This window comes from Dama dama, chromosome 11, assembly GCF_033118175.1.
Source record: "Dama dama isolate Ldn47 chromosome 11, ASM3311817v1, whole genome shotgun sequence".
NCBI lineage: Eukaryota > Metazoa > Chordata > Mammalia > Artiodactyla > Cervidae > Dama > Dama dama.
In genome coordinates, this window is record NC_083691.1 from 92,444,672 (window position 1) to 92,581,819 (window position 137,148).

At 44.3% G+C, this 137,148-nt stretch overlaps 1 protein-coding gene and 1 pseudogene across 1 annotated transcript; one reads left to right on the forward strand and one right to left on the reverse strand.

The window, feature by feature from the left end:
• Positions 1-1,157: 1,157 nt before the first annotated feature.
• Positions 1,158-85,350, reverse strand: SLC4A5 (solute carrier family 4 member 5). The gene is made up of 26 exons (XM_061155755.1): positions 85,272-85,350; positions 79,816-79,986; positions 65,963-66,092; positions 43,166-43,326; positions 42,107-42,259; positions 41,310-41,405; positions 39,138-39,193; positions 35,749-35,906; positions 35,228-35,315; positions 34,241-34,395; positions 33,689-33,877; positions 31,856-32,030; positions 29,724-29,857; positions 28,722-28,993; positions 24,407-24,465; positions 23,365-23,565; positions 20,810-20,923; positions 19,110-19,271; positions 18,122-18,300; positions 16,803-16,875; positions 9,132-9,200; positions 8,489-8,662; positions 6,201-6,353; positions 4,469-4,553; positions 3,290-3,357; positions 1,158-1,296 (listed from the first exon to the last, which is right to left on the reverse strand). Exons 1-25 carry the CDS (start codon positions 85,348-85,350, stop codon positions 3,323-3,325), a joined length of 3,321 nt encoding a protein of 1,106 aa, XP_061011738.1. The 3' UTR covers positions 1,158-1,296; positions 3,290-3,322.
• An 11,979-nt stretch (positions 85,351-97,329) lies between these two features.
• LOC133065343 (bcl-2-like protein 1) lies at positions 97,330-98,029 on the forward strand (annotated as a pseudogene).
• Positions 98,030-137,148: the final 39,119 nt, after the last annotated feature.

Here is a 137,148-nt window from a genome sequence, read left to right on the forward strand (position 1 = left end):
TTTTTATCTTGAGTAAGTCTGGTAACTGTAACTAAAGTAATTCACTCAAGATTCAAATCCATAGTTGTTTTGGAGAGGGTAAATGTCAGATGCACTGGAGCTATCAGGCACACAGAGGTGGTAAATAAACATGGTTGGTGTTTGCTAAATGTGAATTGAAGATAAAAAGACTGACCTTAAGCACGGTTTGTGATTAATGGGTTTTAATCTACCTAGTTTGTTTCCAATTATTCCTTTAAAGTACTAGTCTGACTAGTATCACAGAGTTATAATCTTCCAAAATTTCACATTAGCCTTGCCTAACACGTAGTGTTCATGTGAATGCTAGTTGGACTTTGGGAATCAGGCCATTGAAAACTTTCGGGAAAGAGCTACCCAGATGCATCAAGAAATGTGATTCTGTGCTTGAAAAACCAGTGATTCTAATTTAAAGGATCATTTGGTTGATTTGCCATGTGACTTGAGATTTCACTTAATTGTTTTTAAAACATCCACTCGAATGTGTTGGTTCTTTCACAGCCAGACTTTCAGAACTAGCTGTCACCCTGGGAAAGCCCCAGTCATACTTCTGTGCTGGAACAAGGCCCAGAATGCAGATGGTTCAAACTCTTCATAGAAAACTGAATGGGATGGAGAGATAAGAGGACCTTTTTAGCATTTCTTAGTATGCAAAACAAAATTTCCAACCTTGGTCTATTGAAGTACAAGTATTTTAACAGTTCTTTTAAGACCATCTAGATAATTTAAAATCTAAGCATTAAAAAAATCATAACTGATATTTGTTTTAAGTAAAAACTGACTAGTGCCCCTTTATCTTATCTACAGTTTTGAGAGGCAAGCTTTTTTTTTTTTTTTTTTTTTCATTTCAAAAGAAATGTTATCATTTCTATGCTGGATTGCATTTTAAAATAAGGTGTACCAGTAAGCTTTAGTTATTTTCATAACTACAAAGGGAAGAAAAGGGCTTTGCACGACAGCACTCCAGTTTTCATCGAACAAGCAGAATGACTCTCTCTGCTTGGTAAATACAGGAACAGGCTTCGAAAAGTGAAGGGTTTTGGCCCAGACTCTTACGGTGAGGACTAAACCGGGCCCTCACTCTGTGCCCTGTCTCGGGGAAGCTCTTCCTCCTAGAGGGTGGTCTCGCCATCAGCTTCTCTCCCATATCTGTCCATGTCTGTGAAGTCACACTCGGGCTCCATCTCTATCTTCACCTGTGGCACCATGAAGACGGGGCTCTGGGAGTAGTTGAAGGCAGGTGAGGCAGGACAGGAGATTTTGAAGTGCAGGGTGATGCTGAATGAGAAAGAGAGGAGGGAAGAATGATTTTTCTAGGATATGATGTTTTTAAATGCTGTCTCCCAGGACAGGGTTCTAGGGCAAACAGTTCTGTCTTTGCTGTTGATCTCTTAACACATCACAGGAACTAGCAGTATCCTACATGCTTGGCCTTCAGCTGTCACAGTTACTGCTCTAGCCCTACTTCAGCCTATTTTCCTCATTGTTGCCAAAGTGAACTTCTGGATCGTGAACCTGACTGGTCCCCCATTGTTCAAAGGAGAGAATCCATGCCCCTTAGCCTGGCGAGACAAGAACCCTCTCTGCTCGAACTCCTGCTTGCAGTTTGCCCCGTTCTTTGCCCCGTGTCTGTAGTATTCCAGGCCTCTTCTCAGTACCTCTATGTAGTGCCTTTTCTCTCTCTTTTCCTTTTCTGTGTATATCCAGTAGACTCCTATTTATTGTTCCCAGATTCTCTGGGTAAGGCTGATCCCTCCCTTAGATTCCTGTCCTTTTTCTTACGCGTGCTCTGCTGTTCTTGGCCCCGGGTAGTGTATATCTTTGTTCATATGTCTGTCTTTCTCTATTCCCAGGGATTAAGCACAATGCCTGGTAGATCATGGATGCTAATCTGCTAAACTAGATCATGTTGCTGAGTTTCTTTTCTTCACTGAAGTGGAATCCTGCTATTTAGTCATCTTTGCTTCCATCTACTTTCATAGATTCAGTAAAATACCAGTGTCGTTGAGGTGCCATTGCCATTTATGAAATTTTCTGCATTTTTGACCCTGTCCTATGCTTCGTGTCCTTTAACAGGGTTTTGGAGATGTTCTATCCTGATCCAAATTCTCTCTCCATTAACTGAAACTGGAGCAGTTGGAGACTCAATTTTGTATAGGCTACTTTAAAATGAAAATAAATCAAGATAGACAGAGTGCTTTTCTCCTAACACATTTATTTGTAAAGATCAGTGCATGGGGGTCACAGGAGCCCTGACTCAGAAGTGGGATGACATGGCGGGCAGGTGTGCGGTTTGGACTTGACACTCCTGGGTTACGGCGGCCTTGGGCCTAACGCTTGTCCTGGTGGTAAATCTCATCCGGGCAATGTGATAGCAGCTTTGACTCATAGCTCAGAAGATCCCTTGGGTGATCTACACCCTCTGTACATGTGTCCTACAGTCTTCTGGGTGAGTGCCCTCTATATCTGGAGTCAGCTGCCGCTTGTCTTGGGACAGCCCGTGCTTTTCCCGTTAGATCTAGCGCTGGACTCCTGTCCAGTTTAGGGTACACTGTAGGAGCAGGACTGCCCTCGCCGTCTTCCATAGTGATGACTGAGGCAGACTCTACTGACTCTGAATTCCTCTTTTCCATTTTTGGCCCCCTTCCTTGTTTTCGGTCATCAAGTAGCCCCACCTGTTTTGAGGGTGACTTCTCATTAAAAACAGCAAGGAGTCACACTGTTGGCATGGGAGTTGCTGGGAACTGGGCCTTGAATTCTTTCTTGACTATTTTTATCTCCACTTGATCATTGATATTTAGTTTTCCTTGATACCTTTTCTCACCTTTGCTAATTAACCATGCTGTTATTTTATCCCACAGAGTATTAAAGTGCTTGGTGTTTGATCCTTAAAGTTCACTTATCCTGGCTTTCAATAATATATACTTAAATCATGCCTAGTATCTATTGTCTTTTTTCAATATTTACTTTGAATTTTCATTCTACTTAATATTTTATAATAACTTCCTTTACTAAAGTTGAATACCCTTGTGTGTTGTCATCACATGATGTCAGTAAGAGGACAGATTTGTTATCTGATATTTAAGCAGGTCTGTGCCTTTGTGTCCTGTGGTGGAGCAGCAAAGGCCTTTTACTGAGACACTGGCTTGAGAAATCATAGTTGTTCAAGCCATTGCTTATTCTCTCTCTCTCTTTTTTTTTTTTTTTTTTTTGCTATTAACACTATTATTCTCTTATCTAACACCCAAAGAGTCTGTCTCATGGCTGTTACCTTCGGTCAAGTTCTGAGTCACTGAAGGAAGAATCAGAGTGAGTAACTCCAACTGGAAGATCCTTGTCCTGGCAGGAAAATTAAAGTGTCAGATGTGGAGCAGGTTTGAGAACTATTCTGGAGAATACTCTCTTTCTCCAGGGCTTCCCTCACCCATTTCTTCTCCTTTCTATTCTCCAACCCCATGGCCAGTGCTACACAAGATGAATACAGGGGCCTCAGAGATGGGTGGGTGGCTTCTGCTTCAGTTATTCCTTCACCTAGAGGCAGGTGGGAGGCATGACAAGGGCCAGGGGAAAATAAGGAAGGGTGATGGAAGTATACACAGAGGAAACAAGGAGAATGGGAAATTCAAAAGGAAGAAGTACTTCTGCGGGAGAGTATATTGGGAAGCCCCTTTGTTGGAAGGCCCTTGTGGGGGCTGGCAGGATCCCTAAAGTGGGTCTTTGGGGAAAGTGGCAAGCCCTTAGGAGCACCAGGGTCAGGACTCATTTTGGGATCTTTCAGACTACGCCCAGGATAGACTATGTTGTCTTGATGACAGGACTGTCCACCAATAGGAAGCTGAGGCTGGGAGTAGGTAAAGACAGCAATAAAATCCCCCAGGCTCTTCATAAGCCACATCTGATCCTTCCTGGGCTGGTTCCCTTTCAACATGTGGAAGGTGCTCGTGACTCATTCAGAATCTCAGGGACCGAGCCCTGGGACCGTGACTAATTTATAATGCTAGTGTCATGCTGTTTCCTCTCCCAAAGGGAACGGCTCAGCTGGGATTTGAGCTCTCCATCATGTCAACAATCACGGGCAAACATGCGAGGCTCAACAGGTCATGTTTGGATTAGTGCAGTCCGAACCAATGCAAGAGGGGGCAGGCTGGTGCCATGGACAGCTGGGGGCACTAGGGGCTCTGGGGTAAGGAAGGAAAGAGGGGCTTTGCCCACACTAAAGTGAAGATTAATCACTGAAATCCATAGTCTGATGCGGGGCTTCCATATGGCTGGAGTCCCAATTCTTTTTTTTTTTTTTAGTCCCAACTCTTATAGCCCACTTCTCTTTGAATTCTGCCTAGCACAGGAGTCATAAGACCAATAAACCTGAGTTAAAAATGAAAATTCCTTGAGGAAGAGGTGGAGGATTAGTAGTAAGTAGGAAGGGAGAGACACTATGTGTTTTACTTACTGTTAATGCAGTGGATACCGTTTTGGGGATCTGATTGTACACTTTCCATGGGAATCTTTATAACTGAGGGAGGAGGGAACTGGGGCTGGAGAGAAACAGTGGGAAGAGCTGATAAACACCACCAATACAACAGTGTTGGCTTTCTTGCCAGGATGGAAAATACGTGCATCCACAGTGTGCAAATCACCATCCTCTTCACATCCATACAGATGGCGGGTACTGCAAATACCCTGGGGCCCACTGAGGACACTGGAAAGGACACTATTCTTGCAGGAATGTTACTCATTAGAACTGTTTCACCTGTCATGATATCAGTCATCTGGGAGTGAACCTCACACCAACTGTGAAGATGTGTGTAAAATGAATTTATGTAAATTGGATCCCATTTTTCCTTTGAATATATAATCCAGAGATGCTTTTTCCCATCCCTGAAATAGTTCCTGGCATGTGGTAGGCACTCAAATATTTATTGAATGAATCAATGAAAGAATAGTTGTCTTTAAAAGGCACTTAGACTCTTGGTTTCTTTGTTTGCAGAACCTAACTTTCAAATCATCTAACTCATTCACACAGGGGAGTTCCCTGGTGGCCTAATGGTTAGGATTCTGGGCTTTCACTGCTGTGACCCGGGTTCAGTTCCCTGCTTGGGGAGCTGAGACCCTGTAAACCGTGCAGTGCAGCCCTTTGCGGGGGGGGGGGGGGGGGGGGAGGAATCAATGAAAAACATGTGGACAGGGATTATGGGCCTCTTACCTTCCTGGAAGAGGACAGTAATTAAGGACCAGGGGAGTTTGGGCCTATCACTATCCTCAGAAGATGGTTTAATCATCACCAGTCAGTCAGCAAGGGCTTTGCCTATGAGCAACTTTGATCTGCAAAAGGCAAGATTGCTAGAATAGTTCATGGTGGAGGCAGGGATATGGGTTTGGGTCAGACTGGGAGAATGGGAGCCAGACATGGTATTAGGAATGGCATGGGCAGCTTAGTACATTGGAAATGATCAAAGTGGGGAATGGTTTTCTTAATTCCCTCCTAGACATGCCCATCTTGGGTGAGTCACTTCCCTTTTGGAGACAGTTTCATCATTTGTAATGAACACTTGAAGTAGACAATCTTATCCCCAAATATTTTGAGATTTACTATAAATTCAGGACTGGCTTCTTGTCTCAGATGGGGAGGAACGTGGGAGAAGAGAGGGGCTGATGGGGCAACTGAGAGGTCCCAGACATCTGGGGAATAGGTCATTCTATCAGTGAGGACCTGTGCCTCTTCCCCCACCTCCCTCCCCAGGACCCTAGGGACAGCCCCAAGCAAGACTTGGCCCCAGTCTTCCCACTTGCCCAGGAATCCAGTCTACTAATGAGTCCCCATCAGAACCCTCCACCCAGGCCTGCCCTGTCCTTCGGAGGTCAGTCGTCATAACCTTGATGATGGAGCCGAGGCTTCTGCCCTGTCCCCTCTGGGGCCTGTACTGCTGTTACAATGAGCCCCGGGGCCCACAGGGATTGGAGACAGTAGGCCTGGCCAACTTTTTCCCTGGGTGAGGGGGCTCATACATTCTGGCCTACGCTAACGGTATTCACATAAACAGACGTGATCTCAGCACACAAGACCAAGGCTGGGCCCGGGCAGTCCCCCTGGCTATCTGAGAAGCCACCCCTCCCTGGCCGTGGCAGAGGTGGAGGGAGGGCCTCGATCCCTCCCATCAGCCGAGGCCTCCCGTCCTCCCCACCTCCTCGTCACTGTCCTCATGAGCCCCTTTCCTTCTCTTCTTCTTATCCGCCTCCTTTTTCTCCTTCTCTGGGAGGATGTTGTCAATCCAGGCCAGGTCATGCTGGGAAAAGACGAGGTCCAGAAGCCTTCGAACAATGATGAGACCCAGGATCTGTGGTGAGAGTTTGGAGGAAACCATGGGTTCAAGGGCCCAAACTCTGGCATTTTTTTTTTTTTTTCTCCCTCAGTCAGCTATGTTCAGGGACTCTTGCTGGTATCTTTGGAACCTTCTCAGAACTTTCCCCAAACAATGGTTCCCCTCCCACCCACCTTGGTTCCTCTCATCTGGCCTTTCTCAGTTGAGGGACAGAGCCTGTGACAGCTGAGGTGGGAAGCCAGGTGGGGACCATGGCTGGAGAACTAGTTTTTATATAAATTAGTGGTTTTCAAACTTGAACTTGCATCAAATCACTTGGCGGACAGTTAACACACAGATTTGCATCTCTAACAAGATGATGCATCTCCTGGCAGAGATATTGATGCTTCAGATTCAGGAATTAGATTTTGAGATCAACTGTGCCTATGTCTCCATTACTAAGAGCTGCCAATCTCTCTGTTAACAGAAGCTGGATGCTGCCATATTTAAAGGAAAGTCCAGAAAGTTTTTTTTTTTTTTTTTTTCAGGATAAACAAATTAAAGGCAAAACATGCGTTCTTTGGAGAAGATTAAACACTGACCTTTTAATAAATGCAGTGGGTCCAAGTAGCTACTTTTGAATATTGTCCTTTCACCCCTAAGAACTGGCCATTAAACGAGATCAGGGAGACAACCATCCAGCCAGATTTAACACTGGGTCCTGTGTCTTGGGAGCAAGCAGAGCTGGGGAGTTGGACAGACCTGGTTTTCAAAAATCCTGGCTCTGAAAACAGATCATGTTGCTAGGGGCAAAGGTGGGAAGAAGGGCTGTCTTCGCAGGGACAACACAGAATTTTAGAGGTGACAGGGCTGTTCTGTTCCATGACTCTGGTGGTGGAATCACTACTTTGTGATTTATCAAAACTCAAAGAATGGCAGAGTGAATTTTATTGCATGTAAATTAAAAAACATCAATGTGGAGGAAGGTATGAATGTTGGCTCTAGCCCTTCCTGGTTGCATGACCTGAGTCACTCACAGCCTCAGGGTTCCAGTCTGTAAAATGGGGTTACTAGTAGTTCTTTAGGGCCAGTCACAACTAAATGAAACAGCACTTAGTTCCTGCCCTTCATCACCCCTGAACTCCCCAATATTGGAGAGGATCCATTTCACATTCCCTGGAGTGGTGGTTTTCAACCTTGGATGCAGATTTATGCTTACCTGTAAACTTACTACAAACACCAATGCCTGGGTTTTTCTAAGATTCTGTCTTAATCGATCTATGGGTGAGGCCCACATGTACTTTTATAAAACTCCCAAGTGACTCTTATGAGCAGCCAGGGTCAAGAAGCACTGACTCAGAGCCCTCCCAGGATATTTCCCATCTACTCTGTCTTCAATTTGGCCCCTAATCCAGCCCTGCAGGCTTTGGGGCCCACCTAGGGCTTCCCCAAAGCATTAGCCCACAGTAACCCCCTCCATTTCCCAGGCCCCAGCAGGGGCAGAGCCCATTGCTCCCCATGGGGACAGATGCAACATGTTGTGGGCTTTTCTTCTTTTCATTTTTAATTTTGGGATAATTTAAAACTTACCCACAATTTCAAGAATAGCCAAAGAATGCTCACGTACTTTCCCCAGCCTCTCCAAACAATGACATGTTAATGACATTAAACTTGGAAGTTCTAAATATCTGATTTCTAGCTCTCCCTATCCCATTCCCCCATTCATTTTTTCAAATTCAGTTATATTGAAAGGTAGACTTATACTTAGCATAGATCTACTTCTGCACTTGGTTTGAATTTTGGCAGCGGGGCACTCAGTCTCGTTGTTGAATTTGCCCAGCTCCGTCACGCCACAGAGAAGGGGAGTTTGGTGGCTTTTGCATTCTCACTGAGCCGCCCTGCCCTGAGCTGGGTGGAGGCAGGCGTGTGGATTGGCACTGCAGTGTCCACCCGCCACACACAACTTCTGCCCCCTCTAAGCCTCTCCATTCCACCACCAACCCCCCAGCTCCATCTGGCCTGGAGTCACAACCTGAATCTTGATCTGTGCCTGCCTTTGTGACCCCAAGAGAGTCAGGCCATTGTGGAGGAGACTAGGGTGGGTCTCCCCATGGACACCTTCCCTGGCTGAACCTGCAGAGCAAGAAGGGAGAAGCCTGTGCCCATCTTACCATGACTGGGAAGATGATGGCGGCCATTGTGGACTTGAGGATCCAGAGCACAGCCAAGCAGAGTATCTGCACCAGGGTGAAGAGGTGGATCCGGCGCAGGGGCACGTGCCGCAGGAAGGCATGGTCTGGCTGGTGCTTGGCTGGCATCAGGAAGAGTTTGCAGCGATCCCAGAACTGGTGAGGACAGTGTGAGTCTCAGCCAGGCCATGGGGACCCTGCTCACCCTGCTGGGGGCTTGGGTCTGGTAGAATGGGTGCCGTAGCAGGGTCTCATTGAGGGGAGCCCCTGGTCAGGTCTTGAGGATGCAAAGGAGTGGGGATGGAGGTCTAGGAGGAGGTATAGTGAAAGTTTATCCGGGGGGGGGGGGGGGCTGTGGTTTGCTGAGCTCTTGGGGAGGGGTACAGCCCTGGTGCTGGCCCCAGTAAACACTGTCCACTGTCAAGGAAAATGCAACCTAAAAGCTACACAAGCTATCCAAGACATCTGGTATATCATGGTAAATAACAAAATGTTTTCTTCTGTGCAGCTTGCCTTAGAGAAGACAGAGGGGGTAGTGAAATGCTCATAGGAGTCGGCGTGTCTGGGTTTTGAGTTCTGAACCTCCGAATCTTCATCTGTAAACTGAGGGCCTAAGGGTCTTTACCTGGATGCCGTTCAGGGAGGCCACACCCATGTAGAGGAAGACTCCATAGAGCACCGGCAAAGGGATGTACTGAAACGAGAGTGGGAGGCAGAGCTCTGGACTGGGCCGCACCCACAGCAGGCTGCTGGCCCTTCTGCTCAGGATGGCAGTGTTTGCCAAGTTCCAGAGGCAGCCTGGTCAGCCTCGGCTTTCCCCAAGCGTTGAAGGAGCTGGAGTTTGGGAGGAAAGAAGTGTCTCTGAGCACATCTGGAGCCAGAGTGCGTGGGGGAGGAGATGGTCCCTGGGGCCCTGCTGCCCTTCTCTAGCCCAGGGAACAGCTGCTTGCCCAGCCTCCCCCTCCCCCCATCTTTATGCACCACAGAAGCTGTGTAGTCCGGCTGAAGATTAACCTTCTGGAACATGGCAAATCTCTATAGACTGTTCGTTCCTGCCAGCGCTTCCCACCTCCAGCCCCAGCTAAGGGCCCCCCCTAAACTGCACTGCTTGGCTTGCAGGGGGCTGGCAACCCTTGATGAGCTTGCCTACTAGTGGGGAGTACCTGCTGAGGAACAAGACTCATGCAACATATACAATCAGGTAAAAAAGAAGCAGAACAGAGTGTGTGAAGTCACCGCACTGGGCGACCGCCAGCTGCTGATGGTTTCGTGGGGAGCTGTCCTTCCCATCATGCTCTCGGGTAGTTCACTTTTTCAGACATGGGATCACATCACTCCTGCTGGTCTACAGCGGGCACTGTGACTCTTCAGAAGACTTCTGAGGTACGTCTCCACTGTCTCAGCTGTGTCTGTCTTTCTTTTCTCCCTCCCTTTCCTGCACAAGCCCGCTCCGTTCCCTCCCAGGGCTACTGTGCTGAACACTTGCAAGAACAGAAAGTACTGTATCCAACTTTTAGAAGTCCATTTAAGAATGCTGGCCAATCCAAACAAATCAACAACCTCTCATTTAAAATAAGTTAGGGTGTGCTCATTTTTTAAACACAAAGCATGATTTGGACCCACATGCTATAAATGTTACTCTACATTTGAACTTAAAGGAAACACGGGTCCATGACATCATTCCATTTGTATATGATTTATGAGGTTTTTGCCTTATTATTAAATAAGGTAAAAATTTCAACTCATCAACAGACAATTGGTTTAATAAATGTGGTATGTATATTTCTATATATCTACAGATATGTATACATCATACATACATACAATAGAACACTATCCTATTACACAGCCATAAAAAGTGAAATATTGCCATTTGCACAACATGGATGAACCTAGAGAATATTATACTAAGTCAGATAGAGACAAATGTTGTATGACATCATTTATACGTGGAATCTAAAAAATAATACAAAGGAATCTTTGTATAAAACAGAAACAGGCTCACAGACAAAAGAAACTTACAAGAGGGGAAAGGGAGAGGGAGGAATAAATTAAGAGTATAGGATTAACAGATACACACTACTGTATATACAACAGATAAACAACAAGGATCTACAGTACAACACAGGGAACAATATTCAATATTTTGTAATAACTGATAATGGAAAATAGTCTGAAAAAAATCTGGCCTAATCAGCCTCAAAGTCGGGGAGCAATTAAGACAGAGATGAAATCTTAGATAAAAGATTAAGCTGTAATCTGTAACAACACAAATCTTTTAAAATTTATTTATTTTTGGCTGCACTGGGTCTTAGCTGCTGCGTGTGGTTGAGGACAGTGGGGGCTGCTCTCTGGTTGCAGTCTGCGGGCTTCTCACTGCAGTGGCTTCTCTTATTGTAAAGCACATGGTCAATAGTTGTGGCACATGGGCTTGGTTGCCCTGCTGCTTGTGGAATCTTCCTGGGACCGGAGATCGAACCCATGTCCCCTGTATTGGCAGGGAGATTCTTAACCACTGGACCACCAGGGAAGTCTGACACAAATTTAATATGGCTTAAAACTTCTGTTTCGCTCTAATGAGTGTGAAAACCACATCAAACAGAAGAACTGGACTGACTTAGTTTGCAGTTACCAGTAACTGATTATCATCACCTCATTATCAAGCCTAGGGAATTGTCTCTAGTCTTGTCATTTGCATATTAAAAAGCAAAGACATCACTTTGCTGCTGCTGCTGCTGCTGCTGCCGCTGCTAACTCACTTCAGTCGTGTCTGACTCTGTGCGACCCTATGGATGGCAGTCCACCAGGCACCCCCATCCCTGGGATTCTCCAGGCAAGAACACTGGAGTGGGTTGCCATTTCCTTCTCCAATGCATGAAAGTGAAAAGTGAAAGCAAAATCGCTCAGTTGTGTCTGACTCTTAGCGACCCCATGCATAGCAGCCTACCAGGCTCCTCCATCCAGGGGATTTTCCAGGCAAGAGTACTGGAGTGGGGTGCCATTGCCTTCTCCATCACTTTGCTAAGAAAGGTCCATGTAGTCAAACATGGTTTCTTCCAGTAGTCATGTACAGATGTGAGAGTTGGACCATAAATAAGGCTGAGCACCAAAGAACTGATGCTTTCGAATTGTGGTGCTGGAGAAGACTCTTGAGAGTCTGTTGGACTGTAAGCAGATCCAACCAGTCAATCCTAAGGGAAATCAATCCTGAATATTCATTGGAAGGACTGATGCTGAAGCTGAAGCTCCAATACTTTGGCTACCTGGTGCAAAGAATTGACTCATTAGAAAAGATGCTTTCCTGAATGCTGGGAAAGATTGAAGGCAAAAAGAGAAGAGGGTGGCAGAGGATGAGACGGTAAGATAGCATCACTGACTCAATGAACATGAAATTGAGCAAACTCTAGGAGATAGTGAAGGGCAGGGAAGCCTGGTGTTCTGCAGTCCATGGGATTGCAAAGAGTCAAACACCACTTAGCAATTGAACAACATCTTGTCATTTACAGGCTGAAAGAGCTTTCTCAGAAAATCCGAAAGGCCTGTGACATTACACTCTGACCAGTGATGGGGCTGTGATCTAGAATTCTAGATTAGTTGGTGCAAATCTTTCTTGGATCTCCAGGGAGGAGCTCTTCTCAAATATTAATGACAGAGTATAGTGGCAAAAAGGTGCCTCTAATGTCAGCTTTATACCACTTGCTAAAGCAAAGAACAAGCATCACAGTCCTACAAACATAAGGCCTTCCTATATAATTTGAGGTTGAGGCTGTGAGGACAATATGGGGACCAAAGGAGAAGCTTCTGATATGATCAGGAGTTCCTCTGAGGTAGTATGCAGAAATTCACAATCCTGACAAGCTGTGGTGAGTTGCAAACAAAAAAGTAAAACAAGAAAAACCCTTTGGGGCTTGGAATGAACTGAGAACCTGCAGAACTGCGTATGTAAGACATTTATGCTGCCCATCAGATACACAGCCACTTTATGCCCCAATGCCCTTGATTGGCAAGATAACCAAATATTTGCAAATTGGTAATGGAAAGACTGAAGATTATCACTGATCCTCTAATAAACATCACTGTATCTAATGTCAGTCTAACTGTTCATTGATTCAGAGAGATGGGTAGGAGGTGGATTTGTTCCTTGCTGCTCAAAGTGTAATCTTTGGACCAGCATGATTTGGTACCATTGGTGAGTGTGTTAAAAATGCAGAATTTGGGGCCCCCCACATAGCCATTGAGTCAGTATCTTCATTTAACAAAATTTCCAGATGATTTTTAATACACATGAAAGTTTGAGAAGTCCTGGAACAGAACTCTACTGGAGGAATTGGTACAGAAATAGGTGAAGTTAATAAATGATATAGAAACAATAATAACAATAAAAACACTAATAACTAGGATCTAACTTGTACCCTCTAAATTTGCAGCATCTTCCCTTTTAGCTTATGTAGCCAAAATTAAAATTAAAAATTTCAACTAAAGCATGGTCTTGGGTAGATAGTTCTCTAGTGTAAGTTTTCAATGAGTATAGTACTTGCCTATGTTGATAGAACTAGGAAAACTTAGAGTTGCAAAAACTTAAGCTTCATGGAAAAATTTCTTGATTGGAAATAAATTCTGGGATTATATCTAGTAACTCAAATCTGGTTTAAAATTGTATTTTTCTTGAAGTGACTATACCAAATATCTCCCTAAAATCAATCTCATGTTTAATACTGGTGTCTACTAGTGGCTTCCCTGGCGACTCAGTGGTAAAGAGTCTGTCTGCATTGCAAGAGATGTGGGTTCGATCCCTGAGTCAGGAAGATGCCCTGGAGAAGGAAATGGCAAACCACTCCAATATTCTTGCCTGGGAAATCCCATGGATAGAGGAGCCTGGGAGGCTACAGTCCTTGGGATCACAAGAGTTGGACACAACTTAGCGACTAAACAACAACAAACTAGTGATGATGCTTTAATCATCTAATAATTTTGAAATCCTTGATATATACCTTGATATAATTAAATCAGGAATCTTAAATCTTATGGTCAATAAGACTTTAGATGTCTTTCCTGTTATAAAATGTGTCAAAAGATTAAATAAAATGGTTAAATAAAATGATTATATATATATTTCCACTCATTGTAAAAGAATGGCAGTGAGATTTTTCAAATCCTTTTGTGATAGAATGCAACGACAGTATCAGAGCATTTGGAGCTGTAATAAACCCCCCAAAAACATTTTCATGACAGCTAAAGCAATAATGGACATTTTCCCATAGATGGCATCTTACCCTGTTTATAGAGCCTGTTTTTCTCTTCTTTCTGCTGCACTGCATGGCTTGTGAGATCTTAGCTCTCCAACCAGGGATCGAACCCAGGCCACAGCAACGAAAGTGCGAGTCCTAACCATTGGACTGCCAGGGAATTTTCTCATCCCCCCCCCCAACCCAGGGCTGAAATTTTATTTATTAAAAATTTTTTTTATTGCAAGATGTTTGCTTTACAATATTGTGCTGGCTTCTGCCGTTTATCAACGTGAATCAGCTACAGGCACACATACGTCCCCTCCCGCGTGAACCTCCCTCCTGCCTCCCACCCCCCACCCCATCCCACTCCTCTAGGCTGGCACCGAGCACTGGGTTGAGCTTCCTGTGTCACACAGCAAATTCCGACTGGCTGTCTGTTCCACACATGGTAATGCACACGTTTTCCTGCTACCCTCTCAATTCGTCCCACCCTCTCCCTCCCACACTGTCCACGAGTCTGTTCTCTGTGTCTGCATCTCCACTGCTGCCCTGCAGACAGGTTCATCAGTGCCATCTTTCTAGATTCCATACACACGCGTTAATATACAATGTTTGTGTTTCTCTTTCTGACTTCACTCTGTACAATAGGCTCTAGGTTCATCCACCTTATTAGGACTGACAAATGCATTCTTTTTTTTAAAGCTGAGTAATATACATTGTATATATGTACCACAAACAATAAATGCTGGAGAGGATGTGGAGAAGAGAGAATCCTCTTGCACTGCTGGTGGGAATATAAACTGATAGAGCCACTATAGAGAACAGTATGGAGGGTCCTTAAAAAACTAGGAAAAGAACTACCATATGACCCAGCAATCCCGCCACTGGGCATATACCCTGAGGAAACCGTAACCGAAAGAGAAGCATGTACCCCAATGTTTGTTGCAGCACTTTTGGCAAGAGCTAGGACATGGACGCAGCCTGGATGTCCACTGACAGATGAATGGATACAGAAATTGTGGTGTATATATATATATATATATATATATATATACACACAATGGAATGTTCTTCATTTTAAAAAATGTTTATTTATTTGTGCTGGGTCTTAGTTGTGGCATGTGTGGGATCTAGTTCCCTGACCAAGGATTGAATCTGGGCCCCCTGCATTGGGAGCCCAGAGTCTTAGCCATTGGACCACCAGGGAAGTCCCCTCATTTGTTTTTATAAGATGCATAAATTAATAAAGAAATGCAGTCCACAAGCTTTTTGTGTGGAAAATTGCAGCAGAAAGGAGTTTCCATTACTGCTTACAATAGAAAACTATATTTTACCAAAGAACGAGCAACGAGGCTACACATCGTTTAAAGTATGACCATCAAAGGCTTTGGCAATAGCGTATCTTATGCACAGAACTATTTTCATCCCAGTTACTTTAAGTATGTTCCCTGGGCATGCTGTTGATATTTATGTTAAGAAGATAGACAATATTAGTGCAAAAACAAAAATGTACTAAAATTCAGACTTCTCTGGTGGCTCAGACTGTAAGGAATCCACCTGCATGCGGGAGACCTGGAATTGTTTGATCCCTGGGTCGGGAAGATCCCCTGGAGGAGGGCACGGTAACCCACTCCAGCATTCTTGCCTGGAGATTCCCGTGGACAGAGGAGCCTGGCGGCTGCAGTCCATGGGGTCACAGAGTCAGACACAACCGAGTGACTGAGCACAGCCCACAGCAAACATGAGGACAAAACCCTAGAGGATTTATACTCGCAATATAAGGTGTCCGTAAGATAGCGGATTAAAATGCAAATAGAACAAAAGGAGGGAAATGAGTGGGATTTTCTAATTGCTTTATGTTCCATTCAGATACAAACAAGAGCTTGTGAGAAATGAGTCAATAGCTGAACACTCAACAGCGGGGCAGCAGGCCTCTCACAGGGAGGCAGACACTGCATCTGCCGTGTTTGTAGGAACTTTTGGCTCCTAAAGTGCCTGTTGGAGCTTTTTTGACACACACACTCAGCTGTTAGACAGTGTTGGGATCGACAGGCACAATGGTTCTTTGGAAGCCTCTCTGTAAAAGCAAATACTCCCTGACCATTTAAAATACTCTTTTAAATTAACAAAACGTCCCTCTCTCCCCCGTTGTATGTAATCTGTTTCCTGCAAAGTGGAAACATCCCTTAAAAAAATTACTCAGCCTTAACACTGTTCGGTTGTGTTCAGCACCAGTTCTCAAGCCAGAAACTTTTTCCATCATAAATCAATGAACATCACGGTTCTTTAGTCTTTTTTTTTTCCACAAGCTCACCCCTGAATGAGCCATTCTGGGACATAAATGTTCCAAATATACTCCCCATCGCTATCACCTCTTCCAGCTGATCTAAAGGGACTATTTGAAGCTGTAGTATGAGGAAGAAGTCACTTATGTGTCCAAGACATGCTAGACAGAGGAGCAGAAAACAGGCCCCAAGAGCAGTGACAGAAGCCTCCCCCGTAAGTTTTAAACTTCAGAAAACATGTGAACAAGGAGGCCAAAAGCCGCAAATGGAAAAAACCAACTTGAGAAGCTACTGATTTAAGCACGGATGGAACTTGGCAGAACTTTCTGAGGGAAATGTCCTCCAGAAAGGTGAGGCTGGACCCTGGGAGGGGTAAGAAAGAGCAATGAGGATGGCCTGGTGCTAATAGTAAAAGCGAAGTCGCTCAGTCATCTCCGACTCTTTGCGACCCCATGGACCGTAGCCTACCGGGCTCCTCTGTCCATGGGATTTTCCAGGCAAGAGTACTGGAGTGGGTTGTCATTCCCTTCTCCAGGGGATCTTCCTGACCCAGGGATCAAACCCAGGTCTCCCACATTATAGGCAGACACTTTACCGTCTGAGCCACCAGGGAAGTCCTGGGAACAGAGATAGTAAAGGATGCAATATCACAGAAAACAGTAGTGATGATGGGATATCTTTGGCCTATGAGGGGCCATGTGGAGAGCCTGTTCCCTGCTCTGAAGCGTCAGGCCAGTAACTGCTCAGATGGACAGGGCCCTGGCAGAGGGTGCAGAGCCTCACCTGCAGGATGGGAGCCAGGAAGACAGAGGTCCCTGTCAGGATGAAGACGATGATGCCAGTCACTCTCTGCTCCCTGGAGAGAAGAGCACATGGTCAGGGTGGGCAGACGCTCCGTGACAGTCCAGCCTTCTGCGGGCACTTGAAGGCTGTGTCCAAGGCCCTGGGCTCTGCCTTATTCTCCCACTCCAGAGAGTAAACCAGTGACCTGAGGACAAGCTGCCCAGCACATGCGTAGAGAGTGAATCTGACTGAGGTGAGGGCATTTGTAGGGGCCTTCAGGAGGCTGTTCAGGGGGTGCTTGAGCCAGACCAACTTGGGTTGAATCCTGGCTCTGCCACTTACTAGCCATGTGGCATCAGGCAAGGCCCTAAACATCTTCAGCATCGGGAGAATGCACGTCATGGCGCCCACCTCAGGGGTTGTTGTGAGGATGAAGTGGTAGATGAAGTGCTCATTATCCCTGCCTTTCAACTGTAACAGGACCTCACGTCTGTGGGCCATGACTGATGAGGATGTAGGGGAAGGGGGCCAGGCTGCTGGCAGAACAGGTATGGGGGCAGGTGTGTTTTCTGGAGTGCTCAGACCCAGGCACAAGCCTGGAGGGAGCTTGGGGCTTTTGGGAAGACTGCTCAGGCCCAGCCATCTGGGGCTTGGGGATCCAGGAGAGGACACTGCCCTGACCCCAGGAACCTCACTCGGGACCTGCTGGGTGGCCCAGGTATTCTCAGGCCATGGGCAGAAGTTCTTAGGGCAGTCATGTATGAGAACTTCAGTGTCTGATGCGGGCTCACCCCAGGGCTCCTAAGGGGTGGACAATGCACTTCCCTGCCTGAAACAGCTCAGGGACCTGACTTGGGCATGAGCGGAGGGGCGAGGGAAGGAACGGAAGTGACAGGCCATGGGCCACAGCCCAAGGGTAGAAGTGGTCCTGGAAAGGCTTTCTGGAGGAATGAGATTGAGCAGGACATGAGCCCTGATTGGGGGGGTTGAGGGATGGCATGGCAGGGAGTCTTAAAGACGGGACAAAAATCAGGTCAGAAGGTGCTCTGTGGGAACCCTTGAGTGGCCTATATAGGCGAGAAGTGAGAGTGTGTGAAGGGGCTGCTGGGAATCTGTTAAGAAAAAAATGCCACTACACCTGAACTTTTGTCTTCCTCTTCCCTCCCTTCAGAGCTATCACGCCTATCTCTGTAGATCTTGGATTGTTAGAGAAGGGGCCCTATTCACCCAGACACCTCGATGGTAAGAAAAACCCACTCGCCCCCCCAGACTGACCCAAACTCCTGCTCAGGTGGTCCCCAGGCCCGACCTTCACCTACCTGACCCCCAGGAACTGGGGCTGCTCCCCAGGGGCGCTGGTCTCTGTCTCCATCTTGAGGCTGTCGATGTGGGCAATGGAGATGACCGTGGCAGCCACATACCAGGGGAGCCCCATGAAGGAGCAGAGAGCCATGAGGATGCCCACCCAGAAGAGGTCCAGATGGTAGCCAGCCGCCTTCTGCAGAGGCAGTGGGAGGGAGGAAGCTGTCTAGGGAGCCTGTTCCCAACCACCTGTTGGGGTGGGGTGGGAGAGACAGAACTCTCCCAAAGCAGCCATTTTGTGGATGACATTTTGAGGACTCTCCTCAGCCTTCTAGAGAATACTGTGCAAGGACTGCCACCCTAGGGTGATCAGGCCTTACCAACCCCAGAGTTTGGTGAACCAGGGAACTGATGCAGGTCAGGGAGGAGAGAGGTGTTCAGGCTCAGGGAGGCCCTGGGTTTGGGTCCTTGGGAAGCAGGGTCTTCTACCCAGCAGTGCAACATCTCTACAGTTCCCTAATGAGACGCCCCAAATGGGGCATGTCTAGCCCAGGCCTAGAGTGGTCCAGATTGGGATGGGGGAGAGGATAGCTGGAGTCTCCTCAGACCCAGAAGCAGGGAGAGGAGTTGGAGGGGCCAGGAAGGCGAAGAATGCTCCTCTGTCTATGGTCTGGATCAAAATCCCCTTGTTAGCATCTGTTCAGACTTCTGAGTTCAATGCTGGGAAACAGAGGAGAGTCACTTTTTGGGAGAAGCGAGGAGCCCATGCCCAGGGGCCCACCCTGGGTTTGGCCCTGGCCCTTGGAGCCTCCCTCTGGCCCTTCTGGCTTTATCCACATCTGGAGGTCACATGCCCCCTGCCCACCCAGGAACTCCAGTCTTCTGGAGTTCCTCATACTTGCTTCACAAATGGCCCAACATTTTGCAGGAAGCAGCACCTCCTCCTTCATCCCTTCTGACTCTGTGGGAAGAGGCTGTGCCCCTACCTCCTAGCACCAGGCTTACCCTCAGCTTGTTCTCCTTCCGGTTGACTATGACGGCGGTGATCTGCTGGTCCATGAAGATCAGGATCGTCACCAGCAGGGCAGGCAGGATGCTCGCTAGGTACACCCACCACGGGTTCTTCCCAAAGGGGGCCACGAACCAGCCTCGGTCAGGCCGTGTGGGCTGAACAGAGCAAAGGAGAGGGCCCTTTCCTCTCTCCCTTGTCCTGGAGCACTTGTCCCAGTGGCCCACTCTCCCAGACCTCTGCTCTTCCCACGCCTGGAGTACTTTTCAAGTGCATTCTTTCTCCTTAAAGCCATTAGGTACCTGCATCTTTAAAGAGATCCAGGAGGCACAGGGGTCTTGGGAAGGATGTGGTTGTCTACAGAACAAAGGAGATGATTTGATGCAGTTGCCCTGGGCTTGTTTGGGAAAGAGGGTGGTGGAGAGTCAGAGGACATTGGGAGAGAGTTTGTGGTCACTAATTGCAAAATATGCTGACAAGAAGTGGGAATGAGGCCTAAAAGCAAGAAAAATGAAAATGAGAGGGCCATTGCCTGACACTTTCTGCCTCTCCTCTGAGTCATCTGTCAGGGGAGTGTGATAGGGTTGTCTGTAAAATACCAAACATTAATTCAGACTTGCATATTGAGAATGAGGCATTATCTGTGCAGGAGCTGGGCTGAAGTTTATCTTCTGCTTATTTAAGAGAAAGAAATACTTTAAATTTCAAGGCCAGCATGAGTTTTTATGAGATGTTAAAGCTGAAATAATGTTGCAAAGATCAAGCCCTCAAAAGTAGGGAAGGTCAGTTCTAGAACCTCTACCTCCCAGTTCAGTTTAGGTGGATGGCGCTCCTTGTGAGGCAGCAGGGCTCAAGCAGAGCTACAAGCAAATAGCACCAACTCCGGACTAATGGCTCAGTCAGTAAAGAATTCGCCTAGACCATAGGAGACCCAGGTTCGATCCCTGGGTTGTGAAGATCCCCTGGAGAAGGAAATGGCAACCCACTCCAGTATTCTTGCCTGGGAAATCCCATGGACAGAGGAGCCTGGTGGGCTACAGTCCATGGGGTCACAAGAGTTGGACATGACTTAGCAACTAAACCACCACTACTAATGGGGAATTTATGAGACTTAAGCAGGCCCTGGAAGCTCCTGGAGGACTTGTTAAAATGCGGAGTGCTGAACCACACCCCCCAGGTTTTCAGATCACACGCGGAGGATCATTGGTTTGTGTTTGTTTTGTTCACCTCGCGACTTGCAAGATCTCATTTCCCTGACCAGGAACTGATCCTGGGCCATGGTAGTGATAGCCCGGCATCCTAACCACTAAGCTACTAGGGATCTCTCGAGGATCACTGTTTTAAAGGATCATTTTCAACAGATCCCAAGTGGCTTATCTTATAGACTACCATGAGTGAGGGAATTGTAGACCCATAAATGGAAATCAAGGGGCTTCAGCTTGACTGAAGGGTGGATTCCAGCACCTTCGCTTTATCCTGTGGCTGCACAGCAGAAATTCATCATGGACATATCTGCAAGCCACCACCTCCAAGGACTGCCCCCAGCAGGCTGTGTAGTGAAAGGGTGAAGCATATACAGGGAACCGATGTGGTCTCTTGGCTGAGTACATTAAAAACTTGATCAGCATAGAAGGGAAGAGATCTGCAGCTGGGGGGCAGGCAGAAAAAATGCCCAGGGCAGGGTTCCAGAGCAAACCTTAATTTCGCTGGGCACCAGCAGCTTGGGGGTTGCCAAGCCGAAACAGGCATCAATTCCACAGAAGAGCAGGATGGAGAAGATGATGGAAAAGTCAGCTATTAGGGCGCGAACCTGCAAAAGAGAGATGAGCAAATCAGAGAAGTTCCTGCCCACTCCAGGCAGGTATCATCCTCCAGCAGCAAAGAGGAGAACTGCTGAGAGCTTGAGCTCCGGAGTCAGAACACCCATCTTCATCTGTCTCAGAGAGGACCAGTTGTTCTCTAAGCTGGATGAACCTGGTGTCACTCCCACCCATTGCTTTTTGTCTCCAACACTTGGTTTTCTAAAACCTTTGTGTTTTTACCAATCTGACAGCTGTGAAATGGTATGTTCTTACTCTTCTCTGCAACACTGAATTTCAAGAGGCAATGTGGTGGTTTGTAAGTAATTTGACAGCAGAAAAGGTAGTGATTTTTTTAAAAGTCTTCATTGAGTTTGTTACAATACTGCTTCTATTTTACATTTTGGTTTTTTGGCCACAAGGCATGTGGGATCTTAGCTCCAACCAAGAATCGAACTTGCACCCCCTGCTTTGGAAGGCAAAGTCTTAACCACTGGTTCACCAGGGAAGTCCCAGGACTTTGTTTTAATCCATTTGTATTGCAAGTACACTGTTTTTCACTCAAGTTGTATTTTGTAAAGGCCAAATAAAAGACTCTTTAGAAAGAGTAAATAGGTATAAGAGAATGAATAACCTAAGAATAAATCTAATAAAAAATGTGCAAGACCTCAAGATCAAAACTTATAAAACACTATGAAGAGAAAAAAAAACACCTTAATAAATGACAAGTCATACCACATTCATGGGGGCTTCCCTGGTAGCTCAGCTGGCAAAGAATCCACCTGCAATGCAGGAGACCTGGGTTTGATCCCTGGGTTGGGAAGATCCCTTGGAGGAGGGCATGGCAACCCATTCCAGTATTCTTGCCTGGAGAATCCCATGGACAGAGGAGCCTGGCAGACTATAGTCCATGGGGGTGCAAAGAGTCAGACAGGACTGAGTGGCTAAGCACAGCACAGCATACCATATTCATGGATCAGGAGACTCAGAATTTCTCCTCAAGTTGACATTTAGAGTTAACAATTCTATCAAAATTCCAACAAGTTTTTATTTTGGTGAACTTTAAGACTCTAAAATTTATGTGGAAATGCGAAAGGCCAAGGCATTATTGGGAAAAAAGGACAAAGAGGGGAAGTTTGGTCTGTAAGATATACATATGTATTAATCAGTCTTAGAAATGAAGATTGATATTGACATAAAATAAATCAGTGAAACAGAATAAAAAAAACTTAGAAACAGATCCCATCACATATGAACATTTGGTATATGGCAAGGGACACACTGCTTCCCTTGTGGTTCAGCTGGTAAAGAATCCTCCTGCAATGCAGGAGACCTGGGTTCCATCCCTAGGTTGGGGAGGTCTCCTGGAGAAGGGAAAGGCTACCCACTCCAGTATTCTGGCCTGGAGATTTCCATGGACTACAGTCCATGGGGCCGCAAAGAGTTGGACACAACTGAGTGACTTTCACTTCCAAGGGAGACACTGCAGATCAGTGGGCCTCTTTAAAAAAAAAAAAGTGCCGGAGCAATTGGCTATCAAAATAAAAACCACTCTCTCACACTTAACATCAAAAGCAATCCTGGAAGATTATAGATTTAACATGAAAGGAAAAACAATGAAGCTTTGAGAAGATAGAATGTTTCCTATCCAATATTGTCTTTGAGGAAAAATTTGATATATTTGATTACAGTGAAGCTAAGAATCAAAATATTAATTAATTAATCAAAATATACCATTAAGGAACTTCCCTGGTGGTCCAGTGGTTGGGAGTCTGCCTATCAATGCAGGGGACACAGGAAGATCCTACATGCTGCCGAGCAACTAAACCCATGCTCCGTGATAAGAGCAACCACCACAGTGAGAAGCCTGTGCACCACAACTAGAGATTAGTCCCTGCTCACCGCAGCTACAGAAAGCCCCTGTGCAGCCGTGAAGACTCAGCACAGCCGAAAAAAACAAAAAAGGAGATACCATTAGCAAGGTAACAAGGCCAGTCATGGAGCAGGAGAAGATATATGATCACAGAAAAGTTTCTATCCAGAATGTATAAAGAGTTGCAAATTGGAAAGAAAAAGACAATTCAATTGAACATATGCGAGAAATTGAAATAGTCTCTTACAAGAAGAAAGTCAATGGTCTTATGGCCAATAAACACATGAAAAGATTTGCAACTTATTAGTCGCTGGGGAAATAAAATGAAGAAAACCACAATATACTACTAGGCTAAAGAAAAAAGTCTGATAATATCAAGTGTTGTCATGAGGACTTGACAACAAAGGAACCCAGTTCTCTCTGACTACAAAGTCTGTGCTCTTAACAAAAAAAAAACATCACTGAGCAAGAGCTGATGTGGACCCATCACATGGACCAGAACCCTCTCAGGGACTCAGCAGAGGCCGCCACGTGGACTGTCTGACGAGAGGCCCCCTTCTAACTGCAGGGTGAAGTTACCTTCGTAGGGAAGTAACGGCTGAATTTGAACTTCTTCAGGGTCAGGGTCATGGAGTATGTCCCGAAGAAAAGGATGAATGACATGAGTGCCAGGTCTGGGATGAACTGGCAGGAATTACCAAGGAGGCGCCCACCATAGTTCAAACACTCCTTTTTGCTCAGCAGGGACCAGTCCAGCGCTGTGAGGTTAAGGGGATTGTACTTGGAGACCAAGACAGGAGAGAAACAGTCAGGGCCTTCCTGGCAGGTCAGCTGTGTCCCCCCACTTGCAGCTTCCAGGCAGCCCAGACAGCCCTCCCATGCTCAAAGGGGGGTCCCAGCTCTCCTGCCCCATGATGGTGCCCAGAAACAGAGCTATGCTTCTGGGGACAGGCTGTTGCAAGGAATGACAAGCAGGAGGCTCCCTGGGAAGGTCAGAAGCTGACACGTGCTTCTTCATTGTGTTCTAGGAGGTACTGCTGTGTTTGGAGGAAAAGTGCAGGTCTGGCTCCCATCCCAGTCAACCATGGGTCCTGTCCACACCGCCTTCCTGGAGTGTCTCACATGTATCCCCCCTTTCCTTCCTCTTTGAACACCCTTTCACAAACTGGGGCTCACACCCCACCTTTGTCAGACTTAGTCACTTCAGTCACTTGACCTTTGGTGTCCCAGATGCTTAAAATCCAGGGCACACAAAACAATTATGTATGTGTATATAATATACATTCCTATACATATTCATATATATATGTTCCTAAGTATGTACATGTACATACATTCATATACATGTCTCTACATATAATAAAAGGAGAGTAATTTATTTAAAAATTTATATTTTGAAAAATCAATGTGCAGGTATTCAGGAATCCACATAATGAACTAAACAGATGCTTGCCACTAGCCATTATGTATGTTTGTATTAAGAGAAGTGTGGTAGTTTGATATAATGATGGTCCCCAATGAATGATGCCACCCTGTGTTCACACGCCTCGGCAATGTGATATTCACAGTTCTCCTACAGACAAAATCCCCTAAATGTCTGAAATAAGAGGAGAGGACTTACCAGAGAAGTGTTGGTATTTGGTGGCAGCGTGGCTGAAGCATTGAACACGGTTGTGTTCGCTGTGGATGAGCAAAGGGCATAGGGAAGGGTCATCGACTGCTGGGTGGGGAGCCTGCACCCCACCCCGGGCCCCACCCTTTCACATTTCCTTCCAGTTCCTTAGGGCCAAAGACTGGCTTTCATTGAGAGGGTAGCTGCCCCTCTTCACTCTTCTCACTTTGCCCGGGGAGGGACCCTAGGCCACAGTTCTGATAGATTAGCTGCATCAGGTTAGGACAGATCCTGTCTGATTTCAAAGGGCTGGCTTTAAAAACTGCTGCCAAAACAAAAGTCTAACACAAGTGGGTAAATAATGTGCCTTATGAAACCCTACCACTCACCTGACCAATGTCTCTGCTCTTAGACTTTAAAAAACATCTTCAAAGAACTTACTCTTTGCCATGCATTATGCCAAACACTTAAACACATCATCTTGCTAAGTTCCTAAATCCCCAAGAAGTCTCCCCATTGTAAAGATGAGGTAACTGAGGCCCAGAGAGGCTAAGTAACCTGCCCATTGCCCAAGGTCACACAACTCCTACCTGAAGGAGCCACTATCTATCCCAGACAGGCTGGCTGAAGCCGACACACCTCCCAACTCTAGACAGAGAGCTTCCTTTCCTGCTCTGCTCCCTTTCAAATTACACTTCCCTTCGCTCCTGCCCTCTCCATATGTGTTTTGTTTTGGTTTTTTAGGTCTGCTGGGCCTGCAAGAACTTGTTTGATATCTTTCCTAATCTGCCCCTTAAGTGCTTGCCGAGGAAAATTAAAGCTGGGTCCAGGACCAGAAGGAGAATCAGGACCCCAGAGGTGCTGCTCTCAGCCGCTCACTCTGGATCCCTTGTCCACGCTCCCTGCCCCAGCCTCAGTGCCCTGAGTGAGTGCAGCAGAGAAGGGTTCCTTTCCGGGGCCATGAGATGTGTTGAGAGGAACTATAACCCCCGTCCCTGGGGGATGCGGCCATTTATTAACAGGCAGCTTTGGAGGGCTGCTTGTTGCCATCTCTCTTGCTCCTGCACTGCACGGGTGAAGGGGAAGGGCCAGAGCCTCCTTGCCTGCCAAATGAAGGCTGACTCAGCTCTTCCTCTGTGGCTGACTTGAGCAGGAGGAAAGGAGGCCCAGCTGGCTGGCTGGCAATGACCTGAAATGCATCACAAGCCCCATGTGGCTCCTGCTGGCTCTGATTAGGAACCCAAAGGGAAGAAGAGGCTATTCTTGAAGCATCCTGCAACCTCCAATAAACTGTCATGGGGTGGATGTGATCAAGGACCCTTTAATGTAGCCCATACTTGGGCATTTGCAGCTGGGAGTAGCTAAGGAATTCAGTCTTGATCCATAGCAGAATATTTTGAGAAGTTCTACAAACCCAGAGGTTTGTTACATTATTCTGAAGAGAAATCAACGACAGCTGCTGCCTTTCCTCATACTACTGACCAAAAGAACACGATGCACAGTTAACAATGGAGCAGAGAAGGCGAGCAGGAAGGCTGACTCAGGGCTACACGCACAAATGCTACAGGACTCCCAGCTAACATCTGAGCTGGGGAGTGCAGTGCCGTTCTATTGCCCAAGTTGTCAGACCAGGTTTTCCTTTGATGTCTTCTGCTTAGGCTTTATCATTCTTTGAAATTGAGAACAATATAAGGTTTATTTGAAAGCCACTTGGAGATGAAGGAAGAACTATAACATGGAAAATCCCAGAAAAGTTCCAGCTATCAAATAGTTTTAAATTCTAGTGTTTACAAAGTGGTACTCACTTGGGATTGAAAGCAGCCAAGTCAGTGTATGCAGCATCCATAAACAGAATACAAATCAGTTACAATGGAAACAAGATTAAATCAAAAAGAGTGCCCCCAAATAAGCTCTTATGATAAAGAGTGAGAGTGCCATGGTCAAACTGGGTTTTGCAGGAACACTAGGATTATGGAACTATTAGAAAATGAGTGGCCCATGGACTGGGAAAGAAACCATCCTAGTTAGCTCCCTCACTCTAGTCTGCTAAACATCTAGAATCTTCCCTTTCATATCCTCCTAATCAAAACTAACTTGTCCTGTTTCCTATTCATTTACTTTTCATGAAGAAACTGACAACCTAATCTCACTAGCGCTAGTTGCTAATAATGATTTGGTTTCGTAGAGCTGTGGTTCTCCGACTTAAGCATGAGAATCACCCAGAAGGCTTGCTAATATACAGTTGGCTCTACCCCCCAGTTTCTGATTCAGCAGGTCTGGGGTGGTGCCTGAGAATCCACATTCCTAACAAGTTCCCAGATGGTGCTCATGATGTGTCTAGGGACCAACTTTGAGAACCAAGGCAATAGCATGACCTGAAAGAATGCAGTGACATTAGGGGCCTGGGCCAGGTCAGACCAGATACTATTTGGAGTTAGGTGGATTCGATAATGGTTCTCAAATCCTACCTTATATATCCTTTCATGCTTACATCCCCTGTTCCTAGGGAACCCCTATATTTGGTTTCTCCTGTGGATAGAAGATTCCCAGAATGTCCATATGACCTCAGAATTTGTACCATTTCTGAAAGAAATCAAGCTTGTGTAGTTCTAAAAGCCACGTTTGTGGGAACATGTGTATTTAATGCGATGGATCTATAGTTCAAAGTGTGTGAGCAGAAAATGAAAGTGACCCAGTGGGGCTTGGCCCACAGAGGCAGGATTTACTCTAGGGTATGATGACAAGAGCCAGCAGGTGGGATCTCCTCAGTCTCCTGAGCAAGCAACATGCCCTGGCTCAGGGTGAAGGACAGCTTCACCTACTGCTGGATTTTAATGAAATACCTCAAAATTAGTGATAGAGAAAAAAAAAGAAAAAATTAGGTCTAGACGTCTTTACAAATTCAGTGCAGTGACAGAGGGTGAGAGCATACAACCAAAACCACATTCTCTGAGGTCAGAAAACTTTATAAGGCCTAGTCTAAAGTAGAGTGCATGGTAATTGTGCAACAAATATTTTGGTTGACTTATGATCAATTATTTTTAATCAATCATATGTATTAAGGTGCTGAACAACACAGTGTCTACTTATGTGCAATTCCAACCCAGTCTGAGTATAGATATGAAAACCTCACAAGCATCCCATGAGACCAGCAGGGCCAGCACTGATACCCTCTCTTCTACAGCTAAGAAACTGGTGTGACCTTGGGTGTCTCTGGACCTCAGTTTGCTCTGTGAGTCCAGCCTGGTGGTGCTAGGAGATACGTGGATGTCCCTCTAGCCTCTGCTGTTACAGCATCCTGGGCACTCTGGGTGCATCCCAGTGAGGACTCCTAGGGGCATGATTATGACTATGAAGGAGGCCAGTGGTTCACGAACAGAAAGTCCTAACACTACAGATGATACTTCTTTGGTCAGAAAGGAACTTCACAGGAATGGCACCGAGTATTATCAGATTGACAAGTTGGTTGATTTAGCCTCCCACCCAGAGCAGGGATCCTTTCTAAGAGACCTTTGGCAGATGGATATCCAGGTAGTGTCCAAGTAGTCTGCTACCACCCGAGGGGACCTGTATACCTCTCAGGGTGGTGGCTCCCACCACTGGAACTTATACTTTGAATTCAGCCAGCATTTGGCTTCCTGGAGCTTTTGTTAAACCTCAGCCTTCCTTCTGAATCTTATAGTTACACAGGGTGAATCTGGCCCCTCTGTGACATGACAGTCCTTCTCTCATACCGCTCTAAGATCTGGTTAACCCCAGGTTCTCCAATCATTCTTCAGTGACATGGTTACCAGGCTCTCCTCACCCTGACTGGCCCTCTACCCTGCACATGTCACCATCTGCAGGGATGTTCATCCTTCGGCTGTAAACACTGGCAGTGATGCGTCAGGGAGAGCTCACGGTGTCATGCACTCATGTAACTGGCAGGGACTTGAGGTCCCATCAAGTCTGCCTCTGGCCTGACGCAGGAACCCCTGAGCAGCACTCCTGACAGATGTAGCCTGCACATCACCTCACGCTGAGGCCAAGCATGCCTCCTTCCTCTCCCGGGGTATCACTTTCACTGCTCCCTCCTGATTATAACCCTGGGTTCTGGGATTTTGACCCTCATTAGAGCTCTTGTCCCCTTGGATTCCTTCCAAAAACTGGTTTAAGCCTCTGTACTTGCTCCCTTGGGACAGAAAGCCCTTGGCTGAACTGCCCCTCCCAAGCTGCCTCACTCTCCTGCATTTGAGTAGAGAAACAGGGGGCAGAAGGGCCTGGATGTTGTGGGGGGAGTGGGTGGTGGGTGAGGGCCCAGGGCACCTCTGGGGTTACCGGTCACCTGTGTCAGGGGCGACGCATTCGCATTTGTAGGTGGTGATAGAGTCAGGCTTAAAGTTCACATTGATGGGGTAGTACTTGAAGGTACCAATCATCTTCTTGATGGCGTCGTAGATGAAGATGAAGCTGATGAGGGTGGAGAAACCCTCCTCAGTGAAGCGGGTGATATACTTGATGACGAAGCTGGCATCTGTGGCCACCAGGATAAGGCACTGGACGGCTGAGTGCAGGCCAATCCAGAGGCGGAACTCCATGTAGTCCAGGCCATTGCCTCTGGAAGGCAGAGGGAAACGAAGACCTCCAGCCGAGGGCTCTTGGCTGTGCTCAGCTCCCCAGACCCACCCTGGGGGGCTCATCTGCTCCTCCTGGGGCACAGATACCCTCCTGGGAACTACAAGAGTACTGGGAACGAGGGCAGGTCCTGGGTGGGGCTGTCTGGTCTTTGAGAATTCTGGGGCAACACATCTCATGGGGTGGCAGAAAGGTGTTCACACACTTCCGTTCTGAAACATTTGGTAACAAACAGCCAGAGTGAATGAAAACAGGGAATTTCAGAATGACCGATCTGGAGCAGGCCTTAGAAATGGGCTCAGGTTGTAGGTGCAGCAACTGAGCCCACAGCTGCCTGAGTCAGGGTATAGCCTTCTGACCTCCAGCCTGAAACTTTTTATACACTGCATTGGCTTTCAGGTCATAATTGCTCACTCTGCTAGTGGTGTGAATGCTCTCTTCTTGTCTTGCCTGGATTTCTCCCTATGCACTTTGCTAATATGCACTAAAATGGCTTTAAGGCAGGTAGCGGAGGGGAGTCAGGATGGACCACCTCGCAGTGCCTCCTACAGGTAAAGACAGTTTTGGTACCTTCCCACCCCATCTCCCCCTCTGGGCTCCTCCCCTACCCCAACCCCCGCATAACTGCTGCAAGTGAGGAGCAGACAGGGGGCGGTTGGGGGGGGGGGCAGTTGGGGGGGGGGAGGAAGGGGGAGGGCTGAAGGGCACCTACTTGCTGAAGTCGAAGAGGAGCTTCTCAAAGATGAGGATGGGTCCCGTGCTGCTGAGTATGATGAGAGGCTGTCCCGAGAAGAGGCAGAACAAGGAGCCAGCCATGGCAGTGCCCAGGAAACTCTCCATCACTCCCTGGGGGCATAAGGAGTGTGAGGCTCAATAGAGGCATGACAAGGGGCCTCTCCAACAAGCGAGAACCCAGTTATCTTGGCAAGGACTCAGGCCACAGTGCTTGTCCTTTGTCCTGGGGCCTCTCCTCCTCAAATTCTCTCCCCATCTCTGACTCCACAACCTCCCACAGTTGCCAGCATCACTCTCCCTAATTCTAGGTCCCATATGACTTCCTTTTGGCACGCTAGGGCCTCAAATGGAGAAGGAAATGGCAACCCACTCCAGTATTCTTGCTTGGAGAATCCCAGGGACGGAGGAGCCTGGTGGGCTGCCGTCTATGGGGTCGCACAGAGTCGGACACGACTGAAGTGACTTAGCAGCAGCAGCAGGGCCTCAAAAACAGGGCTGCCAATGGTTGTGCTTGTACCCCACGCCTGTTTTACTCCCAGAGGACAGCCCATTCGTCTACCCAATCATTTTATCATTCAAAGATCTAGTAGGTGCTTTTAGAGATCAGATCACTCATTCATTCAAAACCCATTAAGGGCCAACTATGCATCAGTCATTGTGCTAGGTATTGAGGACCCATGAGCAAACAAGAAAATACACCTTCATTCTAGTGGGAGATACAGGCAAGTTACTAGGCAATTTCCACATAGAAGAGTTTCTCAACTTCAGCACTACTTACATTTCAGGCTAGATCATTCTTTGTTGTGGGGGGCTGCCCTGTGCATTGTAGGATATTTATTAGCATCACAGTAGCACCTCACCTCCCAGTTATAATAACTCAGATTGTCTCTAGATGTTACCCAATGTCTCCTAGGGGTCAAAATCATCTCTTATTAAGAACCACTGCCAAGAAATGTGATAAGCTGGGATAAGATAAGGGTGTCACAGGAGCACACAGTAGGAGTGAAGGGTGGTCAGGAAAGCCTCCTAAGAGGTAGATACACTGAAGCTGAGACCCCAAAATTGAGCCAAGAATAGACCAGGAGCATAGGGTAAGTGGAGTGATGAGAAAGAGTGTGGTCTGGGAAAAGGGAACAGAGTGTACAGAGGCTGGAGCTGAAAGGGAGCCTGGCTTTGAAAACCTGAAAGATGATCGGGATTGATGGAAAACAATGCAGATGAGCCAGGCCAGAAATCTGAGAAGGGGAATAATTGGGAGATGTGGCTTGAGAGACAAGTAGGACCATGTCATGAGGACTACTGGGGAACCCTGGGATTTATGAGTCAAGGATGATGTGTGACTATCTGGGTCAACCATGGTCTTGCTCATTGGCTGGGGTAGCAACAGGTCTGGAGGGAAGACAATAGATGCAATGTTGGCCCTGTGAGTTGGGGAATCCCAAGGGGCAGCGATATGGAAATGTCCAGGAGGCAGTTGGATATTGAACCTGCTGCTCAGGAGAGTGGTGTGGGCTGGAGATAGGCACTCATTTCAATTTATCTAGGAAAATGGGTCTTCACCTTGGTGCTCTGAGCTTTCCAGGGGTGCTATCCTGAAGGCCCCCATTAGAGAAGGCCCTTGTCTGGGTCTCAGGCTAGTGTCGCTGTTAAACTGTTTTCCCCAGGGAGACCTGTCTTATTGTCATGATAGAAATTTCTAAAAATATCTTAACTTCAAGCTAAGAATTTAAGGTTATGTTTTTTAAAAAGTATGGGAAGAAGGTCACAATTAGCAACTCAATTGTGATGATTAAATTCATTCAAGCATCGGTGGGAAAGATATCAAATACCAAAGCAGATGATTTCCCCTTAAACATTTGATCTGTTTACATCATCTTTAAATTTGGTCTTTAGTAATATGATTTAGCTCTAGATTTTTCAGTTATATCAGCTTGTTATTACTTTTTTTTTTTTTTTAAGTGTAAAGGGTTGCTAAAGGTGATGACTGACCCTGAATGGTAGATGGAATCCTTGCCTTGGATCTGGGATTATGGCTTGTAGCTCCTTACCACCATCTTGTGGCAACAGATTTTTCCGAGATTTGCACTCACGTCTCCAACTTACACACACCTGATAATTGTCAGTGGCATCTCCCAGAAGCCCACCAAAGGTGATCGCGTTGGTAATGCAGCCGAGGTAGATGAATAGGATGGCAGAGATGGACTGAATGTGGAAGCCATCGTAGAAGTCACTTGGGAACCAGGGCAGCTTCCTCTTGACATCGAGACACAGGCCACCGAAGAACCTGCTCAAGACAGGCCCAGAGATTTTGCTTTCTCACCACAAACACCAGCGTAGGGGCAGGGCTATTCCCAGGAGCCTGCAGGGCCTGTGGCAAGGAAGGGAACTTGACTAGGGGTGGATGGGGGAAAGGATCTTTTCACCAGAACACTTCACACCAGGGAAGAATTCTCTCCTTAGACCCAGCATCTCCACTGGGAAGGGTGGTCACAGACAGCCCTAGTAGGAGAGGGAAGGCCTTATGGGATCATGTCTTGGGGGCAGACCTAACATTCCACAGGGAATGAAAATCCTGGGGTCCAAAGATGGCTATCTTCCTTGTGTCCCTGATTATCTGCAGGGTTCCTGTGCTTGGTAAACGTGCTTCCAGCGTTAGGAGATGGAGAGATCTTGGTTTATAGCTGATTCATCAAGGGCAGATTCTGAACCTTATAACTGTTTTATTTACTTTGTGGAACAAACACGTGGGAAATGTAAGGTTTAGGGAGAGTGTTTACTGGGGACGCTATTCTCCAAAGCTCCAAACACAGTGAGCAGGGTTTAGCATACAGCAGGGCTTTTCAACCTTGGTTCTACTGACATTTTAGACTAGATAATCCTTTGTTAGAGGGGAAGGCAGTCCTGTGTATCAGAGGACATTGAGCAGCATCCTTGGTCTCTATTTGCTAGATAATCTCTACCTGCTAGATAACAGTATCGTCTCCCCTCCAATTGGGACAAACAAAAAATGTCTCTGAAATTGCCAAATGTCCCCTGGGTGAGGATGGGGGTAGGGAGTGGGTAAAGTTGGGAAACACTGGCTGGCAGAGAGCCAAAGGCATATAAAACGTAACCCCCTTCTCAAAGTCATAGCTTTGCAGGACTGATTCTGTCCTTTTCTAAATTCAGATCAACCCAAGTTATTCTAAAAGCTGGCAAAGAAACCCAAACAAGCCAGGAAAATCTTCTATTGTTTTCTTTTAAAACAAGTTTTTTGACTAGGTAACATAAGGTTAAAAATTCAAAAGGTACTGTTATGGACTGAATTGTGTCCCCCCAAAATCTATCAAAATTCTAACCTGTAAATGTGACCTCATTTGGAAACAGAGTCTTTGCACATGAAATCAAGTTAAGATGAAGTCATTAGGGGGACCCTAATCCAATATGACTGGTAACTTCACAAGAAGAGGAAAATGCTATATGAAGACAGAAACACAGGCAGAACACCATGCGAGGACACAGGCAGGATGCATGGCAAGAAGCCGCAATGACTCCTGGCCCCCACCAGAAGCGAGGGAGAGGCAAGGAAGGAGTCTGCCCAGAATCTCAGAGGGAGCCTGGCCCTGCTGACACCTTGATTTGGAACTTCCAGACTCTAGAACTTCGAGAGAATAAATTTCTATTGTTTAAGTCACCTAGTCTGTGATATTTGTTTCTGCAGCCCTAGAAGACGAATACAGGTAACAGAAGGTGTTCTAAGAAAAGTCTGGGTTCCTTCACTTTCTGCGCACTTCCCCTTTCCTGTCGGATCCAGGAGGAGCTTTGCAGGCGAGGGAGGAAAAGCGTGCAGTGGTCAGACTCCAAGGCCTGGAGTGGGTGCTGCAGACAGAGGAGAAGATTCCTAAAAGGAGCGGAGAAATCTAATAAGACAGCTGGAGTGGCCGTCAGGCCTGGAGTGGGCACCTTCCTGTCCAGATCAGTTCTTCCCCGATTTCATGCACGGTTGGCATCTCTCCATCATCCGAGCTGCTCCCTCCACCGGCCCCGCCGCCGCCTCCGCTGCCTGCAGCGCCGCCTCCAGCGGCTCCCCCACCGCCTCCGGCCACAGAGCCGTTCATCTGGCCTAATTCAGTCATGGAGAACACGGACTTCCTGGAAGGAGAAGGGGGACAGCGGGCAGTAGGGCTCCCAATCCTGGGAAGAGCTCAGCACCTCCAGGACTGGCCTCATTACGCCCTTAACCTCTTCAGCTACAATCATCAAATATCTTAAAATACAGAGAAAAAGACATAAACGGATCCAGCAATACCCCATCACAGGTCACCCAGGTTTTACAGATGTTCACATTCAGCATATTTGCTTCTGATTTTTTTTTTTAAAGAAATAAAACTGGAGGAAAAAAAAGTATAAACCCATGTGTGCTGACGTCTTTTTTTCAAACCCAAATCAGAAAGGAACAGACTGGAAGCTCCCTCTGCACCACTTCCCCGCTTGCCACGGCTCATTCACACACACCTCTTGTCAGCAGAAGGCACCTTCTTGGGTGGCTCAATTCGGATATTTGGGTCCCATTCTCCTGGGGGAAGCACGATGACCTCGTCCAGAAACTCATCGATCCCCGCGATCAGATCCTCTCGATTCCGGGCCTTGTAGGCCACATCGCTGAAGAGCTGGCAGGGAGAGAGGTGTAGGAAGAAAGAGGGCCGCTGCCTTGCTGCCGTCCCCATCTCATCCACCTCCTTGGGGCACACTGCATGTACTTTCAAAGAAAGGGGCCTCCTGGACCCAAAAGCCAGGTCTCTGTATCCCAGTCATCTGACCTGGGTTGAGTTACCTTCCTGCTCTCAGCTTCCCACAGAGCAAGCTCCTCAGAAAACCCGTGGACAGCCCAATCAAAGGGGCTCAGGTATTTCAACTCTGTTTTACGTCCCAGCCCTTCATCTTTGGAGGGTCAGGCTGCATCATTCCGCACTGTCTCCAGCATGTTCTTTCTGACTTTACAGATCTGATTGGGTCATGCTCATTTCTAAACTCCCCTAGTCTCCCCATCACAGATGGTCAACTCTCAACTCTGCCTACAGGCTCTGGCTCCCTCTTTGGTGTCACCTTCTGCTCTTGAAACTCTTCCACTGAGTCTATATCAAACCACTTGCATCCAGCTCTCCATCTCTGAGCTGTGGCCCTGGTTCCCTTTGCCTGGAATGCCTGCCTCCTAAGCTTGTGCTCACCCTTAACTGTATAGCTCCATCGTGTGTGAAGGGCCCCCTGACTGCCTGGGCAGTTGGCATGTGGTTCACTCTCGGATTGTCGGGCTGTGTCCCCCACTTGACTGGTGCTCCTAAAGGGCAGTGACTATTCCCTTGTCATAATCCTCACACCCGTACAGGGCCTGGCATACAGGAGATGCTCAAATGTGATTGTTGAATAAGTGAATGAATGAAGGCACAATGTTTGATGCAGGAGCCCTGACATTCAGGAGTACCTGCTTCTCGTGGCACTTACGTCATCCACCATGAGGGTTGCAATGGCACGGCCAATTTCATTGTAGGATTTTGCTCTCCCAGAAGGTCCCAGCAGTATGAACAGAAATCTGCAAAGAAGATGGAGGAGGAGGAAGAAAGTGAGAAGGAAAAATAAAACCAGCTAGAGAGGATTTTCTGGTCCGAAATAGTATCCATTCTCAACTTTTTAACTGACCATAAACATCTCCCATATTTGCTCCCATGAATCCCATATTTGCTTTGGAGATACATTCCTCTTCACTTCTGCCTAGGCATCCTCACCATGCCCTGGTGTCCCAGAACTCACCCAGCAACCCCCCTCCCACATGTTGGCTACTTCTTGTTTATGATTATTTTAAATAAACTCTATAAAACTCTTCCCCAGTCAGATCTCCCTCCCCAGCCAGTTGCCTAATTTTCCTTCTTCATTTTAGGGGTGTCTCCAGCAGCACTGCTGGCTGATTGCATGGACAGCTGGCCACCCGAGGGTGGGTGTGGTGGGTGGACGTCATCAGCGCTCACCTGGTGGGTACAGGCACCTCGGTCACACCTCCCAGCATGGCTGACTGGATGAGACGTACGAAAGCGATGAACGGCTGGTCCAGGAAGTCCACCTCGCCCACGAGCACGTTGGAGGCTTCTGAGTCCTTGGGGATCTTCTTCATGAATTTGTTTTTCCGCTGGTCAGTGAGGGGGACATGAGATACCCATGGGTACTCATATGCAGTGGTTTTGGCTCTTACTCAGCTCATTCAGACTACTGTGGAGGCCTAACCTTACAAAATTCTCCCAGCGTTTCTCTAGAGACTGAAGGAAATAGCCCAACACTCTCCTGCAGTCTGCAGATGAGGAGACTCAAAGTTGGTTAACCCTAGGGATCAACTAAGCCTTTCATAGATGGGAAGGAGCAGGCAATGACTTGACCCCCTAGGGCATTCCTTGTTCTACTGACGTATGAGCTGAGGGGTCAGAAAGAGAGCCAGGCCTGCTGGACAGCAGGTTTCGTCCCCCAGCTGCAGCTCAATCAGATGGGGGTCTTGGCTCATATACTCCATCGCCCAGCCCTCCGTCTTTGCCTTCACCCTGGTGGCTGTGGGAGGAACAAAACCATCCTGATGGGCAGAGTGGACAGACTTTGTTTTCTTTGACACCAGCATCCTGGCTGATGAGAATACCTGTACCTGTGGGTCCAAGTCTATGGGAGATTTCTGTGCTCCCAAGTCACCCCCAGGGGACCTCCCAGGAAACTCGTAGCTTCTGAGCCTTTCCAACTGAGACTATTGAAGTGCCCTCCAACTAGTCCCTCTGGCTGGCATCTATTCAGGGCAGAAAGGTCAAATAGGCAGAGTGAGGGGGGTCTGATGTGACAGGTGCTGGATACAAGCCCCCTGCCCGCTCTCTGTGGTTATGACTTCCATGCTATGGATAGGACACTGACTCCTCCCGAGTCTGCTCAGATGAAGAAAGTGCCCAGGGGTGGTCACATACATGCTCTTCTTCATCTTGAACATCTTAGGGTGTGTTAGTTTTTCAGATCACTTTCCCTCTGGTAGCAAGGGGTGGGCAAGGGACAGAGACAGTTTCATAGAAAGAGGTGGGGAGGGAGCGTTTGGGTAGCACGGGGCTGGTGGGAGTCCACAGTAGCTGACAAAGGAAGAAAGGGCCCAGGAGGAGCAAGCAAGTGCTTCAGAGAGATCCTTGGGTGCCACAATTTTGCCACCCACTCCCCACCTGATGGGAGTCTCTCCTGTGAGCATAGAAGCTCAGTGAAGATAAGTTCCTCTGTCCCTGGAAAGGGGTCTGCTGTAGGCATGGGCATGGCCTCTTTGGGCCCATGGGTCTTGCCCCTTTGGGCCCACAGCCATTTCCTGATTTGACTCATGGAGGACGTGATACAGACTGGGCTGGGGCTCTACCAGCCCTCAGAAGGGCTCCTGAGTAAGAGCTACACCCTTATAATCTCTTAAAACCACTCAGAAACATAGTGGGTGTCACTAACCACCCAGGCAACAACACCAAGGTCCCTAATGCAGTGCGAGGAAGCAACAGCAGGTGTTAATGGGAAGGCCAGAATCCCCAGAACTCAAAAAGTCCCTTTGTCCCAAGCTCTGTCAGCTGATTCATAAGCAGGGTTCTTCAGGATGGAGGGCTGAGCACACCAGGGCAGCCACTGTCCGCCTGCCAACTCCACGTCCCCGGGCACCAGGCAGGGAGAAGGTCTAGGGGACTGGAGCAGAGGTCGGTGGTAGGAGTGTCCTGGAGAACAAGGTTTTGAAACCACAGTGTCCTGGGAGAGCCCATGTAGCACACATGTAACCAGGAGCAGAGAGGAGCGAAAACAGGGCCTGTGGTCCCAGTAAGGAGGCGGGGGTGGTAGTACCCCAGCAATGGACCATGAGAGCATTCTGGCTGGGTGATGGTCTGGATGAGGGCCTGTCTAACCAGGGTCCTGCTGACCCCACTGCCTAAACCTGGGGGACTCTAGTCCAGCTCTGCCAAGTCACTGCACATAGATAGCCACACTGTCTGAATCCACCTCTGTCCACTGGGGACTCACTGGAACTCAGGGCCAATGTGGAGTGGTAAAAAAAAGGATGAACCTAAAGAAACCCACTGTTGTACTAACTGTTGTCCCCACAGCAAGCCAACTGCTGCTACAAACACTGAGAAGCAGCATCCTACAGCTGGTGAGGAGAATTGGACGCTGTGCCTGGCGTTGGGCTCCAGCCCCTCAGTGAAAGGCAGCTCTGCTTGGGGGAAAGGAGTGGATAGTATTCTCGTTACCACTTAGGCAGTAAAAAAATAGGTTGTGAAAAACTTTCACTGGTCAGTGATTTCTTGTCATGGCTCAACTGTCTGCCCATGACTACAGTAAAGTGGGGTTCTTCTCTAAATAATATTCCAGGGTACTCCTTCCTAAGTCAGTCCCAAATTAAGGGCTCTAGAGTCAGACTGTCTGGATCGAAGCACGGTCATGCCACCTTTCAGCTGCATGAACTTGGGCATGTTATTTAACTGCGTTTATGCTCTCATCTGTGGAGGGAAGATGACATAGTACCTTCATGATGCAAAGAAAATGCCCTGCATAGTGTAGTGCATGCAATATGTGGACCTCAAATGTTGGTTGATGTTGTTGTTTTTGTTTTACCATTTTGGCCACCAAAAGGCCATCCAGACACTGACTTCACTGACTTGAGGGAATGGTTTTGTTTTGCCTGCTCCCAAACTTGGGGCTGCCTTGAACCCTTGGAAGTCACCCAAGCTCTCCAAATTTCTGATGTCCTTCCTCACCTTCCTTTCCACTCCTGGGGGCCCAGGCAAGGGGTCCTTGAGACCTTCTGCCCCTGAGGTGTGAGTGTTTGGAATTGAGAGCAGCCTCCTGTGGGCTTCCCTCAGGGGCATAGTCATGGGGCTCCAGGGCTGTTTGTGGGATTCTGATCACATCAAGGTTTAAGCCAAGCTGGTGAGAAACAAGAATTGACTTTATCCAGCACCAGCCAAGGAGAAGATAATACACTATCGCTCAGTCCAGCTGATTCACTACCATTAACGTCTCCACAGGGAGGCTCCATTGCTTCTCTACCCACGCAAGTCACCGCTTCATCATTCAAAGTGCTTGTGGATGGGTCATGCAGGAGGCAAACTCTGTGTGGCAGTCTCTTCAATAAATTCCCAGTTCAAGGACAGCTGACACCTCATCTGATCACATTTCTCTGTCCCCAGGGCCTAGCACACAGCCCAGGTGATGGAGGGTTGGTCACCATGGCTGCCCAGAGCCCCACCTGTGTCCTTTCTGGGGACCCCACTTTTTCATGGGACTAGAGTTTTGCCCATAGGGTTCCCCACCCCTAAAACCAAAGACTTCTTCCTGCCCTGGCCCTCCACTGCAGCCAAAGGCAGGGGTTTTCTACCTGGTCGGTGTTTAGGGTGAGAGAAATATCATTCATGCTTCTGCTCTGGGCATGACCTAGGAGAAAAGGAAAGGAGGTCCATCAGGGGAAAACGGGATCTCTCAGTTCCCTTTGCTTGGTCTCTACACAGGCTTTTCCCATCTTCACAACCAAAGCAAACTCCCCCATTATCCTGCAGGGCCTTTCAGCTAGCATCCTCTCTCTTTTCTTTCTTTCAATGGCAGTTTTCTTAAAAGAGTTGCTGGACCCCAGGTTCTACTGCTTCCTTCTCACTCCTTCAAAATGCTACTCCCTGGTCCGAGCCTGCCTTCTTAGAGACTAAGATGTCTGCTCTGCACAGGCCCTGCAGGTGGAGAGGAACACAGATGCCCTACTGGGTGAGGAGCCAGACTCCTCACCCAGAGCTTCGACTCTGTTGGAGAGAGAAGAGCAGTTTCACGTCTGTCTGCCTTGACCCATGCGAGTCTTTAAGAGGGCTGGTGATTTGGGCTGGCAGAGGGGAGGCAGGTGGGGCTCCCCATGGCCGACAGTTCCTTGCTGCATTAAGGCAGGAGAAGGTCAGCTCTCATTCCCCACCAGCAGCCAAATCCAGTGAGCCCCCTCAGGCTTCCTGTGGTCTGTGGAGCCCCTGTGCTGCCAGACTCTGCTTTCCTTTATTTCCATCCAGGATCCTCTCGGACTGGGCTTTTTCTGTATTTGCTTTGCACTCAAACCCTCCAGAGCCCTCACCCACTCCTCCTTGGTCAATCCCATCCACTTCCGTTTCTTCCCCATCCACATCTGTGCCGGGGGTGCCCAGGTTGTGTCTCCAGCCCAGATCTCTCCCCTAAGCTCCATATTTCTCTGAGTAGCCCCGCCTGGCACCTCAGACTCCACACACTAGGAAACAAAACTCGTTGTCTTCCATCAAATCCCTCCCTCTATAGACCCTACATCACCCAATGCCCTATCCCACGTGTCCACAGGCAATCAGCAGACCTTGGAGCCAGCTTCAACTCCCTTCTCGTCCTCTTTTCCCACTTCCCACCATTCGCTGAATTCCACCAGCATCCTTCTCTTTCCATTCTCCTGAACACGGCCCCCATCTCTTGCTCCCAATCATTCAGAACTTCTAGCTTATTTCTGATCATGGTATGTGCCCGCGTCAGACTTCTCAGGAGAACTCATTACCCTCAGAATAAAGGCTGGGCCTTTTGCAAGACACACAGGCCCCCTTCGATTTGGACCCTTTCCTTTTTATCCTACATCCCTGGTGAACTGAAGCGCGGTATTTCCCTGAATATGCGGTGCCCTTCACAGCGCCTTCCCATCACCCGCTGTTTGTTTCCTTTGTTCTAAAGACCAAGCTACTGGAAGACTTCTATTTATTCTCCAAGACTCAGGCAAGTATCTCCTCCTCTCTGAGCCTTCCCAGGTGCTGTCTTGCAGGAGGGGGTGTGTGCACACAAAGTTGTAACCACTTATTCATGCCTTTTATCCAGGTTCCCACCATGGCAACGTTGGCATAGGGCGACTTCATATGCAGTGACTAAATGAGCAGAAGGCTCACGCCAAAGCCATTCACCGCCTCTGACCGCCAGCACTGCTCTGCAGAATAACCAAGGCCAGGGAGACTAAGCACATCCTGGGGTCACTGAGAAGAGACAGCAAAGACCGCGGCACACCCCCGCTGTAGCTGTGGTCACATCGCCTTTGCTGTCCCGAAGCATTCCTCTGGCCTGGTCAGCGGCGCAGCCCTGGGCTGTGCTTGTCCATAACTTGTCATTTTAGTGCAAGTGTGCAAAGGAAAATACTCCTTCGCACTGCTTTTTATTTTCACTTCCCAAATTCCCTCTTTTTTTTTTTTTTCCCTCCCAGTTCACCCGTCTGTTCATCCCTGACAAACTGCCTGACAGAGCACGGTCTGTGGCCGTGCCCCTCACAGGCCCCTGTGGGGGCTGCAACTCCACCAGTTGCATTTTTTGGAATAATTATTTAGAAAATTTTGGTAGTAAGTTAGACTATGAGGGCAGCCCAGGGTTTAGGGTGAATATTGGATTTCTTCTGATGCCTGAGAATCCTAGACAGACCCTGGGCTTTACCTCCTCTGCTATGAAAGTATGAAAATTGACTTCAGAGTGACCCCAGCCAGAACAAAGAGGCTGCACCGTGGTGGAGAAAGAAGAAACTCACACAGACGGCCGTAATTCGCACTTTGCCGCACCCTCAGGTCCTCAGTGGAGTGGTGTAGGCTCGGGCCGGCCGCCGGGCTCCGGGCTGGGCTGCGACCTGGGAGGCACAGAAGGGATTTAACTCCAGCAGACTCGCGGCAGTGACGCAGCTTCTTCCATGAACACAGTCCTCGTTTACAATCACTTCACCTGAATAAAGCTAGGCTGCAAGACAGATCTCTTCCCCTTCGAGGAAGAATGGATGGTTTGGTTGTTTTGGATTTTGTTCTTGTTTTTCAGAATCTTTTGAAGCAAGTGAATAGTGTGAATGTGATTAGAGAAAATACCTGCACTGTTGAAAGAGGGATAGCTACACAACTGATTAAATAGGCATCGGGTGTTGTAGATGACCTAGGTTCACTCCTGGTTCCACAACATACTGGTCATTTGACCCGAGGCAAGTAACTTAACCTCTCCAAGCCTCAGCCTCCCGCTCTGGGATTGATGAGAGCAATAGCTGGCCACGGGCTTCTTGTGAGAATGACTCTATACACCTGGGGCGCACTCGGCCTGGAACAAGGTAAGTGCCACATATGTACCTGCTGCAGGCTAAATGTCTTCCATTTTTAAATAATTCCTCTAAAGAGATTCCTCAAGTCTCTTCTGGTAGCAGCATTATCTGTTTTGTACTGATTCCTGCAATTATCTGACAGGTCCAGCAAGGCTAGAGTCTGGGCATCTCGACTCTGGGATATCAAGAGTGGAGGGTTGTAGATTTGAGATGTGTGCAAAGAACAAGTGTATGGCCCAACTCACTGCTGGTGGAGGAGACCGCCTTTCCAATGTCAGCCAAGGAGCGGTGGATGGGCTTTGTGGTTTGGTGGCGGTGTCTCCTCAGGAGGACGTAGCTGACCCTCTCGCGGAGCTCTGGCCGAAGGAGGCCATCCTCAATTTGCTTCTCAATGACATCGTCTAAGTGGGAAACAAACACGCCTTGTCCACCGGGGGGCAGAATGACCAGGGGTGTGGGGGTCTTCAGTTTCACCTGTGATTTGTGGGATTAAAAGTGAACTAAAGGAGGCATGGAATGTAGAAATAGTCCCAACCTTTGCCACAAACTGAAAATTTGGCCCAGTCATGAACCTTCAACCTCCTTATATGTAAAAGTGTGTGTGCATGTCTGTGGGAGTTCGTGCATGTGTGTGCACGGGGGTGCATAGTATGTGCATGTGGGCGCATGTGTGCAGACGTGGTACATGTGAGTGCATTGTGGGTGCATGTGTGCATGCATGTATGGGTATAGGATTCACTGCTCTTTCTATCAATAATATTGTGGAAAATAAATGAAATTGTAACCATGAAACACCCTAAGAAGCACAAGGTACTATGCTAAGTGGTTTTAGTCCTAGTGTGAATTCTTTTTAGATAAGTATTAGGGGCAGCATACTTCTGGTAAAACTGAATGTGCTAAAATAAAATTCACAAGGAGTTTTAGGGACAGTAAGGCAAGCTACTCCCTTCCTTCGCCACTCCATCAAACGAGAGCTAATTTCCTGAAGCTGAGTGATGATCCATTTACCCTGATAAGAAACAGGTTGCCATGGCAATGGGTGTTTCCAACCATGCTCAGAAGCCCTCTCCCTTTCATTCCATTGCTGAACGGCATTTCAGAGGCTGATCTTGCCCTCTCTATAGGCATCTGAATCTAGGAGCGACTGTGACGCTGCTTTGGGAGCATAAGACCCAAAGCCTGGTCTCCACAGAATTAGGCAGGCATCAGAGGTGGGCATGCCACTCAGACCAAGGGTGGGCAGGAGACGGGGCAAGGGAAGGGGCACGCTGCCCTGGTTTGCGGGGCCGCAGCAGCCCTTGCCTCACCTATGATCTGTGGTAAGGAGCCGCCGTCCAAATCCAGCAACACGGTTCCCGTCTGCAGGCAGGTGCGGAGCTCAAAGAGGCTGTGCAAGGACAGTGTGGACACGTGGGGCTTGCTCCAGCGTTCGCCTCCTTCCTCTACCTTTTCTTCAAACTTTATCCACCTGGAGAGGGAAGGATGGGGCTTAGCATGGCCTTTGCCCTCAGGAGGAGCCCCCAGCTGGGCCTGTTCAGGAGAGGGATGCTGGCTTGCAGGTCATGCTCTGCGCATTGTGGGGGCATCGGCCCACTACTCACTGGTAGAGGGTCTCCTGGGGACTCGTCCCGCACTCCTCCTGATGTGGCCATGCTCAGGGCATGCTCAGGGCAAAGGGGCAGCCGAGAATGACCATAAATGGGTGTGAAGACTATTCTTTTTTTTTCCCTTTTATTTATTTTCTAATTGGAGGATAATTGCTTTATTGGATATGTTACAAAATTGGATTTGGTGATGGTGGCACAACTCTGCACATTTACTAAAAATCGTTTAATTAATACACTTAAAACAAGGGAACTTTATGGTATCCTACAAAAATAGAGCTCTTTAAAAAAACAAACCATCCTCTGGATCCTAGTTACCTGTCTACTGGTCACATGTGTGTTCAGTGCCTGCCTTATGAGGGTATGGTTTGCTGGGAGAGGGGATCATTTCCCCAGAGTTCTACTGTAGGGCCTGAGGTTTCCATGAATCACACTTGGATTTTTGTTCTGAAAGTTCAGGTTAAAATCCAAATGTAATTTATGGGAGGAAAGAAATTAAACCAAAGATGTGTAAGAATTTGTCCTTTCTAGAAGCCTCGGGATCATAGGCTGACAGGGAGGGCCACGTGGGAAGGCCTTGGGCCACTGGCAGAGGCAGCGCTGGCCTGTAACTCCTCTGCACGGGGCAGCGCTGGACAGCCAGAAGACCCACAAGGAGGCAAACACTCCTGGCTGGAGACCTGCTAGCTCAGTTTTATTAAATGTTGACCTCAAATTACTGAATAGCTTCAAACTACTCAAACTGATCAAAATCCTATGGGAATATTTTTGGGCTGTGGCTAACTCTAAAGTTCCTCTGAAAAAGTAAATATCAGAGAATAGTTGGAGAAAGTCTAAAAAAGAATGGGGATGGGACATGCCTTTAGCAGATATAAAAATTTACTGAAAATCTTGAGTGATTAAAGCATTATAATTCCAGTCCGGATATAGACAAAGGGATCTAGAAAACAACACCCTAGAAACAGACCTGAGCCCCCACGGGGGTCTGGGTTTTGATGGAGGAGTTGTTTAAAAGTCCACTAGGGACTTCCTTGGTGGTCCAGTGGTTAACAGTACTCCTTCCAATGCAGGGGACAAGGGTTCAATCCCTGGTCAGGGAATTCAGATCCCATGTGCCAATGGGCAGCTAAACCCATGCACCACAACCACGCATTGCATTTAGAGAAGCCTTTGTACGATGAAGAGGCCATGTGCTGCAATGAAGACCCAGCACAGCCAAGAAATAAATAAATACAATGATAAAAATTAAAAGATGACCAACCTAGGTATAAAAAAATAAAGTCCCTACTTCTTACCAAACACTACTAAATTCTATATGGATTAAAGGCTAAACAAAAAATTAATCTATAATGGAATATTGTTGAGCCAAAAAAAAAAAAAAGGAAATCTTGACACATGCTACAGCATGGATGAAACTTGAATACATTATGCTAAGCGAAATAAGCCAGTCACAAAAGGACAAATATTGTAAGATTCCACTTATATGAGGGGCATAGAGTAGTCAAATTCATATTCATAGAGACAGGTGGTTGCTACCGGTTGAGAAGAAGGGGGTGGAGGAATTGCTGTTTAAGGGCAATAGAGTTTCAGTTTTGCTGGATGAAGGCGTTCAGGAGATGGATGGTAGTGATGGTTCTGTAACAATGTGAATGTACTAAATGTCACTGAACTGTATACTTCAAGATGGCTCAAATGGTAAACTTTATGTTATATCTATTTTGCCACAATTAAATAAATAACAGTGTGAAAATCTATAAACACAAATATAAATATGCTAGAAGAGAATATAGGGGACTATTATATTCTTATTATAATATTATATAATATAATACATATTATATATTATTATAGAATATAATACATATTATATATTATTATATAATATATATTATAATTCTTATTATAATATTATATTCTTATATCCTTGGTTGGGGAGAAAGACTTCCTAAATAGTATGTAAAACCATAAAGGAAAAGAAATGGGCACTTTGTTATACAAAAATATACTAAAACCTGTGCATAACACAGTAAGACATAACTGAAGTTCAAAGAAATGCAATATGCTCAGAAAATATTTGCAGCAAACAGGACATCAAAGGACTTTTTTTTTTCTGGCTCCACCACATGGCATGTGGGATCTAGTTCCCTGACCAGGGATCGAACCCACACCCCCTGTATTGGAAGTACAAGTCTTAACCACTGAACTGGCAGGGAAATCCACGAAGCTTCTTCACAACAATAGGAAAAACTCATATTACCCAACTGAAAAGTGAGCAATTCTGAAAAGAAATGAAGATGGCCAATAAACTTCTGAAAAGATGTTCAACTTTCGTACTAATCAAGAACATTTAAAGAATGTTGCTGTGGGCTTCCCAGGTGGCCCAGTGGTAAGGAATCCACCTGCCAATGCAGGAGACACATGTTTGATCCCTGATCCCAGAAGATTCCACCCACCGAGGAGCAGCTAAGCTCGCGTGCCACAGCCATTGAGCCTGTGCTCCAGAGCCCAGGAGCTACAGCTACTGAGCTCACCTACTGCAACTGCTGAAGCAGGCAAGCCCTTAAGCCCGTGCTCAGCAACAAGGGAAGCCGCTGCAATGACAAGCCCATGCATCACAACTAGAGAGTAGCCCCCACTCACTGCAACCAGAGAAAAGTCTGCATGGTAACAGAGACCCAGCAGAACCAAAAATGAATAAATGTAAAATAAATGTTGTTGCAAATGAAACAACATCCTTTGCTTCTTGTACTGGCAGAAATTTAAAAGATTGACAACTTCCTGTGTTGGTGGAAACATGGGGAGATGGGTACTCATATACTGTATGTATGTACATAGTATGTGTGTGTGTGTATATATATATATAGTGTGCACGTATATTTATATAGTGTGTGGTGTGTGTGTGTGTATATATATATATATATATATATATATATATATAGTGTAACCACACAGCCTTCTTGAAATGAGGAATTGGGGAACCTTTTTTGTCTTTCAACCCAGTTGTTCCAATTCTAGGAAGTTATCACAGGAGTATCATTGCACATCTGCACACAGTAATGTGGATACTAGGAGATGCTCACTTCAACTTTGTCCATTAGGGTGAAGAATTGGAAACCACCAGTGTTCAGTAAAGACTTTGTCATATCAATTCCATACGTCCATGCCATGGAATACCCCTCAGAGATAAAAAGTATGAGGATGAACTATGCATACTGACAGGATGGACAATATCATCCCATTTTATAACAAGAAGAGAAACACGCATGTGTGCATAGAAGTCTTTACACATGAGTCTGAACAAATCCGGCAGTGGTTTTGGATGGATGCCTATCAGACGGTTAAATGGTTACTTCTGAAGGGAGGTATGAGGTTGTTGGGGGCAGGATTTAAGACATTTGCACTCTATTGTGTTAATTAGTATCATAAGAGTGCAGCCTATGGAGCAAGACAACCAGTTTGAATCCCAGCTTCACATTCACCAGCTATGGACTTTTCTTCCCTGGTGGCTGAGATGGTAAAGCAACCACCTGAAAGGCAGGAGACCTGGGTTCGATCCTTGGATGGCAAAGATCCCCTGGAAAAGGGAGTGGCTATTCACTCCAGTATTCTTGCCTGGAGAGTTGCATGGACAGAGGAGCCTGCTGGGCTATAGTCCATGAGGTTGCAAAGAGTCAGACACAACTGAGTAACTAGCACTTTCACTTTCTGTATAGTAAGAGTGCAGCCTGTGGAGCAAGACAACCAGGTTTTGAATCCCAGCTTCACATTTACTAGCTATGGACTTCGAACATGTTACTCAATCTCTTACCACCTTTGTTTTCTTCAGGAGTAATAATAGTTTATAGCAATTAGAGAAGGGCCTGGCACATAATGCACATTCTGTTAGTGTTAGCTATGTAAATGTAAAAGGAAAGAGCATTGCTTTTATAAACTTAGAGACAATAAGCAAATAAGAAAGTAAAGGCATTCAAGGTTCTCCCAACCAGAAGACTATGTTTGATATTATGATGACCTGCATATTAGATCTCTGTGTACACGAACATGCACATGCACACACACATTTTATATTAGTGACGATATAAGGATGTGGTATCTAATGGACATCCTTTCACATCTATGAGATGAAAGTCACTCAGTCGTGTCTGACTCTTTGCAACCCCATGGACTGTAACCTCACAGGCTCCTCTATCCATGGAATTCTCCAGGCAAGAATACTGGAGTGGGTTGCCATGCCTTTCTCCCACCCAGGGACCGAACCCCAGTCTCCCACATTTCAGGCAGATTCTTTACCATCTGAGCCACCAGGGAAGCCCATGTGCAGTGCTAAAGAACTGTATTACCTGTTAAACATTTTATGTCTATAAATATCTATAAATATTCATATCATTTTAAAGGCTCTTTACCATGCCATTGTATGAGCAGACCAAAATTTATGTGAATAATCCTAATTTGGTAGACATTTATATTATTTCTAATTACTCTGTACTGTAAATAAGGTTGGTTTGAATATCCTTGGCTCCTGTCTGCACATTTTTACATGTATAACATACATGGTCAAACTGTTCTCCAGAAAGCCTTGCCTGTTCTTATTTCTACTAGCATACAGGAGACCTCACATTTCTCTGAAGTCTCTCAAACTCTAATACTGTCATTCCTTTACACCTTTGTTCATTTAGCAATTGAAAAATTATATCATATTTGCATTCTTTTGACTGCATGTGGGGTTAAATATCTTTTCCTTCATCAGATTTCCTCTTCACACAATTGTGTAAGTACTTTGTCATATTAATGCTTAACATCCTGATTCAATACATTCATTTGAGAATAGTTAACTGGGAGCCTAGAAAGACCTTGGGGGCTTAAAGGGACACAGGATGAAGAGGATTTTTTTTCTAATATACATGTGCTTATTGACTGTTTAACCTGGCTTAAACTCAACATTCAAAAAATTAAGATCATAGCATCCAGTTCCATCACTTCATGGCAAATAGATGGGGAAACAATGGAAACAGTGACAGACTTTATTTTCTTGGGCTCCAAAATCACTGCATATGGTGATTGCAGCCACGAAATTAAAAGACTCTGGCTCCTTGGAAAAAAAGCTATGACAAACCTAGACAGCATATTAAAAAGCAGAGACATTATTTTGCCAACAAAGGTCCATACAGTCAAAGCTATAGTTTTTCCAGTAGTCATGTATGAATGTGAGAGTTGGACTATAAAGAAAGCTGAGCACTGAAGAATTGATGCTTTTGAGCTGTGATGTTGAAGACTCTTGAGAGTCCATTGGACAGCAAAGAGATCCAATATTCATTGGAAGGACTAATGCTGGAGCTGGAACTCCAATACTTTGATCACCTGAGGCGAAGAATTGACTCACTGGAAAAGACCCTGATGCTGGGAAAGATTGAAGGCAGGAGGAGAAGAGGATGACAGAGGATGAGATGGTTGGATGGCATCACTGACTCGATGGACATGAGTTTGAGCAGTCTCTGAGTTGGTGATGGACAGGGAAGCCTAGAGTGCTGCAGTCCATGGGGTTGCAAAGAGTCGGACACGACTGAGCAACTGAACTGAACTAATATGCTGTGTACTTTGCTCTGTTTAGTCACTCAGTCATGCCTGACTCTTTGCGACCCCATGGACTGTAACCCACCAGGATCCTCTGTCCATGCTGATTCTCCAGGCAAGAATACTGAAGTGGATTGTCATGCCCTCCTCCAGGGGATCTTCCCAACCCAGGGATCAAACCCAGATCTCTGCATTGCAGGTGGATTTTCTACTGTCTGAGCCACAAGGGAAGCTATATATATATACATATACATACATATATATATATATATATATATATATATACATATATATAAACTTTTCATGTTCTTTTCCATTATAGTTTATTATAGGACATTGAATAAAGTTGCTTGTGCTATTAACAGGACCTTGTTGTTTATCCACTGTATATATGATAGCTTGCAGCTGCTATTTCAAACTCTAAAGGATGGGAAGGTTTGATTAGAGGAGTCCTGGGAAGTGAAGACCAAAAACATGGATCTGGAGCAGAGACTCGGGGACTTGCCTTGGAGACTCACAAAGGTATAGTGGGCATCTTTAATTGGGAAATATGTTTGGGAGAACATTATTTAAATTATGCTAGATCCACGTCTCTATGATATCCCTCTAAAGTTTTTCTAAAAGTTGTATTAACATAAGGGTTTGCAAGGAAGAAATCAAAGGACAGGTCCAAATATTTTGGCCAGGAGATGCTTACTCTTCTCCCTGAGAGTCTTTCTCCTATTTAATCACTCAAATTGCCCATTTTTACCTCAAAAATTACCTTCATTAAAAAAAAATCTCTATACCAGACAAGGTCTCAACCAACCTGAGCACAGTCTGCAGAAAAGCAAAGTTATCTGTTTCTGGGTTCAAGGCAATGCCAGAGCTAGACTCCTGCTACCAGCATCCCTTGAGAACTTGATTTTTAAAAAAGTCCAGGATACTCAACAGCTTCAATGTGGATACGTCTTCAGTTGTCCTTGCAACTATTTTGGGAATCCAAATATTGAAATAGTAAGCCCAAGACCTGAACTTGATTTTGTGTTTTTAATGACTACAGCTAGAAATTAAGCTCCCCTTTACCTTGAGTAGAATATAGAAACGTGGAGAGAACCCACGTTCTGTAGCTTGGTTTTCAACTTTGGTTGTTTACTAGAACTGCATAAAGAGATTTTTAAAAATACTGCTGCCTGAATACACACCACCAGCAGGGTGGCCTGGCCATGGAAGCTCCTAGGTTATTTGTGCCCTGTGTTTTGATGAGCCTTCACCCTACAGTCATATAGAGCTGTGTGGCTCAGGGGTAGTTGGACTTGTCTGAGGTCCCAATACGGGTAAACAGCTCTGTGCATGTGGGTCCCATTCTTTTCGTATGAGGGGATATGGCCTCTTCCCTTAGAATGGCTCCGAGAACACCCGTTGAAGAGGTAGAGTGGATCTCTGAAGGCTCTTTTCCAACTTGGTCATCCTATACTTTCTTTTCTCTGATTTTAGTAGAGTACATACCTCTACACTAGGATATCTCAAACTCTAATGAGCATACAAGTACCTTGGGAATCCTGTTAGAATGCAGGTTCTAATTCAGCAGGTCTGGGAAGGGGCCCAAATTCTGCATTTCTTTAAAAAATTTTTTTACTGAAGTAGTCGATTTACGATGTTGTGTCAGTTTCAGTGTACAGCAAAGTGATTCAGTTATATATATTCTTGTTTAGATTCTTTTCCACTGTAGGTTATTATAAGATATTGACTATAGTTCCCTGTGTTATATGTTAGGTCTTTGTTGTTTTTCTATTTCACATACAGTAGTGTGTATCTGTTAATCCCAAAGTTCTAATTTATCCCCTACCCCTACCCCCTTTCCCCTTTGCTAACCATGCTTGTTTTCTATGTCTGTGAGTCTATTTCTGTTTTGAAAATAAGTTCATATGTATAATTCTTTTAGATTCTACATATAAGTGACATCATATGATATTTGTCGTTCTCTGTCTGACTTCACTTAGTATGATAATCTGTAGGTCCATCCATGTTGTGGCAAATGGCATGCTTTCATTCTTTTTTATGACTGAGTAATATTCCACACGTTAAGAATCGCTAGCCTAGGATGATGATTCTTAAACTTAGTAGCATATAAATATACCTCAGATGGGCATTCCTTGGTGGTCCAGTTGTTAAGAATCTGCCTTCCATTGCAGGGAAGGTGGGTTTGATCCCTGGTTAGGGAACTAAGACCCCACATGCCATGAGGCAACTAAGTCAGCGTGCTGCAACTAAGACCCGAGGTGATAAAAAAAAACAAGCAAAACCCCTCAGATACTCCTTGTGGGCTGCACTGGGTCTTTGTTGCTGCACCTGGGCTTTTTATTTAGTTGCTGCAAGCGGGGGCTACTCTGTTTCAATGCACAGACTTCTCATTGCGGAGCACAGGATCCAGATGGGGGGCTCCAGTAGTTGCAGCAGGCTGGCTCAGTAACTGCAGCTCATGGGCTCTAGAGCGCAGGCGCAGTAGTTATGACACACGGGCTTCGTTGCTCTGAGGCATATGGAATCTTCCCAAACCAGGAACCGAACCCATGTCTCCTGCATCGAGAGGCGGATTCCTATCCACTGTGCCAACTTAGAAGTCCCTTTGAATACTTTTAACACATTAGTGACTAGAGACATAATAACGCCACAGATTTAAGTTTCTGCAAAAACTCCTTCGGGCAATAATGTGTTAAAATCTTGACGTCTAGGTCTTATCCTAGACCAGTTTACCTCAGAATATATGGGTCAGATACACGCAACTCTGCTACAGATTGTTCCAAGTAAAGTTCCTGATTTCTGGGGCCCAGAGGCTAAAATGACATTTAATTTTTAGTTAATCGTCTTTGCTAATTGTTTCAGTGTATACTTGCCTCTCCAAATAACATCAAGCTTTTTGAGGATCGGGACCATCATTTCTTCTCTGGTGTCCCTTCTGGTCTCCTACCCAGAGTAGCCTCCATTAAATGCTTGCTCCTTCCTGTTTGAGGTAGTGAGGCCTCAATGATTACTTCGGGTGAAGTCTGGCTATGAGGAAATGACTGGGAAAAAGAGATCTCAACAATCATGGAGTTTAACTGTGGTTTTTTTTTTAAAAGAAACTTTTGGCCATGCCAAGCAGCATGTGAGTCAGTTTCTCTACCAGGGACTGAACCCACACCTCCTGCATTGGAAGCATGGAGTCCTAGCCACTGGCCCACCAGAGAAGTGCCCACCACCTTTTTAAAAAGATTTTTTTTTGTTAACTGTATTTTAAAATATTCAAAATGATCTAAACAATGATCATCAGAGTCTAGTAACATCACAAACATACACACAAAGGTCAGCTGGGCAAGAGCTGCCTTCTGATGGAAGCAAACACTACCACCCATGAAACAGTCTTGTGGAAAAGTCAGATAGGAATCAAATAAGTCTGAACTCAACTGCACTTTCAGGAAAGACAGGGGCAGAGGAACATGGAAAACTCAACTTCAGGGATGCAGTTAACAGAATCCAGTATTTAGAAAACCATATAGGACAAACAATGCAATTTCTTTAGAAATAATGACTACTGCAAGGGAAAAATAAAGGAGAAGGGACCTGTAGATTGAAAAAGATTTAGGAGATAAATCTCCCAAATGCAGTGTGTGGACTGTGAAATGGAATATTTCCTACCTTATCAGTAAACAAGGATGTCACAGCCATTAGTGATTTCAGGCCTCCGAATATGAATTTCTAAGAACAGAGAGTGCCCAAGTGTGAGAACAATGTCTTTGACCCAGCAGTTGTTGGCTGCCACCACTCCCTATGGTGAGGAACAAAGAATATAAAAAATCAAGAAGCAGGACGCTGGTCCCATGTAGCTGAGATGCACATGAAGGGAATGATTTCTGTGAGTCGAAATGCTTGCATCTTCCCATACATCAGTTCAGTTCACTTAAGTCGCTCAGTCGTGTCCGACTCTTTGCGACCCCATGGACTGCAGCATGCCAGGCCTCCATCACCAACTCCCGGAGCTTACTCAAACTCATGTCCATTGAGTCAGTGATGCCATCCAACCAGCTCATCCTCTGTCCTCCCCTTCTCCTTCCACCTTCAATCTTTCCCAGTGTCAGGGTCCTTTCCAATGAGTCAGTTCTTCACAACAGGTGGCCAAAGTATTGAAGTTTCAGCTTCAGCCTCAGTCCTTCCAATGAATATTCAGAACTGATTTCCTTTAGGATGGACTGTTTGGATCTCCTTGCTGTCCAAGGGACTCTCAAGAGTCTTCTCCAACACCACAGCTCAAAAGCATCAATTCTTCAGCACTCAGCTTTCTTTATAGTCCAACTCTCACATCCATACATGACTACTGGAAAAACCATAGCTTTGAATAGACAGACTTTTGTTGGAAAAGTAATGTCTCGGTTTTTTAATAAGCTGTCTAGGTTGGTCATAACTTTCTTCCAAGAATCAAGCGTCTTTTAATTTCATGGCTGCAGTCACCATCTGCAGTGATTTTGGAGCCCTAAAAAATAAAGTCTCTGTTTCCACTGTTTCCCCATCTATTTGCCATGAAGCGATGGGACAAGGTGCCATGATCTTAGTTTTCTGAATGTGGAGTTTTAAGCCAACTTTTTTGCTTTCTTCTTTCACTTTCATCAAGAGGTTCTTTAGTTCTTCTTCGCTTTCTGCCATAAGGGTGGTGTCATCTGCATATCTGAGGTTATTAATATTTCTCCTGGCAATCTTGATTCCAGTTTGTGCTTCATCTGGCTTACCATTTCACATGATGTATTCTGCATATAAGTTAAATAAGCAGGGTGACAATATACTGCCTTGATGTACTACTTTCCTGGTTTGGAACCAGTCTGGTGTTCCATGTCTGGTTCTAACTGTTGCTTCTTGACCTGCACACAGATTTCTCAGGAGGCAGGTCAGGTGGTCTGGTATTCCCATCTCTTGAAGAATTTTCCACAGTTTGTTGTGATCCACACAGTCAAAGGCTTTGGCATAGTGAGTAAAGCAGAAGTAGATGTTTTCCTGGAACTTTCTGGCTTTTTTGATGATCCAATGGATGTTGGCAATTTGATCTCTGATTTCACTGCCTTTTCTAAATCCAGCTTGAACATCTGGAAGTTTACGGTTCACATACTGTTGAAGCCTGGCTTGGAGAATTTTGAGCAATAGTTTGCTAGCATGTGAGATGAGTGCTATTTGTGTGGTAGTTCGAGCATTCTTTGGCATTGCCTTTCTTTGGGACTGGAATGAAAACTGACTTTTCCAGTCCCATGGCCACTGCTGAGTTTTCCAAATTTGCTGGCATATTGAGTGCAGCACTTTCACAGCATCATCTTTCAGGATCTGAAATAGCTCAACTGGAATTCCATCACCTCCACTAGCTTTGGTCATAGTGATGCTTCCTAAGGCCTACTTGACTTCACATTCCAGGATGTCTGGCTCTAGGTGAGTAATCACACCATCTTGATTGTCTGGGTCATGAAGATCTTTTTTGTATAGTTCTGTGTATTCTTGCCACCTCTTCTTAATATCTTCTGCTTCTGTTAGGTCCATACCATTTCTGTCCTTTATTGTCCCCATCTTTGCATGAAAAGTTCCCTTGGTATCTCCAATTTTCTTGAAGAGATCTCTAGTCTTTCCCATTCTATTGCTTCCCTCTATTTCTTTGCATTTCATCATGGAGGAAGGCTTTCTTTTCTCTCCTTGCTATTCTTTGGAACTCTGCCTTCAAATGGGTATATCTTTCCTTTTCTCCTTTGCCTTTCACGTCTCTTCTCTTAGAGTCACCTACTAAAATATTTACAAATGATTGATATGGTGTGTGGGATTTGATTCAGCATAACATGGTGTGTGTATCTGGAGTAGTGGGTTGAAATAGAGGCACAAGATTGGGCATGAATTTGCTGGTAACCATTAAAGCTGGGTGATAGGTACGTTGAGGGAAGTCTTTCTGCTACAAACCACTTTTGCATAAATTTGAATTTTCCATAATAAAACATTTAACTACTTTTCATACTGAATAAAGGTGAAACAGAAGGGAAGGGGGCAGGGCACAAACTTTCAAAGAATGATATAGCCTGAGGACATGGCATACACTGATTAGAACCAAATAGGTCCAAGATAAGCTGACTTCCTCTAGACCTTGAGCCTCACTGTACACCCACTATAACATAATCAGCAAGCTAAGTAACATACCCACCAGTGCCATGACAGTTCCAAGGCTGCATATTAAGGATCAAAAAGTGGGTGGTGGCCCAATTCCTGGAAATCCCTACCCTTTCCCCAAAGTAGTTGGAATAACCCTCCCATTCATTAGCCTATGAAATTACCCAGCCTGTAATAACTAACCAAGCCATATTTGGGGACTGCTGTCGCCTCCTGAGATGGCCCACACTCTGTGGAGTGTGTTTCACTCTAAATAAATCTACTTCTTAGCTATCACTTTGCCTCTCACTGAATTTTTTTCTGCAATAAGACATCTGGAACCTGAGCCTCATTAAGTCCTGAAACCAGGTATGTGATCTCAGTTAAAAGATTGTGGATTCAAGTCCCGAGCTGGGCTTTGACTGGGTTCGAGTCCTGGCCGTGTGGGTTCACATCCCAATCTGAGTCACAGGGTTTCAAAGGAATCGACTCTAAAAAGCCTCTGGCCAAAGCTAGGCTTAAAAACTCTTGGAAGCCTGATAAAATGGTTAATGTGTAATCCCAAGCAGCTCATTGCAAAGTGACCTTTATACCATGGTTGGCTTCAAAAGTAGGGAATTAGAGTTGGAGAAGCAGGTCAAGTGGAAAGAAAATCTCTGGGCTGGAAAAGAACTCTCAGAGATTTTTTCCAGGCCAGGGTAGGCACCAAGTGCCCCTCCCAGCTGGGATGGAGCTGAATGGAAGCTTGAAGAGTCACATGTCACAGAAAGCAGTTCTCAGTCACGCAAAGGTGACTGAACTGAGGTCCAGAACTGAGGCCTTTTCTGTGACTAGTAACTCGGTCACTATATGATTAGTGGAAGTTGCTTTTCATTTAATTCCAAGAGTGGTAGCTATTAATATTAAGCACTACCAAATCACCACATAGGAAAGTCTCCTTTTAATGAACAAAAAAAGGGCAGAAAACTGAGAAACCTAAACTCTGGTTCTATCCTCAGATGGAAACAAATTATAACCCGCACTGGCCCTGCCCTGACTAGCATGTGTATCGTGGCTCTCAACCTTAGTTGCAATAGGATCATCAGGGAATTTTAAAAAAATTCCAACATCCAGGTTGACTGCAGGCTAATGACATCAGAATCTAGGGGTCTGAGAATCAGACATCAATACTTTTTAAAAGGAACACACAGGCCTTTGAGAAGACAAAGCAATGAGGGAAACATTAAGTGTGGTTGATGATGTTGTTTTATTGCTAAGTCGTGTCCAATTCTTTGTGACCCCATGGACTGTAGTCCAACAGGCCCCTCTGTCCATGGGATTTCCCAGGCAAGAATACTGGAGGGGGTTGCCATTTCCTTCTCCAGGAGATCTTCCCGACCCCGGGACTGAACCCACATCTCCTGCATTGGCAGGCAGACCTTTACCACTGAGCCACCAGGAGAGCTCTTATGTGTGGTTAAATAAGAGTAAAATCTGCCGTATGTGTATATACATATATCAGTTAGAGTGATTGTCCCTTTCTTCTGCACTTATTTTGCATATCACTATCATTAAAGTTTGCCCTGGCTAATTTGTTGAAAATTTCCCCTTAGGACATCCTGATTTAAAGCTTTTTTTAAAAAGTGTAATTTCCTACAGAATGCAATCTTTAATGATAAGGTTATGTAGCCTCTAAACACTTGCTTTAAGATTTAAAACTATATAAATTTATTTCTCAGATGAAGTTTACTCACCTCAAAGGTGTAAAGTACATACACACACTGCGGTAATTCTCTATCTACATGGCTTCATTGACTTTTATCCTGTAACTCTTCCATCCCCACCCCATCATCCATCCTCCTAAAACTTGACTGCCATGTACTAGTTACAAAGTATCAAAACACAGTGTTGTCAGTTTCTGCCTGATGCTGATTTGTAATAAATTTTGTGATTCTAACAAATTCATTTCTTAAAAGTAATGTCAGTTTTTCCCCACTATCCAGCAAAGCTCTTTAACATTGAGTCTTACCAGCACCCTGAATTTTCCAGCAGAAACCAAAACCCAGTTTTAATCCTCTTATATGGGCCAATGAAGAGCTTTCCTAGAGATATCTGAGGAACTGTTAGATACTCCTCAGGTTCAGTCTTTGACAGAAAAGATGAGGAAAAGCTTTTTGAAAGAGGAACTCCTAAACCCATTCCTGCAGTTTATTTGGCAAATTCATACTACATGATGACAAGCACATGCATTAAAATGTGTATTTGAAATAATGTAAAAAGTTTTTACACAACTGATTAGAACTACATGTCTAATATGTTTTTTTTAAAGTGAAAAAATGGAACATTTCCTGCCATATCAGTAAACAAGGATGTCACAGTCTCAGTGACTGCAGCCCTCGAATGGGATCTGGTGAGCCCTAAGGGCACCGAGGAAGGAGAATACCTGTGATCTCAGAGCATTTCTCTCAGGGAGAAATGAGAGATGTTGAGATGCTGTCTCCTGGGCTTGAAGTCCTAAAATTTCCTGCTGAATAAAACATAACTCTCAACTTTTAGGTTATGAATATTTTTTAAGTCGACAAAAGAGAGCAGACCCTGTGGGGCCCTCCTGGGTACAAATTCTGTGCCCCCTTTTCTTGTCTGCACAGGGAATAAGCTTCACTCAATGTCCTTGACCTACTCTGAACTCCAAAGAGCAGATTAAAGTAGCTGTTTATAGGGGAGGGAAAGAATGCAGAAACTAAGGAGGAACGGACAAGAAACAATAGTAGAACCATAGGCAGGGTCCTGGCTCCTCCTCAAGAAATATGCATGCAACTCTGGGCTCGAGCTCAGTCGCACAGTCATGTTAGGGGAAACACGCCGACTGAAACTGTCCATCCAGGCCAGGCACCGTAGTAACCATTTTCATGAGTTATTTTACGACAGGAGGTCCTGGTAAGGAACACGGAACTAATAAGCCACCACCAACCGGAAGAGTTCGGAAAAGGTCAAAAGGAATCACTATATGTCCTACCACCTCCCAGAATCCTTCTTTCTGGCATCCATCTTGGCTGAGCAATGCGTGCACCACCAGGAAGGACTCTGAGTCATAATGATTGGCCAAAGACAACCTGGAAATTAATCCCATCACCATAAAACCCGAGACTGCAAGCCATGTGGCAGAGCAGTTCTGTCCTGGGTTCCTGGGTTCCTCCTGGGTTCCCTTACCCTCCTGCTCTCCACCTGGAAGCCCCTTCCCAATAAAGTCTCTTGCTTTGTCAGCATGTGTGTCTCCTTGGACAATTCATTTCCAAGTGTTAGATAAGTGGATCCAAGTGTTAGATCCACTCTCGGATCATGGAAGGGGTTCCCCTTCCTCCAACAGTTGTGTCTGACTCTTGGCAACCCTATGGACTATAGCCTGCCAGGCTCCTCTGTCTATGGGATTCTCCCGGCAAAAATATTGAAGTGGACTGCCATTTCCTTCTCCAGGGGATCTTCCCAACTCACGGATCCAGCTGGCATCTCCTGTGTCTCCTGCATTGGCAGGTGGGTTCTTACCCACTGAGCCATCTGGGAAGCCCCAAAGAACGTACATAACAATATTTTTGAGCTCTTCTGTAGGAACAAAAGCCTCCACTCAAGTGGAGGATGGTAACTTCAGGCTGAGCACAAGATTCCTTTTACCTTACCACCAACCAATCAGAAGAAAGTCTGCACACAGTGGAAGATGTTGATACCCTTCCCAAATGATTCTCCACTTAAAAAAAATTTCATGATCACAAACACAAACAAACAACTTTCATGATCAAGCAGAATCTTTGGAGTTGGCTTCTTGACAGGAGTCTGCCATCTCCCCAGGTTGCTGTCCTCATGAATAAAGCAACCTTTCTATTCCTACCAGCACTCGTCTTTCTGAGTACTGGCTTTCGAGTACTGAGCAGCCAAATCTGAGTTCAGTAAAATGTTCATAAACCAAACATGACAGTGAATTTGCAAGACTTTGAAGTATGTAAGACTGAGCAAGGAGGCATGAGTCAAGGGTCAACAAGCATATGTAGGCATTTAGAAGGTATTAATAGGGGCTGAAGGTACCAGAAAGTCCCCACAGGCTTCTTGGAGTATCCCCTCCAGACTAGATTCAGAAATTTGCCTTTACATTATCCCAGAGATGACTAGGTCCAGGGATACTGGCAAACACTAACCAAGTTCACAAGGGTTGCTATATAAACCCAAAGCCCAATTTATTTAATTTACAATAAGGTTTACAACAGTTATACCTTGGCCACCTGACGTGAAGAACCGACTCATTGGAAAAGACCCTGATGCTGGGAAAGATTGAAGGCAAAAGGAGAAGAGGGTGGCAGAGGATGAGATGGTTAGAGAGCATCATGGACTCAAGGAACATGAATCTGAGCAAACTCCAGAGATAGTGAAGGAAAGGGAAGCCTGGAATGCTGCAGTCCGTGGGGTCGCAAAGTGTCATATACTACTTAGCGACTCAACAACAACAATAACGAAGGGTTTGTTATTCTTATCTTCTAGCCCCTGCATTCTCTCCTTACAGGCAGCCACACATAGAAAGTCAAATTATCATTAGAAAATTATAGAATCATAATGAGGCACATTAGCTAAGTGATTCAAATGTTTGATAGACTCAGAATAAGGTGCCTGGAATCCTCTATCCCTGCAAATGAGACTTGCCTGGGACTGGGACCAGACAGGCAGAGACTCTGTCTTAGGCTGTTCTGCAATGAACCTATGAGCTTCCATGGCCGACTAACTCCTGGTGATTGAAAGGTTTTACTCTTGCAAACCTAGGAGTCTCTTCTAAGGACCTTCAGTTATGCAGTGCAATTCAGGCATTACTGGAGAACCGCTTCTTCCCCAAAAGTGTACGCAGTAGCACCAGTGGCAGGGATAGGGCAGAGGTGTGGCATTTCAGGAGTTGTGAAGAACTGAATGGGGCTCGGGGACTTGCATCCAGTTCCTGCTGTATGTTACGTCTTCTTTCAGGGCTAAGGAGGAGGCCATGGCTAAGTGAATGCCAACAGAAAAAGCTATAGCAAATTCTGAACTGGCTCCTTCAGGATAGATTTCTGGAGCCAAACTTCTCTGAGGGCTACTCGTCTGGATGTCCGGGGCCATTTGTAATTACCTCATGGTTCTGTCATTTATAGACTTGTCAGTCTTCCTCAGAGTCAGCCAGCACCTTCTCCTCACTGCCTCCAAGGAGAGGCCCCCCCCTCCTCCTGGGTGCTCTCTCTTCCTCTTCCCCTTGTTTAATCACTAAGTCATGTCCATGCAGGACACATGTCGAATCTGCATCTGCTGCATTGCAGGCAAATGCTTTACCACTGAGCCACTGGGGAAACCCATTCCACTTCCGCTCTTCAGGGCTGGATTCAAAGGCCACCTCCTTCATGACTAAGGCATCCCAGGGGCCCGGCTTGAAGAGACCGCTCCTTCTTCTGAATCCCATTCACTTTGTCACAGGCGCAATAATACCAACAATGGTTAAAGCTTACTGAGTACCTTCTATGTGCCAGACGCTACATTAAACACTACATATATTATTTCCTTTAATCAGCAAGTCAATCCCTGAGGTCTGTTACTACTTTAACTGTATAAGCAGGGAAACTCTTTGAGGATGAGGGGCTGGTCAGGCAGCTTCTAAGAGACAGGGTTTGACGGCAAGCCTCTTGCCCTCACAAGAGCCATTCTCTCACCATTTCACATGTACTGCCCTTTTGTTGTTTTTATCTTTATATAATATATATCTATATTTATGATTATGTGCTTAAAACTTAAGTTTCTTAAATAATACTTCCCAGTCCATGTGCCATGCACTCTATTCTATTTCACTTTGTTTTTTAAAGGCTAGTGGCATCACCGACTCAATGGGCATGAGTTTGAGCAAGTTCCAGAAGTTGGTGATAGACGGGGAGGTCTGGCGTGCTGCAGTCTGTGGAGTCACAAAGAGTTGGACACGGCTGAGTGACTGAATGTTTAAAGGCTAATTTAACCCCCTAAATTGACTTCATCATCTATAGTAATGGGTGGTAACCTAGGATGAAAAACACTTTAGGCACTGTTCTCTGAAACATGTAGTAGTAAGACATAAATCAAAGATATAGTTTGGAAAGATCAAATTAAACAGCAGCAAAAATGGTTAGAAAAAAGGAGACCTGTGGAGAATGCAGCAGTAATACAGGAGAGAAAATGGGAAAATATGTCTCAAGTCCACACCTTCTATTTCCATTGTCAACATTTTGGTTCAGATGGGAACCACCTCACCTCACCTCATCACCTTATCACTTCTCCCCAGACCAGCCTCCTAACCAGCCCAGGCTTACCTCACATTGACGCCTGAGTGACCTCTCAAACAGACAGTTTTGTCCCTCTTCTAGCCCAAACCCCACGGTGGTCCTCCAAAGTTCTCAGCATCAAGTTCAAACTCCACAACATGGTCTGCCCAGGGCCTGCATCATTGGCCACTCTCTCTAGGGCAGCTACAGGGAAATTCTGCCCCTTGTTCTGATTCTGCTCCCCCTATTCCAGGGGCCTCTTCCCCCTTCTGTACCCTCTCCGGGCTAACTTTGACTCACCCTTCAGGTGTCTCTGTGAACAGCTTTTCTTCCTGTCCATCTGCCTGGATCCCTTCTGTCTGGGTTAGGTGCCCCTATACTGTGCTCTCTTAGCACTCCGTCACCAAGCGTCTAGTTATTTACCTCTGTGGAGTCTGAGTGAACAGGCATGCCATCTGCCATGTTTTTTGTACCTCTAAGCACGTGGCTCACGTCCTAGAGACAGTAAATGCTTACTAACTAGTAGTTGAATGAATGAGTGACATTTGTTGACATCTGTGCTAAGAACTTTTGGCTCCCTCCTCTGCTTTCTACATAGAGAGGGCATCTCAGGCCCTTTAAGGGTGATTCCAGGTGAGTGGCAAGACCAGAGGACTGGGGTGCAGACGAAGAGGGCAGGTGATGTTAGGAGAACATTCTACAAGGTTGTAAGCAGGAGCAGTTTCAGGGTTGAAGCAAAGTTCAGGCTTCCTTTTCCATCAGGGACAGAGTGAGAAAGCATCTCTGCCTGTGTGTGGAGAACCATTCAGGGCTTTTGAAAAGGTACTGATCTGGTCTGACGCAACTAAGCTGACCTACTTCTCCTGCCCCTCTTTCTGCCTTTTCCCGATCATGGCAGGAATATTTCCAGAGCGTATGTGGCTCATAAGAACATTCTGGCAAGTTCAGCTCAGGTCTGCTGAGTTGAGATCAGAGGCAGCTTGGATCTGGAGTTCGCTTTCAGAGTTCAGGGAAGGCTCCGATGTCTAGTTTTTGAGTAACCCTAAAGCCCCTCCGCGGGCTGCCTGGCTCCCAGCCCACATCCTCCTCCTTCCCTCCTCCCCTCCACTCAGGCAGAGCCAAGCTCGAGAGACACTGGGATTCTGGGTAAAGTGTTTGCTCACAGTGAGGGAGTCCCCCCGACCCCACCCATCCAACCCTCCCTTCAGGCAAGGTCAGTATTAGCAAAGAGCCAGCTGCACTCCCCTCCCGGGAACCCTAAAGAGACAAACTGAATAAAAATCTATTTTATTAACAGCCTGACCTACCAGCATTGATCACGTTAGAAATGACGCCCACATGCACGCTCGCTACCACGCACAGAGGGACCAGGCTCAGCGGAGCTCAAAAAGCCGTTTAAATCTGTCCAGCGGTGATTCCTTCTCTAAGGGCCCAAAACATCCCCCCAAATTAATAACCCCCAGAAAGCAGTGCTGGGGAAAATTCCTTGCGGATTTGAGATTTTCGCTCTGTTAATCTCCTAACTCAATAAAGCAAGCACTCTCCCAAGAAATTAAATACTTTATTAAAGGGTGCCCTCCCCCAATCTCTTTGATGTGGGTACAGACCTGCAACCCTCTCAGGGTCTGAGTGTCCATGGGAGGGGCTGTTCCTGCCTCCTATCATTTTCTCCTGTTATTCCAAGGAGGCCCAGAACCCACTGGGATTTGCTGGTTCTTAGATTCTGGAAACTTCCGAGACCTTTGGCTTCCCTGAGTAGACTGCACAGCCTGTCAGCTGAGGGCAATTCTTACCATTCTCTGGTGGGGGTGACAGGCCCCCACACAGGCCCCCATGCACCTCTCCTGCTGCAGTCTGCCAGGAGGAGCCTCTGGTGCAGCTGTCCAGGCCAAGGTGGACTGGCTGGCCAGCAACCAAATCTTGTCTCTGACCTTTGCAGAAGCTGCTGCTCAGACCTCCAAGAGTCAGCTGCAAACCAGCCAGGATGAGCTGGAGAGATGGTTAAAGGGGGAGAAGTTTTCCCTGGTGGCTCAGACGGTAAAGAATCTGCCTGCAATGTGGGAGACACAGGTTTGATCTTTGGGTCGAGAAGATCCCCTGGAGAAGGGAACGGCAAGAAGGGTGGAGAAAGGAGCTCGAGATGAGGAGGGCCGAGTGGCTCTCCCCTGAATGCTTCCTTCTTCAAAAACGACCCTCAAGATGCTACGCTTTCCATCAGCCTGGCACTGGGTTCCGCTGTTAAACTTCCTCCAGCCTCCAGTTGCCTCTCACTGTGGGTTCGAGGAGCTGCTCGGGTTAGACTGGGGGCCCTTCCTGGGTCTCTTCAAATACTGTCCTTGGAAAGCTGCCTGTGGAGAAACACCCACACCCATTGCAGATGGCAATGCCAGGCCCCTTTATATTTTATCAGGGGTCTTCTTCCAGAAACATCATTATCTACAGTTTATCACTTTCATTTCAGGGTCTATAGTGTGCAAGGCTCTGTGGATCCACACTCACATTAGAAACTGGGTATCTCATCTATGGCAACAGCCATGTGTCTGAGGGCCTGAGGCCTTCTCAGCAAAGGTTCTGTGTGTGTGAGTGACAGGCACTCATGGGGGGCCTGGTCCTGGCAGTTGTTGCCAGGGGTTCTGAATGCACACCTTGCCCAGGATGGGGAGAAGTCACGCTCTTCCTACTGGGCGTTGGAGAAGGCCTTTCTCAACTCTTGTTCTCTCAATATGCCCCGCTTTGGACAAGAAAGGCATTTGCCCAGGGAGTTATAAGCCCTTCAGAGGCATTAAGCCACAGTAGACCACACTGGGCCCTGGGCATATGAAATGTCCTCCCCTCACTTATCAGCCCCGGATGGATGTCCTGGGCGCTGTGGCTGTCCCTGTTTATCTCTCACAGCTGTCAAATGCCCTCCAGACTTAAGTCTTCCCGTGGAAATCAGAACAGAATCCCTAAAAGTTGAAGTAAGGGGAGAGAGGTGGCTGGGAAAATGGGGAAAATGTGACGAAGTGCATAAACACTCGAGTTGGAGACTCAGACAGCCCTGGACTGGCATCCAGACTTGGCTACCTGCGTGCTGTGACTCTTGCATTGATTTGACTATTAATCTCACTATCCTCAACTATGAAATGAGGATAATAATATTTCCTGCCTCCCCAGGGTCATTGTGCAGATTGAATGAGAGGAGCCTGTGAATTGTTAGCATGCAGTAAGGGCTCCTTGAATGGGCTGATAAGAAGAGGCTCCATACTTTCCAGACAGGGATTGGGCCCAGCCATGAGGCTAGGAATTCATTCCTTCTGAGGCCTGCAGGAATTTGCTAGTCACTCAATGGCCTCTTTTTCCTCCCAGGAAAGACTGGAGTAGGGGGTGGGGGGGAAGCATGGGAATGTCAAAATCTGCTCCTCGTTCTATAGAACAACCATTGAGGTGGGTGAGTTCGGTAGGTGAGGATGGGGCCAGGCGCTGACTGGGGCAGCTGCCAGCTTCTGGGTGCTGTGGTGGCCCCCAGGCAGCGCCACCTTGGGCACGGCTGGCAGTAAGTCCAGGCATTCTCAACGGGGGCAATATCAGTCCCAGGGGGGCAAAAATGCATTCTTAGGAGAGCAAAAAAGTTTAAAATATTGTTTTGGGGGCTGCAAAGCTCAACCCTCCCTGAAAAAAATATAATTTCTTAGCACTACATATCTCTCATTAGAAAAAAAAAATTTAATTCTATTTGAACGAAGTTAATTTTAATTACCAATTTGGGTGTGGGGGCATTAGTACAAACAAGTAGGAGAACGTTGTTATAATCTGTCTTCCAGACTCTCAACTTCTGTCCCAGAGTCCCTCCTCTTCTCCCCAGCCCTTCCTGCTGCCCCTTCCTGTATCCTGCCTTCTCCCTGGGCCCTAGGCAGCATTTGGCATTGCTAATCGGTCTAGTTCAGAGGCCTCTGTGCCCCAGGCACCCGGCAGGGCCAGCACTGTTCCTTACCCTGATTCTCCGCTGGCTCCTGTGACTTCACCGCGTGGTCCCCTCCAGCTGTCTGGCGCTCCTCTCTCTCTTATCGCCCCTGCACACAGCTCCTCTGGTCCCCACATGCGCCTCTGTGGCTCCACTCTGCTTGTCCTACCGCAGACTCTACCAAGGCCCACTGGAGCACCCGACTGGATTTTTCCCGGGACACATTCTCCTTCCTCCAGGCAGCACTTGCATCTATCCCAGCCTGCTCGGTGCTTTCCCTTTCACAACATTTAGTTTGGCATGAAAGGACATATGCCCTTGTGTTATTCTCTCATAGTTTCATGGGTGTCTGTTATACTTTCTCACCTGGATTTTCATTTCTCCAAGAATGAGACAGTCATAAATTTCTGTTTGCTCCTTAGTGGTCCAAACCAATTCTGGACACCAAGGAAAGGCAGGTAAGTGGGTCTCTGGGGGCCAGGAAGTGCCCCGGCAGGACTCAAGGTCCGAAGTGCCATTGGTCAGCTCAGCCTGGGCCCAGGCAGACCGCCGTGGGAAGCCCCCCCTGCTGCCCTCCAGGGAGGGACTCACCTGGCCGACTCCTTCCACTCCATCTGGTCTCCGTCATGCTGCAGAGTGTCCATCTCTGTGAAGAGGGTGGGGTTGGGAGCCTCATCTTCCTCCCCCAGGATGTCCTGGAGCTGCTCAGCAGCTGGAGACCCTGCAAAAGGAGGGCAGCGAGCTCTGCTGAGTGCCCGGTGGGAGGTGGAGGCCCTTGAACTGGAGCAGGAGCCAAGGGCAAGGGAAAAGTATTTCCTATTCAGTAAGACTAAGTCCACCTTCTGGGTGAAGCTAGAGTTGGATGTGGGTGGGATATTCTCCCAGATAAAAGAGATGAGAGGATTTAGTCTGTATTCAGAGTCCAGGGACTTGTAGCTGACACTAAAGAAAGATGGAAAATGGCCAAAGCCAGGGCAGCAGCAAGGATAGGGATCAGAATAGATAAGTGAGGTGAGAAAAACGCTGTCCCAACTTCAGAATAACGGAGGGATCCCTTTTCCACTGGGCCCCAGACAGTCACCTCCCACACTGGCCTTAAAGGGGCGATCAGCCCTGTGAAAGGATGTGCTTGCACCAGCGTGCCATGTGGGCCCACCTTCTTCACGGGCAAGATGACAGTCTGTCCCTGAACTCCCAGTCTGCTTTCCAACTGCCCAGGGGTGTTGCCTCCTGGGGGTCTCTCAGGCACCTCAGGTCAGCATTCAAACACAGAACACGTACCCTTCCCCAGACATACTTCTCCGGTCTTCCCTGCCTCCTCCTCGCCCATGCTCCCTCCCTTCCTTCTTTCTCTCACTTAATATTTAAGAAATGTCTATTATGTGTCAGGCATTGGTCTAGGTGCAAGGAAACAAAGCTGTGAAGGAGGCCCATATATCCTTTATCTCTTGAGCCTCTCCAGTGGCAGATACAGACAATAAACAAGTAAACAAATCTAAAGGCAGTGATAAGTGTTCTGGAAAAAAGAAAAGACCATGAAGCTACATTACATAGCAAGATCAAGAAAGGCCTCTCTAAGGAGGGTATATTTGACCTGTGACTTGAAAAATGAGAACAAGCCACTTCTACAAGAGCTGAAAGTGCGCCTAAGGTCTGAGGTGGAGCGTGCCGGCTTGTGTACAGAGCATGGTGAACCAGAGCCAGAGACAGATCAAGTGACATCACAAGCACGACTGTCTACCAACTGCATAGGTAGACACCCTGGATCATTCTCACCTCACCTCCTTCTCTCACCTCCACTCCCACATTAAAAGTTTTCGAGACTCCTTTTCTTCCTCACCAATTCCATTGCCTCTGCCCTGGTTCAGTCTCTCACTGACTCTCTTTTCTTGTTGCTGTTCAATTGTTCAGTCGTGTCTGACTCTTCCTGACCCAAGGACTGCAGCACACCAGGCTTCCCTGTCCTTCACCAACTCCTGGAGCTTGCTCAAACTCATGTCCATTAAGTCAGTGATGCCGTCCAACCATCTCATCCTTGGCCACCCCCTCCTCTTCCTGCCCTCAATCTTTCTTGTCATCAGGGTGTTTTCTAAAGAGTCTCTTTAGTCTCTTTGCATCAGATGGCCAAAGTACTGGAGGTTCAGCTTTAGCACCAGTCCTTCCAATGAATATTCAGGACTGATTTCCTTAAGGATTGACTGTTTGATCTCCTTGTAGTCCAAAGGACTCTCAAGAGTCTTCTCCAGCACCACATTTCAAAAGCATCAGTTCTTTGGCACTCAGCCTTCTTTATGATCCAACTCTCACATCTGTATACAACTACTGGAAAAACTGTATCTTTGACTATACGGACCTTTGTAGGCAAAGTAATGTCTCTGCTTTTGACTGTCTTTGGGCTTCATCAAGTCTTCCTCTCCCTTCAAGCTTCTCTGTTTCCTCAGTTTATCATCCCCTTTGGCCCTCACTTATTTCTCCATTGACTCCCAATAGTCAATAATTTTAGCTACTGTTTCATCACAGACTCTACCCTCTTACTCTTTGACTCCCCAGTAACACCAGACAGTTGATGCCCAAACAAGAACTAACTGGCCCAGTCTCCACCTTTGCAGGTGCGTCCTGGGGTGCAGGGAGAGGCAGTGTGGTACACAATAGTATGGTGGATGCAAGGCGCCCGCTAGGTTTTCAATTTAGCTAGATGTCAGTGTGAATCTCAGAGGTGCTACTTACTCATGAGTGAATTCAGTCTGAGCGAACAAGGTTGTTGTCCCAATAAATCAGATAAGGAGAGTAATACACAAGACACAGGGCCTGGAATATAACAGGTGCTAATTCCCCTTGCCACCAGCGCTAGCACCCAGGCTCATGAGCCCCTCTGCATAAAACCACCCGGCTGTACAAATGAGGGTTTCCACTGTTATCAGGTCTCAGAAGTACAGCCGCTTCTTTTCATTCTTGTCAGTGTCCTTTCCCATGTCCCTCTAAGCAATCCTCCTGATGCATCTCCTACCCCACTTCACCAAGAACATAAGGCCTCCAGGCATGAAATCCATCAACTTCCTCCCTTCTAGTCCTTCGGTGTCCATACCATTGCTGCAGTCTATCTCTGAACAAAAGAATTCTTCCTCTAGCCTATCTCTGGCCCTATCTATTCCCTTCTACTGAATTCTTATTTCTTCAACCGGTCTTTCCTTACCTGGGTCTTCAACTTCTCTCCTCCACCCTTTTTCTATCAGCCTGTAAATGGCTCTTCCTACCTGATCCTGTTCTCTTTTTCCCTTCTCTCCCCTGAACTTCTTGAAGAGATGTTTAACACTCACTGTCTCTGCTTCCTTCTTACCAATCACTTCCCAATATGCTGCAACTGGTTCATCCCCACCACACTAAAGATGTTGACCAAGGCAGAGATTTTTAACTGGCAGCATAAAGATGTGTTTAATTCAGCTCTCATAGATTATAATAGTTTTTTTCATTATTGCTAACATAAAGAATTATGAGATTTCATGTAAAAATCCAGACTTCTGAACTTTCTTGAAAATTCAGATACTCTGATGACAGTGCCCGTATTTCTACTTGGCAACAATCAATTAGAGCTCAGTGATGGATAAGCATATGCATTTTAGTTTGCACAGTCCCCACTACTCCCTACTGTGTACCCTGCTAATCTCATTTATGCTAAGCACCCAAGTTATAACTCTGTTCTCAGGTCTCTCTTGTTGTCTTATTCTCAACTCAGTAAGTCAATAAAATAAAATAATCAACAGCACTGTGAAGCTATGGTCTGGCTTATCTCTCTGGAATATCAGTGGTGCTGACTGCTTCCTCTGAACTGAAATGCTCTTGGTTGTTTTAAGGCAGCACTTTCTAGATATCTTTTCCTATCTCTTTGAGGACTCCTCAATGTCCTTGCCTGGCACCTCTTGTATGTTTCACTTAAATCTTGATCTTCCTCCGGATTCCTCCTTGACCTTCTTGTCTCCCCTCTTTCTACACTCTTCCTGGACCATCTCATGTTCTTTCTGGCATCATCCTATAACCGTGTCTCTAGGTCCTAACTGTACTGGGCATTTCCAACTGCCAACTGTACTGCTCCATCTCAAGTCAGCCTCAACATATTCAAAGTTGCTCCGCCTCTCCTCTTCTGTCACCCCAGCCTTATCCTCCTGTGTTTTCATTAATAGTGTCCCTAGCTATCCAGCCATCTAGAGGAGAAATTTGGGGCTCACTCTTGAAGCCTCCTTCTCTCTCATCGTCCATGTCTAATCAGATACTAACTTCTTTCACTCACTTTCTGACTATTTTTTTGGCTCTCTTCCCTTTTCCCACCATTGCCACCACCTTTATTCAGGTTTTTATTGTCTCACATTCCTGTCATCACAATAGTCACCTACTGCTCCTATTGTCTCTGGTTGTCCCATCCATCCTATGCCCTAGATAGCAGCAGAGTTAGCTTTAAAGACATTTCAAACCTGCTCCCTTGGCAAACTCCTGGGAGTCATGGTATTCTGGGGGGAAGCACCATAAAATATTGTGCATATGAGTTAGAAATAATTTTACTAGCAGAAAATACTACCCATTTATCTGTATATACCTTAAAGGACTGCATTTACTTAAATGATTTTTTACTTCTGAATTTTTCTACTACTTTAAACTTACATCCTTTTTATTGATTACTGATACTTGTTGGCAGGCATCAAAAGTTTACAGAAATTTTATAGAAGAAAATATAACAGTCGAACAAATAGCCTTATTTTTTCCTTAAATTGGGAGAAGACTAGGGCTGCTTTCTTCTGAGTAGGTAAACCAGTTCTCCATGGGATGAGCGTTCAAGTACTACTCTCTTCAAATGTATATTTGGTCATGTTACTCTTCAGGTGAAAAATATTCAATAGCTCTCTAGGATCTAAAGCCTAGGGTCTATGACATGGCTTAAAACATCCCTCATGATCTGGCCCTAATCTGTCTGGGTAGGTTCTGTCACGTCCCTTGTCCAGACACCCCAGCCGCCCTGGACGCTGTATATTCTAACTTCAGCTGCCCTTGCTTGACCCCACATGCCCTGGATTCCAGCCACATAAGACCACACACAGGTCTCCGAGGAGAGCACGTGACTCCTTGGACCTTCTGTGCCTACCATTCCCTAAATCTTCAATCCCCCTCCCCCTTCAAGGCCAAATGAGAAGGCAGATAAGCAGAGCTGGTATGAGGTGATGAGACAGGACGAAGAGCAGGAGGCCTGAGCCAGCTCTGTCTGAGGCGTTACCTGTTCCCCGGAAGAGCTGAGCGCTGGGGTCTCCGGATGTGGACACGGCCTCTGGCCCCAGCCTGTTTCTGCCGCTGCCACCCTGGCTGCTGCCGCTGGCTTGTTCCTTTTCCCCACCAGCAGGGCTCAACAAACTCACTTTTGTTTCCAGTTAAGCACCAGGGGAGGTGAGGGGAGAGGAGAAGAGGGAGAGGGAAAGAGAGGGGAAGGGAGAGAGAGGGAGGGACAGGGAGAGAGAGAAGGAATATGTGAAAGACTGGGGAAGTCGGGAGAGCGTTATGTGGGAGGATGTAGTAAATGTGAGAGGAAAAACTATCAGAGTGCATTAAAGATACTCCGAGTATAAGAGAAGTGTGGGTGTGTGTGTGTGTGTGTGTGAGAGAGAGAGACAGAGAGTGAGTGAGCAGTGAGCAAGAGAGGAAAGACTCGGGCTCTCAGATGCACTGGGGAGAGAAGGTCTTGGTGGTGGCCGAGGCAGAACCCCTCGCAGGCAGCCAGGTCTCCTCAGTAGCAGGGGGTGGCACCCGCAGGCGCCGAGAGGCCTGGCAGGACTGCCCTTTTGCCCCCTCCCCCATGAGCCCTTCCCGCCAAGCCTGGGGGCCCTCGGGGAGCCCAGGCACCTCTCCTCAGGCCCCTTTATAAAGGCAGAGGTAGGATTTTCCTTGAGACTCCCTGGAGCTGCCTTAGGGCCTTGGCCACAGGTGAGCTGTCTGGAGCAGGTCCTGGCCCGGCCTCTCTCAGTCATCCAGCCCCAGGGTGGAGGTGGGGTGGTGTGAAGAGAGGTGCTGTGGGGTCTCAAGTTTCACAGCAACTGTCCTTGGTCAATAACGTCCTCTGAAGCTGATTTCTCCCCTTCCCCAACTTCACAACCCAACTCCTGATCCTTTCCACCTAAGTCTGCTTCTAAGACAAAATGCCAAATATCACTTGGTGGGTGTTTTCTGAGAGCCCATGGACAGGGGAACTGGTCACTTCAGGGTAAGTGGTGAACCCCCCTGGGGAATTATTTTGCTCTGCTGAGAAACTCCTAATCTCCTGGGTTCAGTTCAACAAGTACTTACTGAGTACTTAGAATGTGCCAAGGTTGATTAGAGGTCATGAGTGGCTGCTGCTCCAAGAAGCTCTGAACCCTGAATTTGCCAAGTCTCAGAGCTGGGAGAGAGCTGAGCAATGGTTGAATCCAAACGCTTCACGGATGAGGAATCTGAGAACTGGTTTATAGCACAGAAGCCCAACTGGGCCCCCAGTTAGGGGGGCCAAGAGGAGAGCGGTTGCTGACACCCTCACCCTGCACTGCAACCCCCACCCCCTGCCTCTGCCACTGGCTCCCTTACCCCATCTTCAGGCCTGAGACTCAAAGATCAAGTGTGCCCACTTTAAACCCGAGAACATAGCAGCAGAGGCTCAGGGCGTGTGGTTAGGTCGGACATCCCAAGCAAATGCCGCCACCAAGGAGCTCCAGCTTTGGCAGGCTCCTTAGCAGGGCAGGGCGGCGAGGAGATGGGCCCCTAAAGGCTCTCAGCCTACTGTTTGTACTGCACTGTGGCTGACGTCAGCCCATTTCCTTCTGAACACCACTGGGCAGACCTTGCACCCCACACTGAGTCAGGGGCTGTGTCTGATCTCGAAACCCCAGAGGAGCACCCAAAGAGAGATCACCAAGGATGCCAGAGGTTTCTCTTTATTCGCATGGTGCTTTAAGAGCTCAGACCTGGGTTTAACTCCCGACTCTGATTATTACTGGCAGTGGGATCTTGGCAAAGCATTAAACAGCCTGAGCCTTAGTTTCTCCATCTATGAAGTGAGAATAGTCACCCCTGCTTTACTGGGTTGTGGTGACCATCAAATGAGATGATGTATGCGACATGATTGGCACAGTGCTTGGCATTTGCCAGTCACCCAGTAAACATTGCTATGATTGATGTTGCAAAAAGGTCTGACATTTTCCTCCCCCATAACAGCTCTTTTAAACATTCCAAGAGCTCAATCCTTCTCAGCTTCTGAACACTACTACTTCCATGCTACCCCTCCCCATCTCCCTTCCCTCGGGTCCACAGAAACCTAGTGATGTGCTGGGTTCGCACCTCAAGGTTTCACTGCATCTCTAATGCACTCCAGGTCCCACATGCAAGTTCATCCGCAAATAAGAAAGGCTGCAGATAAGGGCCCCTCTGGTTGAGAGCTCACAGCAACAGTCACACAGCGATGGCCCAAGTGGACTAAACCAGCAGTTTCTGGGAGAAAACTAACCTTGGCAGGACCAAGCTTGAGTAAACACACAAAAAGAAGCAAACAGAATCGTGCTTTTACTGGTGGCAGGGAGAGGGGCACCAGTCTAGTCATTAGTTGAGCAAAGCATAAAATCCCCTAGATTGCAACTGGACTGCAACCTGCAGGTATTCAACTCCTAGAAGACCTAGGAGGTGTTTAAGACCATCAGGAAGTCAGTGTGAGGGCCTGGGGTCCTCAGCTCAGAGTCTTCTCAGAGGCACTCTCTCCCAGGCTCCAGATGAATCACTGGACACTGAGCTCAGTGAGGTCAGGGTCTGTCTTGCTTACGTTGTGCTACTGGCCCCAGAAAAGGGTTCACAGCATGGACATTCAATAAACATTTGCTAGGTGAATGAATTTCACTGCTTAACACTCATGAGTATATCAGCAGGGACCAGCCTCAGCGGAGAGAAGCCGTGAACAAGGAAATGGAGCTAGGTATGCTTTTTCCAGTGGTCATGTATGGGTGTGAGATTTGGACCAGAAAGAAGTCTGAGCACCGAAGAACTGATGCTTTCGAACTGTGGTGTTGGAGAAGACTCTTGAGAGTCCCTTGGACTGCAAGGAGATCAAACCAATCAATCTGAAAGGAAATTAACCCTGATTATTCACTGGAAGGACTGATGCTGAAGCTCCAATACTTTGGCCACCTGATGCAAAGAGCTGACTCATTAGAAAAGACCCTGATGCTGGGAAAGATTGAAGGTGGGAAGAGAAGGGGATGACAGAGGAAGAGATGGTTGGATGGCATCACCAACTCAATGAACATGGATTTGAGCAAGCTCTGGGAGTTGGTGATGGACAGGGAAGCCTGGTGTGCTGTGGTCCATGGGGTCACAAAGAGTCAGACACGACTGAGCAACTGAACAGCAACAGCAAAGGGGATCAAGAACAGTTCAAGGCCCCCAAGTTCTGAGCAGTGGGAGAGACAGAACCGAGGGCTCCAAAGTCAGGCCTGCACTCATCTGAGGTGGTCTTCAAGAGAGGACAGGAAGGCCCCAAGTCCTCGTTTCAAGGACAGTAGGGTTGTTTGTTTTTTTCTTTTTTTCCTAGAAAGCAGTCCATAAACTCAAAATGTGCTCTCTGGGAAGGCGGAGAAGAGAATCTGCGAACCCGTAGTGTTTACGGGAATTGTCCCGTCAGTAGCCTCGGGTCATCTGCTGGCCCATACGCTCCCTCGCCCAAGGGATGATGCTCTGGTGGCTGTGTTTCTGGAGTACTTGAACTGTGCCTCTAGGCCATGGTTAATTGAACCAGGAACAGTTGATTGGACACCTGGCTCAAGCCCGGAAATTTTGAATTTGGTTTCTGAGATAGCTGGGTGTTTCCTAATGGAAGGAGCCTATAAACTGAGAGCTGAAGGCACGGAGAGGCAGTAAAGGCTATACACACCGAGAAATAAAGCAGACTTAGAGAAGAAGCAGGGGAGGCCATGAGTCCCAAAGAGGGGACTGAGAGGGTATTCCTCCTCCTGCTGAGCCTGGTTGGCTGTTCTTTGGGGACTGTGAGAAACTCCTTTATTCATGTAGGACAAACTTTCACTCTCCCTCACTCCCTCCTTGCTCAAGACAGCTCAAGTAGGTTTCTGATTGTTGTTGTTTAGTCGCTAAGTTGTGTCTGACTCTTTCAAGACCCCATGGACTGTAACCCACCAGGCTCCTTTGTCCATGGGATTTCCCAGGCAAGAATACTGGAGTGGGTTGCATTTCCTTCTCCAGGAGGTTCTGATACTTGCGATCAAATTACTTTTTAAATCATGAGTCCCCCTTATAGGAAATTCTAGGGCATGGAGATTTTCTGCTGTATTCCTTCTCAAAAATTGCAAGTTTAAAAGTTACAAAAGAATGTCAAGTCTAGCTAAAGGGCTAAGCTTAGAGGAGACAGACTTTGTGTTTAGTTAATACGCTGTGTGTGTTTGTGTGTGTGTGTATGCTCAGTCACTCAGGTGTATCCAACTCTGTGTGTCTTTGGCAGTGCAAAAATGGGTGGTGAGCTAAGGTGGGGCAGAGGGAAACTGATGTGACCAAAAGGTGAGTGAGGGGAGTGAGTTGTATATACTGAGAGGGAGGGGAGAAGGTGGGGGTGGAGGTGGCTGAAGAGAATCAGGAGATGTGATGGGACTGGTGAGGGGAAGTGGGGGTGAGGTGGGAGTTGCCAAAAATATGGTAGAGAAAAGTAGCCAGTAGGAAATTTCAAGTGACAAGGGGATTTTTAAGAAAGGGAATATTTAGTGAGTGAAGTGAAAGTTCCTCAGCCATGTCTGACTCTTTGTGACCCCATGGACTATACAGTCCAAGGAATTCTCCAGGCCAGAATACGGGAGTGGGTAGCCTTTCCCTTCTCCAGGGGAATCTTCCCAACCCAGGGATCGAACCTAGGTCTTCCACCTAGGAAGCCTGCTCCTCACTTATATGTGGTATGTGACCAATTTGGAGGAGACCAAAGGAGGACTGAACCCCATTCCTGAGCTGTAGCTTCCCTGGAGGTGAGAACAGAGAACAGGTACAAGAAGTGAGACACAGTGAGACTGTGAGCCCAGCATGCAGGTCTTGTAGCAGGAGTGATACTGGGACTGGACGCCTCTGGAAATTCACAGAAGTTTAGGCAGAGGCAAGCACACTAACTCTCAAGGAATAAGGTAAATCCAAGTAACACATGCGTTATAATAACTTTGTATATATGTATAATTTTTTTTTTTTGCTGCACGGGCTTTCTCTGGTTGCAGTGAGCAGGGCCGACTCTCTAGCTGCAGTGCGCTGGTTTCTCGTTGCGAAGGCTTCTCCGGTTGTGGAGCACAGGCTCTAGGGCGCTTGGGCTTCGGTAGCTGTGGCATGTGAGCACGGTAGTTGTAGCTCTCGGGCTCTGGAGCACAGGCATAATAGCTGTGACACATGGGTTTAGTTGCTCCATGGCATGGGGGATCTTCCCGGATCAGGGATGGAACCCATGTCACTCACATTGGCAGGCGGATTCTTTACCACTGAGCCACCAGGAAAGCCCTAATAACTTTTCTATTTATCAGAACTTGGTTCCCTTGCAAACTTGAACTTTCAACATTAATTTCCCCTTGAGGTATAAAGTTCACTAACTCAGGATTCTCTTCCGATAGGGGTTTTTGTTTGGTTGAATGTTGGATATGTTGGTAACTCCAGGAAATAAGAGAAATAATAGAAATCCAATTGCCTTTGTTCCTATGTTGGAAACAAAGCCTGTCTCAGCAGTCCCTTAGAGGAGGAGGTGTCTTAGAGGTAAATTTGTTCTCTGTCCCAACCCTCACACCTCATCAGAAATGGGAAAAACCATATGAAATCCATTTTTGGTCCTAAAGCCTTGAAGTCACATGGGGCTCAAACACCTGGTGAGAAAACAGCCACTTTCTCCCCTACTGCTCGTCTTGGTGGTTTTGATCTTTCAGTGACTCTAGAGTTGTTCAGCGCTCAGCAAGTAGAAGAAGGCCTTAATACTTTTTCACACCCCCTCCTTGCCAGAAGGCTCTCATAAGCTTCTCAGTACCAGTGAGAACAGCCAAACTAGGTGTCTACTCATACAGGAAAAAAAATCTGGGCTCCTTGTTTTTAAATTGGGTTAACACAAATCAACTGAGGTAACATATGTCAAGTGCCTGTAATGTTCCATGCGCCATGTGAAGTACTTTGCGTCTGTTTTTATTTTATCTAGGAGCTCACAGCTCGGTGTGACCAACATCCTGATTTTCTTTGAACTGACCGCCTTTAGCACTGACAGTTCCATGTCCTTTGTCCTGGGAAAGCCCTCTATCCCAGCAAACTGCAACAGTCTGTCACCCTACAACAGTCTTCCACTCTACAGATGAAGACGCTGAGACCCCAGTCCCTACACACAGGCTTGGCCTGTCTCCTTTCTCTTAGATCTGGGCTCCAGTTCTTAGCACCAGCCAAGAAGAGCCAAAGAGCAGTCATATTTCTACAGCTGCTCTTCACCCCCTTGCTCCTAGTAGCTTCTCCAGAGGCTCTCTGAGCCAGAGAATGCATTCTTTCAAGGGAAGGAAGCATGGCTCTTACTGATGCTCACCACAGCGTGATGGTTCTATTCCCTGTATATGTTCTGCTAGAGTCAAACCTGGAGGAAGGGGTGGCCAAAATAATATTCATATTGGAGGAAGGGGTGGAGGTGGGACAAATAATCCTATGCTGTGGCATATTATATTATGGGGTAACTACCATCTACCTATCCCTTTCATCATAACGTAGTTTGGCTGCTTGAAAAGAATATAATTCTTAGCCTATGTCCAACTGGTCATGACTGACTGGTGATGACTTACACAGGGCAGAAGTGTAGTAGAAGAGACACACATGGGTTTTGGAGCCTACTGACGTTTTCAACTTCTAGCTTCACTGATTCCTGCTGTACCACACTACATCTCTTTGAACCCTGATTTCCCAATCTGAAGATGAGGACAATAATATCTCCTTTTTATTAATGTGACACATTTAGTTAACAAAATTATAATGAAATACCATTTCACGGTATAAATCTCTTTCACACACATCATGTGGCTGGATTCCTGTTGTTGTTTTGTGAGGCAGGAACTAAAGGAGTCACCTGTCAATGCTTCAGCTACACAGCCTGCTTTACGCTCAGGCCTAGCTACGTCTAGCCCCCGTGCCCGGTCCACCCCCTGACCCCATTCTGCACAATTCCTCTCTTCTGTAAAGCTAGGTCCTCTTCGACTTTGTGGCCAGCTGAAATGCCTGCCTGGGCTGTCTGAATGGATTCACAGAATAGACAAGGCTCTCAGAGAGGAAAAACACATCTGGTCAGTTGCCCTGCAGCAAAGAAAAGTGGCAGATTCAGTCTATTATCTAGATGATGCAGTACAATGATTTGGGACTTTTGTTTTCCTTTCCTCAGGTCACTGTCACTGACCCAGGGATCTCACAGAGTAGGGTTTATATCTGTATCACACACACAATGCCCCCTTTGATTTAGAAGAAGTGAAGGACAGAGGAGTTGACCTCTACCACCCCTAAAGGAATGGCTGGAACAAGTTCAGCTGCCATGGGTGAAAACTCACTGTGACTGTTGACTTTGCTTTCAGGCTTTGTAGTCCCCTTAAATCAAGAATGTCTGGAACTGGGGCCTGGAAAGTATTCTTAGAGGTAGGTGGGTTCTATCAGAATTTTTAAAGTTCGTGTTTCCATTTTGAAGATAATCTTTAAAAGATTTATTTTATTAGCTATAAAGATAAAACTTAAGTTATAATAAAAATTGTAAGATATTTTATGGAAAAAAGCCTTAATGAATTAACATACTATTTCTCAAACTGGGATTTTTAGGGTCCCTTGGGGCTCTACAAATATACAAATGCATTTCCATGAGTCTACAGTAAGTTATTTTCCTTTTGAGAGAAGTTCTTACTTTACCCAAGCTTGAAAGACATGGCCTGAAATTTCCTGTCTTCCTATGCCTTCCCACTGTCTCCCCTGTTCCACAGCCATGCCTTGTGCTGTGCCTGGGAATAGCAGGCTGTAAAGGGAATGAACTGAATGTGCAAATGTACCAAAGGATTCTCCTTTCTCTCCCCTTTGGTTTCCAGTTAAAACCAGTGTCCCCTTAACTCAACCAGAAACCACCCAAACAACACAAAATCCACCATTCACGACCACTTCTGTGAAGTACCATGTTGCATCAATAAATATAATTTGCAGAGAGTACCAGCTCTAACCCACTTTCCTCTTTCCTAACTGAGGAAGGACCCAGCAGACTCCACTTTTAAAGGGTGACTGCATCCCTGAATGTGGTGGGGTGACAGGGAAATGCTCCAGGGAGTGAGTAGGAGGTATCCAGACCCAACCTGGGGAGCAGGCTTCCTATCAGGCTTGCCCTCCTTTGGCTCTCGGATATGCCAACCCCCGGATATGCGTGTGTGCACATGCCTGTGTAGCATGTTTGTGTGTATGCATATCAGAGCTCATTTCTTACACTAGACACCGCCAAAGGACTCCCCGTTAACCCATCTCCCACATAGGCACAGAAGTCACAGGCTTTGGTAGAACTGGTGCCAATAACCGCAGTTGTTCAGCGCAGTGCTGGGATGGGGTGACTCAGATGGTCTTTGCCAGCGTGTATGTCACAGTCTCCTACAGGAATGTTAAGAGGCTGCTACTGCCTGACAGTCCTTTGAAGGTTCAAATGGTAAAATAACTCATTTTGCTTTGTTCAAGACCGTGGAAATGTGTAGTAGAAACCAATTAGAGGCTATTTATTTCACAGATTTGGGATGTGCTGCAGGTGAAATCATATCTCTAGAAACAGGGAAGACACAAAATGATAAAATGTCACAGCAGCTGTGCTCTAGTCTTTTCACTCCTCTTAAGATTGATATTTTTATTTCCACAGGAAGGAACAAAAGACTGCTTTTTAAACAAGCCCAGAACTGATTCCTGCAGCAGCAGAGGCATGCCTCAGGGGCTCTGCTGACCTGGGAGAAAGCCTCCAGGACTCTGGAAACTGTGGTGCAGGGCGCCCAGACAATTCCAGACCATTCCTTCAAGCTCAGGTGAAGAGAGAGGGTGGAGGTAATGCAACAAAGAATTCGATTTACTGAGCACAACACTTCACACCAGTCACGTTTGTTATTGGTTCTTAGGGCGGCTGGAAATTTGCCCTTAGGAATTTAGAAACAGGAAATAATTCTGAGAATTAAACCATGAAATCAAGGTGGAATGCGCCAGAGCGGAGGTCTCAAAGTTACCAGCGATGACAGGGGCTCAGCCTGACTGAAGGGGCTCTCTGAGCAGGGGCTGGTCTGCTGTGGCGGCAGAGAGAGCGGCCTGAGGCCTGAGCCATGTGGGGCGCTCCTCACATTCTGCTGAGAGTCCTCCTCCCCTGCCTCGCCCTGTCTGGACCCCCCAGAATGTTCCCCAAAACTCACGTGTCTTGCTGACATGGTCCACACTGCTGCCCGCGCTGGCCAGCCCCTGCTGTGGCTTGTCTGGCCGCAAGCCCCAGCGGACCTTTTGCAGACCTGGAAGATGTCCCTTCTGGTCTCTTTTCCTGTGAGGGTAACTGGGAACGGAAAGCCCGATGTGAATGGAACGGCAGTCTGTGGGCACAGAATAAAAGAGAGGGTAGGCAGGGTTACCGAAAGCTGGCATTTCTCCTTAATATCCTCCAGTTACAAAGAGCTGAGGCCACTGGAAAAGATCAAAAGACATGGGATTCCTGGATGGGGCCACTGGGCTTGACAGAATTCCAATTCTGAACCAACTCAGCGGTTGCTGGAAGGGGAGACCTTTGGGCCTATAGTTGGAATTCTTTCAGAAGGAGCAGAACTCCCGTCTCCCCATTCTTGCTAGTCCAGAGCAGCAATAACTACATATGATTTATGACACATGGGCCAGGAGAGAGGCCTTCAGCAGGTCTCGGATTTAGTCCAAAATGCCAAGTCTCAGCTTTGATTGTTAATGGGGAAACCGTATGCATTTCCATCAGGGCCATTTTTACTAACAACCAAGGACCATGTGAACTACTACTTATCAGAGAAGCGAGTTATTAAGGATTTCTCAAAAATGATTTTATAAGCTAGAATTTTCAAGAGCTAGCAAGGACCCTAATTCAGAATTCCACTGAGAAGCCTGACTGCTCTATAAAGGCACCACTAAATCTTTGCTCAAAGAGGCAGCTGCAATCCCCTCAGCTCTCCAGAAAGACCTTCTACTATCAGGTTCTCATCTATATTGTCTTCAGTTGGTCAACAATTTTTAAAATAATTAATAGCTTTTTAGTACAATTTTAGATTTACAGAATAATTGAGCAGATAGTACATTAAGTTCCATGTACCTACTTCAAGCATACTGCCACCTCCACAGTTTTCCCTATTATTATTTTTAAATTGGGATATGATTGACATATAATATTATATTAATTTAAGGTGTATAATATAATGATTTGATATATGTATATCTGCAAAATGACAACCACAACAATAAGTTCAGTCAACATCCATCACCACACAAAGTTATGAATTTTTTTCTTGGGATGAGAACTTTCAAAATTTAGTCTCTTAACAACTTTCAAGCATATAATACGGTATTATTAACTACAGCCACCATACTGTACATCCTAAAGGAGATCAGTCCAGGGTGTTCTCTGGAAGGACTGATGTTGAAGCTGAAACTCCAATACTTTGGCCACCTGATGAGAAGAGCTGACTCATTGGAAAAGACCCTGATGCTGGGAAAGATTGAGGGCAGGAGAAGAAGGGGACGACAGAGGATGAGATGGTTGGATGGCATCACCGACTCAATGGACATGGGTTTGGGTGGACTCCGGGAGCTGGTCTTGGACAGGGAGGCCTGGCGTGCTACGATTCATGGGGTCGCAAAGAGTCAGAGATGACTGAGCAACTGAACTGAACTGAACTGAACTGTACATTACATTCAGTTATCTTATAACTAAAAGTTTGTGCCCTTTGACCACCTTCAGCCAATTCTCCACCTTCCACCCCCTGCCTCTGGTAAGCACCAACCTGTACTCTGTTTCTATGTCTTTGGATTTTTAGATTCCACATGTAAGTGAGATTATACAGTATTTGTCTCTCTGTCTGACTTATTTCACATAGCATAATACTTTCAAGGTCCATTCATGTTGCAAATGGCAAGATTTCTGTCTTTTTTAATAGCTGAATAATGTTCATGTGTATATCACATTTTCTTTAAACATTCAATTGCTGATGGACACTTAAGCTATTTTCATGTCTTGACTATTATAAATAATGCTGCAATGAACATGAGAGTACAGATATATTTTCAAGATAATGATTTCATTTCCTTTGAATATATATCCAGAAGTAGAATTGCTGGATCATACAGTAGTTCTGTTACTAATTTCTTGAGGAATCTCCATACTGTTCTCCACAGTGTCTGTACCAATTTGCATTCTGACCAATGATGCAAAATGGTTTCCTTTTCTCCATATCCTTGCCAGCATTTGTTATCCCTTGTCTTAGATATAGCCATCTTAACAGTTGGGAGGTGATATATCTTTGTGGTTTTAGTTTGCATTTCCCTGATCATTAATGGTGTTGAACACATTTTCATGTGTCTGTTGATTGTTTGTATGTTTTCTTTGGAATGAATTCTATTCAGTTCTTCTTCCCATTTAAAAAAATTATTTATTTAGTTAGTTATTTTTGGCTGCACCAGGTCTTCATCACTGCACACAGGCTTTCTCTGTTTGTGGTGAGCAGGGGCTACTCTTCTTTGCAGTGTGCGGGCTTCTCATTGCAGTGGTTTCTCTTGTTGTGTACTACGGGCTCAATAGTTGTGGTGCACAGGTTTAGTTGCTCCACGGCATCTTCCGGGATCTTCCCGGACCAGGGATCAAACCAGTATCCCCTGCATTGCAAGGCCATCTCTTTACCACTGGACCACCAGGGAAGTCCTTCTTCCCATTTTTTAAAGGCATACTCTTTTTTTTTTGTAATTGAGTTTTATAAGATCTTTATATATTTTAGATTTAACCCCTTATCAGATATATGATTTGCAAATATTTTCTCCTACTCCATAGTTTGACTTTTTGTTTTGTTGACAGTTCCTTTGCTATGCGGAAGCTTTTTAGCTTGATGGAGTTTAACTCATCTTTTATTTTGTTGCTTTTGCTTTTAACATCAAATTTAAAAAGTCATTGCCGAAAATGATATCAAGGAGCTCACCCCTTATGTTTTCTTATAAGAACTTTATGGTTTCATGTTCTACATTCAAGTCTTCACGCCATTTTGAATTGACTTTTCTGTATGTTGTAAGATAAGAGTCCAGTTTCATTCTTTTATGTGTAGCTGTTTAGTTTTTCTGACATCATCTATTGAAGAGACTATCTTTCCCCATTGTATATTTTGGTTCCTGTGTTGTAAATTAATTGACTATATACATGTGGGCTTATTTCCAGGCTCCCTATTGATCTTTGTTGATCTATATGTCTGTTTTTATGCCAATATCATATTGAATACTATAGCTTTGTAATATAGTTTGAAATCAGGAAGTGTGATCTTCAAGCTTTGTTCTTCTTGCTCAAGATTGTGTTGGTTATCTAAGGTCCTTTATAGTTTCATATGAATTTGTGAATTTTTAAAAAATATATCTATGGGGAAAAGTGTCACTGAAATTTTGATTGGGATTCCATTGAATCTGTAGATTGTTTCAGATAATATGGACATTTTAACAATATTAATTCTTCCAACCCATGAGCATGGGATATCTTTCCATGTATTTGTGTTGTCTTCAGTTTCTCCCATCAGTGTTTTATAGTTTTCAGTGTACAGGTCTTTAATCTCCTTGGTTAAATTCATTTTTAGGTTTTGACACAATTGTAAATGAAACTATTTTCTTAATTTCTCTTTCTGACAGTTCATTGTTAGTATAGAGAAATGCAACTGATTTTTTGTATATTGATTTTGTATCCTAAAATCTTAGTTTTTTTAGTTCTAACAGTTTGGTAGAATTTGGAGGGTTTTCTATTTATAATATCATGCCATCTGCAAATACAGACAGTTTTACTTCTTCCTTTCAAATTTTAAAATTTCTTCTTCTTATCTTTTCTTTCTCTTGCTTAATTGCTCTGGCTGGGACTTCCAGTACCAGATGCTTGGGCATCACTGACTGTGCATGTCACAGTGAAACCACATGAAGCTGAACCTTGAAGAAACATGTCTAAACCTTTTAGAGACATGTTGGGTGTCCATTCTGCTGAGCAGATTCTGTGTGTGCCTACTCTGGCTGGTGCATTCCTAGGCACTGGAGAGTAAGGTTACTTGGATGTTAGTGTCCAGATCTCTTTAGAATTCCTGCTCACCCCACCACATCCTTGCTTGCTCTTCTGGATCCTCAGTCTCCCTTAGGTTAATGGGGTTAATGAGAAATGTGAGGTAGACGTTTTTATGAAGTGCAGCCTCACTTCCTAGTGAACCAGTATCAGAATGTCTGATGCTTTTCCTTTCTTCTGTCCCCCACCCTAAGCCTGAGCAAAGCTAGAATTTGAGGTAAGCCACGAACACCAATATTTAGAGGTAAGCAGTTCTACTCTAGGTGGCGCTGATGATAAAGAACCCACCTGCCAATGCAGGAGACAGAGACACAGGTTTGATCCCTGGGTTGGAAAGATCCCCTGGAGAAGGAAATGGCAACCCACTCCAGTATTCTTGCCTGGAGAATCCCATGGAGAGAGGAAATTGGCGGGCTGTAGTCCATGGGGTCGCACACAGAGTTGTACACAACTGAAGTGACTTAGTAGGCGGGCAGCCAGTTCTACTCTACAGGTTTAGCATTCTTGATTCTTTCAATGCTGAGATTGTATTCTCTGCCCTGAGGCCAGGAATGGAGACAGGAAGCAGCAGATGTATCAGAAAGGCCTTTACCCAGTGTTAGCTGCCCTGCGTGCTCCCTGGCTTGTTCTTCCTTTCTGTGTGACCTTGCTCATCTGGGCCTCAGTGTTCTCATGGATACTGCAGGAATAAAAATTCTCTACTAACTAGGCATGGTTTTTGAGAAGGCAGAATAGAATGGTGAATGGGAACAGGGTTATGAGAACTGTGCAAAGAGCATCTTTTTTAAAAAAAATCAGGGGAGATGGCTGTCAGGGACATGTTTTCTTTTTGCCCTGGATCTAACTAGTCTTATTTTTTCTACTATAACCATCAGAGTGTGGCTGTTCAGCTGGTGAACTGTAGGGAATCACTAACCCACTCCAAAGCTTCTTTCTTTGCTCTGTACAACCTGTTCTCTCCCTGTGAACATCTTGTAGTTTGGTTCAGGACAGTGCCAGCTTCTTACCACATTCTTCTCCATCAACAGCCCCAGAGCGGTGCTACATGTTCCTCAGCTCAGGGAGCATCAAGTTGGACAGGAAGATTGCTATCTCCTTCCAAAAAGGTTGGGGTAGTGCCTCTTTATAAATTCTGTGGCTGCTTTTCTGTAGAATGTAGGATACTTAGGGTCTCTGGGTAAGGAATTCTGGAGCAACAAAAATATCACCACTCAATACCCTCTTTCACTGGTTTTAAATGAGCTGCTATTTTTAAAATATATAAAATGTTGATATTTGGCATTTAGTATGATTTGTAGAGCTTATAAAATCGAGTTCGATTTTATATTGGGGAAGCTATGCCATAATCCTAGCAAAATCCAAGTTACCGGTCTCCAACCTGACCACATGGTCCCTTTAAGATATGGTTAAACTAGTCCCACAAGATCTAGGGTAGACACTGTGGGTGGGTCAGGGGAAAGGGATAAGCTCTATAGTTTCCCCCAACTGAAAGGGCTGTTATAAAGACATCCAAGGAAAGTCTAGACCCTCTGAGAATTTGCATCAATTTCTCATGGTGACCTTACTTACCTTCCTGATCCTGACATCGCCTCCTGTAGTTAGCGGGGTCCAGCTTCCCTACCCCAGCCTCTTTCTCCTCCACCTTCATAACTATAAATAGAAGATGAACACAACCTCAAAATGTACACAACATAAAAAGGTAGAATTTCAAGGAGAAATGGTCAAATTCATACCACAGCGAAAGACCTTAGTGCAGACGAAAAAAATTAAGACAAAAGAACATATAAACAAATTGAGGAACCTCAAATACATGTGTGTTGGGGAAAGTGAAAGTGAAAGTCTCTCAGTTGTGTCCGACTCTTTGTGACCCCATGGACTACATAGTCTATGAAATTCTCCAGGCCAAAATACTGGAGTGGGTAGCCTTTCCCTTTTCTAGGGGATCTTCTCAACCCAGGAATCAAACTGGGGTCTCCTGCATTGCAGGCAAATTCTTTACCAACTGAGCTATCAAGGAAGCCATATGTTGGGGAATATTCCATTTGTACTTGAAAAACGAGGTATGCTTTTTCGAGTACAAATGGAATATTTACAAAGAGCACACAAAGAGAGCACATAAACTAGGTCTTGGGAAGGCTTAATAAATTTTAAAGAATCTGTATCATACTTCTATAGTATTAATAAAGATAACAAAAACAACCCCCCCAAAACTATACATATTATCTGTGGATTCTGCATTCATGAATTCCACAAATCATGAATTTGAATCTATCATGCACTAGCAACTATTTACATAACATTTACATTGTATTTATAACTTTTTACTTAGTATTTACATTGTTAGATGTTATAAGTAATCTAGAGATGATTTAAAGCATACAGGAAAATGGTTTATATACAAATACTATGCTATTTCATATAAGCATCACAGATTTTGGTATGGAGGAGGTGAGCCTGAAATAAATCCTCCACAGATACCGAAGAATGACTGTATATATAAACATTTATTTATAAATGTATATATAATAAATGTATTATACTTACATATATATGGAAACTAAAATAACCTCTAATGATGGATTTTATAGAAAATCACAATAGAAATTATTTCATATTTAGACATGAACAATCACAACTTGAAACTTGTGGAGTGTAATATACTTAGAGTGAGAAAGAAGGAAGAAAGGAAAGAAAGAGGGAGAGAGCAGAGTAGAAGGAAAATAAATATGATAAACATTTAACCAAAGAATCTACAAGAAGAATAAGAGAGAAAAGAAAGCAGAATGTTAATATAAAAGATGAAAGCAAAAATTATGAAATAGAAAACAATCAAGCATATAGATGGTTAATAAATCTGAAGGCAATTATTTGAAAAGATTATTAAAATAGGCAAATCATGCAAGACTAATCAAGAATAATATTCATAAGTAAACATAATTTGGAATGAAAAGGGATGTAACTACAAATATAGTAGAGAATTTAAAAATTACAAGTGAATGCCTTGAAAAATTTCATGCCAACATATTTAACTTAGATAATAATAACAACTACTGTTACAGTATGCTAGGCACTGTTTTAAATGCTCTGCTCTGCATATATGAATTACTTGAATTTTTGCTATGAAATAAGTAACATTATTGTCCCCATTTTTACAGAAGAGGAAACTAAGGAACAGAGAGCCTAACTGACTGCTTAAATGGGGGAATAGGGATTCAAACCCAGACAGTCTGCAACAGTTTCTGGAACTATAGTTCTTAGACACAAGGCTAATAAATAGATACTTGATTAGAAAAATAATGTAAATAATCAAATAACTTTAAAGAATTAGGAAACCTGAATTAACCAGTAACCATTAATTGAAAGGGCTTCTCTGGTGGCTCAGTGGTAAAGAATCTGCCTGCCAATGCAGGAGACGTGAGTTTGATCCCTGGTTGGAAAGATTCCCTGGAGAAGAAAATGGCTACCCACTCCAGTATTCTTGCCTGCGAAATCCCATGGACAGAGGAGCCTGGCAGGTTATAGTCTAAGGCGTCACAAAAGAGTCAAACATGACTTAGTGACTAAACAATAACAATACTAATTGAAATGGTTATGCTGCCTTTTGAAAAGCATTATTGAAAAGCATTATTGAAACTGCTTTGTACAGTTTACAAAGCTTACCTGCTTTGTACAGATACAAAAGGATCATCATATTATTTTTTCTATTTAAATAATTTTATCTACTTTTTTTCTATTTTTATTGTTTAAAAATTTTCTGTAATTAGGAGAAAAATAAACACCAGAAGAAGAGAGTTTATTTTTAATGCTTTACCTGAACCATCAAGTATTACATAGTCTTTAACTTATATAAAATTGCTCTCAAACTAGGGAAAGGGGAGTTGGAGGCCGTCAATATATCTGAAGACCAGGATAAAGGATGTGGCTGCAAACAGGAAGGTTGGTTGGAAATCGTCGTAAGACTAAGTTAAATCCTCAGATCTCTCCCCTAAGTTCAGTGTCCTAGAATGGTTCCCCTACCCCAGAAGATGGAAAGGTTAGCTCAGAAGGCCCTCGAATAACTGAGAGCAAGAAGGAGTGATTTCACTGGGGGTAAAAAAAGATTTAATTAAAGATCATTAGCCACTCAGCCCTCTGACTACTTGACTCCTAGAACACTAATGAAGATTACACACTCCAGAGAGGAGGTTGGAGGACTTAAAGATTCTGCCATTCTGGAGTTCTACAAAATGGTAAGGACCCAACTGCCACCCAATTGCCCATCTTTAGTCTATCATTCAAGAACTCCAGGCTGTCAAACATTTGTTTAGTAGTTCTACTCCAAATTATGATGGCCAGCCGAATCACCAGAATGGCACAGACCAAAACAAACAGGAAAAGACAAAGTCCAAGTAAACAGGAACACTGCAAGCAGCCAAAGAACCATTAAAAAAACCATACAATTAGCATATTCAAGTGGACTAGAGAGAAACATCATATCCCTGACAAAATGAAAAGCAGAATGCAACAAATCTGGAACTTTTAAAGAATAAGAAAGCAGCAGTGCAGGGAGGAACAGGTGTGTCTTAGGTCAGGCTCTGGACACAATGCCTCCAAGGGAATCCTTGCATGCATGCGTGCTCAGTCACTTCAGTCATGTCCAACTCTCTGCGACCCCATGGATCATGGCCCACCAGGCTCCTCCGTCCATGGGATTCTCCAAGCAAGAATACTAGAGTGGGTTGCCATTTCCTTCTCCAGTGATAAAGTATGAAGTGAGTGAAGTGAGGGATGTGAAGTCGCTCAGTCGTGTCCGACTCTTTGCGACCCCATGGACTGCAGCCCACCAGGCTCCCCTGTCCATGGGATTTTCCAGGCAAGAGTACTGGAGTGGGTTGCCATTGCCTTCTCCAAGGGAATCCTTAGAACAATCAATTATCTGGATGTGTTTGAATATTTTGAGAGGATACCAAGTTTCTATCAAGAATAAAGAGTTGTAGAAAGGAAAAGCAATCATGGTACATTATGTAAGTCAGTATATATACAATCATAATAAATAAAAATAAGTGTTAATTTTACCAAAAATTATAAGCAGAGTTGGTTTTCCACTAATGTGTACTGGTAGCTCCTATAGGTTTGTGATTTTTTGAAAGTTGATATTTTCCTCCTCAGGCATAGCTGAGGAGTAGAGAGAAGCTGAGTAACAAATCTTCTTTCCCACAAAGAATGCCTCCAGCCACGAAACGGAAAGGTCATGTGACCAAGGTTGGCCAATTAAATGCTTCCAAGTACCCAGTCACAGATATTGATTCAGAGATGACTCCATGCTCAAATTTGGGCCAATCAGAATTCTTCCCAGGACATTTCCACTTGAGCCATCCAAAAACACTGCCTTGTTCTGGCTCTGCCAATGTGAAGCTGATGAACTTGGGGGCTAATCCCACCTAACCTGTGGGGGAATGCTTCAAAGGAAAGTAGAGAAACAATCCTGATAACACTGTAACTCCCATGTTTTTGTTGCTGCTGCTGTTGTTGTTGTTGACTATCATGTCCGACTCTTTGAGACCCCAAGGACTGCAGCATACCAGGCTTCCCTGTCCTTCAGCATCTCCCAGAGCTTGGTCATACTTGTGTCCATTGAGTCAGTGATGCCATCCAACCATCTCATCCTCTGTCATCCCCTTCTCCTGCCTTTAATTATCAGGGACTTTTCTAATGAAAAGGCTCTTTGCATCAGGTGGCCAAAGTATGGGAGCTTCAGCTTTATCATCAGTCCTCTAATAAATATTCAGGATTGCTTTCCTTTAGGTTGACTGGTTTGATCTTGCAGTCCAAGGAACTCTCTCAAGAGTCTTCTCCAACACCACAGCTCAAAAGCATCAATTTGTCAGCATCCAGCCTTCTTTATGGTCCAACTCACACATCCATACATGACTGTTGGAAAAACCATAACTTTGACCAGTCTGACCTTTGTCAGCAAAATAATGTCTCTACTTTTTAATATGCTGTGTAGGTTTATCATAGCTTTTCTTCCAAGGAGCAATCATCTTTTAATTTCGTGGCTGCAGGCACCATCTGCAGTGATTTTGGAGCCCAAGAAAATAAAGTCTGTCACTGCTTCCATTGTTTCCCCATCTATTTGCCAGGAAGTGATGGGACTGCATACCATGATCTTCATTTTGTGAATATTGAGTTTTAAGCCTACTTTTTCACTATCCTTTTTCACCTTCCTCAAGAGGCTCTTTAGTTCTTCTTTGCTTTCTGCTGTGAGGGTGGTGTCATCTGTGTATCTGAGGTTATCAATATTTCTCCCAGCCATCTTGACTCCAGCTTGTGCTTCATCCAGCCTGGGATTTTGCATGATGTATTCTGCATATAAGTTAAATAAGTAGGGTGACAATATACAGCCTTGATGTACTCCTTTCCCAATTTTGCTGTTTTTCACTGTCAAGATGGCAGAGTAAAAGGATATGCATTCATCCTCTCCAGCAAGAACACCAAAATTGCAACTAGCTGCTGAAAACCATCAACATGAGAATGCTGAACCCCACCAAAAAAAGATGCCCCATGTCCAAGGGCAAAGGAGAAGCCACAACAAGACTGTAGGAGGGGTGCAATTGCATTTAAAATCAAATCTCAGACCCACCAGAGACACTTGGAGGGCACAAACAAAACCTTGTGTGCACCAGGATTGAGTGAAAGGAACAATGACCCTCACAAGAGATTAAGCCAGACCTGCCTTTGAGTGTTTGAGTGTCTCCTCTGGAGGCATGGGTCAGCAGTGATCTGCCACAGGGACAGGGGCTCTGACTGCAGCAGACCTGGGAGACGCGGTGTGTGGCATAAGTCCTCTTGGAGGAGATCACCATTAGCACCACCATAGAGCTGCCAAGCAGATGACCCACAAACTGGAGAACAATTATAGCAAAGAATTTCTCACACTGTTGCAAAAGTTCTAGGGCCTACAACAGATTTGCCAACATGCGGATCTGGTAAAAGGACTGAGAACCCCCAGGGAAACAGACTCTTGGAGGGCACAATGAAACCTTGTGTGCACCAGGACCCAGGAGCAGTAACCCCTCAAGAGACTGAGCCAGACTTGCCTGTGAGTGTCCAGGAGTCTCCAGCGGAGGTGTGCGTTGACAGTGGCCTGCCACAGTTTCAGGGGTACTGACTACAACAGCCTTAGGAGCTGTGTGCAGGCATAAGTCCTTTTGAAGGAGGTTGCCATTACCCCACCTTAGCGTGACCTCAGGCCAAACTACAGGGAGGGAATACAGCCCCACCCATCAGCAGAATATTAGACTGAAGATTTACTGAGCATGGCCCTGCCCACCAGAGCAAGACCCAGTTTTACCCACAGCCTCTTCCTCCCACCTACCCACTTCCTCCCACCAGGAAGTTTCCACAAGCCTCTTATCCTCATCCATCAGAGGGCAGACAGAATGAAAGCCATAATCACAGAAAACTAACCAAACTGATCACATGGATCACAACCTTGTCTAACTCAATGAAATTATGAGCCATGATGTGTAGGGCCACAAAAGATGGACAGGTCATGGTAGAGAGATCTGACAAAACATGGTCCACTGGAGAAGAGATTGGCAGACCATTTCAGCATTTTTGCCTTGAGAATCCCATGAACAGTATGAAAAGGCAAAAAGATATGATACTTGTCAGGGAAGGTTTAATTTTAAGGAATCCTATATGTTGTTTTCTGTTTCTCAAGGGCCTTCGGTTCCTTATCAGTTCCTGGAAAACAGGAATGAGCAGAACTGCACACAGTTCTCAGGACAGGTCATGAGGCAGAACACATACATGAATTCCTTTCAGTAACCTTTTTACTTTTCTATAAAACTACTTGGTCATGTTCTTATTTCCAATAGATGAATTGTCTTCTGGCCCTGTGACTATTGTTATTCCCTTAGTTACTGTTGTTAAACACCTGGTTTTGGTGTTTTTTACTCAACTTAATTTTTCTGCCTAAAGCTTCCTTGTATAACAATATATAAGCACACGCTGCCATGAATAAAGTACCCTTGTTCCACTAGAGACTTGGGTCCCCCGTGTCCTTCTTTTCTTTGCCTTCTTTTCGTTGACTCCTGTCCTCAGGTTCTGGTCTATCAAGACCATAACAAGTGGCGCCCAAAACAGGGGCCTGGAGTATCCCCTTGGCAAGCGGACAGAGTGACTGTGGACCCACTGAGGTCGGTAAATGCGGAGTTATGGGACAAACAGCTGGAAAGCCCCACCACTTTTCTACTTTGCTTCATTATTTAAAATTCAAGGACTTTCAGTTTTGCGTCAGTGATTAGAGGCTTGTCTCCAAACGGTAGTTGAACATAATCCCTGGTTCCCTGATGAAAGCAATTTTGATTTAAAGATTTGGAACCAGGTTAGAGAGAATGTTAAATGAGCTGCAAGATGGGGAAAAAATATTCCAATAGGTTTCTGGCCCTTATGGGCCCTCATTAAAGCCATGATTTTACCTTTTCAAAAAAAATTCTAGCCCCCCTGATATTCAACAACAGGCAAAACACTTGTTACATGAATATGAATTAGATGATGAAACTTTACAAAAGGCCCAATTAGAACAACATAAAATATTTCAGAATTTTCCCCAACTGCTCCGGTTGCCCCAAGTGCTCCTCCTCCTCTTACTATGGGCACCAAACTGAAAGTCCTCTCAACTCAAGGACAAAATGACTCTAACAATGACGCTTCTGAGGCTCTTTTTGACACTAAAGCTAACAATACTTTTTTAAATGACAGTGATAGATAAGCCTTTAACACACACTCACATTTGTAAGAAAAAATTTTTCTACTCATTCTCCTTCACGACACAAGCTTTATGGGTTACTAGACTGAGACATGGAAAATGAGTTCTTTCTAGCCTTTACCACGTCACACCTGCCCTTAGCTGAACAAAACCTTGCCAAATATAAACTCCGAATAATTGAGCCACCCAATTCTGACAAAGATGGTCCATATTTTGAGCGCAACCTATGGATGTGGGTAAACCCCAACATTGTATTCCTCCCTGGAAAGTTAGAAGTCAATAAAACCTGAAGACAGTTACACTAAAATATTTCAAGGAGGAAAGTAATGCTCAAAATTATCCAAGCCAAGCTTCAGCAATACTTGAACCATGAACTTCCAGATGTTCAAGCTGGTTTTAGGAAAGGCAGAGGAATCAGAGATCAAATTGTCAACATCCATTGGATCATCAAAAAAGCAAGAGAGTTCCAGAAAAACATCTATTTCTGCTTTATTGACTATGCCAAAGCCTTTGACTGTGTGGATCACAACAAACTGTGGAAAATTCTGAAAGAGATGGGAATACCAGACCACCTAACCTGCGTCTTGAGAAACCTATATGCAGGTCAGGAAGCAACAGTTAGAACTGGACATGGAACAACAGACTGGTTCCAAATAGGAAAAGGAGTATGTCAAGGCTGTATATTGTCACCCTGCTTATTTAACTTATATGTAGAGTACATCATGAGAAACGCTGAGCTGGAAGAAACACAAGTTGGAATCAAGATTGCCAGGAGAAATATAAGTATCCTCAGACAAGCAGATGACACCACCCTTATGGCATAAACTGAAGAGGAACTAAAAAGCCTCTTGATGAAAGTGAAAGAGGAGAGTGAAAAAGTTGGCTTAAAGCTCAACATTCAGAAAACTAAGATCATGGCATCGGGTCCCATTACTTCATGGGAAATAGATGGGGAAACAATGGAAACAGTGTCAGACTTTATTTTTCTGGGCTCCAAAATCACTGCAGATGGTGACTGCAGCCATGAAATTAAAAGACGCTTACTCCTTGGAAGGAAAGTTATGACCAACCTAGAAAGCATATTAAAAAATAGAGACATTACTTTGCCAACAAAGGTCCATCTAGTCAAGGCTATGGTTTTTCCAGTGGTCATGTATGGATGTGAGAGTTGGACTGTGAAGAAAGCTGAGTGCCGAAAAAAATGATGCTTATGAACTGTGGTGTTGGAGAAGACTCTTGAGAGTCCCTTGGATTGCAAGGAGATCCAACCATCCATCCTAAAGAAGATCAGTCCTGGGTGTTCATTGGAAGGACTGATGCTGAAGCTGAAACTCCAGTACTTTGGCCACCTCAGGCGAAGAGTTGACTCATTGGAAAAGACTCTGATGCTGGGAGGGATTGGGGGCAGGAGGAGAAGGGGACGACAGAGGATGAGATGGCTGGATGGCATCACTGACTCGATGGACATGAGTTTGAGTAAACTCTGGGAGTTGGTGATGGACAGGGAGGCCTGGCGTGCTGCAATTCATGGGGTTGCAAAGAGTCGGACACGACTGAGCAACTGAGCTGAGCTGAACTGAATGAAGTGTATGCTGATTTTTTAGCTAGATTGAAAGTTGCTATTTCCCATATTGTTATTGGAGAAAAAGCCAAAAGGCAGCTAGAAAAACCGCTTGCTTATGAGAATGCAAATCAAGAATGTCAAAGAGCTATCGCTCCAATCCGTGAGACTGGGACTATTATTGATTATCTGAAGGCTTGTCGCAATTTAAGATTGGAAACTCAAAAAATGCAAATGCTAGCTGAAACAATGGCTGCTGCCTTTAAAAAGGCGAAAGAAAGATGTTTTACATATGGAGATAAGACACATTTTTAAAAAAATGATTGTCCTAAAAAACACACAGAAAAAATTAAAACTCTGAAAAAACCTCCAGGAATTTGCCCTCGTTGCTGTAAGGGGATACACTGGGCCAGGGAATGTCAGTCTAAATATGATGTTGAAGGAAAGCTTATTTCAAAAAACTCCAAGCTAGGGACTCCCCAGGTCCCCATCAACAAAAACCAGGGACAAACTCCATCTTTTCTCTCAAACCTTCAACATCCAGCAGTGCTGCCATCAATATACCAGCCTTAATGATTTTCTCCTTTTTCCTCAAGCAGTCCCTTCTAAAATACCTACCGGACTTTTTGGACCCCAATCCCAACAAAACTTCGGTCTTTTACTTGGCCGATCTAGTCTGACTTTTAAAGAAATTACTGTTCACCTACAGTATTTGATTCAGATTATAAGGGAGAAATTCAAATTTATAAAGTCATCTCAAATATTATGGCAATAATATTTGACGAGCCTATTTGGACAAAACAATGGCCCCTTACAAAAGAGAAACTAAAGGCTGCTAAGAAACTTATCGATACACAATTAAAACATATTGAGAAATCTTGTTCCCCTTAAAATTCTCCCATTTTTGTAAAACAAAATCTAACAAATGGCGTCTCTTAACAGACCTTCAAAAAGTTAATGCATCTATAAAACCTATGGATACATTACAACCAAAAATTCCATCACCTACCACTATTCCTCAAAGCTGGCTTATTATTATTATAGATTTACAGGATTGCTTTTTTACTATACCTTTACACCCTCTAGACTGAGAAAGATTTGCCTTCTCTCTTCCTTTTCCTAATCATATCAGGCCTCATAAGTGATATCAATGGACTGTATTGCCTCAAGGAATGATGAATTCTCCCACCATGTGTCAATATTATGTAGCCAAAGCCCTTGAACCTGTGAGAAAACAATTTCCTGACTTTCTTGTTATTCATTATATAGATGATATATTGTTTTCAGCTCCATCTATTTTAGAGACTCAACAGATATTTGACATAACTCACCAATGCTTAAAACAATCTAGATTAATTATTGCTCCTAAAAAAATCCAAACCTCTACACCTTACCATTACTTAAGATCTGTTGTTAATAGACAACATATTACTCCCCAACTACTGGATTAGACCCTCTTTGGACATTACAAATTATCAACTGACTAATTTATTTAATACTTTGAAAGAAGATCCTGATTTAAATAGCCCTTATTCATTTTCACAAGAGACACAAAAAGAACTCTGTTTAATAGAAAATAAATTACAAAAACAATTTCTTACTCATATTAGACTTAAATTGCCTTTAGAGTTGTTTATACTCCCCTCTCTCCATTCTCCCACAAGACTTCTTGCCCAACAAGAACACCGATAAAATAGATATATACCCATTTTAGAGAGACAAAGTCACTTACGCCCTATCTTGATTTGATCATTCTAATAATTATTTAATAAGAAAAATAAAACTAAGATTTTTTTTAGAAAAATAAAACTAAGATTTTAATTGGCTCTGATCCTCACCAAATTGTTGTTGTTGTTGTTGTTGTCTTTCTGTCTTTTTTTTCCCATTTATTTTTATTAGTTGGAGGCTAATTACTTTACAATATTGTAGTGGTTTTTGTCATACATTGACATGAATCAGCCATGGATTTACATGTATTCCCTATCCCGATCCCCCCTCCCACCTCCCTCTCTACCCGATCCCTCTGGGTCTTCCCAGTGTACCAGACCTGAGCACTTGTCTCATGCATCCAACCTGGGCTTGATCCTCACCAAATTTTATTGCCTATTGGTGAAGCTCAATTTAAAAATACATTACAAACTTCTACCAATTTCCAAATAGCCTTCTTAGACTATTTTGGAGAAATTTCATTTCATTACCCCTCTAATAAACTTTGGAATTTCTTCAAAAATACTGAATTTATTATCTCTCACATTGTTACATCACAGTCTATACCTCAAGCTGATGTTTTCTATATAGATGGGACTAAAAACACTAAAGCCTCATTTTGGTCTCTTAAAAAATATAAAGTCTTTTATACTAAATTTCATTCTGCTCAACAAAACAAATTATATGCTCTTATTCAGGTTATTTACCTACATCTTTACCTTATTAATATAATTTCTGACTCCTCATATTCAGTTTTTGTATTAAAAAATACAGAAACTTCTACCATAAATTCTAATCAATCTATTAGTCAACAACTTTTTCTTGAATTACAATCTATTATTAGGTACCACACTTGCCCCATTTCACACATTGGAACTACAAATAAAAAAATTTAAAAAGGAGGAATACACAGGAACAATTCTATCTTCCCTATCCAGAGCAGACTTTACTAGATTCCAACACAAGATATTCTTTAATCCTTTAACTATTGTTAATACAGTTTTATTTATTTTAAATTTTTTAAAAACTTACCACAAGGAGTTATCTTGACATAAACAGAAAAACGTTTCTAGGAATTGAAAGACACTTCTCTTCCTCTGCCCATTTGGTATCAAGACGGGCTAACTGAACAATGGAAATCTGGGAAATTCATCTTACAGTGAAAAGGGCATGCTTGTATCTCTCCAGATAAATCCAACAAAAATCAGGTGGCTCCCTCTTTGGAAGATCCGCCCCAGGAGAGCCTCCGGCGTTCAAAATAAAAAAGAAACAACAAAATTCCCGGGAAGAAAAAATTCCAATACAAACCATGGTGACTCTAAAAATCTCTAAGAAACACCGCGCTCAACGTCATCGACCTTATGACCTCCTTACCTAGGGATAAACAAAACCTTTACTAATCAAGCTAAAAATCTGGTTTTTCAACAGGGAATGCCTCGGAATCCGGAAAATATTTTTGTTGCTATGCTTGCTTTGCTTGCTTTTGCTTCCCTCGCTCAAGCCGAATTAATTAATCATACTTATTGGACCTATATACCTAACCTCCTCTTTTTACTACAGGTATTTTAGACAATAGACTGGTGGAACCCATCCTTATTATAAAAATGTCTCAGAGCAACCGAGAACTAGTGGTTGACTTTCTCTCTTACAAGCTTTCCAAGAAAGGATACAGCTGGAGTCAGTTTAGTGATATGGAAGAGAACAGAGCTGAAACCCCAGAAGGGACAGAATCAGATATGGAAACCCCCAATGCCATCAATGGCAACCCATCCTGGCACCTGGCAGATAGCCCTGTGGTGAATGGAGCCACTGGCCACAGCAGAAACTTGGATGCCCGGAAACTGATCCCCATGACAACAGTAGAGCAAGCCCTGAGGGAGGCAAGCAATGAGTTTGAACTGAGATACCAACAGACATTCAGCAACCTGATGTCCCAGCTCCACATCACCCCCAGGGACAACATATCAGAGCTTTGAACAAGTAATAAATGAACTCTTCAGGGACAGGGTAAACTGGGGTGGCGTTGTGGCCTTTTTCTCCTTCGATGGGGCACTATGCATGAAAAGCATAGACAAGGAGATGCAAGTATTGGTGAGTCAGATCATAGCTTGGTTGGCCACTTACCTAAATAACCACCTAGAGCCTTGGATCCAGGAGAATGGCAACTGGGACACTTTTGTGGAACTCTATGAAAACAATACAGCAACCAAGAGCCAAAAGGGCCAAGAGCGCTTCATCCACTGGTCCCTGATGGACATGACTGTGGCTGGTATGGTTCTGTTGGGCTTGTTCTTCAACTCATAATAACTATTTCTTTCATTATAGTCATTCATATTTTATACAAGCTTATGTTCCTCTTCCTTTTGTTATAGCTACAGAGAACTTACAATTTAATAAGACTCTACATTTTGTGACTTGTATAGATTACAAATTGTATACTTGTCTTAATTCCTCTGTTTCTTTGAAATATGAATCCCTAGAAAGAGGGTCCCATGGCAGGACTTGCCTCCTGACTACTCACTAAATTACTCCAGCTATCTAAACGATTCACTGGATGGTTAATTCTTGGCATTTTGAGATTAATAGCCATTTACACTACTGCCGCTGTCACAGGCATCGCTTTACAAACCTCAATTAAAACACAAAACTTTATTCAAAATTGGATCAAAGATGCTCATACTATGTGGGCCACTCAGGCTCAGATAGATGAGGAAATTCAAGATGAAATATAGGAACTAAAAACAGCCATCAAATGGGTCAGAGATCAATTAATAGATTTACAAAAACAAGTAATATTAAAATGTGATTGGAATTCTACTCAATTTTGTATCACCCCTGTTCAGTTCAACTACAGTGCCTACAACTGGGAACAAATTAAATTTCATTTGCAAGACATACATGATAATGCTTCCCTAAATGCACAATTATTACAAAAAGACATCTTTGAAACCTTGTCTAAAAGTCTGCCCTCTTCCAATAATTTGAAAACTTTAGCTGAACAGCTAGCTGATCAATTATCTGGGCTAGACCCTCGAAGATAGTTCCAAAGTATTACTCATAGTATTCGGTCTGGTGCTGTAACATTGGTAATTGTCCTGGTAATTATATTTGTTGTATACTGATGCCTTTCAACAAGAATTGTTCAAACTAAACAAACTCAATTTGTCAGGGCCTTTTTAACAAAAGTAATAAAAAAGAAGGAATTGTCAGGGAACGTTTAATTTTAAGGAATCCTATATGTTGTTTTCTGTTTCTCAAGGGCCTTCGGTTCCTTATCAGTTCCTGGAAAACAGGAATGAGCAGAGCTGCACACAGTTCTCAGGACTGAGGTCATGAGGTGGAAGGCATACATGGATTCCTTTCAGTAACCTTTTTACTTTTCTATAAAACTACTTAGTCATGTTCCTATTTCCAATAGATGAATTGTCTTCTGGCCCTGTGACTATTGCTATTCCCTCAGTTACTGTTGTTAAGCATCTGGTTTTGGTGTTTTTTACTCAACTTAATTTTTCTGCCTAAAGTTTCCTTGTATAACAATATATAAGCACATGCTGCCATGAATAATGTACCCTTGTTCCGCTAGAGACTTGGGTCCCCCGTGTCCTTCTTTTCTTTGCCTTCTTTTTATCGACTCCTGTCCCCAGGTTCTGGTCTGTCAAGAAGACCATAACAGATACTGGAAGATGAACTCCCCAGGTCGGCAGGTGCCTCATATGCTACTGGGGAAGAGGAGAGAAATAACTCCAACAAGAATGAAGAGGCTGAGTCAAAGCAAAAACAATGCCTAGTTGTGGATGTGACTGGTGATGGAAGTAAAGTCCAATGCTGTAAACAACAATACTGCATAGGAACCTGGCATATTAGGTTCATGAATCAAGGTAAATTGAAAGTGGTCAAACAGGAGATGGAAAGAGTGAATGAACATCAACATTTTAGAAATCAGTGAACTAAAATGGACTGGAATGGGTGAATTTCATTCAGATGACCATTATATCTACTACTGTGGGCAAGAATCACTTAGAAGAAAGGGAGTAGCCCTCATAGTCAACAAAAGAGTCCAAAATGCAATACTTGAATACAATCTCAAAAACAACACAGAATGATCTCTTTTCCAAGGCAAACCATTCAATATCACAATAATCTAAGTCTATGCCCAAACAACTAATGCTGAAGAAGCTGAGCCAGACTGAGCCAAACAGTTCTATGATGACCTAAAAGACCTTCTAGAACTAATACCAAAAAGAGATGTCCTTTTCATCATAGGGGACTAGAATGCAAAAGTAGGAAGTCAAGAGATACCTGGAGTAACTGGCAAGTTTGGCCTTGCAGTACAAAATGAAGCAGGGCAAAGGCTAACAGAGTTTTGCCAAGAGAATACACTGGTCATAGCAAACACCCTCTTCCAACAACACAAGAGACAACTTGACACATGGACATCACCAGATGTTCAATTAGATTGATTATATTCTTGGCAGCCGAAGAAGGAGAAGCTCTATACAGTCAGCAAAAACAAGACTGGGAGTTGACAGTGGCTCAGATCATGAACTCCTTATTGCCAAATTTGGAGTTAAATTGAAGAAAGTAGGGAAAACCACTAGGCCATTCAGGTATAACCTAAATCAAACCCCTTACCATTTTACAGTGGAAGTGACAAATAGATTCAAGGGATTAGATCTGATAGACAGTGCCTGAAGAACTATGGATGGAGGTTAATGACTTTGTACAGGAGGTGGTGGTCAAAACCATCCCCAAGAAAAAGAAATGTAAAAGGCAACTCCCTAAGTTGTAAAACTATAACTGCCTAAGTCAGTTAGTTCTGAACTGGCCTTCTCCGTTGTGTTGAGCCGATAAATTCCCTTTATTTTTTTCTCATGTTTGAGCTGGCTTTCGGACACAGTCAACAGTTCCTGAATAATACAAATGAAGTAAGAATTTTCCAACATGTTTTTAAAAATATGGTTTTCACATTTCAAGGTCTATGGATTTTCAGATTAGAAACCAAGCAAAAATGAAATCAAAAGGACAATACAGATGCAAATAGAAGTGAAAACTCTCTGGAGCCACAGAAGTATGGAGCTATAATGTAGCTTAGATTCAGGTAGATGACTACCTTCCAGCTCTGCGCTAGCTGAGACCATTCCCTTCTCACCTCTTCTGTGCTGGGTCCTGCTTCCTCACAGTTTGAGAGAAGCCCCCTTCCAGGAGAATACAGAAGTAAAAGAATCCAAGCTGCCCCAGATCATCTTTAAAGAAAGCCATCCTTTTAAAACAACTCAAGCAGAGTGTTAACCATATGGAAAATGTTTAGATTAACTAGTGCTCTGATTGGCAGCTACATGGCTAATCATAATAGTTCCCAATCATGACCTAAACTTTGAAACAGAAGTTCTATCTCCACCATTTCATATAACACATATTAATTGATTGCTGAATATTTTTGTTTTCATAATCTCATTTAACCCTGACTAAAATTCAGTGAGGTACATAATTTTGATCCTCACATTATAGATTGGAAATGGAGATTCAGAAAATTAAGTAAATTTTCCTGAGTCACAGAGCCAGGCATGGTGGAGCCAAGAATCAAATTGGATTCTCTGATTCTGGGACCCAAGAAAGGAAGAAAGACAGGGAGGGAAAGATGGAGGTGGGGAGGGAAGAAGACAAGCGAAGAAACAAGAGATAGAGGGGATCTGGAAGAAGCCTTCCACTTCTGAATTCCAGACCCTTTCTTAGGTCCCAACCATAATACTTCCCCATGGCCTTATACTAACCCCCCTTTCTCTTCAATGCTGGGAAAGATTGAAGGCAAAAAGAGAAGGGGACAGCAGAGGCTGAGATGGTTAGATAGCATCACTGACTCAACGGAAGTGAATTTGAGCAATTCTGGGAGACAGTGAAGGACCAGGAGCCCGCCGTGCTGTGGGTCTCAAAGAATCAACAATAGAGACTGAAGAACAACAGACTTCAGCTGATTTTAGTTACTTGCATCCAAATAGTATTAACCAGTACAACAATCCACCTCAATACGATGCCGAAGGAATGGTGTGAGAACACAGCAGTCCCAGCACATAGCTAGTGAAAGAACTTGTAACAGCAGTTTTTCCTATACCAGCCCCTCCACTGCGCAACTATCTTCTCATCCATCCATCTTTAGACTATAGATTGTCTTGGGAGTGAGCATGGTTTTACAGTGAGGAATCAGACCAAATTCTCTTCTGTCCCATGTCACTTAAAGGCCCCAGTCCACTTTACTGCTCCTGCCACTAGTGTGCAATCACAACTGGGAAGCCTGAGAATAAAAACCCTACTGATCAAATCAATGCCTTAAGCCTGTAAGGCTAAGGACCAGAGTGCCACACCAGTGAACATAAGGGTCCCTGCCCAACCGCTTTCATGTCCACTGGCGCAAGGAGATGGTGATACAGCCAGTCTTAGGGGCCAACAGTGTGTTTTGACCAACAAAACCCTGGTAATTGAATCACCTGCCATTTAAACACTCCCCTCACCCCACCCCCCCAACTCCTACCTCCCAACCTCCAACCCCACCCCCACCTCCCTTCCACAAGGACGCATCAGTTCAGTCCAACAAATCTACTTTGTTTCAGATATTTGCATTAGACACTGCAAACAAACAGAACTAGTTTATTAGGGAAGAAGGGCAAAATGTGATAATAAATCCTTGAAGTTAGACATTCATGTTTCCAGAAGAAAAAAAAAGCTAACTATAAAAAAGGGTTGTGCCACTTTCATCAAAAGTCAACCTTAAAAAAAAAAAAAAGATCAGTCTTTCAGGAGCTTTTCCTCCTACCCCATATTTTAAGCCATTTGGCCTTATATCTAAGAACATGGGACTTGCCCAACATGGGATCCAGTGAACCCCTCTGATAACCTGAAGTATTTAAGAAAAGGACCTCTCCAAGGGCTCATCAGGGTTTCTTTTGTGAACTGAATTGACAAGAATGACATGAGGTCGTACTGGACTTTTAAAAAAAAAGCTAAGCTAGAAGCCAGAGAAAGGCCATCTTCACAATCGATAGGTTATCAATTGCCTCTGGGCTTAGCAGACCCCAACTGTGCATATCCCAGGAGAGGAAAGAAAAACAAGGAACAAAATATCCATAAGCAAACTTCCAGTAACCTAACCAGGTTTATCCAAAACCTAACAACAGAAATGTCTAATATAAGTAGACCAGCCATTATTCAGTTTCTATCCCAAGATGCTACGTTAAAAGATGCAATCTATTTTCCCATAGTTTTCTGGGGAAGAGGCAAGTCTCAGGGCTTTTGCTTACTTCATAAACATTTCAGTCAGTCTTGTAACTTTGGCAAAGACAATAGAAAGTTATTTTCCTGGAAGAAAAAGTCTCAGTTTCACCACATGAGAACAAAAAAGAACTCACCAGTGTGTCAGAAAGAATGAGTCCTCTGTCATTTCTGTTCATTTGGTGTGAGGTTTTGTGCCCCAAACCAATGAACTCAAGGCACCAAGATGACATGCACTATGATTTTTTTAAGAAAAAGCAAATATTCAGTGCTCATTTGGAGGATTTACTCAGCTCTCATCTTTTTCTTCTCAGTATGTGCAAAGCTAACTCTTAAATACTCTGTGGTCATAATATAAGCATGTTTCCCCTTATCTGCATAGCTTTGTCTACTATCTAAAGCTCCACGCTGCAAACTTACCTTCAAGCACTTAGCACTGGAAACCACAATCCAAATTTCAGGGAGGCCAGAGTTACTTGTTCTGTTGCTGTTGGGTGGCGAGAAGGACGCTCTGTGATTTCCAGGCTGAACAGTATTTGGGGCATTGGAGATTGACTTGTAGGGCTCAGTGGTGGCCAGCCATGTGACCAGGGTGGGGGAAGGGACACTCCTGCAGGCTTCTGATGCCTGGTTGGCTGACAGACCAGGGTAGTGCAGGGTCTGAACAGAGTGCCCAGAATCATAGGCAGACATCTTCACTCTAAGTTTCTTCTTAGATTTTAACTTGGTGGTTTTACATGGCAGTGTTGTTTCAGCCTGGATTTTGAAATGCTGGTTTATCTCTCTGCATAATTTCTATCCTTTTGTGTTCCGTCTTAGAGGTAGAGGTCTAAAGGACCTCAGAGATGACCCAGTTCTGCCCCACAGTCTCTCACTTTATAGGCAGGTAGTAGCACATCCAGGATCCTGCAGAGGCCTGTGTCTGGAGTGCATACTGGAGTGAGCAAAACTGGCTGGCACCAATATTACAGCTCACTTGAATATATTCAACTGTTGGGCCATTAGGGCTTTGAGGACTGTTGAGATGCAATAAAATGGATCTTATCACACTGCAGGTACCTAAATCTGCAGCTATTAGATTAGGGATTAAAAATTACAGCAATTTGTACTTGTGGTCAATGAGTTTTTGTATAGACATGTGTACTTATGTTTATGTATCTGTACCACAATTTTCATAAAATATTTCAAGGTGGGGCTTCTCTGGCAGTCCAATGGTTAGAATCTGCCTGTCAGTGCAGGGGACACATGTTCCACCTCTGGTCTGGGAACCTTCCACATGCTGTGGGGTAACTAAGCCTAAGTACCACAACTACTGAGCTTGAGCTCTAATGCTGTGAGCTGGAACTACTGAGTCCATGTGCCAACTACTGAAGCCCACACACTTCAGAGCCCGTTCTTAGCCACAAGAGAAGCCACCGCAAGGAGAAGCCCAAGCACCACAACTAGAGTGTAGACTCTGCTTGCCACAGCTAGAGAAAACCCATGCAAAATTACTTTCTGCCATGAGGGTGGTGTCATCTGCATAGCTGACTTCTTGTGATTACAAGTATGAAATGGCAAAGTATTGACATTAGGAATCTGGAGAACCTTATTCTGTCCCCAGAGCTGTGTTACCTTGAGATAACCCTTCACCTCTCTGGTTTCAGTCTTTTTGAAGAAGAATTAGTACTTAATAAATGGTAGCTTGTTACGGGGAACTCGTCTCTCCCCATCCAATTATTTTATTCTTCCCTACAAAGTAGGAACATCTGTCTTTTCTGTATCTTTGAGAAAAGTGCTCTCCACTCACCTCTCTACCTTTTACTCACTTGACTGTGTAGATCACAACAAACTGTGGAAAATTCTTAAAGAGATGGGAATACCAGACCACCTTATCTGCCTCCTGAGAAACCTGTTTGCAGGTTAAGAAGCAACAGCTAGATCCAGAAGTGAAACAACAGACTTCTTCAAAATTGAGAAAGTAGTATATCAAGGCTGTATATTGTCACCCTGCTTATTTAACTTATATGCAGAGTACATTATGTGAAATGCCACGCTGGATGAATCACAAGCTGGAATCAAGACTGTTGGGAGAAATACCAATAACCTCAGATATGCAAATGACACCACCCTTATGCAGAAAGTGAAGAAGAACTAAAGAGCCTCTTGATGAAAGTGAAAGATGAGAGTGAAAAACCTGGCTTAAAACTCAACATTCAGAAAACTAAGATCATGGCATCTGGTTCCATCACATCATGGCAAATAGATGGGAAAACAGTGGAAACAGTGGCTGACTTTATTTTTGGGTGCTCCAAAATCACTGCAGACAGTGACTGCAGCCACAAAATTAAAAGACACTTGCTCCTTGGAAGAAAAGCTTTGACAAACTTAGATAGCATATTAAAAAGCAGAGACATTACTTTGCCAACAAAGGTCCATCTAGTCAAGGCTATGGTTTTTCCAGTGGTCATGTATGGATGTGAGAGTTGGACTATAAAGAGAGCTGAGCGCCAAAGAATTGATGCTTATGAACTGTGGTGTTGGAGAAGACTCTTCAGAGTCCCTTGGACTGCAAGGAGATCCAACCAGTCCATCCTAAAGGAAATTGCCAGGAGCCGGCACATGAGATCCCACCCGTGACAAGGTCATGAGGGAGAAAACCTGACAGGCAAGGCAGATCAGGTTTTCAGGGGTTTCAAAAAGGCCAGCTCACGAGATCCCACCCATGACAAGGTCACGAGGAGAAAGCCTGACAGGCGAGGCAGATCAGGTTTTCAGGGATTTTGAAAAGTTGCCCCCGGTGCTCACCTTAAAGATGATATCTTTCTGATGCCTGCCTCAATAGAATACTCCCTGATTTCTGTGACACAGGCAGAAGGCCTTCCCCGATCTCTTCCCAAATAAGAATCAATTTAGAACTTTAATCAATAAGTTTCCCAGGTGGTGGTATTTTATGAGATTATCCAGGGTGAAAGGAGTGTTTTAATTTAAACTCCTTTGCTGGTAGTTTGTTAGCCAAATGCAATTATGCCCTTGGTACTAATATGCATGATTGCTTATAATATCCTAATCATAAAATAGCATAAAGAACCTGATTATATAAAAGCCCTAATAGACATAGAGCATTTTTGAGGGGTGAAGGAGTCCTATTAGAAAACATAAGAAAAATTATTCTAAAGGTGGTTATTGGGTTGACGTTTGCTTGCTGTGTTTTGCTTGCTGTGTTTTTGCTTTTAAAGTGCTAAGGTTGTGTTATAGAAACCATTGTTAATATAGTTAAAGATTTAGAGAAATAAGAACTTAGCCCTAGTGTGGTAACAATGAAATGGTTGTTAATTGTCAGCCAGGAGGGCTAGGCAGAAGCTGCCTCACCAAAGTTGCAGAGTCAGTGTAGGGTAAACTTCTTAGATAAACGCAACTGACAACTTCTGCAGAAGGATTAGTTTTTGTGTTAACAAGGTTATACTTCTACTCTGTACTGTTGCCCTATGAGACTGCTACCTTTCAGTTAAGGTCACCATAGAAACAGAAAATAGGTTTACATTCACCTGACTTGCATAATATGTTAATAGGCCCCAAGGCCAGAAGATAATGTACAAGACCCTCATAAACAAAGAAGTATGCAGAAAACACCCTGGTTTCATGAAGAGCAAGCTGATGTAATGTTAAACTATCTCCCCCTTAGAAATGTACTAATTTAGGATATAAAAGCCATGGTAAAAAATAAAGCATCGCCAGACCTGCCAGACCCTGCAAACACCCCCGTCTGGTCATTCTCTCTCTCTCTTTCTCTCTCTCTCCCTCGCAGACTTGGCCCTATCAAGGCTGGTCTCACGTGTCTTCTCTCTCTCTCTCGCCGACGCCGTTCATCCTGAGGGTATCCCCTGGATCCTGCCAAGGCTGGACCCTGGCAGGAAATTAACCCTGAATATTCACTGGAAGGACTGATGCTGGAGCTGAAGCTCCAATATTTTTGCCGCCTGATGTGAAGAGCTGACTCATTGGAAAAGACCTTGATGCTGGGAAAGATTGAGGGCAAGAGAAGAAGGGGACAACAGAAGATAAGATGTTTAGATGGCAGCACTGACTCAATGGACATGAATTTGAGCAAACTCTGGGAAATAGTGAAGGACAGGGAAGTCTGGAGTGCTGCAATCCATGGGGTCACAAAGAATCGGACATTGTTGATCAACTGAATAACAACAACAACTTAGTGAATGAGGAATGGCTCATGAGCTTGATGAATTTGGGGAATAAAATGGGCATGTATCATGGCTCAGATCCTTCTGAGACCTGCCTGCACCAGAGAAGGCTCCTCTCCTCCCTCCTCTCCTCCTCACTTTGCAGTAAGTTTCCCAGGACAGGCTCTTCTCCTGCAGGTACAGTCTTCCAGTGGTGCGAAGATAAGTTTGATTCTTGGGGCACGAGTTAGGAAGCCTGATTGTGGTTGGTCATTCTAAACCAAATTCTCCAATCAACCTTATCCATTATGAAGTTGTTTTAATCTCCAGAGGGTTGACCCCTGTATCTTATTTCTCATTTGATTCCAAGCATAGAGAGAAAGACTGGGAACAACTATCACTTTCAAATTCTAATGCTGCTGAATTAATAAGAAAGCCTGCAAAGAGTTGATTGGACTAAATAATCTTTAAGTTTCCTTCAAGTTGTAACATCCTGTGTTCCTATGAGTCTGTATCTCTAGAAAAAAACAAAATGTTAACAACTTCCTAATCTCTGACTCTCCTCCTTCCTGCTTCTCAACACAATGAAGACCTCAAGTCTTCACACATTTTCCTCTTTGTCTCCACCAGTCAATCACGACTTCATTTATTCCCTGCTCCCTGGACCCCATGATGAATCCCTTCACTCTTCCCTCAGGGACACCATTAACCTCTGGCTCCTGCCCTGCCAATCTCTTGTTCTAGATCAGCCCACCATTAGCCTTCTCCTCCAGCACTAAGCTCCTTTTCATTCTAGGGGAAATCCTGTCTTCTGGGGAAGAAAATAAAAGCAGTACCCAGAGTGGTGGGTTGGGGCGGGGGCAGAAGGAGAGTAAGAATGGGAAGAGAGGGGGAGACTCCGTGATGGCCCGTGATGCCTCTGGCCAATTCCATCCCTGTCCTCCCCCATGATTGAGTTCTGTGAGCCAAAAATTGTTAAGAGAAGATGTGGCCAACCCTTTGCTCTCCTCTCCCTTCCATCTGGCCTCTCTCCATGTTACTTCCAAAGAGACTGATTCACCCAACTGGCTTTAAGCTCTGAGATACATGCCTGGACTTGTGGTCCTTCCTCACCAGCAGAGTGGTAACTGCAGAGATCCATGCATCAGCTTAGAGGGGAGGGAAAAGTTGGACCCAATGGTTCTCAGTCAGAGTTATCCAACACCCCCCCTCCCCCCGGAGGGGGGCACATTTTGCAACATCTGAAAATGTTTTTCCTTCTCACACTGGGAGGAGTGTACTTCTGGGCTCTAGTGGGCAGAGGCCAGGGATGCACAAGACACCCTTACATACACACAACAAAGAATTAACTGGCCCCAATTGGCAATGGTGCTGATATCAAGAGAGCTCAGCCCCCTCTGGTCTGGGCTCTAGGTGGTCTGTGAAAGTGTTAGTCGCTCAGTCATATCTGACTCTTTACAACTCCAAAGGCTGTATGTAGCCTGCCAGGCTCCTCTATGAAGAGGAGCCCTCCTCTGGGTAAGAATACTGGAGTGGGTAGCCATTCCCTTCTCCAGGGGATCTTCCAGACCCAGGGATTAAACCCTAGTCTCTTGCATTGCAGGCAGATTCTTTACCATCTGAGACACCAGGAAAGACTGGTGGTCTGTAATCCAGGCCAAAAGACCATTCCACATGGACCCATCCCAGTCTGGGCTCTTCAAGGGAGAAGGACAGACAAAGATTCTTAGTAACTTGCAACTTCTGACTTCTGTGCTTCCATTTCCTTTAGCGATCTGGCAGAGAGCGGTGGCTACTCACAGGGACGGATTCCTTTCCATCTCCTGGCCAGATACCATCTGAACACAACCTGGGTTCAACATATGGCAGGGTTTAAACAGATTGACACAGGGTCCTGGCCTGGGGGGCAAAGTATGAGATGAGAACAAGCCTCCTACCCTGGAGAGGCCTACAGTCAGGTCCTTGTGTTAATGGGAATAAGGATGCATTTCAAGGCCCCAGCTGGCCTACCTAGAACTTTTACCCATAAGAAATCCTCCATGGACAAGACTCACTCCAGCATATATAATATTTGGCTCTCAGATTGTGCCAAGCTTTGGCAGGTGGTAGACTGGCTGCCCCAGACTCTTGTCAACTTCAGCTGCTTTCGAATTGTATCCAGGATCAAGGAGGGAACTGTGATAGTGTCAAGTCTAAGACAAAAAAAAAAAAGATGGTAGATATCTTAATGGGAAGCTGAGACACCCAAAGAGCCAAGGCCCAGATTAGGCAGTGCTGGGTCTTAGCCTTGCACATCTCCACCTAATCCCTGATCATTGCTGTGGCCTGTGGCTAGCAACATCATAGCCCTTAGCTCACTCTCTACCAGCCACACTGCATGTCCTGCTGCTCCTGTTAACACATCAAGCTCATTCCTACTTGGGACCTTTGCATGTACTGTTTCCCTAATCTTCAGCATGGCTTGCTGTCTTGTGTATTCAGCTCTCTGATCAAAAGCCCTCTACCCAAGAGGGGCTTCTATGACAAGCCCATCTAAAAGACCCCTCTCTAGTCTTTAATTCTACTTTAACTGTTTAATTTTTTGTCTATATGACGTTTCTAGCCAAAACCATATTTTATGTTTATTTGTTTATTCATTTATTGTCAGTTTCTTTAATATAGTACGGATTTTGTCTTGCTCACTAACTTATCCCTGAGATCTAGAATAGAGGCTCATAAATGGTTGGGTTCAAATCCTGGCTCCACTAACTGGGATTTTGGGCAACTTACCTAATTTTTAAAAATTTTATTTATTTATTTATGGCTGCACTTGGTCTTTATTGCTGCATGCAGACTTACTCTGGTTGCAGCAAGCAGGCTAGACTCTCTAGTTGCACTACTCTCTAGTTGTGATGTGTGGGCTTCTCGTTGCAGTGATTTCTCTTGTTGCAGAGAACAGCTCTAGAGCGTGGGCTCAGTAGTTGTGACACATGAGCTTAGTTGCTCCACAGCATGTAGGATCTTCCCAGACCAAGGACTGAACACATGTGTCCTTCAATAGCAGGCAGATTCCTAACCAGTGGATCTCCAGGGAAGTCAATACCTATCTTTTAAAAAAATTTTCCTTCATTTTCCTGGACTGAAAAATGAGAATAATAATTATATCTATTTCAATGATTGTTATGAGCACTGATTTAATCAATGTATATAAAATGTTGGGCTTCCCAGGTGGCCCTAGTGGTAAAGAACCTGCCTGCCAATTCAGGAGACAAAAGAGACACAGATCCGATCCCTGGATCAGGAAGATACCCTGAAGGAGGGCATGGCAACCCGCTCCAGTATTCTTGCCTAGAGAATCCCATGGATAGAGGAGCCTGGTGGGTTACAGTCCATGGGGTCTCAAAGAGTTGGACATGACTGAGGCAACTTAGCACACACATATAAAATTTTAGGTCAGTGTTAAATGGCAACCCACTCCAGTATTCTTGCCTGGAAAATCCCATGGATGGAGGAACCTGGTAGGCTACAGTCCATGGGGTCGCAAAGAGTCGGACACGACTGAGCAACTTCACTTTCTGGCCCACAGGAAATAATTAGTATTGACTAGGGTTGGAGGCTGGTGAAAGTTGACCTTACTAGGGACTGTGGATGATGGATGTATTTCCTAAGGAAGAATGAAGGCTTAGCAGATGGCAGTCCTTGTACTTAAGTTTGTTGCTGCTGCTGCTGCTAAGTCACTTCAGTAGTGTCCGATTCTTTGTGACCCCATGTACTATATAGCCCTCCAGGCTCCTCTATCCATGGGATTCTCCAGGCAAGAATACTGGAGTGGATTGCCACGCCCTCCTCCAGGGGAATCTTCCTGACCCAGGGACTGAACCTGTGTCTCTTATGTCTCCTGCGTTGGCAGGCAAGTTCTTTACCACTATCACCACCTGGGAAGCCTGACAATGGTGATAGACAGCATTTATAAACCTGAGTGTGTGTGTGTTTGGCCCTTGACAGAACTGCCACTGGAGCCATCATTTGGCAAACTTGATTGGAGTGATTGAGACCACAGAGGAACTGTGGGTATCTAGGAATTCATCCCTCAGACCCCAAGAGGGGCGCAGAGCAAGGCTACTCCTCCCCTCCCCTAGACTGTGCTTCCTGAGCCAGGTGACAATGCTCTGGCCACCTGGGCCGACTTGAGACCTGTATAAAACCACTCCTCAGATAAGCCAGTGCCTCCTCCAGCCTGGTATTTTCTTTGCCTCCTTTTCTTTCTCCCACTCAAATGGCTAGACTGCTCCATGCTTTGCCTCAGAGAGCGTGTGTGAAAGCAGAAAGCAGAAACAAGAAGAGCCTCTTTCTTTCAGTTCAGTTCAGTTCAGTCGCTCAGTCGTGTCCGACTCTTTGCAACCCCATGCATCACAGCACGCCAGGCCTCCCTGTCCATCACCAACTCCCGGAGTCTACCCAACCCATGCCCATTGAGTTGGTGATGCCATCCAGCCACCTCATCCTCTGTCATCCCCTTCTCCTCCTGCCCCCAATCCCACCCAGCATCAGGGTCTTTTCCAATGAGTCAACTCTTCGCATGAGGTGGCCAAAGTACTGGAGTTTCAGCTTCAGCATCAGTCCTTCCAATGAACACCCAGGACTGATCTCCTTTAGGATGGACTGGTTGGATCTCCTTGCAATCCAAGGGACTCTCAAGAGTCTTCTCCAACACCATGAGAAAAGACTCCTGGCTAACCCAGATTGAAGTGTAGGAGAGGATGTTCATAAGAAAGATCAAGGTTATCCACTGTCCCTCATTCAAGGCCACATGGAAACACAAGGGGTAGCTCCACGATGACTGGCAGGCACCAGTGAACTTGGACTATATGGAACAAGAACAAATGACATCAAGTGTAGGGACTGATGTAAGTCCCTAGGAGTCTAGAACCCTGCAGTGTACCCCACTCCAACCCCAAAATGGAAAACATGAGGGACACTCAGAACCAACAGGGGTTAAATGTCAGCACCTTTTAAAAAGATAGACAGAGGGTTTTAAAAATTAATGTTTCTAACACTGTTGAGTTTAGGAGCTGAAACTCATATTCCAAAGGATAGAATTTTTTTTTAAGAAAATAATGTTGGGGAAATGCACTATTTTAAAATTTACATTTGGAGGAGAAGCCTTGGCAGCAAAGGCAGAAATTTAATCATTTGTTGGACTCATTTATCTCTGCTCTGAAGTTAAATGTGATTGTCCCTTAAGACTGTGGTTGAACTTGCATCCTAATTTGCCTTGGTCAGGCACCATTTGCCCTGCTGTCTTGGCTTCATTATTAGCAATGTCCACTTTCATTCTCAAAAAGGATTCAGTTTGAGCAATAAGTTATATGGTTACTCTGTTTAAGACTTTTACTGTGTATTTTTTAAATTTTGGCTGCTCTGGGTCTTCTGTGCTGTGCACAGTCTTTCTCTAGTTGAGGCAAGTGGGGGCTGCTCTTCGTTGCCATGTGTGGGCTTCTCATCATGGTGGCACCAACTCTAGGCACTTGGGCTCAGTAGTTTGGCCCTATGGACTTAGTTGCTCCATGCGCAGCACATGGGATCTCCCCAGATCAGGGATAGAAACCATGTCTCCTGCATTGGCAGGTGGATTCTTAACTATTGGACCACTTAAGAAATCCCTGCTTAGGATTTTTAAATGAGAGATGCCACAGGCTGATCAACTCTGAGCGAGGTGCTATGAAACAGAAAGTAAAGATTTCTAGGTGGGTGTGACTGGAGGCTGTGAGCCAATGAAGCTCCAGAGGGGCTGACAATCTCACCCAGACAGGAAAAGGGGCAGGTGCTGAATGATGAGAAGGGTCATGGTGAAGTTGAAGTGGTGTGTGGAGCTGAGAGGACAGTGGTGGGGGTCAGAGTAGGATGTTGACACAGAGTATTTCAGACATGGAGTAGCACAAGGTAACAGCAAAGGCAAGTTATGGCCATGGGAGCAGGTAGGAGAAATGGACCCTGATTGCATTTGCAGATAGAAATTGGACAGCTAACAAGAGATGTAGAGTCAGGGCTGGCTACTCTATACCTTTTTATTCCCATTGAATTTTGAATCTTGTTACTATATTATCTTTTCAAAAATATATAAATACAATTAAAATAAAAAGGAATCTAGGGGCGGTCCTAAGATGGCAGAGGAATAGGATGGGGAGACCACTTTCTCCCCTACAAATTCATTGAAAGATCATTTGAACGCTGAGCAAATTCCACAAAACAACTTCTGAACACTGGTGGAGGACACCAGGCACCCAGAAATGCAGCCCATTGTCTTCGAAGTAGATAGGATAAAAGATAAAGAGAGAGACAAAAGAGTTAGGGACAGAGACCCGTCCTGGGGAGGGAGTCATGAAAGAGGAGAAGTTTCCAAACACCAGGAAATCCTCTCACCAGCAGGTCCGTGGGGAGATTTGGAATCTCAGAGGGCAACATAACCAGGAGGAAAAAATAAATAAATAAAACCCACAGACTACGCGCCTAACCGCAACTCCCAGTGGAGAAGTAGCCCAGACGCTTGCTTCCGCCACCAGTAAGCAGGGGCTGAACAGGGAGGTGCAGGCTGCATTGCTTAGGGTAAGGACCGGGCCTGAATGCCCTGAGGACAATCCGAGGGAGCTAAGGTGAGATAGCAACCTAAATTGTGGGATAGCTAGAGAGAGAGAAAAAACAAAACAAAACAAAACAGAGAGAGAACTTTCCTGTGAAAAGCTCTAGCCTAAGGCACTGCCTGCCGCTCACAGAATAAAGGACTGAGCGCATACCAGAGGAGAGCTAGCCAGCTGCAGACCGGCCCACCCCCACCGGAGGCAGAGAGCCAGGCAGGCAACAGCCAGAGCCAGAAGGTGAGGGGCATACTCCACCAAACTGCGAGCAGGCTCCCAGTTGCTAGCCAAGTCTTCCTGGGATCCTGGACGGTTGACATCCACCAGGAGGGTCGCAGCCAGAGATCAGCTCCCCAGAGGAGACACACGGCACACCTGAGACGGCGCTCCCGCTGCTCGCCCAGGAAACTGAGCAGCTGGGACCGGGGAGGTGATAAGACGCACCGCACCTGGGGAAGTGCGCTGGCCAAGCACCTGGTCACCGGAGCTGCTCGGACCTGGGAAGGGCACAAAACGCAGGCCCAACCGAGTCTGCGCCTTTGTGGAGTACCCGAGAACCTGAACCTGAGCAGCTTAGACCTAGGAAGTGCACGCAACCCAGGGCCCACTTTAAAGAGTCCCCCTGCAGAGCAACCTGGAGCCTGAGCAGTGTAGACCGGGAAAGCACACACCCCGTGAGCGGGGGACAAACCCTGTGTGGCCCAGACACTGTGAGCACTCCCCACACACCAGTGACATTTGTTTGCTGTGCTCCTCCCTCCCCGCAGCACAACTGAACAAGTAAGCCTAAATAAGTGACCACCCTTACCCCCTTGTGTCAGGGTGGAAATTAGACAATGAAGAGACTTGCAAACAGAAGAAGTCAAAATAAACAGAGGGAACAGCTTTGGAAGTGACAGGTGCAACAGATTAAAACCCTGTAGCTAGCACCGACTACATTGGAAGAGGCCTATAGACCTTGAGAAGAAGTATAACCTGGAACAAGGTACCATCTGAAATTGAACTGACCCCACACTGCTCTCAACAGCTCCAGAGAAATTCCTAGATATATTTTACTAATATAATTTTTAAATTGTTTTATTTTTAAGTCCTTTAATACTCCTTTAATTTTCATTTTTATAACCTACTATTATTTTAGGCAACTTCTCTGGTGCAAAAAAAAGACCCTATTTTTAAAGCAAATTTCATATGTATTTTTAATAATTTTTGTGAGTTTTTTTTTTTAATATTGTATTTTTGAGAGTCTAACCTCTACTCTAGATTTTTAATCTTTGCTTTTTGGTATTTGCTATCAATTTTGTACCTTTAAGAATCCAATCTTCAGTACCCATTTTTACTTAGGAGTGTGATTAGTAGGAAAGTGATTGATTGCCCTCTCCCCCTTTTGACTCTCCTTTTTCTCCCCCAGGTCACCTCTATCTCCTCCCTCCCCCTTCTCTGCTCTACTCAACTCTGTGAATCTCTTTGGGTATTCCGGACTGTGGAGAACACTTGGGGAACTGATTACTGGCTTGACTGCCCTCTCCTCCTTTTGACTCCCCCTCTTCTCCTCCTGGTCACTTCTATCTACTGCCTCCCTCTTCTCTTCTCTATGTAACTCTGTGAACCTCTCTGGGTGTTGCAGGCTGTGGAGAGCACATAGGGAATTGATTACTGGCTAAATTGCTCTCTCCCTTTTTGATTCCCCCTCTTCTCCTCCTGGTCACCTCTATCTCCCTCCTCTCTCTTCTCTTCTCCATGTAACTCTGCAAACCTCTCTGGGTGTCCCACACTGTGGAGAATTTTTTCTCCATTAACCTAGATGTTTTATCGTCAGTGCAGTATGGATCGAGAAATCTTGAGGCTACTGTAAGAATAAGACCAAAAGCCATAGGCAGGAGGCTTAAATCCAAAATTTGAGAACACCAGAGAACCCTTGATTCCAGAGAACATTAATAGACAAGAGCTCATCCAAAAGCCTCCATACCTACACTGAAACCAAGCTCCACCCAAGAGCCAACAAGTTCCAGAGCAAGACATACCATGCTAATTCTCCAGCAACACTGGAACATAGCCCTGAGCATTAATATACAGGCTGCCCAAAGTTACACCAAACCCACAGACACATCAAAACTCACTCACTCACTATTGGACACTTCATTGCACTCCAGAGAGAAGAGACCCAACTCCACCCACCAGAACACCGATGCAAGCTTCCCTAACCAGGAAACCTTGACAAGCCACTCATCCAACCCCACCCACAGGGAGGAACCTCCACAATAAAGAGGAACCACAAACTGCCAGTCTACAGAAAGGCCACCCCAAACACAGCAATATAAACAAGATGAAAAGGCAGAGAAATACCCAGCAGGTAACGGAACAGGATAAATGCCCACCAAACCAAACAAAAGAGAAAGAGATAGGGAGTCTACCTGATAAAGAATTCTGAATAATGATAGTGAAAATGATCCAAAATCTTGAAAACAAAATGGAATTACAGAAAAGTAGTCTGGAGACAAGGACTGAGAAGATGCAAGAAATGTTTAACAAGAACCTAGAAGAAACAAAAAAGAGTCAGTCAATAATGAATAATGCAATAACTGAGATCAAAAACACTCTGGAGGGAACCAACAGTAGAATAATGGAGGCAGAAGATAGGATAAGTGAGGTGGAAGATAGAATGGTGGAAATAAATGAAGCACAGAGGAAAAAAGAAAAAAAGAATTAAAAGAAACGTGGACAACCTCAGAGACCTCTGGGACAATGTCAAACACCCCAACATTCGAATCATAGGAGTCTCAGAAGAAGAAGAAGACAAAAAGAAAGGCCATGAGAAAATACTTGAGGAGATAATAGTTGAAAACATCCCTAAAATGAGGAAGGAAATAGCCACCCAAGTCCAAGAAACCCAGAGAGCCACAAACAGCGTAAACCCAAGGTAAAACACCCCAAGACACATATTAATCAAATTAATGAAGATCAAGCACAAAGAACAAATATTAAAAGCAGCAAGGGAAAAACAACAAATAACACACAAGAGGATTACCATAAGGATAACAGTTGATCTTTCAACAGAAACCCTTCAGGCCAGAAGGGAATGCAGGACATACTTAAAGTGATGAAAGAGAAAAACCTATAACCCAGATTACTGTACCCAGCAAGGATCTCATTCAAATATGAAGGAGAAATCAAAAGCTTGACAGACAAGCAAAAGCTGAGAGAATTCAGCACCACCAAACCAGCTCTTCAACAAATGCTAAAGGATCTTCTCTAGACAGGAAACACAGAAAAGGTTTATAAACTTGAACCCAAAACAACAAAGTAAATGGCAACAGGATCATACTTATCAATAATTACCTTAAATGTAAATGGGTTGAAAGCCCCAACCAAAAGACAAAGCCTGGCTGAATGGATACAAAAACAAGACCCCTATATATGCTGTCTACAAGAGACCCACCTCAAAATAAGGGACACATACTGACTGAAAGTGAAGGGCTGGAAAAAGATATTTCAGCAAATGGAGACCAAAAGAAAGCAGGAGTGGCAATACTCACATCAGATAAAATCAACTTTGAAATAAAGGCTGTGAAAAGAGACAAAGAAGGACACTACATAATGATCAAAGGATCAATCCAAGAAGAAGATATAACAATTATAACTATATATGCACCCAACATAGGAGCACTGCAATATGTAAGGCAAATGCTAACAAGTATGAAAGGGGAAATTAACGGTAACACAATAATAGTGGGAGACTTTAATACCCCACTCACACCTATGGATAGATCAACTAAACAGAAAATTAGGAAGGAAACACAACCTTTAAATGATACAATGGACCAGTTAGACCTAATTGATATCTATAGAATATTTCACCTCAAAACAATGAATTTCACCTTTTTCTCAAGTGCACACAGAATGTTCTCTGTGATAGATCACATCCTGGACCATAAATCTAGCCTTGGTAAATTCAAAAAAATTGAAATAATTCCAAGCATCTTTTCTGATCACAGTGTGGTAAGATTAGATGTCAACTACAGGAAACAAAGCTATTAAAAATACAAACATATGGAGGCTAAACAACACACTTCTGAATAACCAACAAATCACAGAAGAAATCAAAAAAGAAATCAAAATATGCATAGAAATTAGTGAAAATGAAAACACAACAACCCAAAATCTATGGAACTCAGTAAAAGCAGTGCTAAGGGGAAGGTTCATAGCAATACAAGCTTACCTCAAGAAATAAGAGAAAAAGAAAAAAAAAAAAATTACCTAACTCGACACCTAAAGCAACTAGAAAAGGAAGAAATGAAGAACCCCAGGGTTAGTAGAAGGAAAGAAATCATAAAAATTAAGGCAGAAATAGATGAAAAAGAAACAAAGGAGACCATAGCACAAATCAACAAAACTAAAAGCTGGTTCTTTGAGAAGATGAATAAAATAGACAAAACATTAGCCAGACTCATTAAGAAAAAAGGGAGAAGAATTAAATCAACAAAATTAGAAATGAAAATGGAGAAATCACAACAGACAACACAAAAATACAAATGATCATAAAAGACTACTATCAGCAAATATATGCCAATAAAATGGACAACTTGGAAGAAACGGACAAATTCTTAGAAAAGTATAACTTTCCAAAACTGAACCAGGAAGAAATAGAAAATCTTAACAGACCCATCACAAGCACAGAAATTGAAACTGTAATCAGAAATCTTCCAGCAAACAAAAGCCCAGGACCAGACAGCTTCACAGCTGATTTCTACCAAAAATTTAGAGAAGAGCTAACATCTATCCTACTCAAAATCTTCCAGAAAATTGCAGAGGAAGGTAAACTTCCAAACTCATTCTATGAGGTCTCCATCACCCTAATACCAAAACCAGAAAAAAATACCACAAAAAAGGAAAACTACAGGCCAATATCACTGATGAACATAGATGCAAAAATCCTTAACAAAACTCTAGCAAACAGAATCCAACAACATATCATACATCATGACCAAGTGGGATGCAAGGGATTCTTTAATATCTGCAAATCAATCAATGTAATACACCACACTAACAAATTGAAAGATGAAAACCATATGATTATCTCAATAGATGCAGAGAAAGCCTTTGACAAAATTCAACATCCATTTATGATAACCGCCCCCCCCCCCCCGAAAGCAGGAATAGAAGAAACATACCTCAACATAATAAAAGCCATATATGATAAACCCACAGCAAACATTACCCTCAATGGTGAAAAATTGAAAGCATTTCCCCTAAAATCAGGAACAAGACAAGGGTGCTCACTCTCACCACTATTAGTCAACATAATTTTGGAAGTTTTAGCCACAGCAATCAGAGAAGAAAAAGAAATAAAAGGAATCCAGATTGGAAAAGAAGAAGTAAAACTCTCACTGTTTGCAAATGACATGATCCTCTACAGAGAAAACCCTAAAGACTCCACCAGAAAATTACTAGAACTAATCAACAAATATAGTTAAGTTGCAGGATATAAAATTAACACACAGAAATCCCTTGCATTCCTATACACTAACAAAGAGAAAACAGAAAGAGAAATTAAGGAAACAACTCCATTCACCATTGCAATGAAAAGAATAAAATACTTAGGAATAAATCTACTTAAAGAAACAAAAGACATATATATAGAAAACTATAAAACAGTGATGAAAGAAATCAAAGATGACACAAATAGATGGAGAAATATACCACGTTCATGGATTGGAAGAATCAATATAGTGAAAATGAGTATACTACCCAAAGCAATCTATATATTCGATGCAACTCTATCAAGCTACCAATGGTATTTTTCAGAGAATTAGAACAAACAATTTCACAGCTTGTATGGAAATACAAAAAACCTAGAATAGCCAAAGCAATCTTGAGAAAGAAGAATGGAACTGGAGGAATCAACCTGCCTGACTTCAGGCTATACTACAAAGCTACAGTCATCAAGACAGTATGGTACTGGCACAAAGACAGGAATATAGATCAATGGAACAAAATAGAAAGCCCAGCGATAAATCCACACACCTATGGACACCTTATCTTTCACACAGGAGACAAGAATATATAATGGAGAAAAGACAATCTCTTTAACAAGTGGTGCTGGGAAAACTGGTCAACCACTTGTAAAAGAATGAAACGAGAACACTTTCAACACCATACCCAAAAATAAACTCAAAATGGATTAAAGATCTAAGTGTAAAACCAGAAACTATAAAACTCCTAGAGGAAAACATAGGCAAAACACTCTCTGACATAAATCACAGAAGGATCCTCTATGACCCAACTCTCAGAGTAATGGAAATAAAAGCAAAAATAAACAAATGGGACCTAATGAAACTTAAAAGCTTTTGCACAACGAAGGAAACTATAAGCAAGGTGAAAAGACAGCCTTCAGAATGGGAGAAAATAATAACAAATGAAGCAACTGACAAAGAATTAATCTCAAAAATATACAAGCAGCTCCTGCAGCTCAATTCCAGAAAAATAAATGATCCAATCAAAAAATAGGCCAAAATGCTAAACAGACATTTCTCCAAAGAAGACATACAGATGACTAACAAACACATGAAAAGATGCTCAACATCACTCATTATCAGAGAAATGCAAAGCAAAACCACAATGAGGTACCATCTCACACCAGTCAGAATGACTGCTATCAAAAAATCTACAAACAATAAATTCTGGAGAGGGTGCAGAGAAAAGGGAACCCTCTTACACTGTTGGTGGGAATGCAAACTAGTACAGCCACTATGGAGAACAGTGTGGAGATTGCTGAAAAAACTGAAAATAAAACTGCCATACGACCCAGCAATCCCACTGCTGGGCATACACACCGAAGAAACCAGAACTGAAAGAGACACGTGTACCCTAATATTCATTGTAGCACTGTTTACAATAACCAGGACATGGAAGCAACCCAGATGTCCATCGGCAGATGAATGGATAAGAAAGCTGTGGTACATATACACAATGGAATATTACTCAGCTATTAAAAAGAATGCATTTGAATCAGTTCTAATGAGGTGGATGAAACTGGAGCTTGTTATACAGAGGGAAGTAACTCAGAAAGAAAAACACCAATACACTACACTAACGCATATATATGGAATTTAGAAAGATGGTAACGATGGCCTTATATGTGAGACAGCAAAAGAGACACAGATGTAAAGAACAGTCTTTTGGACTCTGTGGCAGAAGGTGAGGGTGGGATGATCTGAGAGAACAGCATTGAAACGTGTATATTATCATATGTGAAACAGATTGCCAGCCCAGCTTCAATTCATGAGACAGGGTGCTCAGGGCTGGTGCACTGGGATGACCCTGAGGGATGGAATGGGAATGGAGGTGGGAGGTGGGTTCAGGATGGGGAACACATGTATACCCGTGGTGGATTCATGTCAATGTATGGCAAAAACCACTACAGTATTGTAAAGTAATTAGCCTCCAATTAAAATAAATTAATTAATTTTAAAAAATTAACATGAGCTAGCCAATAACAGAATAAAACTCCAACCTCTAATAAACAGGGAAAAAAGAGAAATCTAGGCTTCTAGATCAATGGTGAAATCATTTTATCAACTTTTAAAAACCCCACTAGTAAAAGAAGTTGCCTTTAAACATTTGAAAAGATGCTCAACCTCACTCACTTAAAAAAAAGAAACATAAGCAAATTAGAGCCACAATGAAATACCACTTTTCATCTTCAGATTGACAAATATCAAAAGATTTCACAACAGCAAGAGAGTCAGGAAACCAGCCCTCTTCCACGCAACAGTTGGAGACACTGCAGTTGGCCACAGGCTCTATGGGGCCACTTCAGCAGTGTTTGTAACACCTGAAAACGCATCTACCTTTGGGTAGCAGCTATTCTTTGTCTAGAAAGTTGTCTTACAGATATATTCCCGCTTGTGGACAAAAACACACCTGTGTGGTTTGAGGCAGTTACTCACCTCCCTGCACTGTGTCAGAGGATTACCATGAGGATTAAATGATATAATGAATGGAAAGAGTTTTAAAGAAAGCCTGGTACACAGTAAGTGCTCAGCAAATACTGGCTGTCATTATTACAGCATTGTTCATGGCAGCAAAATATTGGAAATGACATAAATGTCTGTCAATAGGGAACTGATAAAATAAGGTTTGTCTTATATTGGAAAATTCCAAAGATTTTAAATACAACGTGCATACTCTCTAAACAGTGCTATGGAGTGATCTTTTAGAAATATTGTTAAATAGAAAGAAAATGAAGTGTAGAAGAGTGCTTGTGGTTTGTTATTGTCACTATCGTGTGGAGTGTGTCTATAAGTGTACAGTCTCTCCAGGGATGAAGTCACAAGAAACAGGTAACAGTGCTGATTCCTGGAAGTGAAACTGAGAGGCAGGATCTCAGGGGCTACTGTGTAATGTCTTGTACCTTTTATATTGTCCACTATAGGGATATATTCCCTAGTCACAAACAAATAAACTGGAGTATATGTCAAAAGGGCTTCCCTGGGGGCTCAGTGGTAAAGAGCCACTGCAGAAGACATGGGTTCAATCCTTGGGTTGGGAAGATCCCCTAAGGAAATGACAATACTCTAGCATTCTTGCCTGGAAATTCCATGGACAGAGGAGCCTGGTGGGTTACAGTCAATGAGGTCACAAAAAGAATTGGACATGACCCAGCAACTAAACAACAACATGTCCAAAAAGTTGAAAACAGGGACTCAAACAGATACTTGTATGTCATTGTTTATATGAGCATTACTCATAATTGCCAAAAGGTGGAGACAACCCAAATGTTTATTGATAGGTGAATGTATAAACAAAATGTGGCTTATCTATGCAAAGAAATACTTGCATTATTCAGTCATTCTGATTCTTTGTGACCCCATGGACTGTAGCCCACCAGGCTCCTCTGTCCATGGGATTCTCCAGGCAAGAATATTGGAGTGGGTTGCCATGCCCTCCTCCAGGGGATCTTCCCAACCCAGGGATGGAACCCATGTATCTTACATCTCTTGCATTGGCAAGGTTTTTTACCACTAGTGCCACCAAGTGAAATAAGCCAGTCACAAAAGGACAAATACTTGTATGATTCCACTTACATGAGACACCTAGAATAGCCAAATTAACAGAAAAAGAAAGTAGTATAGTGGCTAGGGGGGAGGAGGAGTGGAGAATTACTGTTTAATGGGTACAGAATTTCAGATGGGGTTGAAAAAGTTCTAAAGATGAATGGTAGTGATGATTATACAATAAAGTGAACTTAATGCCATTGAATTGTACATTAAAATGGTAAAATTCATATCATGTACATTTTATCATAAGAAACAATTATATGATTTAATAATAAAATAGTCATTTTTTACTTTGATTGGAGTTATGTTAAATGCAGGGATTAATTATGAGGAGCTGTATTGCATGAGACACAACAAAGAACAGCCCTGCCAAAAAAACGACTCGGTCTCCATCTCTGGGCACTCTCCACGCCAGTTTATCCTGCCCTGCTGACTGGCTCCTGAGGGGTTCACAGTACAGAACACAGGTGTCAGCCTGAGCCAGAACCTGGGGTGGAGGGCAGCTTCCTTTAAGACAGAGAAGAAGAAGGAAGGGACAAGTGAGGGTAGAAGCAGAGGATATCCCCACCGGACCATGTAAACGTTCTCCATGAGGAATGTTGGAGGGTAGATGAGGGGGCAGTAAAGGTTGGCCTTTGGGGGGAACAACAGTGGGGTCAGACCAGGGATATGTAGACGAATCACCACATTCCACTGAGGAGCCTAGTGAGGCTGGAAATCATAAATGTGTAGACAGAATTTCCCCCCTTCTCCCACTTCTCCCTCCCCCAGCAACAATCTTGAATGGGTTGCAGATCCCTGGTGCTATATAAGTGAGGAGGAGCAGATTCCCTACCCAGACCAGCAACTACTGTAGGCTTCTACTCTCTAACAATGCCAAGCTGGGACTGGACAGAGGAATCAATTTTAAGTTGCAACGGAAGTTAGGGTTACTACTGGGATGGACATTATCATTACTAAAATCAGACCAAAGATGACCACGACGATCATGTAACTTGTCTAAATTTTATCCAGTGGCAGAACAAGCTCTAAACATACAGAATAAATTTTGAAAAGCAACCAAAAGCAGAAATCAACTTACTTTCTGATTTTATTCAACGAGCCATGCTTATTTACAATATTATTTCCAGTTGTTAATTGAAATGCATGTGTCTTGCCTCTCCCCCTAGATTATAAACTCTCTGAAAGCAGGATCCATGTGCTGTTCATCCTCATACTGCCCCCACAGCCTAGCAAAGTCCCTTGCACATACACAGGAGGCACTGAAATGAGTGCTGACTGAATTGCTAACCAAGAGAAAATACCCCATATGAGGCAGCAGCAGGCCACTACTGTGTAGTATGCTTACACAGTACCCCGTACAGAGCAGGTGAGTGACAAGACCTGATCAAGCTGAAATGACTCTTCCTAAAGAGATAGACTATGTTCTAAGAAGTCTGATATAAAATGTTGTTGCAGGTTTCCCAGACTTCAGGTAAAAGAAGCAGGGATGAAGGAGGTGTGAGTGGTCATTTTCTATTTCTCCATTAAGGCTGTTCATGTACTGGATTAAGGTGATGATGGCTAAAACACAAGAGGAGGGTGAGTCAGACCCAGTTCATGACCTATGATACAAGAAGTGAGTATTTCAGTGCCCGATTAAGCCTCAAACCAAGCTGGATTCATTTTTGATTAAGAGAATCTTAGAGGGCCCCGTCCTCAAGATTATATAAAAAGCATCCCAGTCATGTATTTTTGAGAAAATAAATCAAAATAAGCACAGAGCCCAGTTCTTTAGAGAGGAAAGTAGATCTCAAGTAGCTCAAGAAGCAATCTTTCCTACAATGAAGGTTGAGAAAAAGAAAGCCAAGACCAGTTGATTCTGGTTTGGGGAATGGTAACATTGGAGAACACACTCTACTGTTTCTTGTGATGGCATCACTCCTGCTGAAGTTTTCTCCTCTGTTGGCCTGGCCACCATCCCTCTTCACAGAGCAGGGAGGTAAAAGAGACATATGAGTGTCTCCATAATTAAGTCCGAGTACTTGATTACTGCCTCTCTGGGAAAATGAACTTGACTGAATGGAGAATGAGCAGGCATTCAATCAAGCAACAAGCCACTTATTGAGTGCTTGCAATTGATGGGGAAAGATGACTCTCCTTAGACTGGACCATCCAAAATCAGTTGGGGGTGAAAAAAAAAATAAGCTGGAGGGGTGAGAGGGAGAAAGACCATTGTTGGTGGGTCTTTAGGAAGGGGGGATCCTGAGGAAACCCCTCAACTCCTGAGCTCACAGCTCAGTTCCAAATTCCAGGATGCCTGGTTAGAGAGAGAGGGAAATACACTTTCTCAGGGACAGAGGCGCACAGAGCCAAGGGGTCTGGATTTCTAAGGCAGAATTTCATCAAGGGCTGGGTGACACTTTGGAAAGCCATCTGATCTCCAGAGGTCCTGATGCACAAGAACAACTCGGCCCGTTCCATCAAGGGAGAGAGATGTGGACTCACCCCTTGGCCCCTCGTGCATGCCCTCCTTCTTACCCCCTCAAGAGCCGAAGCAGCAAGTCCGTCATAAAAGGACACCTCCCTTAGGCCTGAAAGCTTAGCTCAAGTGGGGATTTTTATACAAGCTCCATGTTTCCTGGATTCTTAGGAGCCTCCAAAAAGGCTGTAAATAATCCTTATTAAACAGGAAGAAGTATGAAATAGGCACAGGACCAATCACTGTGACTTCCATGGCTGAAAAGCATGGATTAAAGAGGGGCAGTCAAACTTCCATGCAAAGACTATAACTAGGGGTAGATCTCAGCCGCTTACTGTAGAAGTCCGATGTTGCACAGATGCACACACGCATACATGATCCCTTCTCTGAAGGCAGAGATGGGAGCACAGAAAACAACATTGGACAAACTGGTCATTCTCTTACTTGTCCTTCACTGTGTTGTAATAGATAAATATTCAGAGAAGGCACTGGCGACCCACTCCAGTATCTTGCGTGGAAAATCCCATGGACAGAGGAGCCTGGTAGGCTGCAGTCCACGGGGTCGCACAGAGTCGGACATGACTGATGCAACTTAGCAGCAGCAGCAATAAATAAAGATTAATTTAAACAATTAGATTGCCCCTTATCTTTGCTCTCTAAGTCTTCCCCAGATCTTTAGCAAAAAGCAATAAAATTATCACCTGACCCTCAGTGGGCTGGGGATTTCTGCCTAGACTACTCAGTTCATTCACTCACATCCCCAAACCAAAACCTACAACCAAGCCGTAACTCCATATATTTAAAACTCACTCTACTCACCCCCTGTGCAGTGGCCCGCTGCTCCTGGGTCCTTGAATTCAGTACCTTTAAGGTAGATCTTACCACCTTAGAACCCACCCACCACTCCTTTTCTCTACCTCTGCTATTAAAATAGCCCCTCCTCTATTGCCTCACCAACCAACTATTTTAGAACCAAAAAGCCTTTGTCTATTCATCAACACTATAAAAGTAACGTTCATGTTATGTTTTTTAATCTACTGTCTGTGTCTTCCATGGTTCTCATCAGCTTATCTAATCAGCGTGTCCTAGGGAGGCCTGTTACTTGCTAGTTTAGCTTGTCCAAGCACAACAGGACCAGCTGAGGCATTTACTCCAGGAGAATAGGCAATCCTCAGGAAAGATGTCAGACCTTTGCCCTCTTCTCTCCACAGGACTGAGATGAAGGAGGATCTTCCACATCCCACTGCCACTGCAGCTCTACAAACCCCAGTTCATGACTCTTTGGAGAAGGATACAGACAAGGAAAACCAAAGAACAAGCCAAATCCTGCAAGAGCAATGTTTCACACTTTCTGATTTTTCTAGTTTTTATGCTGATTTTTTCCCTCACCTTATTAATTCCTTTTTTGTATTTAGGAAACATATGATGAGGGAGCAATAAGTGGAGGATAGGAAGTTTGGAGAGAAGAGAGACAGTGAATGGGAAGTGAAAAAAAAAGGAGAAAGTTGGAGGCCAGGCATCAGTTGGCTTGGGCTGGGGGCGGGGGGGGGGGGCGGTTGGAGGGGTAGGGGGGATGGGGGAGGTGGAAAGCATGCTGGGAAGTCTCTGATATCTCCAGGTTCCAAGTGCTAGGCTTGGTACTACACACATCTTCCCTTATTTAACTCCCTCGACGGTCCTGCCAGGAAAGCATTTTCATCCCCAATCTTTGCAGACACAGAAACTGAGGCTCAGAGAATGCAATACTTGCCCATGGACCCATAGGAGGACAAGCAGGGGTTGGAAGCTTCATTGGAAAATGAACTCCAATCCTCTTCTTTCACAGGCCCTTCTTATGGATTTTCTGTGTCTTCAGACTTGTATTTCAGGGTTTGCTTCCCTTTCATTTAGGAAATTTATCTGTTGGTTTAGTCTCACTTTATTCTTAGATCATGTGAAGTTTTCTCTCAGTGGAAAAACCACATTCTTTGACCTAGTCCTGCCTGCAGGAGATGATGAAAAAATGTGTTTTGGAGGCCGTGGCTGAGCCATCCCTGTAACAGTACATCCTAGTTCTCTTCACAATCCATGGAATGAAAGAGTAGCAAGGCTACAGTGACCAACTTATCCTAATTTGCCTGAGACTTCCCTGATTTGAGCACTGAGAGTCTGGTTCCAAAGGAAATAGGCAGGCTTAGGCATACCAGGAGAGTCTAGCCCAGAAGACACACAGTCTCAAGCCTTAGGGAGTTTCCAGCAGGCCAGAGATTAGACAAATTCACCGGCAGAAGAGTAGGAGGCCCATAAAGGAGCTCAAAGGGAGGAAGGTGTTCAGTAAAAGAGAAACCACATTGTTTGAAGAATTAGTTCATTGCACAAATGGTCATTTCTTGCCTTCTAAGCATATTTGAGACAGAGGGAAGGAGCCATAGAAATGAAGAACTGAGAGGTAGAAGAACACAGTGTACCCTGGGAACATGGAGGTGGTTTCCCTGGCACAGCGCAAGTTTGGGGAGAAAAAGGTTTGGGCCTGTAAGATAGGCTGGGCCATCCCAGAGAGAGACATAAACATCAGCAAATGTGTCTGAATTCAAAGGACTGTGGGACTGGGCTTTGCACAAGAATGGAATAATTGGCTTCAGTGTGGATCACAGCACAGGTGGAAAGACCAGTGGAGACATTACTGCCACTCATTCAAGCAAAACCCTTTGGTTTCTACCTGCCCGGCTTTTATTTAGACCATTTGGACATCAGTTCAGGTTATTTTAGCTTCTCATTTTCATTTTTGCCATTTATTTCATACAGGAATATGAGAGTGAGCTTTATCCGGGGTTGGGGAGGGGACAAGAAGATATGGGATGGGTAGCTTTCCCTCCAGGATACACAAAGGGAACAGGCTGCGGAGCTTTGCTGCTGGGATAAAGAGGGAAGGATGCACCCTGGCAGCAAGGCGCTTTCCTCCTCGTGTCTAGGGCCTGCCCAGTTGGCTTGCACTACCTGTGTCCCTGCTGACCCCTAATGCAGTTGAATTCTTGTGAATGTCTCATATCCACATTTATATTGGGTTATTTCTTTTTCCTTATTTATTTATAGGAATCCTTTATATTGTAAATGTTTTTCTGTTTTTATCATTTGTCATTCATTCTTTTTAAAAATTTTTATTTATCTATTTTTGGCTGTGCTAGGTCTTCATTGCTGGGCAGGCTTCTCTGGTTGTAGGCGAGTGGGGGACAGCTACTCTCTCACTGTGGTGCCTTCTCTTGTTGCAACTCCAGGCTCTAGAGCACATGGGCTCAGTAGTTGTAGCACACAGGACTTATTGCCCTGTGACAAGTGGGATGTTCCCAGAACAGGGATTGAACCAGTGTCTCCTGCACTGGCAAGTGGATTCTTAACCATGGGACCACCAGGAAAGCCCTATTTATCCATATTTTCCTTTAAGGTTCCTAGGTTTGTTGTCAATCTCAGAAATGCTTTAACTATCCCCAAGTCTATGTACACCTACATTTTCCTCTAGTTCTTTTCTGGTTTTGCTTTCTCTGGACTTTAAATTGATATATGTTACAAGATAGGTTTTCACTTTATCATTTTTCTCAAGTGTGACATCACCATTGATCAGACTTTGTACCCTCTACCCACTGGTTCAAATTACTGTCTTTATCACATACTAAATGTTTCTGTGTGCTGAGTCTGTGCTCAGCCAACCATCCTGATAGTATGTTCTAAACTCGGTTTCCTTTTGCTACTACCTACTCCCTCCCCAAGCCACTGGGTTCTGACTTCTGCCCGCATGGTGTCACAAACATTTCTCTAGCAAAGCTCATCATCAGACTACTAATTGCCAGTCTGAATGCTTTCCAGGTCTGTTCTTGTATGGATCTCTCTGTCCATTTGATATTGTAGGCATTTCTTTCCTTCTTGAAATCTCTTCTTTTGGGGTGATTTTGTTTCTGTTTGTTTTGGTAAATTTGGGGGATTTCCCAGTCATTGGCTATGTGAATCATCATCTTTGCTAAATAACGCCATGGTGTTTTCTAGATGGGCTTTAGCAGTGTGCTGTAGTCTAACTAGATTTTTAAAAATTTATTTCTCTATTTATTTTTGGTTGTGCTGGTCTTCGCTGCTGCATGTGCTTTTCCCTAGTTTCAGCGAGCAGGGGCTACTCTCCAGTTGTGGAACGTAGCCTTCTTATTGCACTGGCTTCTCTCGTTGCAGAGCACAGGGTCTAGGGTGCACAGGCTTCAGTACTTACAGCGCATAGGTTTAGTTGCTCTGTGGCATGTGGGATCGTCCTGGACCAGGGATCAAACCCATGTCGCCTGTATTGGCAGGCAGATTCTTCACCACTGAGCCATCAGGGAAGCCCCTAATTAAATTATTTAAAGACAAGAGTTGGTAGATCTAGGATGCTCTGGGTCTTAGTTCTCTCTACAAATTTTCTCCTCTCTTCTGTGCATCCTACTGTTGGCCTAAGTGAACCCCACCACCATCACCACTCTCTGCTGCAACACAAACCAACTGAGAACTTTAAAGACTCACCTTCCTAAAGCCTCATTTTTGTGTTTTATTCCCTGTTCCAAAATCAACAGTGGCTTCACAGGAAAGTCAATAAGGTCTGAACTTCTTGGATTCATACCCAAGTCCTTCCCTTGCCTGGCTTCCTCCTTTTTTCCAAGACTTATGTCCCCCCACTCCCAAAGGGGATGACTTGAATCCAGCCAAGCGAACTCACACTGCTGGTGGGAGTGTAAACTGATACAGCCACTCTGCAAAAACAATGTGGTAAGGTTTAATAAAGATGAAAATGCATATACTAAATGACCAAGCAGTTTCACTTGTGTATGTGTGTACCAGGGCACATGAACAAGGATGTTTACATAGCATCATTTGTAGGTGGTCAAAATGGAAGCAACCCAAATGTCCATCAAGAGTAGAATGCATACGTTCCAGCCTCTGCACCCTTCTTCACTCTGTCTCCCCAGTGATCTTAGGTCAATGCAGAGGTTTCATTTTCAGACATATGTTCATTTAAAATAGGAGCCCAGGGACTTCCCTGGTGATCCTGTGGTTAAGAATCTGCCTGCCAGTGCAAGGGACACAGGTTCAATCCCTGCTCCAGGAAGATCCCACATGTCCTGAGAAGCCACAACCAAGTTGTAGCCATTAGCCACAACTACTGAGCCCACACTCTAGAGCCTGTGTTCCCCAGCAAGAGATGCCACCACAGTGAGAAGCCCATGCACCACAGCGAGAGGGTAGCCCCTGTTCACTGCAACTAGGGAAAGACCAAGCACAGCAACGAAGACCCAGAGCAGCCAAAATATAAATAATTTTTTTTTTTTTTTTTACAAAAAGGAGCCAAATTACTTACTTTCCAAAATAGAAAGTTAGGATTTTTTTCCCACTGAAAACTGGATTTCCAATATCATAATGTTAATACGTAGAAAAATTCTAACAAGTTGTGGTCATGTTTTATCATTACACTAATCTAAGTACTTTTTTTCTTCTTAAAATTAACTTTTAAAAGTGTATACACATTGAATGAAAAAATGAAGTATAATCTACAGAAGTATTGAATCTATGTTGTACACTTGAAACTAACATAGTATTGTAAATGGACTATATATAGTTCAATAAGTAAATAAATAAAATAGCATACATATAAAAATAATAAAATAAAATTTATATGAGGTAAAATCCATTCTCTTTTGGGGTTCAGTTCTTTAAGTGTTAACTAATACATACATGTCCTTTGCCTTTTATTTTTTCAAGATGGGTTTAAAGTAACTTATCTTAGACACTGTTCACTGGGGCTTTGGAAAACAAAGTTTGACTTCCCAACTGAGCAGACCTGTTGAGTTCACAAAAATGCAGTTCCATCTATTGATCCTTCCTCAATTGTTTAAGTCCTAATTGTCTTCCAGGACAGCCAGTTCTGAGTGGACCCTTTCCACTAAGATTGGAAGGATTTCTTCTGACAAAACAGGCCTGAATTTATCTCCATGGAAAATTAACAAGATGTTGCTGCAGATGAAGGATCTTTTTAAACCAGCTGCCCCTGGCTGCCAAGTACAAAGGTGACCTAAAACACCAGAGGAAGGCCTGCCATATCTGAGCTCCCTTGTCTTCTAGAAAGTGTCAAGATTTGATGACTTATGCTTTGAGGGAGAGTGAACACTTGTCCCCTCACTTCTACAAGAAAGGCAGGGAACACTGAACTATTAGTAATCATAGTTTTTCATGTATATTAAATGAGCTAAACTAACTGTTTAACCATAAGCCCACCATTCTACTCCACTTGCTCTGACATTAAGCAGGAAAAAAAAAAATCAAAATTTTCATTATTAGTTAAAAAAAAAAAACCAACTAGAAATCCTAACCTATTTGTAGACCAGCCACTACCTTGCCCACTCTGTTCATCCCTTCCCAGTCGGGTTGTTTCAACCTTTCTACTTCAGTGGTTGACTTCACAAAAATGGGATGCTAGGCCTCACCAAGATGGTGACCTTGGTAGCCAGCCTCTCTGGATGGGTAAAATTTAGCATCTCCTACAAATCCCCAGGGGATGCTAATGTTGGTCAGGCGACCACACTTGGATATCACTGCTGTAAATCTCATTAATAATCCATAGGAAATATGAAATGTAGGGGAACCTATTAATACCATGAGGATACACTGAAAACAGACTCTGAGAAATAGTTCCTTCAACAAATAAATTACAAGGAAAAAGTGAGCAAGAATGAATCTAGAGATTAAAACAATAGGCATAAGCAAGAGGGCCAAGATAGCAGCCTAGTCAGAATACAAGCCTTGTCCTGCACATGAAGTTGGGTGTCAACATCTCCAAGCTTCTGCCCCAGGCCTCCAATGGTGCCTACAGGCTGGAATTCAGGCAGTCTGCTTAGACTGTTCCCACTCATCTTAAAAGGAAGCTCTGTCTATATCAATTCAAATATAAAGCATCAGGGGAGTTCTTCGCTCAGGCACCAGAACAGTATCCTGGCTGAGGGAACAATGACAAGCAACAAATTCCAGGTCTTATTTTGAAATCTAACTCCAGGATGTCACCGTTCATACAGCTTTCATTTGCTGCATAGACCAGGGTGATGTCTTTGATTTTAATATTCCTTTGCAAAAATCACTCCAGGTGGGTAAAGCAGGAGGTATCTGAGATATCCAAAGAGCCTTAGGAAATGGCTGCTCATCCCAGTTGAATCTGGGCTGCAGAAAGAATGAGATCATTAAGTAATGGGAAGATTATGACCAAAAGAGGACTTGTTTCTAAGCCCAGGACTGCAAGGGGCTGGAGTTCTAAGTTTACTCCCAACCCCCTCCTAGGCATAAAGTCACTATTCTCTCCCCATCCTCCAAGACTGCCATCAGTAGTCACATTGCCCCACCACCCATCCACGCTTAACCACAGAAGCAGGGATGCAGGTTTCCCTTTAGGGGGGATTCTCTTGCTCTTGTTGCTGAGCCCTGACTTTGGGAATCTTTGGCACTGCATTCAGCTCTGTTCCAAACCTGGCACACCAGCCATCCGACCGAGTCCAGGTCTGAATGGCACTGGCAGGACTTCAAGGACATACCTGAAGAATAAAAATACCCTTGAGAAGATAGGGGAAAGAAAACCCCACCTTTGAGGAAGAAAATGAAGAGTTTTGGAGGAGGTACAGAATGCAGACCTAGTAAAAGAAATTTGTTCCTAAAGAATTACAGGAAAGATGTATGGGTTTGGGGATGGTTAGAATCCTTATACTGAGCCAGGGGACATTCTTGAAGATCTCATCATAGATCTCATTGTTGAAATGATTTAAGGAAATGTTGGCAGGTCCTGGTGGCTCAGACGGTCAAGAAATGATTTAAGGAAATGTCAACTGGAAGACAAGGTCAAATGCAAATTAAAGGTACCTTGATTTGAAAGGATCTAGGGAAGTTTGCTGAGGTTAGAAGACTTGCTTAGTATGAACGAAAAACTGAAGCTTCTTTTTTAATTTTAAATTTCTGAAGCTTCATTGTTTTCTAGGCAGCTATAAATAGTAATGTTTATTTTTTACAGTAATGTTCTGATATCTAACTATGTAAATGAAAGATGAAGAAAAACAAAGATTTTCATGTCTTTTAGAGTGATATTTGAGATTTTAATTGCCTGCCTTTATATTACCATTCTCAAATTCTTACTGGGTTTTAATGACCACACAAAAGCTAAAGTAGCTTAGAAACCATGTAGCTCCTTTTGACTATCTGAAGTATTATGTGTTTTTATTCCATTGTAGGCTATACTATAACTGTTCAATATGTGAAACCTAAATGTCACCTTGGACCCTATGATAGCTGAAAATACATTTCATGTATTCTTATTTCTAGACAACAGTAATCTAACAGATTATTAAGGACAGTGAGTTAATTTGTGGTTCTTTTAAGTAAAAGATGATTTGTAAGAATGTTTATCTGCTTCAAAAGATAACTTGTTTTAATACTTTCTTCAGATAGCAAGTGATTTTTTTTTTTTTTAGAAACAAGTTTAACATGAATACTTCAGTGTTGGAAGGGTTTTTTATTTAAAAGCTTTGAGACTTATACATACTATTTGTCAAGTTGTAGAAGAACCCATTTTCCCAGATCAGATTAAAGCTTCTAAAATAAACGCTTTCGGCAGTAGCTAGAATGGCATTGCTTAACAAGTTGAGGAAGAATAAGCATTTGGCATAGTGTTTTATTAATGTATTTGTTAGTACTTGTTCATTGTGGAAAAGTGTTATTGACTAAAATCAAATATAGCTACAGAAACCACTTGCTCAGCTTCCTGTAGTTCAGGATACGCAGATTTTGTGTATACTTTGCTATAATATTACACTTAAGAATTGAAATTGCATTTCAAAGGACCAATGGATATTATTATTTGTGAAACTGAACATATTATGTGCTACTTGTAAACATTATCTATAAATCAGTACTTGGGAAAGTTGTACTTTCTTAACCTATGAATACCAGGAATAAAATATGAAAAATTAAACATAGAACAAATTACCCTGGGAGCACAAATCTTTGAGAAGTTGGAAATACCTCCCTCCTCCAGGGGAAAATTACTGGGCAATCTTTTCCTTAGCTTCCCCACTGCGCGCATGCTGATCTATGCCATCCCTTTTGTTGTTGTGCAGCCGTCATTAATGAGATGGAAATAGTGGGCCGTACATTCCGTACGCACGGCAGACTCTGAAGAGCTCAGCAAAGCAGGGAGAAACGACCTCTAACATGTGTAAAATTCTCCACTTTCAAATTCTTCAACTTATTTCAGAGTCATCTCATGACCCTCCTCTTTAGCAATTTCAGGGGACAAAAAAACTTGCCATGTCCTTCTCCACTAAGCCAATTCTCTGAAAATGGATAGACAGACAGACTGGCCTCAGTGTTTATAAACAATTTTGACAGTAATATGGATAAAGAGGCTTCCCTGGTGGCTCAGCTGATAAAGACTCCGCCTGCAATGCGGGAGACCTGGGTTCCATCTCTGGATTCGATCCCTGGGTTGGGAAGATCCCCTGGAGAAGGGAACGGATATCCACTCCAGTATTCTTGCCTGGAGAATTCCATGGACTGTATAGTCCATAGGATCACAAAGAGTTGGACACGACTGAGCGACTTTCACTTTCACTTTTCACTTTGGGATAGAGAGTTGTCTCTCCTGGTAACTGCTCTGTACTCTTCCTCACTGCATGCAGTGCTGACTGCATCTCCATCACTTTCTTGCACATTTGCATGCCTCTTTCTGTGATCAAAGGGTTGTGCCTGTGGCACTTCAACCATTCCATTTGTTCTGAAAGTGGAACACCTTTGGCCAATTTGGTATGGCTTGAATGAAGAAAGTTCCAAGGGCTCTTCTAAGTTATCTTCTATGGAAGTGTTTCTTACAACCACCCAGTTGCTGCATTTGAAGAAAAGCTTTACTTGGTGTTTGCCCCACATTTAATCTAAAGTCAGAGGATTTAGAATTTCGAAACTGACCTACGGAACAGAGGTTGAAAGCACTTTACTCTTGTTCAATACCCAGGTTCTCTTACTGCCTGGGTATCTACCTGGTCCCTTTCCATGAACTTTTTTTTTAACACTTTCAAATCTTCAGTATAAATTTATTACCTCTACCATCATTTGTAAAGTTGGAAAATCACCCTTCAGCTATTTGATAGGCTTCCCAAAGTGAAGGATTTGATATCCATCAACTAGAGCAACTCAGAAGCAAGTTGCTCTTCCATCACTTTCCTTTCTTTCCTTTCTTCACTCCCCAGTCCTTCCACACACAACGCTGGGAGGAGAGCACTCCTTCTCAGGTGATGGGCACCATCTGCTTGGCACATTACTGGGTAATTTGAGGCAGAAACAAGAGGATATAATTTCTTTCCTCAGGGCACATTTGGATACTGTTATAGACTGAATGTTTGTGTCCCCCCACATTCATTTATTGAACTCTAATTCCCAATGTGATGGTATTTTACCAAGTAAAGCTTTGAGAGGTAATTAGGTCAGAAAGGCAGAGCCCTTGTGAATGCGATTAATACCTTTACACAAAAGGCCAGTTCTTGCTGCTGTTCAGACGCTCGGTCTGACTCTTTGCAAGCCCATGGACTGCAGCACACCAGGCTTCCTTGTCCTTCACGATCTCCTGGAGTTGGCTCAGATTCATGTCCACTGAGGTGGTGATGCTTTCTATCTCATCCTCTGCTGCCCCCTTCCCCTTTTACCCTCAATCTTTCCCTTCATCAGGGTCTTTTCCAATGAGTCGGCTCTTCACATCAGGAGGCCAGAATATTGGAGCTTCAGCTTCAGCATCAGTCCTTCCAATGAATATTCAGGGTTGGTTTCCTTTATGATTGACTGGTTTGATCTCCTTGCAGTCAAACAGACTCTCAAGAGTCATCTTCAGTACCAAAATTTGAAAACATCAATCCTTTGGCACTCAGCCTTATTTATGGTCCAACTCTCACATCTATACACAACTACTAAAAAAACCATTGCTTTGACTATATGGACCTTTGTTGACAAAGTAATGTCTGTGCTTTTAACATGCTGTCTGGGTCTGCCATAGCTTTTCTTCCAAGGAGCCAGCCTCTTTTAATTTCATGGCTGCAGTCACCATGGCTGCAGTGATTTTGGAGCCCAAGAAAAAAGGCCAGAGAACTAGCTTACTCTCTTTCTGCCATGTGAGAATACAGTCAGCCACCTGTAACCAAAAGGGAACTCTCTCCAGAACCTGACCATGCTAGCACCCTGATCTCAGACTTCCAGCCTCCAGAACTGTGAGAAATCAATCTTGGTTGTTGATAAGCAACCCAGTTTGTGGTATTTTGTTGTAGCAGACAAAGTTAATACAGATGCTAACACTCTGAATGAAAGAAATCCTTATATTTTGTTTCAAAACATACTCTCTCTTTGACTTCCATCTTCAATCTCTTCCTAACAACCCTGAGTCTTTTTCTTTTTTTTCATTGTACTCTCCTTCTGGCAACTCTATTCTTGCAAAGCCATGGCAGGACATCTTTACATTAATTTTTTACATAGAAAACACTAAAAGGAAAATCTCTACCACCATTAGTGACTAAGTATTGAGAACCTATGTTCTCAGTCCTCCTCCATGTTACATTCTTTGTATTCTGGGATGATAACATTCAATATATTTGAATTGTTGACATATTGAAAATAAAGTTTAAGATATATTCATATATGTATATGCTATATTGGTATAACAATAGCAATTTAGAATACGGAACTCAAGAGACAACTATTATATATATAATATATATATAGTTATATATAAATAGTATATCATATACTATTTATATAATATGAAAATTAAAGTCACCCAGTTGTGTCCGACTCTTTATGACTCCATGGA

What these genes read in the sequence shown, in the direction of transcription:
- SLC4A5 (XM_061155755.1), bottom strand. Translation starts at nt 85,350, where the DNA reads ATGAAGGTGGAGGAGAAAGAGGCTGGGGTAGGGAAGCTGGACCCCGCT. An exon ending in GTGCCTTCTGCTGACAAGAG is followed by an intron (nt 33,878 to 34,240) that starts GTGTGTGTGAAT and finishes TTCTCCTTCCAG; the next exon opens with GAAGTCCGTGTTCTCCATGA. An exon ending in GCCGTTACTTCCCTACGAAG is followed by an intron (nt 20,924 to 23,364) that starts GTAACTTCACCC and finishes TCTCTTTTGCAG; the next exon opens with GTTCGCGCCCTAATAGCTGA.